We start from the raw sequence: 122,344 nt of genomic DNA, 5'->3' as shown, positions 1-122,344 counted from the left end.
GGGATGCAGCAAAAGCAGTTCTAAGAGGGAAGTTTATAGCTATACAATCCTACCTCAAGAAACAACTCAAATAAACAACCTAACCTTACACCTAAAGCAATTAGAGAAAGAAGAACAAAAAACCCCCAAAGTTAGCAGAAGGAAAGAAATCATAAAGATCAGATCACAAATAAATGAAAAAGAAATGAAGGAAACAATAGCAAAGGTCAATAAAACTAAAAGCTGGTTCTTTAAGAAGATAAAAAAAAATGGAAAAACCATTAGCTAGACTCATCAAGAAAAAAAGGGAGAAGACTCAGATCAATAGAATTAGAAATGAAAAAGGAGAAGTAACAACTGACACTGCAGAAGTACAAAGGATCGAGAGAGATTACTGTAAGCAACTATATGGCAATAAAATGGACAACCTGTAAGAAATGGACAAATTCTTGGAAAAGCACAACCTTCCAAGACTGAACCAGGAAGAAATAGAAAATATAAACAGACCAATCACAAGCACTGAAATTGAGACTGTGATTAAAAATCTTCCAACAAACAAAAGCCCAGGACCAGATGGCTTCACAGGCGAATTCTATCAAATATTTAGAGAAGAGTTAACACCTATCCTTCTCAAACTCTTCCAAAATATAGCAGAGGGAGGAACACTCCCAGACTCATTCTATGAGACCACCATCACTCTGATACCAAAACCAGACAAAGATGTCACAAAGAAAGAAAACTATAGGCCAATATCACTGATGAACATAGGTGCAAAAATCCTCAACAAAATACTAGCAAACAGAATCCAACAACACATTAAAAGGATCATACACCATGATCAAGTGGGGTATATCCCAGGAATGCAAGGATTCTTCAATATACGCAAATCAATCAATGTGACACACCATATTAACCAACTGAAGAAGAAAAACCATATGATCATCTCAATAGGTGCAGAAAAAGCTTTCGACAAAATTCAACACCCATTTATGATAAAAACTCTCCAGAAAGTGGGCATAGAGGGAACCTACCTCAACATAATAAAGGTCAAATATGACAAACCCACAGCAAACATCGTTCTCAATGGTGAAAAACTGAAAGCATTTCCTCTAAGATCAGGAACACGACAAGGATGTCCACTCTCACCACTATTACTCAACATAGTTTTGGAAATCCTAGCCACGGCAATCAGAGAAGAAAAAGAAATAAAAGGAATACAAATTGGAAAAGAAGAAGTAAAACTGTCACTGTTTGCAGATGACATGATACTATACATAGAGAATCCTAAAGATGCCACCAGAAAACTACTAGAGCTAATCAATGAATTTGGTAAAGTTGCAGGATACAAAATTAATGCATAGAAATCTCTGGCATTCCTATACACTAATGATGAAAAATCTGAAAGAGAAATTAAGGAAACACTCCCATTTACCATTGCAACAAAAACAATAAAATACCTAGGAATAAACCTACCTAAGAAGACAAAAGACCTGTATGCAGAAAACTATAAGACACTGATGAAAGAAATTAAAGATGATACCAACAGATGGAGAGATATACCATGTTCTTGGATTGGAAGAATCAACATTGTGAAAATGACTATACTACCCAAAGCAATCTACAGAGTCAATGCAATCCCTATCAAACTACCAATGGCATTTTTCACAGAACTAGAACAAAAAATTTCACAATTTGTATGGAAACACAAAAGACCCCGAAGAGCCAAAGCAATCTGGAGAAAGAAAAACGGATCTGGAGGAATCAGGCTCCCTGACTTCAGACTATATTACAAAGCTACAGTAATCAAGACAGTATGGTACTGGCACAAAAACAGAAACATAGGTCAATGGAACAGGATAGAAAGCCCAGAGATAAACCCATGCACTTATGGTCACCTTATTTTTGATAAATGAGGCAAGAATATACAATGGAGAAAAGACAGCCTCTTCAATAAGTGGTGCTGGGAAAACTGGAGAGCTACATGTAAAAGAATGAAATTAGAACACTCCCTAACACCATACACAAAAATAAACTCAAAATGGATTAAAGACCTAAATATAAGGCCAGACACTATAAAACTCTAAGAGGAAAACATAGGCAGAACACTCTATGACATAAATCACAGCAAGATCCTTTTTGACCCACCTCCTAGAGAAATGGAAATAGAAACAAAAGTAAACAAATGGGACCTAATGAAACTTAAAAGCTTTTGCACAGCAAAGGAAACCGTAAACAAGACGAAAAGACAACCCTCAGAATGGGAGAAAATATTTGTCAATGAAGCAACTGACAAAGGATTAATCTCCAAAATTTACAAGCAGCTCATACAGCTCAATATCAAAAAACAAACAACCCACTCCAAAAATGGGCAGAAGACCTAAATAAACATTTCTCCAAAGAAGATATACAGATTGCCAACAAACACATGAAAGAATGCTCAACATCACTAATCATTAGAGAAATGCAAATCAAAACTACAATGAGGTATCACCTCACACCAGTCAGAATGGCCATCATCAAAATATCTACAAACAATAAATATTGGAGAGGGTGTGGAGAAAAGGGAACCCTCTTACACTGTTGGTGGGAATGTAAATTGATACAGCCACTATGGAGAACAGTATGGAGGTTCCTTAAAAAACTAAAAATAGAACTACCATATGACCCAGCAATCCCACTACTGGGCATATACCCTGAGAAAACCATAATTCAAAAAGAGTCATGTACCATAATGTTCACTGCAGCTCTATTTACAATAACCAGGACATGGAAGCAGCCTAAGTGTCCATCGACGGATGAATGGATAAAGAAGATGTGGCACATATATACAATGGAATATTACTCAGCCATAAAAAGAAACGAAACTGAGTTATTTGCAGTGAGGTGGATGGACCTAGAGTCTGTCATACAGAGTGAAGTAAGTCAGAAAGAGAAAAACAAATACATTATGCTAACACATATATATGGAATCTAAAAAAAAAAAAAAAAAAAAAAGGTTATGAAGAACCTAAGGGCAGGACAGGAATAAAGACGCAAACATACAGAATGGACTTGAGGGCACGGGGAGGGGGAAGGGTAAGCTGGCACGAAGTGAGAAACTAGCACTGACTTACGTATACTACCAAATGTAAAATAGCTAGCTAGTAGGAAGTAGCCATATAACACAGGGAGATCAGCTCAGTGCTTTGTGACCACCTAGAGGGGTGGGATAGGGAGGGTGGGAGGGAGATACAAGAGGGAGGAGATATGGGGATATATGTATATGTATAGCTGATTCACTTTGTTATAAAGCAGAAACTAACACACCATTGTAAAGCAATTATACTCCAATAAAGATGTTAAAAAAAAAGAAAGAAAGAAAGAAAGGAATGTACGTGTGTGTGTGTGTGTGTGTGTGTGTGTGTGTGTGTGTGTGTATGTATATAAAGGAAAAAAGAAAACTCACAGGAAAGTGACCAGGCAGGTCATAGGGAATGAGTATGGCTCAGGAGTGGTTGGGAGTGTACAGATGGATGGGTTACAGCGAGGACAGGTTTCTTGGTTCTGAACACTTAATTCTAGAGAAGTAAAAGATGGGCATGTTCAAAATCTAATAAAGAGGGGGAAAGAGCAAGTTTGCAGTGGAGAATCCTGGCGGACACCACTCTGGCCAAGTGATCAAAGTTAACATCACCAATAATACATATTGACACGATGTACCCTCTGAGAAGGGCCTATAACTCTGTGTTATGCTTCCCAATAACGCACATTTTACTCTAATCACAAGAAACAAACCCAGATTGAGGAATATGCTACAAAACAATTGACAGTACTTTTCAAAAGAATCAAGGTCATGAAAAACAAGGAAAGTCTCAGGAAATGCCCCAAGGGGGATCCTGGATTGGATACTGAAACAGGAAAAGGACATTTGTGGACAAACTTGTGAAATCTAAATAAATTCTGTAATTTTGTTAATAGTATCATTGTACCAACATTAATTTCTTCTTTTTGATAAGTGTCCTATGGTCATGTAAGATGTTAACCTAAGGGGAAACTGGATGAAGGGTTTATGAGAACCACCTGTACTATTTTGGTGTACGTCTAAAATTAACTCAAAATTTTTTAAATGCAAAAAAAAATCTAATAAAGAGAGAATCTCATGGACCAAAGGTTTGCTTCATTACCATCTTTGAAATCCAAGCCAACTTTCACACCAAAGGAGGCCAGCTACACTAAGCTGGTGGTCATGTTATAATACCTTTACCTGAGAGAGGTCCCTCATCAGAGATGGATTGGAAAAGGGTTTGAGGAATTAAATAGGATAGAAAGTCACAGAATAATGGTGTTCTTCATTTATTCAGAACATATAATGAGCCAGGCACTGTGCTAAGTTCTTTAAACCTTTTATCCCACTTAAACCTTATGACCTTTGAGGTAGCTGTTAAAGTTTTCACTGTTGACAAAAGAGCAGGCTGGGTCTTATAGAAATGGAGGAATAAGATCAAACAGCTGAGAGCTGGTGGGCTGGGATTCAAATCCAGTCTGCTTTACTCCAGAGCTTGTTCTGAACCACTCCACTGTACTGTTTTCTCAGGGGTGACCTACATTCAGTTCATACCTCAGGGTTTCTGTGCTGGCATGGGTGGGGTAAGAGGAGAGAGAAGGCAGGAGGAAGGGGATGGCCTAGGATGGGCTGGTCAGCTGGAGCTGTCCATGGTGCTGGTCAGAGGGGCATGGAGCTGGAGAGCCTATATGAGATAGTGTAGGGGAAGACAGCTGGGAGAGCTAACACAGAGAAGAAGCCTGCACAGACTAGAGGGACAGAGCAGTTAGACATGGTGGCAGGTCCTCTACCAATCAGGAGGAATTAGAAGGAGAGACACTTCAAGTTTGGGCTTAAAATAAATAACCATGTATACAGTAGCTGGTGAGGTAGGATTTTTCCTCAGGTCTCACTGGCAACCAATACGCCATCACTATCCAGTGTAGCTGTACTCGTTGTTAAAATCTGGAAATACTTTGGTACTAGTTGGTGAATAGTCACTGGCTGGGTTCTCCACTGCTGGGGCTGCTCTCCCAGTGCTCTCTCCACACCTCAGGCTTCCCCACAACCCAGCAACTAAAAGGTTAAGGCCTGGCACAATGTGGCCTCCCAGGACCCAGCTCTGGCTCTAAGGCCCCCTGGTGTCCATTCTCATAGGTCAGTACCCATAACTTACCAATTTTTAAGTATTTTGAATGCTACCCCTGTTTGCCCCCATTTTACAGGTGGGGAAAGTGAGGCTCTGGAATGTTTAATGATTTGCCTCAAATTGCTCAGCTCTTTTTCTTTTTTAAGGTTTTTTTTTTTTTTGGCCGCACTACGCAGCATGCAGGATCTTAGTCCCCTGACCAGGGATAGAACCCGTGCCCCCTGCAGTGGAAGCACAGAGTCTTAACCACTGGACCACCAGGGAAGTCCCAGCTCAGCTCTTAAATGGTAGAATCAGGACTTGAACTCGGTCTTCTGGGACTGAGCCTCATGTCATTTTCCGTCCACCTCCCTACTGTTGGTCTGTGTGCCCATTCACCATTTGATGGGGGCAATGAGTAGAGGAAGCAATTTGAAGAGGGGCTTTGGGTGGACACAAGAGAGTTAGAAAAACCTATAGGGGTCTCAGGCAGAATGGAACTCTTTCTTTTGAATTACCTTGCCATATGGCAGTCTTCCCCCAGCCCCTGACAAATTTGTGCCCTGGCAGCCCTTTCAGGCTGGAGGTGCCATCAATCTCCCGACACACCCTCTCCACACCAAGCAACCCAGGGGACCACGGCAGTCTAATGCAGAGAGTGCCCCATGCCTGCTCCTAGATCCAGCCTTGAACCACCCCAGTGGCCCTCTTAGCTATCGTCTTCTCTTCATCCATCAGGCTGGGCTTAGAAGATTTACCCTGCTAATTTCAGAGGTCAGGAGCTTCTGTGGGAGTACCCACCTCCTCATTTCCCTCCCCTAACTTAAGTACATCTTCGATGCTGACCTGATTTCAGAAGCAACACTGGAAACTGAGTCAGAGTTGCAGGGGAAGGAAAGTGGGAGAGGGCTTTGCAAGTACTGGAGCTGGGTGATTTGCTAACTGGACAGCAGATCACCCTGGCATCTCTTTTTGTCTTTCTCCATGCTGGAGCAGCAAGGCAGCCTCCTTGGAGAAACAAAAGAGGAGGTTGTGGAGAGGAGAAAAACTTTCCACTTCTCCAGTGTGCAGCAGAGAGCCTGGGAGGTGGTAGGAGGCGAGGGTGAACAGAGAGCCGAGAGGCAAAATTCTAGGGCCTCCCATATAGTGAGTGACCCTCCTCTGTGTATGTGTGTGTGTGTGTGTGTGTGTGTGTGTGTGTAACTTTGTTGATTGTCTGCCATGTGTCAAATACCTTACATAACTGATCACTCAGTCCCTACATAGGCCTTCTGATAATTATCCCCAGGTAAAAGATGAGGCTCAGAGAGGTCATGAGACTTATCCAAGGTCACACAGCCAGTAAGTGGCAGTCAGGATCAATCTCAGGTCTGCCTGATTTCCCAGCCCAGAGTCTTCTCTATTTAATGGCGGCGGGGGGAGATGGCTATGGGAAAAAGGCTTAGAAAAGATATTTTTGTGTGTGCTGAAGCCCAGATCACGGAGTGTGCTTTATCTTTATTACCCCAACTCCTCTGCTTCCAGCCAGGAGGATCAGAGTCCTCCTACTCATCCTCTTTCCTCCCTTTCTTCCACATCCTGGTCTTCATCAGTATACTGAATCATCACCCACACTTGTTCATAGCCTTGAACAAAATAGCACCACCCTGTTGTCTTTCTTGGGTCCATGGAGGAGACGGTCACCAGGACCCAGCACCCATTATTTCCCATACGTCCGGGATCCTGAAATGAGGGATTTCTGTGGCAAACCCAACTTCCTCTCCCCTCCTCAGGTTCAACCCCTTGCCACACCCCTTTCCATGCTGTTTGCTTCCTGCGGCAAAGTCCAGCTTGGGCCTCTCCCTGGGAGTCCACCATGCCAGTCAAGGTCACTCACCAGCAGAACTCCCAGGAGGCAGCTAGAAACTTGCAGAAGTAGAGCCCACAGAGGACCAACTACGAATCCCTTCTCACCGTCCCAAGCCCAGAATCCACCAAGGTTTGAGCAGGCCAGCTCTGGAGGGACACTCCTTCAGTGACGAGGCACAAGGATGTGTGGCTCCTAGAATAAGCTTTTTTTCTTTAAAATCTTTATTTATTTATTTATTTATTTGGTTGCACCAGGTCTTATTTGTGCCACTCAGGATCTTCATTGTGGCGTGCAGAATCTTTAGTTGCGGCATGCAGGCTCTTAGTTACAGCATGTGGGATCTAGTTCCTTGACTGGGGATCGAACCTGGGCCCCCTGCATTGGGAGCATGGAGTCTTAACTACTGGACCACCAGGGAAGTCCCTAGAATAAGCTTTTCTAACCCTAACCCCCTTAGGGTTTTCTCGCTGGGATTCCTCAGGCCACCACCAAGCCTTGCCCCCAGAGTCACTGCTCCCTATTTGGCCTAAGAATGGACAAACAGGTCCCTTTCCCTGTTCCTAAGGTCCAGCTGAGTCAGGCTGACCATTTCAAAAAGAGCTTAGAGGAAAACAAAAAAGAAATCATTATAGAAACCACAAACAACATAAAAGTGGTAACGTCCAAAGTACAGGTTTCCTATTCTGAGAATAACGTTAAAACCAGTGAAAAGCTTACTGAGTTCCACATTCCTTGATCCCAAGAAAACTCCAGACCTAACTGTGCTGGCATAACTTAATGGGCCCCCTGGTCTGACCCTTCCCTCCCATCCAGCCAGCCTCTGGCCATGTGATCTCCCAGGCCAACTCAGGCAACACTGTCATCTGAGTCTTTCACCTTTCACAGATATACTCCAACTTTCCTAAAATGAGAGTTTGTTTTCTGGGTTTACCCCTAGAGCCTCTAAGTTCTCTCCTCCATCACCCACCTCCATCACTGTCCTGGGTAGTGAAACATCTTTAATTGCCCATGAATGAACTCTGAGATTTTCAGCTTCACCCACCTAAGGAGTCTTCACCAAATGAGACTCTTCCTCCCAAAGGACATACAAACAAATGAACCAATGGGCTTCCAAAAATCCATATTATGTGTAATAATGCCTTCTTCATACATTCACCTTCAGATCCCTTCAAAAGAGTTAGCTTTGTGCTGGGCAGGAGGAAATGCTAGGAGAAAATGCCTAGACCACATTCTCTTCCACCTGCAAAAGGAATTAATTTGCAAAGTACTATGCAAATAAGAAATAACTACCGGCTGCTTTTAAGTTAACAATTGCAATCACAGAATAAAGTTCCAGTTGAGATTCTGACCCTATGTCACCGAGAGGTATCGGAAAAGAACAGAAACAACTCCCACTGGTGTGACAAGTCCTTGTAGTAGCCTCCTCTGAATTTGGTCTTCGACTAAATCTAGGATTATGGGGACGTCACGACAACTATGTTGCGACTGGTAGAAGACAGTTACTGCTAGCAGGGAAAGTCGGAGAATAAAAAATGGTGGTGAGCGTTAAAGCTGGGCGGAGCTTTCGCCTTCTCTGATCCTTGACTCCTTCGGGTAGCCGTCGTTGCCCTGGGATACCAGGAGACGCCGTGTCCTGTGCGTCCTGTATCTATAGAGACGACAACATGGCGGCGGTGTGAGTTCTGAGCGTTGGTCCAAGCGACCAGGGGGAGCTGCGCGAGTGGCCAGGGAAGGTATCTGTCTTGGGAGACTGTCTCCTTTGGGAAGTCGTGACCAGGGGTCCCCTCAGTGTCCTTCAGAGAGCCCGGAGGAACTGAGACTTGGGCGAGATCAGCCTGGGGATCTCAGACGATGGTGGAACAGCTCTAAGTATATTTTATTCCTTCTTTTTACCTCTTTCTTCCTCCCTCTACTCGGTGACCCGCCACTTTTTACACTGGTCATCTTAGGAATTTTTAGGTTGGAAATTAGGCAAATAAAGGAAGCTGATGATATATTTTTTAAGATCCTCAAGATTAGAAAAAGAGATTTGAAACAACACCTCCCTTGCCCAGTGTCCTCACAATGACTGCAGATGTGTGAATCTTTTGGAAGAGTAGCACGTGCTAGTGTGGAAGTTGTAATTGTTCATTATAGTAACAGGCTTGTCTAGGGCTTTTTCAAATCCCTATTTCTTTCAAGCTTCACATCAATTTTGTGAAATACGATAACCCTCATTTTACAGGTAAGGAGGCTGAGGCTTGAGGAGATGGAGAAACTTGCCCATCTTAAACGAATCTGAGCAGATGCTGGAACCCAGCTTTTCTTGCTCCAGGACCAGTGCTCAATTCTAAGCCCTAAGACCTGGTCTGGACCAGCTTTCTATCCCATTGTCTCTTATTTTTCCTACAAGTGTTGATTGGAAATTCTTTCAGAGCCTTGAGGCAGGGGCTGTCTGTAGAATCCCCTAAGGTAACAGGCATTAATGAGCCGGGAAAGTACTACAAAGCCATCCAATAGCAGAGAAGTAATGGGACCTTCCTCCCTATCTCCCCAGCTTGCATTTCTTTGATTCCATCTGAACATTCACTTCACAACTGAAGGTAGGAGCCTTGCCTGTCCTGTCCCATGCCTAGCACTGGTACATAGCAGGCACTCAGTAAATGCCTTGTGAATGAATGAATGCGTGAATGTAAGATAGTCCCCTCCAGAGGGTTTGGACATATTGCCAATTAGGAAAAAGTGCATCAACAGAATCTTTTGTTCTGAATGGGTGGTGGGGAGGGGACGGGAGAGTGTCTGATGGAAACGTGGAACTTTCAAAAGGGCGACCACGAAATTGTTTACTAAAGCATAATATGTTGTAAAAGGGGGCTGAACCCCGGACTTGTAAAGAGAGAATTTTAGGCCAAATAAAAGACAATTCCATCTAATCATAAATTGTTGTAAGAATTAAAATACATGTGAAGGACTTACAACACTGCTTGGCACATGATAAGTTCTTAGTAAATGTTCCTAGAAGTTGTTATTATTTTTGAGATTGCTATTCAAAGAGGTGGGCTAGGATACTGAGTAGTCTTAAAAATGTATACATGTTCAGAAAAGGATTACATTGATGCTGTCCAATATAGTAGCCATACCTGGGTGTATGTGCTGAAGGAAGCCTGCTAAAGGAAGGGGGATTTGAGAGAGAGCAAGAGCCAGTTTGGGACACTTCTGTGTTCCCTAGAGCAAGGCCAAGCACCCTTTTGAGCATTTGGTGAAAGCTGTGGACACTCTCCCTGGAAAAGAGCACATGCCCAAACCGATGACATTTTGCATATAATTTGTCTATAATGTTTGCATGTATTTGCATATAACTTCCAGCCGCAGTCTATCAGTGGATCCCTCTGTTTTAGAGGTTGATTCATTTATATCTTTGGACTGAGTCATTATTTTAGTGAATGCTTCCTTTAAACCTGGACTACATGTTGTGTACTGGTAGAGGAAACCCAGAAGCCCAAGAATCCTCCAGTCTCATTTGCTTCTTCTTTGACTCTTATTCCTTTTCCCACAGGAGGCAAGCCACGTTCAGAGGAAACAAGTAGAGAGTAAAAGCCAAGTAAAGGTAATGCATATGCTTCAGTAACACTCACTGGGGGCTTGCTGAGAAATGTCAAGTGTGGCCATGGAGAGCAGGGCTGCCTGGGCCTCATTCCCAGTTCCCTTTTCCAAATGGCCTTTCCTGAATGGTGAGTCTCTAGGCTCCCAGGCAAAGCCCTGGATCTTGCATTCAGGCTTGTTCCTCACGTTGCTACTTCACACCTGTTGCCAGAGCTAGGAAGCAGACACTCCTCCATGAAAATGATGGCCGTGGTGAGTCTTCTTCATTGACCTCTCTTTTTCATGCCCCTCCTGCCTCCCCTCTGGTCTCTTCCCAGCTCCCAGCTGGCAGGAACTCCTGTCTTAGCCAGAGAGCTTCCCTTGGACTTGTGTTCCAGGCACCGGATGCTCAGCAGGGCAGCCCTAAGCCTCCTCATGAGGACTAGGGACAGCGGGGACTACACCATGAACTCCGGATCATGCCTGAGTGCCAGCACAATGGCCTTTCCCACCATCACTGGCAGCAGTGTGGCCATGAGTGCCTACAGCAGCAGCAATGCTAGTGCCTGTGTGAGGATGCGTGCGGGGTGGGTGGAGTGGGTGGAGCAGGGCCAAGCAGGGTAGATGGGCAGCAGGGCAGCGGGGGTAGGAATCTGAGATGACCCCACTCTCCTGTCTAAACTCCAGTACTAGACCCTACATACACTGAGCCCTATGCTAACTGGAGTGGTAGCAGCTGTGAGCGTGATGGTGGAGGGGGGAGAAGGCTGGGGAGATGCGAGTTGGGGGCTGATAGAGTAGCCAGTAGTTCTCTCTTCCTTCAAAAAGCCCTTCTGGTCTTGACCCCTAGGGCTTTGTGTTTGTCCAGTGGATGGATGTTGTTTACTTCTCGCAGCTCTCAGGGGTCTCTCTCTGTGATAGCGCAGGACCAGGGTAGGGGGTGCTTGTCTAGGGATGTAACTATGGGGTCTGACTGCATTTGTGCAGCATGTGTCTGTGTCGTTTGTGAATTCTCGTGTCTCCTTAGATGTGATGGTGGTTGCATTTGCCTCTCTGTGGACCAGGGGTCATCTCACCCCTCCATCTGTGCCATTCTGGCCCAGTTTGCTCACAGATTCACTCACTGCCCTTCCCCGCTCTGCTCTGAGCTGGCAGGAGATTGGAAGCTGGGAAGAAGGGAGAAGCCAGGCTATTTCTCTTCTTCCCTCTCTGCTTTTGACAGCGTCTCCATCAGCAGCTGCATCTCCCTGTGACTCCAGTCCCCACCAGACGGGCCTCTGGGCTCTGAGAACCCCACCACTTCCCCTAACCTATGTGTGGTGGCAGCTTCTTGATGTTGTTAACTTTGGGGTTACTTCACTATCCCCAAATGGGATATGGTTGTGCATTAAATTCCTTATTTTAAACACTCAGAGTGGCTTCTGTTTTCCTGGTTGGACCCTAACTGATGCACCAATTGACATTTATAATAAATGATCCTTGCTCACCCAAGTCACCTTTCCTCCACGGGCAGATCATGCCATCCGACACTCTCTATAAATATTGAAACTGAGATATAGCTCCAAGAAAGAAGGGATTTGCCAGTCCTGTTCACTATTATAGTCCTGGCACCTAGTACTATGTCCAGTGCATCATAGGTAGTCAACAAATATCTGTCGAATAGATAAATATATCCTTATGTTATGTAATGACATAAAAACAATACTTGGTCAAAGATAAAGTTAAATGGCAGTGAATTTACGTTCAGAGCAATGACTGGTAGGAAGAGGCACCCGTTTCATCCTCCTGCCATCTTGCCACCCCGGGGATTTTTCCATCCCCCTCCCTCCTCAGATAGATAGGGGCTAGGGATTCACCCATGAAAGGATCTTCCGTTACAGACAAGAAGCGTTGGCATAGCGAACCTCTAGCATCATTAGGAGAAGTGCTTGGAGTGGTCTCGAAGTCAAGGCACGGGGTGCGGGTTGGTCACAGGCAAATTGGCTCTTTCTTCTGCTCTACCAGCTAGGTGAGGGATGGAAGAGGGAATGGTGGTGTATCCCTGTGCTCTGGAAAAGTGCCGAGGATAGACCGCTCCAACTAGGAGAGGCTTCTGTAGAGAAGGGGTAGGATGGCAGGAAGAGGAGGAGGAGGGAGACAGCATCTGGACAGACCCGGATCTGAGGGCACACTGAGGAGCACAACAGGCAAGCTAAGGCCGCTGAGTGTGCCAGGTGGAATGGCCGAGCGGTGGCCAGGGAAGGCTTCAGGGGCAGGGTCTCTGGGAACCTAGTTGGAAAACCATTCCAGTGACCTCAGAAGAGGTAATATCTGACTCGCCTACCCGCCCCTCACCTTCTCTCTCCAGACCATCCCCCAGGGGTGAAGAGTGGTGTGATTCATTACTTTCTGGAGGTGGGGAGATCGTTGCCCATTCTCTGGGTCTTTGAATCCTATCCCACTTGCTTCTCCCCTTTCTCCCTGCCGACCACACAGCCTGCCAGTTCCATGGATACTCAGAAGTGCTTCCCAAAGAAGCAGGACAAAGTGAAGAAGAGGGTCATCTGGGGCATTGAGGTGGCTGAGGAGCTTCAGTGGAAAGGCTGGGAGTTGGGGAAGGAGATTACCAAGAACCTGGTTCTGAAAAATCTATCCTTGAAAATCCAGAAGATAAAGTACAGGTACGAGTATGAGGGATCAGAGACTAAGCCCCTGAGCCTTCAAGCCCCCAAAGCAGCCACTCTTAAAAAACACACTTTTTAAATGTCATATAAAACCAGAAGAGAATATAAAACATGTACAGCTTGAATAATTGTTGAGAGTACAATTTGAATAATGATTGAATAATTGTGACCAGATTAAATAATGGAATAATAACTGTGTCTGAAGCTCACCTTCTCCCATTTTGTGTCCCCCCCATTGGAACACCTTCCCTACCCAATATAGCTGATTTACAATATTATATTAGTTTCAGATGTGTAGCATGGTGATTCAGTATTTTTATAGATTATACTCCATTAAAAGCTATTGTAAGATATATGGTTGCCAGGGGATAAGGGGGGAAGGGATAAATTGGGAGATTGGTATTGACATATACACACTACTATATATAAAATAGATACCTAAGCAGGACCTACTGTATAGCACAGGGAACTCTACTCAATACCCTGTAATGACCAAATGGGAAAAGAATCTAAAAAAAGAGTGGATATATGTATATGTATAACCTGTTCACTTTGCTGTAGAGCAGAAACTAACACAACATTGTAAGTCAGCTATACTCCAACAAAAAATTTAAAACAAAGTTATTACAAGATAATGGCTATAATTCCCTGTACTCTGCAATATATCTTTGTTGCTTATCTACTTTAAACTTAGTAGTTTGTTTTTCTTAATCCCATGCCCCTATCTTGCCCCTCCCCGCTTCCCTCTCTCCACTGGTAACCACTGGTTTGTTTTCTATATCTGTGAGTTTGTTTCTGTTTGCTATATACATTCATTTGTTTTATTTTTTAGATTGCACATATAAGTGGTATCATACCGTATTTGTCTTTCTCTGTCTGACTTATTTCGCTAAGCATAATATTCTCTAGGTCCATCCATGTTGCTGCAAACGGCAGAATTTCATTCTTTTTTTCTGGCTGAGTAATATCCCATTGTGGTATATATTGATATATACTCATTTGTCTGCTGATGGATGCTTGGGTTGGCTATTGCTATGAACGTTGGGATGCGTGTATCTTTTCCAATTAGTGTTTTTGTTTCTTTCTGGACATATACGCAGGAGTGGAATTGCTGAATCATATGGTGGTTTTTTAAAGTTTTTTGAGGAAACTCCACACTGTTTTCCATGACGACTGACCAATTTACATTCCCACCAACAGTGTACAAGTGTTCCCTTTTCTCCACATCCTCACCAACATTTGTTATTTGTAGACTTTCGATGATAGCCATTCTGACAGGTGTGAGGTGTTATCTCATTGTCGTTTTGATTTGCATTTCTCTAATAATTAGTGATGATGAGCATCTTTTCATGTGCCTGTTAGCTATCTGTATGTCTTCTTTGTAGATTGTCTTTTTTTCTTTTAATTTTTATTGGAGTATAGTTGATTTACAATGTTGTGTTAGTTTCTGCTGTACAGCAAAGTGAATCAGTTGTACATACACATATATCCGCTCTTTTTTAGATTCTTTTCCCATATAGGTCATTACAGAGAATTGAGTAGAGTTCCCTGTGTTATACAGTAGGTCCTGCTTAGGTAACTATTTTATATATAGTATTGTGTATATGTCAATCCCAATCTCCCAGTTTATCCCTACCCCTTCCCTCCATGTTTGTTTTTTGCACCTATGACTCTATTTCTATTTTGTAAGTAAGTTCATTTGTACCATATTTTTACATTCCACATACAAGCGATATCATATGATATTTGTCTTTTTCTGTCTGACTTACTTCACTCATATGACAATCTCTAGGTCCATTCATGTTGCTGCAAATGGCGTTATTTCATTCTTTTTTATGGCTGAGTAATATTCCATTGTATATATGTGTACCACATCTTCTTTATCCATTTCTCTGTCAATGGACATTTAGGTTGCTTCCACGTACTGGCTATTGTAAATAGTGCTGCAATGAACATTGGGGTGCATGTGTCTTTTTGAATTATGGTTTTCTCTGGGTATATGCCCAGTAGTGGGATTGCTGGATCATATGGTAATTCTATTTTTAGTTTTTTAAGGAACCTCCATACTGTTCTCCATAGTGGCTGTATCAATTTACATTCCCACCAACAGTGCAAGAAGGTTCCCTTTTCTCCACACCCTCTCCAGCATTTGTTTTTGTTTTGTTTTTTTAAAAAAATTTTTTAAAATAAATTTATTTATTTATTTATTTATTTTTGGCTGTGTTGTGTCTTCGTTTCTGTGCGAGGGCTTTCTCTAGTTGCGGCGAGTGGGGGCCACTCTTCATTGCGGTGCGCGGGCCTCTCACTATCGCGGCCTCTCTTGTTGCGGAGCACAGGCTCCAGACGTGCAGGCTCAGTAGCTGTGGCTCACGGGCCTAGTTGCTCCGCAGCATGTGGGATCCTCCCAGACCAGGGCTCGAACCCATGTCCCCTGCCTTGGCAGGCAGATTCTCAACCACTGCGCCACCAGGGAAGCCCCAAGCATTTGCTGTTTCTAGACTTTCTGATGATGCCCATTCTAACTGGTGTGAGGTGATACCTCATTGTAGTTTTGCTTTGCATTTCTCTAATAATTAGTGATGTTGAGCAGCTTTTCATGTGCTTCTTGGCCATCTGTATGTCTTCTTTGGAGAAATGTCTATTTAGGTCTTCTGCCCATTTTTGGATTGGGTTGTTTGTTTTTTTAATATTGAGCTGCATGAGCTGTTTATATATTTTGAAGATTAATCCATTGTCTGTTGATTCGTTTGCAAATATTTTCTCCCATTCTGAGGGTTGTCTTTCCGTCTTGTTCATGGTTTCCTTTGCTGTGCAAAATCTTTTAAATTTCATTAGGTCCCATTTGTTTACTTTTGTTTTTATTTCCATTACTCTAGGAGGTGGATCAAAAAAGATGTTGCTGTGATTTATGTCAAAGAGTGTTCTTCCTGTGTTTTCCTCTAAGAGTTTTATAGTGTCCGGTCTTACATTTAGGTCTCTAATCCATTTTGAGCTTATTTTTGTGTATGGTGTTAGGGAGTGTTCTAATTTCATTCTTTTACATGTAGCTGTCCAGTTTTCCCAGCACCACTTATTGAAGAGACTGTCTTTTCTCCATTGTATATCCTTACCTCCTTTGTCATAGATTAGTTGACCATAGGTGCGTAGGTTTATCTCTGGGCTTTCTATCTTGTTCCATTGATCTATGTTTCTGTTTTTGTGCCAGTACCATATTGTCGTGATTACTGTAGCTTTGTAACATAGTCTGAAGTCAGGGAGCCTGATTCATCCAGCTCCATTTTTCTTTCTCAAGATTGCTTTGGTTATTCGGGGTCTTTTGTGTTTCCATACAAATTGTGAAATTTTTTGTTCTAGTTCTGTGAAAAATGCCATTGGTAGTTTGATAGGGATTGCATTGACTCTGTAGATTGCTTTGGGTAGTATAGTCATTTTCACAATGTTGATTCTTCCAATCCAAGAACATGGTATATCTCTCCATCTGTTGGTATCATCTTTAATTTCTTTCATCAGTGTCTTATAGTTTTCTGCATACAGGTCTTTTGTCTTCTTAGGTAGGTTTATTCCTAGGTATTTTATTGTTTTTGTTGCAATGGTAAATGGGAGTGTTTCCTTAATTTCTCTTTCAGATTTTTCATCATTAGTGTATAGGAATGTCAGACATTTCTATGCATTAATTTTGTATCCTGCAACTTTACCAAATTCATTGATTAGCTCTAGTAGTTTTCTGGTGGCATCTTTAGGATTCTCTATGTATAGTATCATGTCATCTGCAAACAGTGACAGTTTTACTTCTTCTTTTCCAATTTGTATTCCTTTTATTTCTTTTTCTTCTCTGATTGCCGTGGCTAGGACTTCCAAAACTATGTTGAGTAATAGTGGTGAGAGTGGACATCCTTGTCGTGTTCCTGATCTTAGAGGAAATGCTTTCAGTTTTTCACCATTGAGAATGATGTTTGCTGTGGGTTTGTCATATATGGCCTTTATTATGTTGAGGTAGGTTCCCTCTATGCCCACTTTCTGGAGAGTTTTTATCATAAATGGGTGTTGAATTTTGTCAAAAGCTTTTTTCTGCATCTATTGAGATGATCATATGGTTTTTCTTCTTCAATTTGTTAATATGGTGTGTCACATTGATTGATTTGCGTATATTGAAGAATCCTTGCATCCCTGGGATAAATCCCACTTGATTATGGTGTATGATCCTTTTAAAGTGTTGTTGGATTCTGTTTGCTAGTATTTTGTTGAGGATTTTTGCATCTATATTCATCAGTGATATTGGTCTGTAATTTTCTTTTTTGGTAGTATCTTTGTCTGGTTTTGGTATCAGAGTGATGGTGGCCTCATAGAATGTGTTTGGGAGTGTTCCTTCCTCTGCAATTTTTTGGAAGAGTTTGAGAAGGATTGGTGTTAGCTCTTCTCTAAACGTTTGATACAATTCACCTGTGAAGCCATCCGGTCCTGGACTTTTGTTTGTTGGGAGATTTTTAATCACAGTCTCAATTTCAGTGCTTGTGATTGGTCTGTTTATATTTTCTATTTCTTCCTGGTTCAGTCTTGGAAGGTTGTGCTTTTCTAAGAATTTGTCCATTTCTTCCAGGTTGTCCATTTTATTGGCATAGAGTTGCTTGTTGTAGTCTCTTAGGATGCTTTGTATTTCTGCAGTGTCTGTTGTAATTTCTCCTTTTTCATTTCTAATTCTATTGATTTGAGTCTTCTCCCTCTTTTTCTTGATGAGTCTGGCTAATGGTTTATCAACTTTGTTTATCTTCTCAAAGAACCAGCTTTTAGTTTTATTGATCTTGGCTATTGTTTTCTTTGTTTCTATTTCATTTATTTCTGCTCTGATCTTTATGATTTCTTTCCTTCTGCTAACTTTTGGTTTTGTTTGTTCTTCTTTCTCTAGTTCCTTTAGGTGTAAGGTTAGATTGTTTATTTGAGATTTTTCTTGTTTCTTTAGGTAGGCTTGTATAGCTATAAACTTCCCTCTTAGAACTGCTTTTGCCGCATCCCATAGGTTTTGGATTGTCGTGTTTTCATTGTCATTTGTCTCTAGGTATTTTTTGATTTCCTCTTTGATTTCTTCAGTGATCTCTTGGTTATTTAGTAACACATTGTTTAGCCTTCATGTGTTTGTGTTTATGTTTTTTTCCCTGTAATTGATTTCTAATCTCATAGCGTTGTGGTCAGAAAAGATGCTTGATGTGATTTCAATTTTCTTAAATTTACTGAGGCTTGATGTGTGACCCAAGATGTGATCTATCCTGGAGAATGTTCCATGCGTACTTGAGAAGAAAGTGTAATCTGCTGTTTTTGGATGGAATGTCCTATAAATATTAATTAAATCTATCTGGTCTATTGTGTAATTTAAAGCTTCCGTTTCCTTATTTATTTTCATTTTGTATGACCTGTCCATTGGTGTAAGTGAGGTGTTAAAGTCCCCCACTATTATTGTGTTACTGTCAATTTCCTCTTTTATAGCTGTTAGCAGTTGCCTTATGTATTGAGGTACTCCTATGTTGGGTGCATATATATTTATAATTGTTATATCTTCTTCTTGGATTGATCCCTTGATCATTATGTAGTGTCCTTCTTTGTCTCTTGTAACATTCTTTATTTTAAAGTCTATTTTATCTGATATGAGTATAGCTACTCCAGCTTTCTTTTGATTTCCATTTGCATGGAATATCTTTTTCCATCCCCTCACTTTCAGTCTGTATGTGTCCCTAGGTCTAAAGTGGGTCTCTTGTAGACAACATATATATGGCTCTTGTTTTTGTATCCATTCAGCAAGCCTGTGTCTTTTGGTTGGAGCACTTAATCCATTCACCTTTAAGGTAATTATTGATATGTATGTTCCTATGACCATTTTCTTAATTGTTTTGGGTTTGTTTTTGTAGGTTCTTTTCTTCTCTTGTGTTTCCCACTTACAGAAGTTCCTTTAGCATTTGTTGTAGAGCTGGTTTGGTGGTGCTGAATTCTCTTAGCTCTTGCTTGTCTGTAAAACTTTTGATTTCTCCATCAAATCTGAATGAGATCCTTGCCGGGTAGAGTAATCTTGGTTGTAGGTTCTTGCCTTTCATGACTTTAAGTATATCGTGCCACTCCCTTCTGGCTTGCAGAGTTTCTGCTGAGAAATCAGCTGTTAACCTTATGGGAGTTCCCTTGTATGTTATTTGTCGTTTTTCCCTCGCTGCTTTCAATACTTTTCTTTGTCTTTAATTTTTGCCAGTTTGATTACTATGTGTCTCGGAGTGTTTCTCCTTGGGTTTATCCCGTATGGGACTCGCTGTGCTTCCTGGACTTGGGTGGCTATTTCCTTTCCCATGTTAGGGAAGTTTTCGACTATAATCTCTTCAAATATTTTCTCAGGTCCTTTCTCTCTCTCTTCTCCTTCTGGGACCCCTATAATGAGAATGTTGTTGCATTTAATGTTGTCCCAGAGGTCTCTTAGGCTGTCTTCATTTCTTTTCATTCTTTTTTCTTTATTCTGTTCCGCAGCAGTGAATTCCACCATTCTGTCTGTCAAGTCACTTATCCGTTCTTCTGCCTCAGTTATTCTGCTATTGATTCCTTCTAGTGTAGTTTTCATTTCTGTTATTGTATTGTTCATCTCTGTTTGTTTGTTCTTTAATTCTTCTAGGTCTATGTTAAACATTTCTTGCATCTTCTCAATCTTTGCCTCCATTCTTTTTCCGAGGTCCTGGATCATCTTCACTATCATTATTCTGAATTCTTTTTCTGGAAGGTTGCCTATCTCCACTTCATTTAGTTGTTTTTCTGGGGTTTTATTCCTTCATCTGGTACATAGCCCTCTGCCTTTTCATCTTGTCTATCTTTCTGTGAATATGTTTTTTGTTCCACAGGCTGCAGGATTGTAGTTCTTCTTGCTTCTGCTGTCTGCCCTTAGAATGTCTTTTTTTAATAGAAATTCTTATTAAGGATACTAATCCTTTGTCAGTTATGTGTTGTGAATATCTTCTCCCACTTTGTGACTTGTCTTTTACTCTATCATGTCTTTTGAAGAAAAGAAGTTCTTAATTTCAAAGGAATCAAATGTACCAATATTTTCCTTTTATGGTTGATGCTTTTTTGTATCTTGTTTAAGAAGTTCTTCTCCACCCTTACCTAGGTCATGAAGATATTCTCCTATAGTATCTTCTAAAGACTTTATAATTTTGCCTTTAATATTTGTCTTTTATCTATATGGAATTGATTTTTGTGAATGGTTTGAAGTAGGGATCCAATGACATTTTTTTCCCTCAACCAAATGTCCAATTGTCCCAACACCATTTTTGAAAAGTTCATACCTTCCCTGATGATCTCCCCCACCACTGATGTATATCAAGTGTCCATATATGTATGGATCCATTTCTGAACTCTGTTTTGTTCCCTTGCTCTATTTGTCTCTCCCTGGGCCAATAAATATCATCCTGAATTAATTATTAGAGCTTATAATAAATCTTGATTATCTTGTAGTGTAAGTCTTCCAACTTCATTCTTATTCAGGATTGTCTTGGCTATCCTTGGGCCGTTGAACTTTCATATATATCTTCAAATCAGCTTATCGCACATACACGTAAACTACTTTTTGAGATTTTGATTGGGATTTAGTTGAAACTATAGATTAATTTGTGGAGACTTGATGTCATTACAAACTGAGTCTTTCATGACAATTTTTATCTTTCATGACTCATGGTTTATCTTTATATTTCTTTAGGTCTTCTTTCATGTCTCTCAATAAAATGTAAATTTTTCTCTGTAGATGTCTTACACATCTTTAGTTAGATTTATCCCTAAGTGTTTTATATTTTTGATGATGCTGAGTATGATATCTTTTGAAGTTGTTTCATTTTCTGCTTGTTGCTGGCTTTATAGAAAGTTTTTTTTTTTTTAAAAATATGGATGTTTTGTCCATAATCTTGTGCCCAGAAACCTTGGTAAGTTCTCTCATTAATTCTGATAATGTATTTGTTAATTCTTTTTTCCATGTACACATTCATATTTTATATGAAAATGGCATTTTTCCTTCGTTTCCAACCCTATCTCCTTTCTTTCCTTGTGTTTCCTTACTGCACTGTTGAAAAGGAAAGTGCTGAACAGAAGCTGTTATAGAAGGCATCATTGTTTTGTTCATGATCTCAGCATGAAAGATTCCAGTGTTTCACCATTAATTTGGATGGTTCCTGTAGTTTTTCTTTTTTTTTTTTTTTTTTTAGACTTTACCAGGTTAAGGATGTTCCCTTCTATTTCTAGGTTGCTGAGAGTTTTTGTCATAAACGTATGTTGAAATTTAATATTTTTCTTTATTGAGATGATCATTTGATTTTTTTCTCTCTTAATTTGTTAATACGGTGAATTACATTAACTGATTTTTTTAAATGTTACACCAACTGTGTATTCCTAGAATAAGCCCAACTTGGTCATGATTGAGTATTCTTTTTATACAGATTGCTAAATTCTTTTTGCCAATATTTTGTTTATGGGTGGTATTGGCCTGTAATTTTCCTTTCTTCTCATAACTGTCAGGTTTTGATAACAATGTTATGATGGATTCATAGAATATGGTGGGGAGGGTTTCCTTGTTTTCTGCTGTTGGGAAGACAAGACAAGGATTATCAGATGCTTGGTACTACTTGCTGGGAAGCCATCTGGCCTGGTGTTTTCTTTGTGGGAAGATTTTTGACTATTCAATTTTTTGGATACTTTTTAAAGGGTGGCCATAAAATGTATAATTCTTGAGTCAGTTTTGGTCAATTATACACTCCTAGGAATATGTTTATTTTATCTGAACTTATTGCTAAAGATTTTTTGATAATATTGGCCTCTTATTAATATATTTTTTAAAATAAATTTATTTATTTATTTATTTATTTTTGGCTGCATTGGGTCTTCGTTGCTGCACGTGGGCTTTCTCTAGTTGGGGCGAGCAGGGGCTACTCTTGGTTGTGGTGCACGTGCTTCTCATGACTTCTCTTGTTGCAGAGCACAGGCTGTAGGCGCGTGGGCTTCAGTAGTTGTGGCATGCGCGCTCAGTAGTTGTGACTCACGGGCTCTAGAGCACAGGCGCATAGTTGTGGCACACGGGCTTAGTTGCTCCACGGCATGTGGGATCTTCCCGGACCAGCCTCGAACCCGTGTCCCCTGCATTGGCAGGCAGATTCTTAACCACTGCGCCACCAGGGAAGTCCCCTATTAGTATTTTTGAAGTCTTCAGAATCTATAGTTTTGACCCACTCTGGAACTCTACAGCTGTGCCGAGGTTTCTGCTTGGAAATGCATCCCTGGTGCCTCTGTTCTCAGCTTTGGTTTCCCCCAGCTAAGTGCTCAGGGATTTGGTTAAATCAGGGCAGCCTTCCCTATCCCAGGCCCACTGACCACCATGTGCATCTGAGGTACAAGTGCTGCTCCCTTGGCCCTGTATCTTTTCATTCAGTGCTCTGACATCCTAGAGTGAAGGTCTGCAAGAGAAGTGGTAGAATGAGGGAGACAGTTCCTCCTATGACAGAACACCTGTGTTTCTCCTTCCTCAGTCCCACAGACTCAAGTGTGCTTGGCTTTCTAGAATCCTCCCTAATCTTTTTGCCTCTCCTAGTTTTCTGATCCTGAAGTGCTTATCCCCTGGCTCCTTCCCACAGGCCCCCCAAGACCAAATTCTTCTTCACGGTCATCCCCCAGCCCATCTTCCTGAGCCCAGGCATAACCTTCTCACTCCCAATCATCTTCCGGCCCCTGGAGGAGGTAAGGTCTGCCATGGTGAGTGGAGGGCAGGGAGGGACACAGGCACAGTGACCTCAGAGCAGGATGCAGGGCAGAGCAGCAAGGAGCTCTCCCACCACACCCACATCCCACCAGCTGGAGCCAAACCCATTAGATAGAGGGGGCTTCCCAGTTGGATGTTGTTGGGGGGAAAGGCTGTGCTACTGTGTTGGCCATCAGAAAGCCCTATATTCCTTGGGCTCTTCCTGCTCTCAGAATGTTCCCCCAAATACTTTGTTCCTCACAAAAGAAACCCTACGTCTCTGAGACCAAGATGGTGCTGGAACACAAGTAACTGACCCTCTCTTCAGAGACTGAGATGGAGGGCCATGGCGCAGCCCAGCCCTCAGCAGTTGTGTTGAGGGGATAGCCAAGGGCTGGGGTCGGGTGAGTGGTCCTTGAGTACCCCCCGGGTACCACTGATCAGCCAGGGTGTCTGCCTCCCTGCCCCCACACCGCAGAAGGAGTGCGTGGACCAGCTGTGGTTTGAGAAAGCAGAGGGGATGTTCTGTGTGGACCTGAGAGCCGCCCTGCCCTGCCACAATCTGATCTGCCCACCATCCCTGCAGTTGCCCATGTGCGCCATGGGGGACATGGCTGAGGCCTGGTTCTGCCTGGACAATTCGGGGTGAGGGCCGTGGCTGAGGCTCAGAGGTGGGAAGAGTGAGAACTGTGAGGAGGGTTCCTGGGAGCAGGAGAGACTGGCCTGTGTGATGGTGGAAGGGGATAGGGGGAGTAAAGGGGGCATCTCCGCCTTTCTAAAGCAGGGGCAGTGGTCAGTGAGCCCAGTGGCTCTAACCTGCCCACCCCCTCCAGGGACCTGCCCACCTTCTTCACCTGGGAGTCCCCCAGCCCGTTCCAGATGTTGCCAACCACGGGGCTGCTGGAGCCAGGCCAGGCCTGCCGGATCAAGGTGACCTTTCAGCCCCTTATGGCTATCATCTATAACGTTCAGGCCACGTGCTGGTACGGGGAGGGAAGCAAGCAGAAGAGCAGCATCCAGCTGCAGGCTGTGGGTGAGGCCCGACCTCTCACCTGTCCCCAGAGCCCCCTGCTGCACCTCTCTGGGGATTGAAGCCTCAGTGTGCCCCCTCCCACCCCCCTCCCACCCCCGCCCTGGCCTGCCCTCCACGGGACCTCCTCCAGCCTCCTGGCCTCCCCTGAGCCCTGCAGGCTTTGCCTTTTCTTTGTCTTCCTTGGTGTCGCAGACCAGTGTTTCCCTGGGGACCCCCATCTTCTTTGAAGGGCTGTTCAGCTGGGGCCACAGAGGCCCTGGTGGGTTTCTCCCCAAGACTTCCCCCTCTCTGCCCAGCCAAATGCGCCCAGCTGCTGGTGAGCATAAAGCAGAAGCGCCCGGAGGACCAGGATGCTGAGGGCGTCCAGAAAGTATTGCACTTTGGTTCTGTTGCCGTGGGCTGCACCGCTGAGAGGCAGATCAAGCTGTATAACCCATCGGTGGTATGCGTCCTGTGCACATAGGGGGAGTGGGGGCAGGACTCAGGGACCACAGGGCCAGGTGCTCCTAATACTCAACCCCTGTACAGAATGTTGCAACCTCACGTACCCATGTCTGTTGATACACTCATGTCAAAAGGGGTCCCACTCGCCTCTCAGCTGGGGGCTGGGCTGGGGTATCCCTTGACCCCCCCCAGAGCAACCCCAAGATCAGCCCTAAGGTGTCCTGATGCCAGGACCACAGCTAGCCTTTGTGGTACCTTTGGGAAAAGGAAAAGGTGCCCCCTCTGGGTGGTCCCAGTGCAGGGCACACGGCTCGGCCCCGTCCTTCCTCCCGGCAGAGGCAGCCTTGCTCCACGATCAAAGCTGATGATTGAGGCACAGGTGGGGCTTCAGCTGCCCTCACCCCCTCAGCTGGGCACCTTGGTAATAACAGACAAGCCACCCTGTGACCTGACCACCTCCTGTCCCCACCTGGCCCCGTAGGTGAGCGCCCCCTTCAGGATCGAAGTGGCCCCAGACATGCTGGCCAAAGACGAGGCCTTCTCATGCCCCACGGCCCATGGCATCGTGCCCCCAGGAGAGAAGAAATGCGTGTCAGTGTTCTTCCACCCCGAGACCTTGGACGTCAGGACTATGGACTACTTGTCCATCATGCCCTCTGGCTGTGCCTCCCAAACCCTGCTCAAAGTCGTTGGTTTCTGTAGAGGTACTGGCAATCCCAGGTTACTGCACTCCCTCTGGAGACAGGAGCAGCCCATGCTTATGATTGGCAAGTGCCTGCTCCTAGTCACCCAGGGCCTCCTTGCCCTCAGCCTGGGTGTCTGCTGCCCCCTGGTGGACTCAGTGAGGAACCAGTGGAAGACACCTGGAGATATTGTTCCCACGCTCACCCCTGGTGACCTGGTGGTCCGCTCAGGCCTTTCCAACCCAATCTTCTGTCTCCAGGCAGCACCACCTCCCATCAGTGGTACCCTTTGACATATCCTCGGGGAGGCTGATACCCCAGCCCCACTCAGGTGGCAGGGCCCACTCACAGAGCCCCCATCTCTTCCGCCCAGGTCCTGACGTGTCCCTGCAGTACTACTGTGTCGACTTCAACTGGGTCAACCTTGGGAAGCGCTCGGAGCAGTCCCTGTGGATTGAGAACAAGTCGGACTGCACGGCCCACTTCCAGTTTGACATCGACTGTCAGGAGAGCGTCTTCAGCATCAGACCTGCCTTTGGGACCCTGGTGGGCAAGGCCCGCATGACCCTGCACTGTGCCTTCCAGCCCACTCACCCCATCATCTACTTTCGGAGGGTGGCCTGTTTCATCCACCACCAGGTGAGCTATGGGGGAGGGGGTGAGGAGGGGCTCCCTGGGGAGCTGGAGGGGCCAATCCAAGGCCCAGTAATGAAGACAGTGCTTGGTGCTCAGTCCCCTGTATTCTGGAACTTCCAGGGCTGTCTGCCTGGATCATCACCTCCAGGGCCCCAGCCTGGCTTTTGGAGCCAGAATTTGGCCAGGGACATGTGAATGCTCGCTCCGAGCCGGGTGGGTAGGCCAGTCTTACTGTGACTGCTGCCAGGCCGAGGACTTTGCTGCTGATGCTGCTAATGGGCTGGTGTAGGGGGGACTGGACCTTGCCCCATGCAGCATGTGCAGAGCAGAGGGCCTTGAAGTGACGACCCCAACACAGGCCCCTGGACAAGGTGGTACAAATTGTGCCCGGACCAGCTGGTCTCTGGCCAAGGTGGCGAGTGGAGGCTCAAATCTAGCCTCACACAGACAAATGTCGCAGGACCCACTGTTCCTCGACCTGATTGGGACGTGCCACTCAGACAGCACCAAGCCGGCCATCCTCAGGCCTCAGCACCTCGCTTGGTACTGCACACACCTGGCACGGGGCCTGACTCTCTACCCGCCTGACATCCTGGGCATCATGCTGAGGGAGAAGAAGCTGGAGCAGGATAAGAACGGTGCCCTGATGATTCCCACTGAGGTTTGATGGACCCCTCTGGGGCCCCGGGGGCCATCTACCTTTCCCAGGTTCATGCCCCCTTCTCAATTCTTGGGCAGTCCTGTGCTCCATAGCCCTGTGGGTACCCTTAGTAGTCGGGGGTGACGTGTGTGGAGCTCTTGTAGCCTTTTCCAGAAAGGAGCATGCGGATGAGGGGCAGCGGCAGGAGGAATGGCAGCTGGGCCCCCGCCAACCGGCTCTCCCCACACAGGACCTGGAGGATAAACCAGCCCCGCAGTATCCCCTCATCCCCCCCATGACCGAGTACTTCTTCGACGGCACCAACGACATGGCCATCTTTCCCCCGCCCGTCAGCATTGAGCCTGTCGAGGTGGATTTTGGTGCCTGCCCCAGGCCCAAGGACCCCAACCCTGTCCCCCTGTGCCTGATGAACTACACCAAAGGCAAGATCACTGTGGCCTGGACACGCAGGGCTGATTGCCCCTTCTGGGTGACTCCAAACCCCTGTGATGTGCCCCCTCTCAAGTCCACGGCCATGCGCTTGCACTTCCAGCCGCCTCACCCCAACTGCCTGTACGCCGTGGAGCTTGAAGCCTTTGCTGTCTATAAGGTGTGTGGGCAGATGAGAGGGTGGGTTCTCTGCCCTGGAGCCTGAACGGCAGGGTATGGGGTCGGAGGGGGTGATGGGGTGATGTAGGATCCATCCTCTCCGTGCCAGGCTCTGCTCCCTCTTCTTGTCTCCTTGGCTGGACTGCAGCCTTAGTGGTCTGTCTTTTCCCAGGCTCATGGCCTGCCTTGGCCGAGGGGCTTCTTGGCCCAACTGATTATGTCTCACTCACATGTGCCTCCCACCCCCTCCAGAGGGAGAACTCAGTGGGACTCAAGCCCTTTGGAAAATTTTGGTGCGCATAGTTTCCTGGGGCTCCTGGTTGGTGTGGCGGGGTGGATCCTGGCCTCTCTCTAGTCCTTGAAGTAGGAAGTGGTCCCGCTAAAAGAGCTGTGGGCAGGAACTAGGGCCTGGGGGGCAGAGTCAGGGGCACCCGGTGATTAGGTGCGTGTAGGGAGGGGCTTCTATTCCAACTTCCCTTGAGCAGGCTGTCCCAGCCCAGCCTCTTAGCCCCAGACGTGTCACTCCCTCCTCATCTCCAGTCTATCCTGCCCTTTCCCTCCTTTCTCTGCTCTACCCACCCTGCTGTTCTCTCCCAGTGGCTGGGTGCTGAAGCCCAGGGAAGAGGAGAGCTGTGCAGTCAGGGTCAGAGTCCCTTACCAGCTCTGTGACCTTGGGCACGTCCCTTAATGTCTCTGAGCCCTGGTCTTTTCATCTATAAACTTGGGAGCATATCCAAACTTTTGAGAAGTTTTCCCAAAGCTGAGTCTTTAGTTGCCTCTGTTCTAATATCTTGGCAGTGGGGGAACTCGGAAGTTTGTAGGAATAAGGCTGTGGACACCTGGCTTTGCTGAGCCTGTCAGACTTTTAGGCTACAGGCTATAACCCTGTGCTGTCCGATATGCCAATCACCAGCCACATGTGGCTGCTGAGCACTTGTACTGTGTCTAGTCCAAACAGATATGCTGTAAGGGGAGGAGACACACTGATTTCTAAGACTTAGCACAAAAGAATGCAAAATGCCTCCCGCATCACTTATATATCGATTATATGTTGAAGTGAAAAGATTTTGGATCAACTGGGTTAAATAAAATGTATTGTTGAAATAAATTTTATGCGTTTCACCTTGTTGATGTGGCTACTAGAACATTTATTTTTTATTTATTTATTTTTTAACATCTTTATTGGAGTATAATTGCTTTACAATGGTGTGTTAGTTTCTGCTGTATAACAAAGTGAGTCAGCTATACGTATACATATATCCCCATATCTCCTCCCTCTTGCGTCTCCCTCCCATCCTCCCTATCCCACCCCTCTAGGTGGTCACAAAGCACTGAGCTGATCTCCCTGTGCTATGCGGCTGCTTCCCACTAGCTATCTATTTTACATTTGGTAGTGTATATATGTCCATGCCACTCTCTCACTTCGTCCCAGCTTACCCTTCCCCCTCCCTGTGTCCTCAAGTCCATTCTCTACATCTGCGTCTTTATTCCTGTCCTGTCCCTAGTTTCTTTTTTTTTTTTTTTTTGGATTCCATATATATGTGTTAGCATATGGTATTTGTTTTTCTCTTTCTGACTTACTTCACTCTGTATGACAGACTCTAGGTCCATCCACCTCACTACAGATAACTCAATTTCGTTTCTTTTTATGGCTGAGTAATATTCCATTGTATATATGTGCCACATCTTCTTTATCCATTCATCTGTCGATGGACACTTAGGTTGCTTCCATGCCCTGGCTATTGTAAATAGAGCTGCAATGAACATTGTGGTACATGACTCTTTTTGAATTATGGTTTTCTCAGGGTATATGCCCAGTAGTGGGATTGCTGGGACTAGAACATTTAAAATGACGTTTGCGGCTCACACTTGTGGCTTGCATTATATTTCTATTGGCCAGTGCTCTCTGAGCACATTCCTGAAGGATGAGTGCTGCTTTCACATCCCAGCCCCACCCTCCTCTGGCTGGGAGGGTCAGAGAGCACGTTTGCTGAGTGCTCAGTGCTGAGTGCTCAGGGCAGGGCCTGGCGCACAGCGGGAGGGGCTGCTATGACTGCTGTTCTCCGCCGCGCTGTCTTTCCGTAGGGCCCCTCCCTCTGGGCCCCATGTAGGGCTCCTGCAGTACAGGGCAGGCAAGCTGGGGTGCCCCACAGGGTCAGACACAGGACTCAGCCTATCCATGGGTCCGGCCCTCCTGCAGGTCCTGCGGAGCTACAACAATATCGAAGAAGACTGCACTGTGTGCCCGTCCTGGTGCCTGAGGCTCCGGGCACGAGGCCACAGCTATTGTGCTGGCTTGGAGCACCACATCCCTCAGTATACCCTGGATGCGCCCAAGGTGAGCGTGGCCCCAGCAGCGGCGGGAGGTGGAACAGGGGAGCCTGGCTTCTGCTGTGGCCTGCAGATCCCTCTCCTGTCTCTGATGGCCTCAGAAACATGTCGAGCACCCTCGCTGGCCGTCCCAACCTCCCCACTGCCAGCCCCTGGGGCTCTGCGCCCATCAAGGACTCTCTCCTGGACTGCAGCACTGGGACTGGGAAGGGGCTGGGGCTTAGACCTATGGCTCCGGCCTGCCCCACCTGAAATACTCCCCGGTCCTCTCACTCAGGTTTAAAAGTCTCCAGCTCCTCCGTTCGCTGTGTTTACTGAGTGCCTGCTAGGGATATGACCACCCACGTCATGAGCCCCTGCCCGTGGGTATCATCCAGCCCTGGAGGGGTCGCAGAACCCGCCCCTTGGTTGGACCCCATCCTCAGGGACTCATGATTCCCAGGTCTCTCAGAAGGGCCCTTGGAGGCCCCGTCTGACCTGAGCCTCAGGATGATGCAAGCCTGAGAAACATAGATTCTAGAGCCAGGTGGCCAAGTTCTAATCCTGGTTTCTCCTTCGATGCCTCTTCCCAGTTCCGTTGCCATCGTCAGTCTTTTCATCCGTCTGCACTTTCCCCACGCCTCATGTTGCTAGAAAGGTGCCACTTTTGGGCAATGTGCTTGGGGTGATCTTGCCCCCCCACTAGTTATACTTCTGCTCAAGGGCACCCCTTCCCAAAGCCCTCCTGACTGCACAGGGGCCCCCTCGCTGACCCTGACCCCCACCCCTTTCCCTTGGCCAGTTCCTCGCAGCAGTTTGTAGCCTTTACTAAAATCCAGCAGATTCTGGGCCCATGTTGCCCCCTACCCCCACCCCGCCCCCGCCTCACGCACGGTGCTCATCGCCCCAGCTGGATGGGGCACCCAGGGCAGCGATTCCAGCCTTGCGTTTGGTACCCGGCCCAGCTCTTTGCCTGGTGCTGGCTGCACCCTAAATGCTTCAGGAATGTTCGGAAGCTGGGATTGCTGGGGCTTTCCCTTTCCCAGAGTGGGGCTCCCCTCAGCTACCAGCATGAGAATCATCTAGAAGGGGCTGCTTACCCCCAGAGCTTCTGGACCAAGATCTCGGAAACTGGGTTCTCCAAAGGATGATCTGAGGGCGCCCTAAGATGGAAGAAACTTGGGGTGGGGGTTCTCAGGGGCCTGAGTTTCCTGGAGACTGTTCCTGTGGCCACCCCATCTCTCTGCCTGGAGGTCTCTGGAGGACAGAAGCATTTTTTGGTGCCACGCTGTGTCCCTCCATTCCCTGCCCCCAGGGCACTGACTGGGTTGTGCAGAGACATCTTGGATCTCCTGAGAGATGGCTCCACCCAAGCCCACACAGACTTCCCTGAGTGTGTGTGTGGTGGTGGTGGGGGGGGATGGGCAGGGCGTGTATATCTGAGCATGCGTCCCTCTTCTCTCGCACCCAGCTATTTCCTGCAGTGTCCCCCAGCGAACCCTCCTACCGCAGCCTGCTCCTGATCAACAAAGGCTCCATGCTGCTGACCTTCAACCTGGCCCCCAGAAGCAGCTCGGACGTCTCCCTACGGCCCAGCTCGGGCCTCGTGCCCCCTGGGGCCCACCAGATCTTCCTCATCTCTACCTACCCCAAGGGCACCTCCTGGAAGCAGCATGTTTTCTACTTGCAGTTCAATTTCTGCCCCCAGTATCTCAAGGTAGGAGGCAGGGGTAGGGACTGGGTCCTCGGGAGGGGGCCATAGTCTGGGGCTTTCCTTTTCAAAGCCACATTCTGGGACTGGCCTCTAAAGCTCCCCTAAAGTAGCTCAGGGGCTATTCCTCCTCCAGGAAGTGGCACGGCAGGGAGAAGACCCCTCGGCCACATCTGGGAACAGCTATCCTCAGGGTCCTGCCTGTCCACCTTATGGGGTCGGGACAAGAAAAGAGGTGCAGAGGTCCCCAAGGAAGGACTGGGGGCAACCTAAGACTCATATCTGCAGGTGGTAGAAGGGTGTTTGGGGCCAGGGCAGGGAAAGGGTCCGGGGTGTTGGACCCATGTCTGGACCATGAAATGGTCTGTACATCCTCTTTCAGTCCCTGAGTTCTTTTCCTTATCTCCTGGGTCAGTCACTACATACTCTGCCTTTGGCAGAAGCTGCCCATGCGCAGGCTGGTGGAGGGCATTTTGCTGCCCTCTCCGAGGGGGAAAAGCTGCCTGCCCGTGACTTTTGGGGGAGCCAGGGCTGCAGGGTGACATCAGGGCACTGTCCTCCCTTCACTGGCCCCAGGAGGTAAGCATGCAGAGCCGGGAGGAGCCGCTGCAGCTGAAGCTGGACACCTGTAAAAGCGTCTTCTTCAAGCCCACCTGGGTGGGTTGCTCCTCCACCAGCCTCTTCACCTTCCAAAACCCCTCGCGTCTACCTCTGGAGTTTGAGTGGAGGGTCTCCCAGCAGCACCGGAAGATGCTGGCCGTCCAGCCCACCAGGGGGATTATCCAGCCCAATGAGAGCCTTGTGAGTGCCCTGCCACACTGCCAAGGGCCAGAGGGAAGGGGCCCGTCATCCTCACCTTCACCATCGTCTCTTACTCATGCCTATCAGGGGGCAGGCTTACTTTCCCATTCAATCCACAGTCATTTCTTCCAGCCTTATGGGTTGGTATGATTGTTACCACACCCCCATTTTACAAAGAAGAATTGAGACTTAGAGGGGGAAAATAGCCATTTACTGAGACTGTGAATTAGGAAGTGCAAAGCTGGGACTTGAAGCAGGGTTTCTGATGTCAGTGCCCAGAAACGAGTCCAGTCTCCATCCCTGGTCCCCACAGTGGTGAGATCACTGGGAGATGGTGTGGAGCCAAATGGGTGGCTATCATTAAGGAGTGAGGAAGAGGGCTCGTGGACGTCAAAGTGGCAGGTCCCTGGAGGGGGCACGGATGAGATCCAAACTAGCAGACTCCCATCCCTGGTCTAGGGCCTCCTAGTTGGGGAGACCAAACTTGAGCCAAGAACCACCAACACACGGTGTCTGTTAGAAGCCTGGGGTAGTAATCTGCAAGGCGAGAGACCACACAGACTTTGGAGTCAACCTCAAGAGTTCACACCCCAGCTCCTACCAAGCGCCCTCATCAGCTATGTGACCTTGGGCAAGTTACCCCACTTCTCTGAGTCTCCAGTTTCTCATCAGACAATGAGGCACTAAAATAATACCACTTACCTCGTGTGGCTAAGGGATCGAGGGGCTAAGGGAGATAACATAGCACATGATGTGTGTAAGTGCCTGGCACGGGGAGACACTCAGAATGGGTTACCATAGCCTGATATCCTGCAGCGGGACCTTAGACGTCCAAGAGCCTGGGCAGGGGTTCCCAGAGACCCCCATGCAGGGCTAATCTCTGTGACCCCAGACGCTGACGTGGACCTTCAGCCCTCTGGAGGAGACCAAGTACCTGTTCCGAGTGGGGATGTGGGTCTGGGAAGCTGGCCTGCCCCCAAACACTAAGCCCTCCGCCACCACCCACTACATGCTCCGGCTGGTGGGCTTGGGCATCACCAGCAGCCTCTCCGTGAGTGGGAGGACCCCGGCGGGTAGGGGAGGGGGCAGGGGACCAGGGCGTATGCGGGAGGGAAGGCCCCAGGGTGCCTGAACGCAGGGGGTGGGAGTCTTCTGGCCCCCCGGCTCTCACCCCTGGACCTGCCCTTCCTTGGGGATTCTCTGAGGCCAGGGTTGGGAAAGACGGGGCCATGGTCCTGGGGGAGCCCCCCACCCCGGCCTGGCTGACTCTGGCCCTCAGGCAAAGGAAAAGGAGCTGGACTTTGGGAACGTGCTGGTGAACAGCAAGCAGACCAGGATGCTGGTGCTCCTGAACGATGGCAACTGCACCCTCTATTACCGCCTGTTCCTGGAGCAGTGCAGCCCTGAGGCTGTCGGCAATGGCCCCCTCGGTACTCAGGCCTGGGCGGGACTGGGCTGGGAGGCAGGCAATGAGGGGCGCTGGTTAAGACTGGTTAACCAGACCACGGTTCGGGGGCAGGCAGAGCAGGGCTTAAAACTTGGTGCTTCCACTTCCTAGATGTGTGGTGTTGCCGGGTGATTGTCCTCTCTGAGCCTCAGCTCCTTCATCTGTAAAATGGGGCTACTGGTGGCGCCTGCCTCACCGAGCAGCTAGGTGGCGCAAAGTGCTTAGCAGATGCCAGTGACACCCAGACACGTCCTCACACTGTCTTGATCTGGAGGAAGCACTCTGCTCCCCATTTCCTGGCTCAGGGCCTGCTCTCTAACCAGAGCAATGCTGGTCCAGGGGAGAGTATCTGGGGGGGAGCAAGAGGAAAGGCTGGACCTCTCTGGGCTGCACTGAGGGCCTCCTCTGCCCTTGACCCCACCCGGTCATTCCTGAGCAGCTCTGCAGCTGGACCGCACAGAGGGGAGCATGCCGCCCCGGTCCCAGGACACCATCTGCCTGACCGCCTGTCCCAAACACCGCTCCCAGTACTCCTGGACCATCAGCTACTCTCTCCTCTCCCACAGAGGTACCTGGGCCATCTGGCATGGAGAGTCAGGACCAGAGAGGAAAGGGGGAGGACTGTGTGACCAGGACTTGGGGTGGGAGGATGCCAAGGGTTCAGACAGAGCTAGCAGAGGGGGTGTGAGTGTGCCACGGTGTGCCTTTGGGTGTCTGGTGAATATGCCTCATACCAACCACATCTGTATGTGTGGGTGTCCGTTTGTGTGTGCCTGAGCTGTGGAGGACTCAACGTGAAGAGCTGGGCACTGTGCTGATTTACTGTGGGATCTTAAGCAAATCCTCAGCTGCCCTGGGCCTCAGTTTCCTCCTTCATAAAATGAGGTTGTTACCATCCTGCCCCTGGGCTGCCTGCTAGGAGCCCAGCACAGGAGAGTGGCTAAGAGTGTGGACACCCTGGAATTGGATCCTGGCCTCAGCACTTATTAGCCATGTAATCTTAGCGACTTGTTTAACCTCCCTATGCCTCAGTTTCCACATCTGTAAAATGGGGATAATAATGGTGCACAGGCAAACCTTGAAAACATTATGCCAAGTGAAAGGAGCCAGTCACAAAAAGCCACACATTGTATGATTCCATTTATGTGAAACACCCAGAATAGGCAAATCTACAGAGACAGAAAGTAGATTAGTGGTTGCCAGGGGTGAACGGAGAGTGACAGCTACTTGGTACTGGGTTTCTTTGGGAAAGCCTGAAAATGTTCTAAAATTTGTGGTGATGGTTGCACAACTCTGAATATACAAAAAATATCACTGAATTGTTTGTGTTAAAAGGGTTAATTTTATGGCATATAGATTATATCTCAATAAAGCCATTAGTAAGTATTATCAATCGTTTGAAAACAGTGCACAGTGGTGTTTGCAAAGCACTTAGGACAGTGCCTGGTCCATAGAAAGTATCAGATAAAGTTTGGCTGTTGTTGGAAGTAACCCAGAGTCTACCCCTGACAAGGGTCCTGGGACAGGTTTCCCGGGACCCCTGCATCCTCAGCCTGTACGTCCCGCCCCAGGGGAGCTGGGAGGTGAGCCCACCCCTCTCTCCCACACCGCTTTCCCCCAGATAACAAGGTTGGGGAGAAGCAGGAGCTGTGTCGCGTGTCCCTGATGGCCGTGTACCCCCTACTCTCCATCCTGGATATCTGCTCCATGGGCAGTGCCGAGGGCATCACCCGGAAGCACCTGTGGCGCCTCTTCTCCCTAGACCTGCTCAACAGTTACTTGGAGCGCGACCCCACCCCCTGGGAACTCACCTACAGAGTGCCCACCCGGCACAGGTGAGGTGGGCCTGGGGGAGAGGCAGGGCCTGTCTGGGGATGTTCTTGGAGCTTTCCGTCCATGCCCTCAGCCCCAGGCCCTGTCCCAGAAGGGGCTCCCTATCTCCTCCCCAATTCCTGCCCATCCCCGGAGGAGCACGGAGAAGGCAGGGATGGGCTTGAGGTCTAAAGTGCTGACCCACCCCTGCCCCTGACTCCCAGATTCTCCAATTTCCCACCTGTGGGGAGATGGGTGCCAAGCCAGCCACCCCTGGAAGGGCCCCATCCTGTCCCCAGCCCTGTTTCTGAGACCATTTCTCTGCTCCACACAGCACCAGCCAGATCCCCTCTGTCTTCACCCCTCTGAAGCTCAACTTCAATTTTGGGGCAGCACCAATAGACGCCCCACCCTCTGTGGTGCTCCTGGCCCTGAAGAACAGTGGAGTGGTGCCCCTGGACTGGTACAGAGGGGATGCCCGGGGGACCCAGGGGACAGGGGCTTGGAGGCCTTCTCTTGCTGGTGGTAGCCCTGGTCGCCTGGTGTCTGTGAAGTGTGCCCCCCGCCCCCACTGATGGATGTAGAGGCCAGGGTGAGACTAGGGCCGCCCAGCAGGACACCAGACCTGTCACTGGCTGAGTCGGGTCCACAGGCTCAGAAATGGTAGAATCACCCTATGGAGACTGGCAGGGTCATCTTCAGAGCTTAAGAAATGAGAAGTAAGCGTCTCGCATCTACTGCACGCTAACCACTGGGCTTTATGAGCCTCTTCTCCAAGCCTCACACCAGCCCTGTGAAAAAAATCCCCCTCTGCTGACTCTTTCACAGATGGGAGGCTAAGGACTCAACCAAGAGCATTCAGCCATTAGAGGCAGAGCCAAGTTCAAGCCCAGATTTGTCCAACTCCAGAATCCCTGCCTACACTGGTTAGTCAGCAAGAAGCTGCGAGGTGCTCCTGCATCCCGGGCATTGTGCTAGGCGCTGGGGCAGCCCCGACAGATCCCCAGGCCAATGGGGGCCGGGCCTGCACGGGGGGTGAGTTGAGGGTCTCTGGCAGGGAAGTACGGTGCTCTGCTGCCACAGTGCCGTTGTCAGGGAGATGACAGGGCTAAGCAGAGCCAGGTGAGCTGCAGGAAGGGTCGAGGCTGGCCACGGGGCAGGCTGCACTTCCCCAGTCACATGGGGCCCAGGCCTGAAGACCTGAGCCCGCCAAGCTGGGCCCTTCCTGTGCTTGGCTTTCCTCCCACTGGGGCCCCAAACTGGTGCCCAGTAAGCATCCTGTTTCCATGCCAGTGCCATTTCATTTTTCCCCTCCCTTCCTCTGCCACGCGCCTTGATTTCCTAGTAAACTTCCTTTTGATGACTTCCAACTTTGCTTGGCTAGATGGAGGTGAGAAAGAAGTGTCCCCATCTGGGTCAGGCTTAGGGGAGAGAGCCAGGGGCCCAGCCTGGGCATGGTAGTGAGTGGATAAGAGTGAACATATGCGGGGGTGGGGGGGCCTCTGTGATCTCAGGAACCTTCCTGCCTGAGCTGAGCCATGGGGTGTGTGTGGGTGAGGCTGGTGGGGGGCTGCATCATCCGGGGTGCAGTGGTCACCCTGTACTCTCTGGGTTGTCCTGCGCCTCCCTGTGGTGGAGGATGCCAGGGGAGCTGATTCATTAAGCGGCTTCTGTGTGAGAAGGGCTGGGACTGGGAGTAACTCAGGGCTCCTGGCCTTGAGTGACTGGGAAGCTTGGCAGGCTGGTGGGGAAGGCCCAGGGCCCGCCTGGAGCTCTGGATCTGCCATTCCCTGGGTTGTCTGAGTGGCTGGGAGCCAGGCCCTGCAGGGCTCAGGAGTGGGGGCAGGAAAAGCGGCGCTGGCCCGTGTCCTGGTGTGGAGCAGGGTACTTTGGTGGATTGTGCATGCGTGTGTATTTGTTTAGGAGCAAGCCAGCTCACACTCTCTATGGAGAGGGTCCAGGTCGCTGGAAACTGGGGTGGAGGAAAGCCGGGCAGAGTGCCCACTGAGCTGGGCAGTCCATTGGGAGATCATTGGAGGTTCAGGAAGGCAGTCCGTGCTTGTTCCCGGATTCCAAACGCAGGGAACCTTCCTTGGAAGGCTTGACTTTCCTAGGCTTTCTGTGTTGTTGTGTTTCCTTTCAATTTCTTAGAAGGCTATTTTTGAAAATTCTAGCCGGGTCTCGGCTAAACTCATAAGGAACAGACTGAAGGTTTTATTCCTGCCAAGACCAGTAAGAAATGGGGAGTGTGGACTTGGCCTGCAGGCAGCAGCAGGCAGGACAGAAAACCTGCCGTGCATTTAAGGGGTGATCCCTCACAGGCATCAGATACACGGGTTAACATCATCTGTTCCCTCATTCATTCATTAAGTCATTGGCTAAATGTTGACTGGGGCTTCCTAGGTGCAGGCTCCAGGCCCAGAGCTCAGAATAGCAATGCAGATGAGCCCAGGCCCTGACCTCCAGGTGGGGCGGACCAACCTTTTGGTGCAGGGTGACAAGTGCTGTGAAAGAGGCTTGTGCAGCCACTTGCCTCTGTTTTGGAAGTGGTAGGTGGGGGAGGGCACATGAGAAATGCTTCCTGGAGAAAGCTACAGCCAAGCTAGACCTGCAGCCCAGGGAGCAGAGGCAGAGAGGCTGCGAAGAGCCTCCCAGACGGAGGGCCTAGCGTGGACATGGGTAAGAGAAGAGGGCACAGTGTGGCTGCAACGTTGATAGGTGGGCGGGCAGGGCCTTGGACTCCTTCTCCTTCTAAGAAGGATTCATGGCTTGAGGCAGGGGGACAGGTTGGCAGGCTTCCGCAGTCCGCAGCATTCTAAAAGCTGCTGTCAAAATTCCTACAACAAAAGGTGGTAGCAATTTCTTCTCTCCCTACCTGTGTTCGAAGATGTCCGTTCTTTCTAAACTTACCAGCATTGGATGTAACTGTCATGATTCAGATGTGAAAATATTTAAGATTGATTCAAGGGAGTTTTGATTTGCATTTCCCAACTCCCCTTGAGCCTTTTCAGATGTGTTGGCTGTTTTCTTTCCCCCTTCTGGCTGTTCCCTCATCATAACCTCTGCCCGTTTTGAGGACAGTTCTGTGCCATCCCTCTGAGAGTTCAGGGATCCTTCTTCTCAGATTGTGACCTTGGGACCCCTTTGTCACTTATTTGGTCACCATTTAGAGTGCAGTATCTGCTTTAGTACAGCACCAGGCATTACAGGGGCACTAATTCTATGCCCAGCCTTGCTTTGGATTCAAGACTACTAGCCCTCTTGGGGACCCTTGGTTGGTGCTGCTGGCATTCCTAGGTGGCTCAAATGACCCTTCCTAACAGCTTGTCACACAAACCCCTCCAGGGTCCGTGCCCAGCTCATAGTGGCCCACATATATAAGCAGCACCCTGACCCCTGGCACCCACAATGGGAGCCCCAATCTCCACTTTCCATTTAGTCACCAGGACCCTGCTTCTGTTCCTGGGTTTGGGGGCCATTATGTAATGAGAATCCACAACTGCCACATTTGCCCAGCCATGCATGGGACAGCTTGCCTACTGGGGGATGAAGAGAAGGCCTCCATCCATCCTGCCTGGGGCTCAGAGCTCCTGCCTCTGTTCTGACTGAGAGGCTCCACCCCTTCTGCTTTGCACCCCTTTCCCAGGGCCTTCCTCTTCCCAAGTGACCAGCAGATCGACCTGGAGCTGTGGGCAGAGCAGGTGGAGTTTGACTGCACCGAGCTGCACCAAATGCGCGTGCAGGACAATTGCATATTCTCCATCAGCCCCAAGGCTGGGAGCCTGAGTCCTGGGCAAGAGCAGATGGTGGAGTTCAAATACAGGTGCTGTCCCCACCGCCTGCCCTGCACTTCCAGTCCTGGAGACCCCCTTCCCCCCAACTCCTGGAGGAAGCTGGCCTTGTACTGTGTGACTCCAGGGTACCCTGAGTGGCCCCCACCCTGAGAAGGCCCCGCCTTCCCACCTGCAGGGGAAGTTTAATTTTCCTCTTGCCCCATCCCAGCTCAGGGGTTTCCACGTAGCTGCCCCCAAAGCCATAGGTGTGCCATGACCTCTTGTTCTCCCACTCGTACCAGGGTTCAGTAACTCATCCCAGACTCTCTCCTCCCTTCCAGCCACCTGTTCATTGGCACTGATCGCCTCCCGGTGCTCTTCAAGGTGTCCCATGGCCGGGAGATCCTGGTGAGGCCCAGCCCTGGTCCTGTCCTGGAAAACCGAGAGAGAGCCGTGCTCCCTAGAGAGATGGGGGTCCAGATCTCTCTGCTGGGTACTTCAGTTCCTCCCAGGGAAGGATGCTACTCACAGGCTTTCTATTTCCAGCTAAATTTCATAGGTGTGACAGTGAAGCTAGAGCAGAAGTACGTGCACTTCACCTCCACCAGCCATCAGTTCATCCCGGTCCCCATCGGCGACACACTGCCCCCGAGGCAGGTCAGTGGCCTACATTGTCCTGGTCACCAGGAGGCTTAAGTATTGATCTCTGTGTATCTGTATCAGCCCTTGACAGGATGACAAGGACCCTGCCCTCACTCTAAGAGGTCGGGTGGCAGGTTGAACCCCAAGACTGGGCAACTGGGAGAGACCCAAGGCGAGAGGCTTCAGCTTCTTGGCACTGGTGCTAAACCTTTTGCCAGGCCTCATTCCCATGCAAAAGCAGGGAGTTCCTTCCTCTAACACAGGGTTCTTCAAACTTCTTTGACCATGAGCCACACTAATATATTTTGGAAAACCCAATACATACATACACATATAACTGAAACAAAACAAATCAATACGTGCACCACTACATGCTAAGTACTCTGATGTTTTCTTTTTTATTTTATTCTGTTCCATTTTTTTAAATGTTTTATTTATTTTATTTTACTTATTTTTATTTTTGGCTGTGTTGGGTCTTCGTTGCTGTGTGCGGGCTTTCTTCTAGTTGCGGCGAGCGGGGGCTGCTCTTCGTTGTGGTGCGCAGGCTTCTCATTGCGGTGGCTTCTCTTGTTGTGGAGCACGGGCTCTAGGCGCACGGGCTTCAGTAGTTGTGGCGCGTGGGCTCATTAGTTGTGGCTCACGGGCTCTAGAGCGCAGGCTCAGTAGTTGTGGCACACTGGCTTAGTTGCTCCGTGGCATGTGGGATCTTCCCAGACCAGGGCTCGAACCCGTGTCCCCTGCATTGGCAGGCATGTTCTTAACCACTGCACCACCAGGGAAGCCCTGTTCCATTTTTTAAATGCTGGACATGACCTGATAAATTGGTTTCATGACCTGCTTACTACTGGGTCTCTGTCACAGTTTGAAAATCACTGCCCCAAAAAGGGCATCTTTCTGGAGCGTGAAAAGCTAGAATGTAAATCCTCAAAGCTATAGAATTTTCTTTATTAATTGGAGGGAATCAGGTTCCTTTGTTCTGAAAATGTACATTGGAAATCTCCAAGAGAGGATATAGTATTTTCACAAACATCTCACCACTCTGAAATTTCTAACAATTGAGAAGCCCTTCTGTTTCTGGGAAGGGGCCTCTAGCCACTCAGCCTAGAGGCAGAGGAATGGGCTTCCTAGACCTGAGAGGGGATCTCATAGCCCCGAGCTCTGCTCACTGCCTTACACCACCCTTTACGCCACTGGCTTCCCAGAAGCCCCACCCAGAATCCCAGACCCTCAAAAGAGAAGGCAAAGACTCACATGCCAGAGAGACCAGACCAGTCCCCCATGGCCCTGAACATAGACAATGGAAAAGGCCCCCAGATCTGGAGAAGACCCAGTTGTACCTACAGCCAAACTCCACAACTGCAGCCAAGCTTCCTTTTTCATTCATAAGATGATGACAGATGGTGGCCTGGACCTGCAAGAGAGCAGAGGAAACAGAGAGAAATGAACAGATTTAATTTACATTTTGAAGACAAAATCACTGGGACTTGCTGGGGATTGGATCTGGGAAGTAAGAGAAAGGAATGGATGAAAAATGTATTAGATTCCTAGTTTGAGCCACTGGAAATATGTAGTGCCATTTGCTGAAACAAGATACACTGGGGGAGGAATAGGTTTTAGAGTGAAGAGTTTGGTTTTGGCTGAATTTAAGAGGCCTATGAGACAACCAGGAGGAGTTGTTTAGTAGTAGTTGGATACCAGGTCTGAAGCTCAGAGGGTGGTCCAAGCTAGAGAAAGAACATCAGCACATTCAGGAGTGGGTGCTGAGAAAGATGAGGGGGCTGGACCTAAAGCCAGACAAACTTTATTCTCACTGTCTTCCTTTTTCTCATCTCTAACACAGAGGCTTGGACCAGAAGATCTCTGGTTTCAGGCAGGCCGTTCTGTGATTCCCCAACTTTGGAGTTAGTCTTGGGGAGACCTCATATCTTCCTTCTGCTCCCTTATCTGCCTTTAAGCACAACTACCTCTAATGGCAGACATGGAAAGTGGCAGTCTCACACGTAGTTAGAATGAGAGCTTAGAAAACGATGAAGGGTCTGGATGGTGCATGCATGGACATTTCCCTAAATTCCAACACTAGGGACACAAGCATTAGTGTCCCCTTATACCTTGACTAAGGTAAGTTGAGAGCAAATAAAATAAGAATTACAGATTATACTAAAATGTCACAGGCTGAAAATACAGTTATATACTTCTTGGGTGATCAAGTCATAAGGGAAATCAGAGGTATTTAAGGGAGCTCTGGGACTGTAAGGGTGACGTCACGGGGCTCAACCTGCCCTCCCACAGTGGACACAGAATCCCAGGCTCTCTGAATTGCAGCCCTGAGCTGGTGTGGAGATTTCCCTATTCCTTCCCCCTGCAGATTTATGAGCTGTATAACGGTGGCTCGGTGCCCGTGACATATGAGATCCAGACCAGCATCCTGTCGCAGGTTCAGGAAAAAAATTTTGATCACCCCATCTTCTGCTGCCTCAACCCCAAAGGGGAGATCCAGCCAGGTACAACTGCTCTTGTCTTCTGGATCTTCTCACCTATTGAGGCCAAGACCTACATGGTGAGCAGCAGCCTGGGCTAACACGGGCTTGGGGAGGGGGTTGGAGGTGGCCTCCCCAGCAGGCCTTGCTCTGACCAGTGCCTTCCCCCACCTTCCTAACTTCCCAGGTGGATGTGCCCATACACATCCTGGGATGGAACTCAGCCACCATCCGCTTCCAGGGAGTGGGCTATGACCCTCACATCATGGGCGACACAGCCCCATTCCACAACATCTCCTCGTGGGACGATAGCTCCATCCACTCGAGGCTGATGGTTCCTGGACAGGTAGGGGGAAGGGACCTGGGAAGGCCTGAGGCCTAGGAGGAGACTGAGGGCCCAGGGTGTCCACTGCAGAGGGATGGGGAGGCTGCGAAAGAAGAGACGGAGTTGAGAAGGGAGGGATACAGAGGTGAACCTGGAAGCAGCCCTCCTCCAGATTTAGGAGGCAGCACCAGCTCCATGAGAGGCTTACCCTGCCACCTAGTGCCCACAGGTGTTCCTGCTCCGGCCACTCCCCCTGCTGCAGGGCCCTCCACCCGCCCTTGCCTCTGGGCATTGGGATGGGGCTATTGAAAGGAGTAGAAAGAAGCTCTGCCATTCTAGGGCTCTGAGATATTATCTTCACATAGAACAGTCTCTCCCCTGGACCTAGATGGATTTTGCTGAAATATCTAGGGTCAGTAACACTACCTTTAGTTCACACACTCTTCACTGTTGGGAGGTCTGACACATCCATCCATCTATTTCCCCACTGATCCACATGCCTGTTGATGCATCCATGTATCTCTCCATCCGTCCATTCACACACTTCTCCATCCATCCATCCACGCACTCATCCAGTTACTATTCACCAATACATCTGCTTGTCCACTCTTCCACTCCTACCCTCTTTGGACTCTTACTGAAGGATGAGTACTGTGGGGTCACAGAGAAGAGCCAGACAAAGTCTCAGCTCTGGAGGCACTCAGGGTCTAGACAGAGAGAAAGTGCCCCTTCCATGGCCTCAATCTTTCCAGATACCCCTACAACACAGCTCCTGCTGTGTGCCCAGTGAAGATGCCAACAGCTGATCACCTACTAATTTACAACCATCCTTCAGAGACTCAAATTTTGTTGGCTTTAGTTCTGCCTTCTCTAAGCGAATTCTGATTTCTCAGCCCTTCCAAGCCTATTTTAATGGTCAAAATCATAGGCTTTAGAGTGAGACTGCCAGGGTTTATCCCAGCTGTGCCTGTGAGAGACCTTTGGAAAATTATTTATGCTCTCTGAAACTTAGCAGCACATCTATAAAGTGAAGATGATAGTAGTACCTATATATAGTAGTGGCCTATATATTGGGCCACTGTGAGGATCAAATGCATGTCAATTGCCTACAGTGGTACCTGGCCTGTTGAAAGCATGCAGTGACTGGTAGTGGTTGCTATGCTTAGTATTTCTTCACCTCCCAAAGCTGCTGTTGTGTTGTCTGCACCAACAGAACGTCTTCCTGTCCCAATCTCATATCTCCCTGGGAAACATTCCTGTGCAGAGCAAGTGCAGCCGCCTGCTGTTCCTCAACAACATCTCCAAGAATGAGACAATTGTCTTTGTCTGGCAGCAGAAGGCTCTGGACTTTGGGGAGGTGAGAGTTCCCTGTGTTTACAGAATCAGAACCTCCAGAGGGGCTCTAGACTCACCCCATGCCATCCCACCCCATTCCACTCTATCCCATCCCATCCCACCCCGTCCCATCCCCTATCCCATCTTGTCCCATCCAATCCCTGTGAAGCTCCAGAGACTCCTTCCCAAAATAAATAGGTGTCTGTGAGTCCTATGAGAGGAAAGGTGGCTCCCAAAGAGACGATCCCGTTTGTGGTGACCCTGAAGGCCTCAGTGCATGCCAGCTTCTATAACATGGACCTGGTATGCAAGGTAAGATCAGCCTTAGAGAGAAGCTGGGATGGTGCACAGCTCCCAGTCTTGAGGTGTGGGGTGGCCTGTGAGATCCCCAGACCCCCAGAGAGAGGCAAAGGCCAACCTCTGGAAGAGTGGAGGGCCCACAGCACAGGCCCAGGCCAAGGCCCTCCAGACCTTGGTCTTCTCTCTCCTTGTCCTGAGCCACAGGTGTACCGGCAGAAACTCCTGAAGCAGTACCGTAAGGAACTGCAGGAGTGGAAGGACGAGAAGGTGCGGCAGGAAGTGGAGTTCACCATCACAGATAGGAAAGCAAAGGTGAGGAGGGCAGGGTGGGCTTTGAACACCACAGAGCTTTCTGATTGGCCTTGCCAGAGGGGACAGAGGTGGTGGTCAGAGGTGGTCCTAAAAAACTGGTCAGCCTGACTTAAGAGATTAGATTTCTTTCATTAGGCTAAGCATAGCACATCCCCAAGAGACTCTCTGGATTCTGAAAGCTGGCTGGCCATTCCCTGCTTCATGTAGCCTGTATTTAATGAATACCTACCCGGTGCTGGGCACTGGGGACCCAGGGGAAACCAGGCAGAGCTCACCTTCTGATGGAAGAGAGTGTGGCGTAGTGGTTTCAGGTACAGGCTCTGGAAACAAATTGCCCGGGTTTGTTTCCTGACTTTGATGATTTCTAGCTCTGTGATCTTGATCAAGTTATTTAACCTCTTAGTTCCCTCAGCTGTATAATGGGGGGTAATATGACATCTGAGACTGGCTTCAAGATAATCCAGAGATGGGGTATAGATGAGACAAAATTGGCCATGAACTGCTAATTGTTGAAGCTGAGTTGGGGGTAATGGAAGATTCTTTGTAGCCCTCTCTCCACTTTTGTATACTTTTGAAATTTTCCATATTAAGAAGGTTAAAAAGGGAGTTCCCTGGTGGCCTAGTGGTTAGGATTCCGGGCTTCCACTGCCACGGCCCGGGTTCAATCCCCGGTCAGAGAACTGAGATCCCACAAGCTGTGCAGCATGGCCAAAAATTAAAAGGTTAAAAAGAAAAGTTGTTAAAATATTTTATTTTATTTTTTTTAAATTTACTTTATTTATTTATTTTTGGCTGCATTGGGTTTTCGTTGCTGCGTGCGGGCTTTCTCTAGTTGCGGCGAGTGGGGGCTACTCTTCGTTGCGGTGCGCGGGCTTCCCATTGTGGTGGCTTCTCTTGTTGCGGAGCATGGGCTGTAGGCGCGAGGGCTTCAGTAGTTGTGGCACGCGGGCTCAGTAGTTGTGGTTCACAGGCTCTAGAGCGCAGGCTCAGTAGCTGTGGCGCATGGGCTTAGTTGCTACGTGGCATGTGGGATCTTCCCAGACCAGGGCTCAAACCCGTGTCCCCTTCATTGGCAGGCGGATTCTTAACCACTGCACCACCAGGGAAGCCCCAAAATATTTTAAACTGTGAATAAATTGTTATCTGCTTTGTGGCACTGCTGCGAGGATTAAATGAGTTAATGCATGTAAAGTGCCTACAACAGTGCCTGACACCCAGTAAGCACTCACTAAACATGGGCTATTACTATTTATGCAGGGGAGACTGATAATAAATGATTCAAAATATCCACCTTGGATCCTCCTCCCCACGGTTGCATTCTTTTTTTTTTTTTTTTGTCTGCATTGGGTCTTCGTTGCTACACACTGGCTTTCTCTAGTTGCAGTGAGCAGGGGCTACTCTTTGTTGTGTTGCTTCTTATTGCAGTGGCTTCTCTTGTTGCGGAGCACGGGCTCTAGGCACACGGGCCTCAGTAGTTGCGGCGCACAAGCTCAGTAGTTGTGGCGCACGGGCTTAGTTGCTCTCTGGCACGTGGCATCTTCCCCGACCAGGGCTCAAACCCGTGACCCCTGCATTGGCAGGCGTATTCTTAACCACTGTGCCACCAGGGAAGTCCCCACTGTTGCATTCTTGCACCTCGATCACCCCTGTGTACTCCACACTGAACCCCCAGGGAGACACTACTCCCCTCTGAACCTCTGGCCCAACTGTGAAGGCAAATCATGTCTTGAGGGCCATGGGAGAAGGGAATTCTGAATCAAGACTTAATAAGGGAGGCTGTTTCCTTAGCAAGCCAAACCAGACAAGTACCCTTGGGGCAGCCTGCATTGTTTGGTGGCATCTCCATGTCTTTCCTTTAGTTAGGTAACCAGATTTTCCATGTCTGCAGGCAGCACTTCCCTAGGGAAGGTTCTGGAAGAGGGTGTGGCTGGGAGTTGGGCAGAACCAAGAGGGCAGCAGGTGCTGACATTGATTTCAGGCCCTCCGTGGGTCAGCAGGAAGGGGAGGAAGAGGGGAGTCCCTCTAGGCCTCTTACATCCTAAGCAGGGGTCTCTTTGCTTCCACAGAGAAGGGCATATTGTACAGCTTGTGAACCTGTGAGGAAGTACAGGGTGAGGACGTAAGCCCGGGCCTATCTCCTTGGGATAACTTGAGAGGATCTTTGCTTCCTCTCTAGAGATACCTCCAACCTCTGGTCTAGTCTCCTGGAAGGGAGGGATGAAAGTGACAATGGGTGGGGATGAAATGCCAGGGGTGTCACAAAAGACCTGGTTGGGGGGCTAGGGACCCATCAGTGATGGGAATGCAGTCCCTAAGTCCCTGTCATCCGTGCCTCCCCTTTCCCAAAGACGCTGCCCCCCATCAAGAACCAGTGGTGTCTCAACTGGCCAACCAGCTGGAACCTTAAGATTGCGAAGGAGGAGACACGCTGGCCATGCCCCCAGCCGCCCTCACCAGTGGTGCTCAGCTTAGGCCTCACTGCCCGCGCCCATGCCACCGACTACTTCCTGGCCAACTTCTTCTCTGACTTTCCCCGCCACTTCTTGCACCGGTGAACTCTCAGGGAGGGAGGGGTCTGCTTTCTCTGCTCTCTGCCACCCTCCCGCTCTAGAACAGGACTGCCCAGACCTAACCCTTGCTGAGGGCTTGGAGCACGTGCGGCATCACTGGGACTTCTGGGGCACTGCTGGGCCCAGAATGTCCCCATTACTGTTAGGCCCTTATGAGGAGGGGGCAAAGAGCCAGAGCCCCTGGGGAACCCACTTAGGCCTCCCTGCCTCCCCTCCTTCCTTCCCTTTCCAACTTGGAGCCTCTCCAGGTCCTTTGCCGACTCTGAGAGTTGGGCTTGGTTCCCCAAATGCAGCAGCACTATGTTGGGTTAAGGCTGGGGGCTGCCCCAGACTCACCTATGTCCTCATGACTGGGCAGCCACCGTCACTGCTCATGCCCCCAACCCCAGCGTGGTGGCTTGCCCAGGCCACTCAGAATGCCACGGCCTGCCCCAGGGAGCTGCCAAAGAGGAAGTACCCCAGGGAGGAGTCGGAGGCTGGTGAGGAAGAATCCCTGGACAAGTGGGCCCCTGTATCCAAGCAGGAGAAGCAGCTCCTGACTGACTGTCTCACCACCATAATCAGGTGACCACCCACCCCCTAAATGCTCACCCCTCCATCTCCCTAGTTCATTCGTCAATTCTGGGTCCACCCAAAGCCCCTGAAATCCCAGCCCTTCCTTTCCTGAAAGATAGAACTTCCTCACAAGATCCTTCCACTGGTGGTCCCAGGCCCTCCAGGATGGTACAGCTCTAATGGAGCTGGGTGGAGGGATCCTCAGGGCTGGGTCCTGAGTTCTGCCTTGTCATGGCTGGTAGATGTGGTCTGGAGCCAGTTCACTGTCTCTCCAGGGCTCCGGCCCTCATCTGTGTAGCTCTGACATCCTGGCTCTTCCTCTACCATATAATGTTCACCTTTAAGAATCCACGGGGCCCAGAGATGCCTTTTTCTAAAGAAGGAATGGGAGGGAGCAACTGATCAGGGGCTCCCCTCCCCGCACTTAGCACATGTTTGTGGACACAGTAGTCAAGAACCACCCCTTGGGGAACCCTGAAGCCAGAGCCCCCCACAGGGCGCTGCAAGGCCTCTCAGTGAGGACCTTCTCCTCCTCCCTGCCACCCAGGGGTCTGCTAGAGGACAAGATCTTCCATGAGGCTGTGGACCGAAACCTGGTGGAGCAAATGCCTTACTTCTGCCAGTTCTGGAATGAGCAGTCGGCAAGGTTCATGGCCCAGAACAGCAGCCTGCACTTAGTGCCAGCCATGTCTCAGTCCTCCAACAGCTCTGAGGTCAGCAAAGACAAAGAGGAGGAGGAAGACGAACGGAGGCTGAGGAAGAAGGAAGAGGGGGAAGAGGAGAAGGGCAAAGGGGAAGAGGAGGAGCTGGAGGAGGAAGAGGAGGAACAGGTGGAGGAGGAGATGGAAGAGGAGAAGGAGATGGAAGAGGAGGAGCTGCAGGAGAAGGAAGAGAAGTTGCCCTGGACGGAGATTAAGCCCACGCTGCAGCCCACGTCCCAGGAGTCCCTGAAATGGCAGTGGCAGCAACAGCTGAAGGTCTTACTGAAGGAGAAGCAAGAGCAGGATGAGAAGGAGGCCATCAGCCGGTAAGCAGCCAGAGCGAGGTGAGGGTTTGGGGTGGGGGGGTCAAGTGCAGAAGGATCCTAGGAGGCAATGGTGTGCTGGGGCTCTACCTGTGTGAGCTTCTCTTTCCAACTCAGTGTTCATTGACATCACTGTTGGACGCTTAAGACCTCAGTGGGAGTATTTATGAAATGGTGATCCAAGCTTTAATTTTCTTCTCCAAGAGCAGACTATTAACATTTACCATCACACCACTTCCAGGAGGGTGATTATAGTCGTCAAAGTCTCTTAAATGAGTTTTTAGAGCCAGGAGAAAAGTACCACCTCTTCTTGCACCGCCTTTCCCTGGGGCTGCTCTGTGGCTTTCTGTCCGTGGTGGGATTCCCCAGGAGTCCCTTCTGCACCGTCCCATCGCTCGATGCCTTTCCCCAACCCTGGCCCTGGGATGGGGACTCCGATTCCCTGGGTTCGAATCCCACCACGTGTACCAGCAGCGTGACGTTTGGCAACTTGGTCTGTTTAAGCCGTAGTTTGAACGTCTGTAAAGTTGGAACAAGGATGCCTCATAGTGTTGGGAGGGCGGGGAGTTAAAGTGAGAATCCACGTAGAGCACGCGGCAAACGATACAGCACAGAGGAGGCCAGCGGAGAACAGAGAGCGCGGTCGGTGGCGGCGCTGACCCCGGCGCCCCCGCCTCCCGCCCCGTAGGCTGCCGGCTTTCGTTAGCCTGCAGGAGGCGCTGCTGGAGAACGTGATCCAGAACATCCTGGTGGAGGCGAGCCGCGGGGAGGTGGTGCTCACTTCGCGGCCACGCGTCATCGCCCTGCCGCCGCTCAGTGTTCCCAGGTTGGGGGGCCCGGGCCAGCGGCCGCTGGAGGGGCGCGAGGGGCTGCAGGGGCGGGCAGGCTCGGCGGGAAGCCTCTCCCCGACCCCACTACCTGGGGCTTTCTGTCATCCAGGATTCTGACTCCTGACTCGCTGCCGGCGGCGTCCCCGGGGCCGCAGCAAGCGGAGATGCCCGGCTCGATTGAGCCGCCCCCCACCAACTGTTTGCAGACGCCAGCGCCCACCCTCTCCGACTTGCAGCTCTAGGTTCCTCCCGCCCCCCTCTCCATCACCCCACATTAAAGCATCTAGCTTTTTTTCTATATCTGCCTTGACTTTATTTCCCCGACGCGACAAGAACTCGCGCGCGCGGTCTGAGAGGGACAGATGGTGGAAGCGGCCAAGGTGGACGGCCTAGACTCATTGGAGACTTAGGGGCTGGGAGGTTGCGCCTCTCCACTCCACTCGGTAGCTGGGCAAGAGTTCTTGCTGCTCGCTGCCAGGCGCTGGACCTGGTCTGGCCAGTGGAGGGCGCTTCGGGCGGGGCCTGGCTGGCCTTTGCCCCAGCAGAGACGGGTGGACAGGAGCCGAGCGCCAGGCCTGGTCTGCGCAGCAGGTGGCCGCGGAGCAAGGTCGCCACCCCTACCCTTTCCCCGCCGCTCTTGCTCTGAGGCTCGGCCCTTCCACCTCTAGCTTTTTCTCAGCATCTGCCGGGCTCCCGGGACTCTGCTGAGGTTGGGAAGGAAGGGAAATCGAGGCACTTCGCGGAGGGCCAAGAACTAGACGCTGGGGTGCGGGTGGAGATCATCGCTAGACAGCGGGCCACAGTCCCTACTAAACGACTCCCATCGTGAATCTGAATCCCCAGACCAGGGGATGTCCCACTTTCCCTAGGATACCCACCTCCGGTTCCCCCTAACCTCCGCCTGGCAGCCTCTGTCCTCGGCTCCTCCCCCCCTCTCCCCGAGGCAGGTGGGTGGAAAAGTGACATCTGGTGTTGTTCCAGAGGCGCCCAGGTCCCCGACACCCCCCCTCCACCGCCACCGCCAAGGCCTCGGAGGAGCTCCGGCCCCAAAGCCTAGGCGGGGGCGGGGAGAGGGGCGCTCCGCCTCCTCTGAGTCAATATTTGCCCCGAGCAAACGGGCGCCCGGACAGGTGTGAGTGTGTGTGTGTGCGTGCGTGTGTGTGTGTGTGTGTGTGTGTCTAGGGGCGGGGACTGAGTAGGCCGTATAAAGCGCGCTGAGCCGGGGCTCCGGCACAAGCTCCGGGGCGTGCGCTGGGGACCAAGCCAGGCAGGGCCCGGCCGGGTAGAGGGTTGCCAGGAAGGGAGGGGCGGGCCAGGTGCGCACCTGTAGTGGCCACTGCGGCCGCCGACGTGTCAGCCGCAGACGCGCGCAGGTGAGGGCGGCAGCTAGCGGAGTGCTGTGCCGCACTGCGCCCGCCGAAGACCAGGACCAGGAGACCACCGAGGGCCACAGCCTGGCCCCGGGCCCTCCGCTCCCGCCCCGCGACGAGCCCCTCGCACAAACCGGACCTGAGCGTTTTGTTCGTTCGGCTCGCGTGAGGCAGGGGCGGCCTCTCAGCACCCGCCCGGGGGCCCGGCCCGATCGCCACGCAAGCACCTGTCGCCGCCGCCGCCGCCATAAGGGTCGGAGAGGCTGTGCGCCGCTCCCCGGGGAGATCCGGCTCCCATCCGGCCCCGCCCGCCCTGCCTGGTCCTGCCCGCAACTCCTGGGCTGCCCGGCTCGATTCCGGATAATACGGGCCGGCCGAGCAGGCTCCACCGGGTGGCATGGGGGGCTGTGGGCCTGGTCAGGAGCCCTTCCGGAGGTGAAAACCCTGCTTCTAGTCCGGCTCTGTCCCAGCGACTTCTGTGGCCTTGGGCAAGTCATTTCATGGCCTCTCCTCGGGCTTTCCTCCAACCCCCATCCCCCATTTGCGCAATGAGGGGGGTTGGTCTGGCCTCCCACATGGGGCCCACCAGTCCCCATGTCCTAGTTTCTGGGCTTTTAGCAATACTTTTGAGGCCCCTGACTTGGGAAGTTTGAGGCTCTCAAGGGGTTGGAACAACAGCTATGAGGTGTGGAAAATCTGGGTGGGGGGAGCTAGAATCACAATGGATCAAGTCCAGCTCCTCCACATATCTTTGGCTGACATCCTGAGGGTTCACTCCCTGCCATCTCCTTGACCCATCCTTCAGTCTTCCCATGTTCAAGATAGACAGACTGATAGAAAAGGACAAACATGGGGTCCGGTAGCCCTTGCCTGATGGGGTTCCCAGGCACTGCAGCTCACTGCCTTTCCCAAACTTCATAATCCCAGGGCCTCTTGTTTCAGTCAGCTGGAGGTGGGGTAGGTCTGAGTGGCCCTCAGATTAGGTGGGAGTCCATGGGTCATTAGCCACAACCCAAACCTAGGACAGACCACCCCCCTTTTCAGTGACTCAAAGTGTTAAGATCTGACATGGGGGAGGAGGATGAAGATTGCCCTAGACCCCTGGCCTCCTGCTTGGAGAGCCTAGAACTGAGGCCTGGGGTCAGTCTGAGCTCCCAGTTGAGTCTCTGCCCTGTGATTCCAGGTGTACTCCATTCCACCTCCCAAAACTGATGGTGATGCTGAGCCAGCCCCAGAGGGAAGGGCCAGTTGTAGGTCAGGGGTGGAAGGAGGGCTCCTTGGACAGCAGTAAGGAGCCCAGTTTCCCCTAAGGGTGAGGAAGCATTATGGGGAGGGACTGTACCCCACACACCCAGGCCAAGGCAGTCCCCAGGGAGATGGGAATGAGGGTCAGGAGTCACTGTTCCCTTCTGACTCCAATTTGGATGTTCCTGGGGGTGCTGGCTTTCCCTCTCCACTTTCCCCCCACTTCACTGCCACCCCTCACCCAACTACCCGCAGGCTCCACAGGATCTGCTGAGTCCTTGGCACAGAGAAAGGGAGGGGGAGGGGATGAGATGGCTCTGACAGATCCCAGGCAGGTCTGGGGAGAGGGCGGACTGCAGGCTGGATCTACGTGCAGCAGCCTGGGGCATGAGGGTGAGGGGAAGTCCATGGGCCCCAGGCTGGGTGTGCGCAGCCCCTATCCTGGCCTCCCTGACCAGGCTTCTGTCCTGGGCCCAGCCTGGCACTGATTGATTTGCCTGGCCCTGGTGCTGGCACATCTTCCCTGTGTCTTTGAGGGCTTCCTCTCCCCTCCCCCAATCATGGAAGGTGGCTAGAGCACTCCCCTTCTGGCTAGGATTCCAGATTCTGGGGCTGCACAACAAAGAGGTCTCCCCTTGGAATGACCACCCCCCAACACACACGCACGCGCACACACACACACAAACACACACACACACACACACAGAGCAGTCCTGGGGGCGGGGGTGAGAAGAATGAGGCCACCAGTGGGCTGGGGTCTGCCCTTGTGACAGAGAGCCACTGCCTCTTCCCCCGCTGGTGGGGGCGGCAATTTCCCCAGACCTCCACCTCCCCCATCCCTTAGACCCGCATTTCCTGGACCTGGCTGGGGATCTGGCCTCTCCTCCGGGTCCATCCTCCCCTGCCTGGCCAGGGGCGGAGTCTCCAGGCGCCAGGCAGCCCTGCAGGTGCAGGGCTTGGGGAGGGGGGTGTTCAGCAGCTGGTGTTCGAGGCGGCCCCCACCCCCTCCCCCTCCCTGCTCAAAGCCGGAGCCTGCTTCCTGTCATCCCTGTCAGCACCCTGAGCGGGGGAGGGGACAGGTAATGGAGGAAGCGGAAAAAGGGAAAGAGCAGTTGGAGTGTGGCTGGCCATAGGGGGACCAGCAAACTGCCCATGAGAAATGGAGAGGGGAGAAGGATGAGCAAGAGGGTGGAGAATCCAAGCAGAAGCACAGAGGGACAGACAGAGGGTGCAGCCCAGAGGGTGTGGAAGATTTCAGGGTCCACACAGGCTGCAGACACCGCCCCCCCAAACCCAGATTGTGAAAGTGAGAGCTAGAGAGAGACCAGAGATACACAGAGGCAATGTGAGATAACAAGGGATGTACACTCCAGAGAGATGGGATTTGAAGACGTTGGGTCAGAGGTCAGGGTAACCAAGGATGGAAGAGACAGTGTGGGCAGGGGAAGGGGGAGGCTATGTAAAAACAGCCTCCATCCCACCCCACGTCGGGATGGGGAAATTACCCACAACAAAGGAGAAAGAGCTGGCTTCTATGTGACCTGCAAACGTGAGCCAGGGCTGGAAGTAGAGGTGATACCCCTAACTTGGGAGACCCACCTCTCCCCATTAAAGGGCAGAAGGTGAAGAGGGACAAAGCTCAGGCCACGTGAGTAGTGAGGGACATGGATCTGACTCCATCTCTCCCGCTTTCTCTCTTGGCCACAGCTGGACAGACAGCTGTGGCAGCTGCCCTGGCCCCACTACCCACCTGCTGATTCTGGCCCAGCCGTGGAACTTCTGGGTGTGGAGGCTGCCCAGGGTCTATGTAAGAGTGTGGAGACCTGGGAGTGGAGGCACCGGGGGGCGGGAGGGTTTGCACACAGGCGCTAATACCCAATCCAGCCAAGGCAGAAGCAGAGCCTCACTGACCTTCTCGGAGATTAGTCCCCATGACGACAGTGGCAACTCACCCCCTCATTCGGGCTAGGCCAGGTGTGTGTGAGAAAAGTGGGAAGTGGGGAGTGGGGGTGCAAGCAGAGGCTTGGTGGGGAGGGAAGGGAGCCTTCCCGAGGCATCACAGGATCACAGGAGTCAGGGCTGGGAGGCCCTTCCAGGATCAGCAGTTAGCTTAGTTTTCAGGTACAAAACTGTGGCCCCAAGATGGGGAATGACCTGCCCAAGGCCACATATGGACCCAGGAAAAGCACCGGGACCAGAAGTCAGGTCTCTGGTTCCACCCAGACAGCAGAGATTTGAACAAAAACAAAGGAAATTGGGATACCCCCCGACCCTCCCCAACTGAGCTCATCAGTAGAGCGGCTCTAATGGAGTGAAGCAGGAAGGCTCCCCATCCTGAATGCTAGGCTGGCTTCTCGGGACAGGGGATGCCGCTATGCCTGCTACCCGACTCCTCCCTACAACCCAGCCCAGCCCCAGGGGGGCAGGAAGAACGAGGCAGCAAAGCCAGTTATAACCACAACAGTAACAGCGAACATTTATTTGATGCCTACTGCAGGCTAGTTCTGGGTTTTACATGCACTTAAATCTTTACAACAGTTTTAAAGACTATCATTCCCATTTTTCAGGGGGAAAATCTGAGTAGTAGAGTACAAGTTCATCCAACTTATAAGCAGTGGAGCTTGGATTTTAACCCAGGCAGCAGTGTGACTCCAGAGCCCACACTCTTAACCCTTCAGTGTCTGTATGATCTTGAGTGGGTGACTGAGATGATCTTCTCTAGGCAACCGTGGAGTGGGCTGTGTGCATATGAAAGTACACAAGGCACCCACCACAGTGCCTGGCACATAGTACATTTTATTAAATATTTAAGGAATAAGTGAGTGAACAAACATCTGCCCATAAATGAGTTTGACCATTGAGGTGTCTACTGAATCCTAGAAGAAGACTGTTCACATGTGATGCATGTGGGTTCCATCCATGTGAACGTGTGCACGTGTGTGCCCTCTCCCTGCCGCCCTGTGCAAGCCCTGTGGCTTTGTGCCTGGGTGAGTGGGTGGTGGTGAAAGCTGCCTCCCATCTCCCTGGATGGGGGCCAGTTCTGCATCCCCACTGAGGGGCAGAGAAGAGGGGCTCTGTTGATAGAGGGACAGGACAATGAGTCTGTGTGGGTGGGGCTCTCACCCCGTCAGGACCCACCTCTTTCAGGCCCAGCTGTCGGACCCAGCCTGAGCTGAGCTAGTCTCTCACCCTGCGTTATCTCTGTCTCCCAGGAGACCAGACCTCACAGCCCCAGGGAAGGTGCTCACTGCTGTTCCTGGCTCCCGAGCTGGGGTGGGGGTGGGGAGTGGAGGAGCAGGGCTGCAAAGGAGGGGCTGGTGATGGTACAGGGTGGGGAAGGCACCACATTCACAGAATTTGCATCTTCAGTCACCAAAGCCCTGGCTGATTTCCCAGTGAAATGAGGGAAAGGGGTGGGAGCAGGCCGACTTGAGGAGAGGACTTTGACCACTGGGACCCTCTAAGCTGTCCATCAGTACTGTGAAGTCGGGCTGTTCGAGGGATGGGGTCCTATATGAGGGAGACGTCACTTCTCTGGGGATTCTACCTGGGATGGAGACCTGGATGAGAGTCCAGGATTGGGTTTAAGGGTTTCTTTGTCAGATCTACATTTCCCCATATGGGATGGAGATCTGAGCGGGATACAGGGCCTCACTGAGAACACAGGACTGAGTCTGAGGGCTTCTCTGTGGGATCTTAGTGTGCCTTATGGGATGGGTGCTTTGGCAGAATCATGGGGGGTGGGTCCTGAGGATTCTTAAGTGGGACCAAAGGTCCCTATATGAGATGAAGGACTGGACAGGGTGGGGGAGGGGAGTTCTCTTCGGGTAATGAGATACCCTACAAGATCTTGAGTGAGGTCTCTTGGATGTGTAGACCTGGGGACACTTGTTTTTTTGTCTAACTCCTCCCCCTTCCCCATGCCCAGAGGCTGAGGCTGTGGATGTGGAGGAGGTAGGGGTGAGGGTGCTGAGAGGGCAAACAAAGCCACCTGTGCATCCATCCTTCAGGAAGCTCTGAGCACAACTGATCTGGGAAAACAAACAGGACCAGCTGCTGGGGAATGGAAGGGGGGCTGGAGGTGGACCAGCCTGGTAGAGAAAGGAGGCCAGAAGGGGGTCCATAGTACAGAAAAGGCGCAGGGATCCCAGAGCCCCATTCTAGCACACCAGTAAGGGCTGCCTGACAGCCCCTTCCCCTCAGTGGCTCATTCTTCCCTTTCTTGATGATTATGAGGCCCAGAGCCAGGGAGGGGTCTGGAAGGATGTGGGGAGTCTGAGAGAGTCTAGAGATCTGGGCAACTGGCTATTGGCAGTGTCGGTGGGTGTGCCCATTTCTGAGAGAGCTGGACTGAAAGCCATGGACTATCCTGTGCTGGCAGTGGGACCTACACACCATTTTCCCGATGAGGGAACTGAGTCAGAGGAGGGGAGAAGCTAGTTAGTGCCACACAGCTACTTAGTGCAGAGCCAAGATCAGAATATAGGACTAGGAGAGGAGCGATGGCTGTTCTAATTCACACACACACACACACACACACACACTCCTGTGGAATACGGTGGTCCCACCAACACGGAAACTGCCCTCCCAGCCCCAGCTCCCGAAAATACAGCGTCCACACTCTGACAGCCACCCCCGCACCCTCGGGACTAGACTCGGCGCCCGCGTCACTGACCAGCGCAGACGCACAGCCTGACGCATTCGCCACCGGCGCCCCTCCCGACCTCAGCCTCAGATCAACTCCCCCTTCCTTTCCCCGCCCCCCGTCCCCACCTCTCCGGCGTTCTACCCAGAGCGGCCCGCGCGCCCCCCCTGGTGGCCGTATACAGAATTGCTGGATAGAGATGGGGGAGGAAGAGAGAAGGGAAGAGATTCGGTTCCTCACTTCTCACCGCTGCGATAGCCCTAACTTGTGAAACCGAGACAAACTGCCGGGTCACGAACAGCCCAGGACTGTTTCTTGCCTCCCTCGATAGCTTGAATTTCCCCTTTTTGGGTTTGGGGAAAATTATACCCTATGTGTCCAAACCGCCTCTAGCATAGGGAGTCGGGACTGCGCATGGTTCTGACCACATCAGCAGTCAAACCTGGTTGTGGCTGTCCCTGCTCTGACTTAAAACCTCCAAACTGGGCTTTACTCTCTATGTTATAGGGCCTTGTACTTTTGGCATTCACCTTCACACACGTTATGATCCTTGACAGCAATTACTCACCAGTGAAAAGAGAGACTCAAGGGAGACTCCAAATTCCCCCAGTGCCTGTTCAGGGGTGGGGAGGTCGGTGGGATGTGCAAACCGTCACCCCCCCACTCTCACTGGAGAATTTCCTCTACATCCCTTCCCCCATGGACATCTGGCCCAACCTGACCACCCTGTTCACTCATTCATTCCAGAAGTTTTATTGAGCACCTACTATGTGTCCAGTACTGTGCTAGGTTGGAGGATAACAACTGAAAATGAGACTGACACAGCCCCTGCCCCTTTAAATGGAGCTTACAGTCTAGTACAAAAGGAAACAGTACAGCCATACACAAAAGATGAAAAAGACAACTTTACAGAGTAATAAATGCTATAAAGAAAATAGGGTGATGTGGTGGACAGTAAATGCCAGGAACAGCATCACCCAGGTGGTAAAAGAGGAGCCAGCATGCCAAGATCTTGTGACTAAGACGCTCCAGGTAACAGGAGCAACAAATGCAAAGGCTCTGAGGCTGGAGTGAGCTTGGCAGTTGGGAGAAAGCATAGAAGCCAGCATAACTAGACTTCCGGATTTGGGGCAGCTGCATCTGGCCTGTGAGCCCTTTTAGTCACAGGAGGTTGGGTGGCAACAGCACCGGCTTTGGAGTCAAAAGGTCTAAATTCTAATCTTGCTCTGACACTAGCTAGCCATGTGGATTTGGAAAAGGCCCTGTACCTCCCAAGCCTCAATTTCCACATCTGTTCACCAAAACCTACCACTTTGGACTGTTGAGTTTATAAGAGAAGCACTTGGTTCATGGGAACAACAAAATATTAGTTTCCTTCTTACTCACCCCTCCGCTTCTGCTGGAATACCCCCTCCATTAAGGAACACTCACAATTTTGCCAGAAGCCTTTGTGTCTCCTTGACAGCCATGATGGCTAGGAAATTCTGTTGCACGTTGTGAGGAAATTTCCTCCCTAGAACTTCCCTGGGCCCCCAAACCTTTCCCCCTAAATTTCTCCCTCCCCACACCCTACCTTCCCCTCTCCCCCCACCGTACAAGGCAGTGGGATTGGGGGTAAGAGCCTAAGACCTACAGTCAAAACAGAAACCCAGGTTCACACCTCAGCTGGGCCGCTTCTCAGCTGTGACACCTCCCCGACTGCGTTCCGGTACCCTTCTGGGCCGCAGGATCATCTGTGAAATGCAAGGCAATAACACCGCCTGCCTCAACTGGTCGGTGCTACAATTAGCTGAGATCACGCACGTAAAAGCTCTGAGTAGAGGGTCTGGCCCGAACTAGGCGCTCAATAATCAGCTGCTAGATCTCAGGCTGACGTCGTGGCCGGAGGCCCCAAAACTGGGAGCTTTGTCTGGTGGCTGGGAGCGCCACGGTTCCGGCCGCGCTGAAGTTGAGATGTTCTTCCTACTTGCAGTAGCGAGCCACTCCCTGAACGCTTTGCAAATCCGTGCCTTCCCTTGGGAGGTTTACATTTCCTGCACTCAGCGCCGCCTTGCGGCGAGTCCTGGTCATCGCCTCTTCTCAGCACCTCTGCGCAAGAAAACTTCGGGAGCTCAGCACCGGGTCTGGGGACTCGATCTTGGCAAGAAACGGGCCGCGATGGCCCACCGTCCAGGGAAAAGAGGGCTGAGGGTCGTGAGGAAAGTCTCTTATGGGGAACCTTGTCTACTTCCTCCCTAGCGTCGCCCCAAAGAGAGGCCTCGACCTCTAAAGAAAAGGAGTTTAGACGCTGGGAAGAACTTCCGCATCTCGAGCCAGGAAAGCGCGGTTTTAGCGGGGTGGCCACCGGGTGGCCTGGTACCTCTATCCCTGAAGGTCTCGGCCTGGCTCAGGCCCCCCAAAAAGAAAAAGCGGAGTCAGCCTCGGCTGTGGCGAGCGCCGGACATGTGTCTCAGCACTTTCTATTGTAATCCCCGAGGGCTGGGGCCAGGTCAGCGGTTGCGGGAAAGGCCGCGGCTCCCCCGGGGACACCAGAGCTGACCGCAGCTTGCCCGCTGACTCAGCTCCCCCCCCCCACCCCAGCGGGAGAGGGTGCGGAGAGGGGGCGAGGCCTGGTATAAAGCCCCGCACGCCCAGCTCGCGCGCAGCCTCTCCGCTTCCGTCAGTACCGCGCTCACCCACCCGGTGAATACTCGGTGCTGGGGCGGGGTCTCTTCGGCCGGGGGAGGGCGAGACGGGGAAAAGCCGCTAGCAGCCAGGGTCCAGCCCGCGGTCCTTCACCTCCCATCGGGGTTGGGCGGGCCTGGGCGGGGAGTGGGCTCTCGAGACGCTGAGCGCTTGGTCCCGTCCCTGTCTGCAGCGGCATGAGCAGCGCCCCCGCGCAGGGCCCAGCGCCCGCCAGCCTCACGCTTTGGGATGAGGAGGACTTCCAGGGCCGCCGCTGCCGGCTGCTGAGTGACTGCGCCAACATCGGCGAGCGCGTAGGCCTGCGCCGGGTGCGCTCGGTCAAGGTGGAAAATGGCGCGTGAGTGATGCCCCGGCGCGGTTGGGCTGGGTTGCGGGGCGCCAGGCTCCCCTGGCGCAAGCTCCGAGACTGGCTCCCAGTCCTCCATTCCCCAGACTGTATGTAAGCCCTGCCTGAGAGAGACCCAGCAACATGGAACATACCTAAGCTTCCTCAAAACTCCCCACCTGCCCCAAAACAAATCATGAGAAAGACTGTATCCTCGTGTGAGCTAAAGGGATAAAGGCGAGAAGCGACCCTTTGCGGGACTCCGTGGGGCCAGCCTGAACCCTGAAGGGGTTCCCAGTGTAATTCTGTCCCTTCCAAAATTAGATGGCTCTAAGCTTCGTTTAGCAAAAGAAGCCAAATCCCTTCCGCTCGCCCCACCCTGGTCTCCTAGAGACTGGGACCCTCAAGAAAGCTGAGGCCCCTGAGCTATTGCAGTTTGTTGCTATCACAGGTTGCTACCGCAGGTTAGGGAGGTTCCTACAACTACCTTTGCAGGGGCCAAAATTCTTGCGGTAGGAGTGCTTGGTCGGGTGATCTTCGTAGACTGGAAAATTCCTTCCAGCCTGGGGGCCCTGAGCTGGAAGCCTGGACCCCTCAAACCCCAGATAGCAGCCGGCTTAGGGTCTTTAGCCTCTACAGGGGCTGGGTTGCTTTGTGATGGGTGTGGTAGGGGAAAGGCCTTGGGTGGAGACAAAGATCGGTTTTGTAGCAAGCAAGGGGGAGGGGGAGGAATGAATGAGGCTGGGGCAGATGCCTCGAAGCTTCCATTATCTTTCCCCAGTTGGGTGGCCTTCGAGTACCCCGACTTCCAGGGACAGCAGTTCATTCTGGAGAAGGGTGACTATCCTCGCTGGAGTGCCTGGAGCGGCAGTGGCGGCCACCACAGCGACCAGCTGCTGTCCTTCCGGCCAGTGCTCTGCGCGGTGAGCACAGCCCTCCCCCTCCTCCTCTGCATCCCAGCTCCTAGCTCCAGGCCCTGGCCCCACCACGGCACCTGGAAAGACCATCCACTCACTGTATGGGGGGTGTAAACACAACTCTTAGATGGGTGGGAGTGGCATTACTTCCCAGAACCAGAGAGGTCTCAGAAATTTTGGAACGTGGGCCTAAGCCAGGCATCGGAAATCAGCACCACGGACAGCCCCGAGACCATGCCAGTCTTGAGCCCAGTTCCTCACACCCAGTCGTCCACACGTCCGCACATGTCAGCGAGCGCTTCTGTTGTCACACAGCACTGTGAGGTGACTGCCCTTAACCTCATACATAAGTGTGGAAATGGGGCTCAGAGGGCAAAGTGATTTGACCCTGGTCACAAAGGTTAACATGAGAATAGAACTCAATCAGGGATCAAGGCTGAGGAGGGGTTAGTCTCTGTGTGTGTGTTTGGGGGGCAAGGGTTGGAAATGAATCAAATACACTGGAGGGGAGGATCTCAATTCCCATTTCTGCTGATTTATCTACCCTACTGGTGAGGCCTGGGGCTGTGTGGTGGAAGACAGAAAGCTGCCTCAGCCCAGTTTCTCCATCCCAGGAGGCCAAGGAGCCCTGCAGGGGTAAGGCCCTGGGGCAATGGGAGCCCAGACTCAACAAACACTGATGCCCCGGCCTGTACGTTCTGACTTTGCTCTCCACCCTTCTCTGGGTCCTACCCTATGAGAAGCTATGTCCAGGGTGCTGGGCAGGGGATTGATAGTCAATGCTTCCTTAGGGAAGCTGTCTTGTTTAGTTGACCAGATTTCTCTCAGGACCTCTGATTTTCCTCCTGCAAAACATGTCCATGTCAAAAGATGCTCTCTATCCCTGACCTGGAAGTGTCTCTGGGAACAACCCCCTCAGTCTCACCACCTCAATCCAAAGCCATAGAAGGGACCAGGCTGGGGACCTCTGAGCATCCCAGCTTCCCAGACTGATATGGAGCTGATGGAGTGAACTCTGGGTGTGTTTATGGACCCTGTGTCTTTACAGCTTATGCTGGGCAGAGTGTTGGGGGAGTCGGGCTGAGAATGTATCCTCTTTGGAGGGCCTGACCTGTCCACCCCTACCTTCTTGTGCCTCAGAACCACAGCGACAGCCGTGTGACACTGTTTGAGGGGGAAAACTTCCAGGGCTGCAAGTTTGAACTCAATGATGACTACCCATCCCTGCCTTCCATGGGCTGGGCCAGCAAGGATGTGGGTTCCCTCAAAGTCAGCTCTGGAGCGTGAGTCCTGGGACTGGAACAGGGAAGAAGAGGAGGGAGGCAGTGGGGACCAGGGAGGAGGGTGGGGAAAAGTGATGCGGGTGCTAAGAGACACCGTAAAGAGAGACACTGGGGGCTAGGGGACAGGGGGAGTGAGGTCATGGGAGACTGAGAGGCAAGGGGAAGTGAGATGGTGGAGACAGACTGGGAGGGATGGGGCAGGTAATAGGAGAATGAGTCAGGGGGGCAACGTGGGGTAGAGGAAGGGATTGAAAACATGGGTGAGGGGGCAATGGAGGGTGGGAATAGGAGACAAGATGAAGAAGGTGTTAGGAAGACCTGGAGCAGTGGACAGGGCAGGGAGAGATCCATGTAGGGAAAACCAAAGCCATGGTTTTGGAGCTGGGGTTTGGGAGCTGAGAAAGGAGGACCAGCCATGGAGGACATCGGTGGGGGTGGGGGCAGAGCCTACTTACCACCCCTGTGCCTTCTCTGGCCTAGGTGGGTGGCCTACCAGTACCCAGGCTACCGGGGCTACCAGTATGTACTGGAGCAGGACCGCCACAGCGGGGAGTTCCGTAACTACAGTGAATTCGGCACGCAGGCCCACACCGGGCAGCTGCAGTCCATTCGGAGAGTCCAGCACTAAGCTCCACAGCCCCGGCGCCTCCCCTGAGGACCCTCAATAAAGGCTCCTGAACCTGCCTGCCCCTCTTGCCTCCTTTTTGGTGTCTTGCTTTGCAATCTCCATCCTTATCCTTCTGAGGGTCCTTCTCTGCCAACCCTCCCCTCCCCTCTGGCTCCAGGACCCTTGACTATGGAGCATACACTGGCTTAGGATGTATGTGGCTGATGGGTCTGAGATGAAAATGCTGGTAAGAATCCTGGGGATCCTGTTAAATGCAACCAGCCCCACACCTCTCCTTGGTAAAGGCCTATCAGCTTGGACCAGGGGTACCGCTAGCCCAGATAGTTCCTTTGCCATCCTCTGGTTTGGGCGCACATAGCTCCACGGCAGGGCTCATAGCTGAATTTCAACGTTCACACACCCCCTGGGCCAGGCACCATCATTTGGGGCAGGACCTCCTTAACTCTGTGCAGGAGCCCTGCTGGGTTCTTCTCTAACCCCCACCCCTACCTTTTCCAGCCTTTATCTTCACCCTGGCTCCCTATCCAGCCTAAGGGAAGCTTGCACCCATTTCCCAGCTTTGTAGAATCTCCGCCTTATAGAGGAGCAAGGGTGTGAGAGGGATAATTGCTGGGAGGTCCCACTGCCTCCTAGGGGAGATGTCCTCTCTCTGAGCCAAGCCCTAGACCCTTTGAATAACAATCCCTCGTGGTATTGAGCTCCAGCATTTATTGTACAAAGCATTTGCATACCTTGCCTCTCAGATGTCTCAAACAATTCCCTCTTCATTCTTCCTCTTCCTCCCCACTCTTCAGAGGACTAGTGAGCTGGAGAGGCCACCCCTGAGCCACTGACCACAGTGAGCCTGGGTTCTGGGGCAGGTGGTAGAAGCCCACAGCCATGGTGGGGTTGAGTGCGGCAGCAGCCATCAGAGTCTGTGGCACCAAAGTGGCTTCTTTCCAGCTCCCTCTTTGGCTCAGTTTATGATAATCTCACCCACATAGGCAGGGCCTTCAAGGCCCTTGGGAGGCCCTTCATCTTGTCCCTCAGGGATGCTTGAGTTTTCAAGCCCCTGGTGGACCTATCCATGGGGAGGGGTGGCCCAGATCATTGCCCCAGCCCAGGGGAGACAAAGCGATGTTGGAGAAAAGTCAGATTTGGACCTGGGCACTTCCCAGGGGCCCAGCTGTGCACAGTCAGGCATCTGCTCCCTTGGGAAGAGTCCTGGACCAGAAGTCAGAACACCTGGGACCCATTCACATAGCATTCCCCCAGCCTCAATTCCCTCACCTGTAAACTGGGGCTATTGAGTCCTGCCTTGTCTCTGTCACAGGGTTGTTGTGAGGATTCAAGGAGAACTCCCTGAAAATGCTTGTGGTTCAGAAAAGCACTAGGGCAGTTACCATTGGACCTCCCTTCCCTGACTCTCCCCATGGATCTCAGGGTTGGGTCAGGGGACCAAGGACAGAGTTCTAGGTGGGGTATGAATTCTGCTTTATACCTAGATGGGTTCTAAAGTCCATCGCCCCTGTCACATTTGATCCTCCTAATAGCTTCCATTCTTCATCCATTTCACCAATGAAGAAACTGGAGGTCCTCTGAGAGGGAGAAGGCTTGATGAGGCCATCCACTTAATTGGTGACAAAGCCAGGACCTGAACACAGGGCTCCAGACCCCAAATCCAAGCTGTTACCTGGAGGCTGACCTGAGCTGTGGCCAAAAGCCTCAGGCCTCAGCAGAGCCCCAAATCTTTGTGGGCTCCAGAGGAGCCTGGGGTTCCTGCGTGGTCACAGGCTCCTAACTGTCCCCTTGGGGGCATGGTAATAGTAACAACAGCTAAATATATGCAGCTTTGTCTGAGCACTCAGCATGTGTTATATAAGCCTAATAATTCTGTATGGTTGGTACTATAATCCCCATTTTACAGATGAAGAGACTAAAGTACAGAGGTTATGTAGCTTCCCCAAAAGCCACGCAACTAGGAAATAGGGGATCTGGAGTTGAACCCAGACCCAGACAAACTGGCCTCAGAGCCCAGCAGCCCATCTCCACACTGCCTGTATTGGGGGCAGGCAGTGGGCAAAGGGAGATCTGGTATCTACCATCAGCTGAGCTGCCCTCCCTCCAGGAAGGTCCATGGTTACTAGGACCACCCAGCAAGATGCCTTCAGGAACTGGCAGTGTGACCCTGACCAGGGCACGCCCTGTCTCTAGGTATCAGTGTCCTTACCTGTACAGTGAAGGAGTTGGGAGAGCTAATATTTGTTGCAGCCTTTGCCAGCATGGATCTTCTAGGTTTTCTTAGACCCACGGGTCCAGCTCTGCTCCCCACATCAGCAAATAAGGAAGGGGTGCGCAGAGGCCAGGCTGGGCCTGAGTGTTTTCACCTTCCTACCCTCCTTCTATTCTGGGCAGGCTGATGGTCTGCAGAACACGGTGGGGCTCACACCCAGCCAGGTGGGAGGAGGATGGCAGGGAAGCTGCCTGGACTTGCTCATTGGCTGCACTCAGCCAAAGGCCAAAGGGGACGCAGGAGGTTATCTCCTTTCCAGTGGTGCAGCCAAGATCCAGGTGAGGTAGTGGTATGCCCCTCACTCCCTCACAAACTCTTCCCAGAGCCCACCTACCCCTCAGTCCCTGAGTCCTCAGTGAGGCAGTGGTGGGGGCAGAGCCTGAGCTGTTGAACCTTCATCAGCTCAGAGCTGGGATGTCCGGATAGACGCCCACCCTAAGCGCCTCTCCCTTCTGCCTCAGCCTTCCACTCAGAGCATTAGTGGGTGAAACTTGCTGCCTCCCCACTCTTGCAACTCTGGCCTCCTGTTCCTCATTTTCTATCTGGGGACGTGACAAGAAAGCATGAAGGAGAGGGTGTGAGACCTCGGCCGGACCCTCAAGACCCTCTGCTCCCTCAAAGCCCTGAGTTTTGTCCCCAGGGAGCATCCCAACCTCTCATCTTTCCCCCACCAGATTCCACCTCCACATCCTGAAACCTCCACGCCTGTCCCTTTAGGATCCTAAGGGGATCCTGAAGAAACTGGAGCTCCTCTGAGAGGGAGATCCCAGTGGCTCAGCTGGGAGCCCCTCCATTTTCCCCTAGACTCACCTCCCACACTCCTCCTTGGTTCCTTCTGATTTTTGTACCCTCCACCAGCAAGGAGGAACACCCCAGGAGTTACAGCAAGTGAAGAATGCAAGGGGCCCCACAGAAACCCCTCCCCCAGCTGGACTTCCCAGCCACCCTCAGTCAGGCAACCCAGGACGAGGAATCCTGCAGAAAACCTGCCCGCTTCCATCCAAGTGCCCTGAAGTCCCAGGTCTCCTCACCTCCTGAAGTCAAGCAGTGGGAGAGAAAGGCCTTGAGATTACCAATTCTGACCAGAGTCACCAGGTGCTGCATGACTGCAGGTGGGCTCCTGTCCCAGAGACTCATCTTCAGCCAGCATCCCTCCTTAGTGTGCCCCTCCAGAGCCAGGAAGCCCCACAGGTACCCAGAGACTCCAGGCCACCTGGGAACCACATCAGCTTTGCTAATACCCCTCTTTGCCCCTTTCTTGGAGTGTACTTACTTCCACTCCCCCTGGGTTTGGGACCTTGTACGGTGCACCTGTTTTAACTCCTCTATTCCTACTAGAGCAAGGTGCCAACTGCAGCCTAGTTCTGGGATAATCAGGATGGGAATAGTTGTGAGGGTAGATGGTAAGCTGGGATGACAAGGGATGGGGAAAGATAGAAGAGAAATGGTTGGGGGGGGGGTGGAAGGGGGGTCACGAGCCTACCATTTGCCACAAATTAGTGAGAACAAACGAATGAGAAAAGGAAGGGAAAGAGAGAGATGGGATGGAGAGGTAGAGAGGAGACAGAAGGGGAGATGGGAGGAGGAGGGACTAGATGGAAGAAGGAGAGACCTAGAAAGGGGGAGGAAGGGCAAGCCACTAAAAGTTGTGCGGGAGACGCCCCAGCGCTGGCCCAGAGGCCTGGGAGCCCCGGAAAGACAGGAAACCGGGGAAAACAAGAGGGAGACAGGGAAGGAGATCGGGTCTCCAGGGAAGAGCAGAGAGTGGGAGAGGAGGAGGAGGGAGGAGTAGCGGGGATGGAGGAAGGGGGGTAGATAAAGGGAGCAACGGCTGCCGACCGGGAGCGCAGCGACAGAAGAGAGGGAGGGAAGCGGAAATTTAAAAGTGAAGATGAAGATAACGCAGCCTGGAGACGGGAACCCGGGTGGGGGTGGGGTGGGGGAGGGGAGGAGAGTGGAGCGGTGAGGTGGGGGGGGGAAATGGGTGAGAAAGAGGGAGCCCCCACCCCCGTTGTGGCCCCGGGGGTCCGAGGTGGGGCCGGGTACCCCGCCCCACTCCTGTTTGCTCAGAGTCAGGGAGGCGGAAAAGAAATGGGCTCCTGACCCCTGTCAGAGCGCGAGGCCTAGGCCCATCCCCCGCGCGTCTCCCGGGTTGCGAGGTGCGGGGGGCTGCCGGGTGCGCTTGGCTGCCGCGCGGCAAGTCGGAGACTTTATTGCGATGGGGCGATAAGAGGGGCGGGGGCGGGGTCCGGGGGGCCCGAGGCTGCAGCTCTTTAATTAAAACGGAAATTGCGGCCCCTGCCCGCGCGGGGGCCCGGAGGGTTCCGAGCAGCCTGGTAGCTGGGAGCATCGCTCCAGGACCCCTCCATCCCCCGCCACACCCGGGCAGCCCCCTCCCGCCAGGCCTTGCTGGACCCAGCGCCTTCTCCCTGTCACCCGCTGTCGCCTCGGGCGGGGATCGGTGCCCCGGAGCGCAAAGCCTGACGCGATCCCCCTCTCCCACCCCCCCACCCCCACCTCCCACCGCCCAGGCCCTGGCGGCGATGAGACAGAGCGGCGCCTCCCAGCCCCTGCTGATCAACATGTACCTGCCAGGTACCAGGGACCAGCCGGGGGCTGGAGGCACCAGGACCCGGGGCGGGAAGTCTGGGCTGGGGCTTGGGAAGGGGATACTGCGGTCCAAGGGAAAGGGGCGCTGTCCAGAGAATCGGATCGCTGGGAGAACTGAGCAATCTAGGGCATTGGGAGACCTTAAAGGCAGATGGAGCGCTTTGGGGGTTTAGTGTGAGGTTTAGAGGACCTGAAGTGAGCAGATTGGGAGCCTGGGAAGCCAAGAGCGCCTGCTCAGGGGCTGAAAGAGCCTGGCAGGGGGAGCAGAGGTCTACAGTGTGGCAGGGGACTCAGTGCGCGTGCAGTGTTGGGAGGTTGTGGTCAGCCGGGAGTCTCCCGTGCGCCCTCGTGGCTCCTCACCTCCGTGCTCCGAGCGTTCCCACCAGCCCAGCTTTCCAGGCGCCCTCTCCTCTCCGGTGGGCTCTGCGCGCTCCGGCTCGCTGGCGCAAACCCCGCTCGGCTTTATAAGGCTCCCGCCGGCCCGTTCAGAAAGCGGATTTCCTTTTTCCTGGACGCGTTTCCTGACTTGGGCGTTATGGAGGGGCTCCGCGCGGCGCGCGCCCGGGCCGGGCTCCGGGAGGAGGAGCCGGACGGATCGGGCCCCCAGCCTCGCGCCGGGGAACCAAGGCACCCCCCTCTTCCCCCTTGAGCCTTGGCCCGGGGCCCTTTCGGTAAAGTCGGCAACCTCCGCCTGGATCCGCCTGATTGTTTTCTCCTGCTGCCACAGATCCCGTCGGAGACGGTCTCTTCAAGGAAGGAAAGAGCCCGGGATGGGGGCCGCTGAGCCCCGCGGTACAAAAAGGTGAGCTGGCCGGCGGGGTGGACGGGCGGAGGCGAAGACAGTGGATCGGGTCCGGGGTACCCACCGCATACAGACAGGCACCACTGCCACCTGAACAGAGGGTGGGAGCGATATGCAATGCTGGGCTTTGGGAAGCAGAGGGTCGGGGCATGATTGTGGGGAGGCTCGGGGGGGGGGGGAGTGTGTGGGGAACATTCATTTGGCCTGTGGCTCCTGCACCTTCTGAGACCCAGGGTTGAACTCGAAGGCCAGGGCAGACGAAGATCTTGCCCCCACCCCCTTTTCAGCTGGGAATGTTTTTCCTGCTGTGGGGCTGGGGCTGAGGTGCTTGGTGTCATTTCCCTACTGGCAGCGGGAGCCCAAGGCATCGGCACCGCCCAGCAAGGTGACCCGGAGAATTATTCTCTGGCCACTCCAGGCCGAGTCACCACTAGCACCAGGGCCAGCACCCACCTGCCCCACTGGCCCATGCCAGGCTCTGTGAGCCAAATCCTCTGGGCCGTTGCAGTTGATTCCCAGGTTGGTCACCCGCTCTCTGCCAGTGGCTAAATTATCCTCGGTTTTGCCATGTTGGCGGCCGAACCTGTCTGGCCTTCCAGGTCAAGCCTCCCCACAGGTCCCCACCCAGTCGGTACCCTAGATCTCACCAAGTTACCGTAACCAGAAAAACAAGGTTGGCAACTGCTTTATCCAAAAGGGAACACAACACCCAACAGGAATGAGTTTCCAAGCCTCTACGTCCCTCATACCAGATGCACATTTTTACCCAAATCTTCCCTTGCTTCTGACCCTAAAATTCAATGCTCCTGACCTGGAGGCCAGGCAGCTCCTCACCGGGCTGGTGTGGAGGGACTGGGATCAAAATGATGGTGGAGGGCAGCATCTGGGTTCTGAGCGAGCTGTTGAAAAAAGAAGAGACTTTCAGCAGGCTCAATTTAAAACAATCAGACAGTTTCGAGGAAAATCCCTTTTATTCTGAAAGAGTGTGGGGGGGGGGGAGGAGGGCGGGTAATGCTATCAAGATTTTTCTCCAACTGTCTGGTTGAGGCTCCAAGACAGAGAAGCAGGAGTTCTCTCTCATTACCCACTTACCCGGGAAAGCCTCCTGGCCGTTTTTAGCAACCCCCCAAATCCAGACAGGGCAGAAGAGTCTGGAGATTGGCCAACGATGGGAGGAGGCAGGGAGCCAAGCAGAGAGGCTTCCCGGTCTCCTCTCCTCTTCTCAGAGCGGCGCATCACGCCCCCAGGGAACTATGACACCTTGGTACCCTGGGAATCCCGCCTGTTTCGAAAAAAGAGGCCGAACCGGAGTAGCCCCAGCACCAGACGCTGGCAAGGGTGGGGAGACTTCAGAGGCTGCCATTCCTCTCACGCTTAGGGAGCCACTGTGCCCATTCTTGTCTGATGTGGTACCTCGAAGAAGCCAGCCACCACCTCGTCTCCACCTCGGGCAGGGGGTCCAACTGTATGCCTTGTCCGGTGGCTGGGGTGATCCTGCTGCAGGCCTGCTTCTTCCCTCTGGATCTCTGGACGTGGTCCAGCTGGGATGTGGCAGTCTAACCACCTATGTAGGCTACCCTGTGCGGTTGTGCAGGCTCTGCACCGAGTAAGGGCACTCAGCCGAAGGGCTGATATCCCGCCTTTGCTCACCTCCGAAAGCCCTGTGCCTTGGAGCGCCTCTACCTCTACACGAAGGAGGTGATGCTTCCCCTTCTCCCCCCAATTCTCACAAAGCTGTGCGCCCGCGGGGTTGCGTCCTCCTTAGTGGGAGACTCGTTTCCATTGTGCAAAAGCGCGGTATTGGCTAGGGACGGCTTTGCTGATCAGTCCCTCCCTGGCCAGCCGCTCGAGCTGTGCCCAGTTACACAGCTGGACGTGCCCTTTTCCTCCCTGACATCGGTCCCCACCCCCGACTCGGGGCGGGGGAGGTCGTCTCCCACCTCACCTCTTCCCCCGCCGCTAGACTCCCTCATCCCGCCGGTGTCTGACTGCCCCCCTTCCCCACAGGCAGCGGCCAGATCCAGCTGTGGCAGTTTCTGCTGGAGCTGCTGGCTGACCGCGCGAACGCCGGGTGCATCGCGTGGGAGGGTGGCCACGGAGAGTTCAAGCTCACGGACCCAGACGAGGTGGCGCGGCGCTGGGGCGAGCGCAAGAGCAAGCCCAACATGAACTACGACAAGCTGAGCCGCGCGCTGCGCTACTACTACGACAAGAACATCATGAGCAAGGTGCACGGCAAGCGCTACGCCTACCGCTTCGACTTCCAGGGCCTGGCGCAGGCCTGCCAGCCGCCCCCCGCGCACGCTCACGCCGCGGCCGCCGCGGCCGCCGCCGCGGCCGCCGCCGCCCAGGACGGCGCGCTCTACAAGCTGCCGCCCAGCCTGGCCCCACTGCCCTTCCCCGGCCTCTCCAAACTCAACCTCATGGCCGCCTCGGCCGGCGTCGCGCCCGCCGGCTTCTCCTACTGGCCGGGCCCGGGCCCCGCCGCCGCCGCCACCGCCGCGCTCTACCCCAGCCCCGGGTTGCAGCCCCCGTCCGGGCCCTTCGGCGCGGTGGCCGCCGCCTCGCACCTGGGGGGCCATTACCACTAGACGGGGCGGCCGGATGCCCCGTGGCTTCTCCCAGACGCCCAGAGCCTCGCTCAATCCCATCCACATCCCGGAGAGGGGCCGGCGCCTCCGCCGCCGTTCCTTCAACCTCAGATTTTACTCCGCCCGCTGCACCCAGCCCCGGGGGAAGGGGCCTGAAGTCGCCTCAATCTTCCTTTAACGCCGGATTTGCCCCCCGCCTCATCCCGCAACCCCCGAGGGAGGGTGACTGTGCCCGCATTTCCTCTAACCTTCTTCTAGACCTCAGATCCCTGAAAGGGGTTCTCGGGTCTCCCCTGATTTTTCCTCCCCTCCATCTGTACTTCCCTCTGGCTCCTGGAAGCCCCTCCATTATGACCCCTCTCTTATTCCAAATTTTCTCTCTCTCTCTCTTTTTTTTGTCCCCCACGGAGCTGCCCCGATTCCAGTATGGCCGAGGCCCAGCAGAGTCCACCTTCTCCTCCCCTGGCACCTCAGCGGGCTTGGTAAGGGCCGCGTCTCCCTTGACGCTTCTAGGTAGCTTCCGGGCCCCCTTCCTCCCGCTCCCAACCTCCCACAGGACTGCCTTGTGTTTCTATTCCCTTCCAGACCTATTAAAGCTCCCAAGCTCCCCACTGCCTCTTCTCTCTGTTCTTAGCTGTACCAGAACCTTGGTGGGGTGGGGGGGGAAGGTAGTGAGACGCCCAGCTCAGTCCTGAGCAGAAAGGCCTGCCAAGGAAAAGCTCGAGAGAATGAGGGCAGGCAGGTTTGGGTGCTGCTGGAGGGGAGCGCGGAGCCTCTAGTGCGTGGGTTCCTGCTGCAGCGCCCCTCCTACCTGGCAGTCGAGCCCAGCCTGCCTCATCCGGCCTTCCACTTGCCCCTTCACCCTACCCCATCCCAACTTCCCTCCCAACGCGCAGCGGCATGCCACCTTCCCCCATCTCACCCATCCTTACTCAAGTTCCTCACCTCCTCCCAACCTCCACCCCGCCTTGTCTCATCTTCACACCATCTCAATCTTTCCTCCGTCCCTCCATTTCATCCCCTTCCCCACCTCTCCTCTCCTCCCCATCCTACCTTCACTCAGACTTTCTCTCTCACTCCCACTCACAAACGCCCCCACCCCCACCCCGTCCCCTTATCTCCAGCGCTATCTTTTCTCTGGATCTGCCTCCTCGTTTTCAGGAGGAGGGACTCTCCCCTTCTGCGCCTGCCGCTCCCCTCCGGGCTTGCGGCTGCAACCTCCTTCTCGCGGGTGGCGCGCGCCCTCTGCTGGTCTCAGGAGGGTAAGCCAGAGCCAGGTTTTGCAGCTAAACTGAGAACCCGACACTTCAGGCCAAACTTGGCTTTCAGAGAGGAGGGGTGAAAGGGGGGAACCCTAGCCCTGCACCCCAGGTCCGGCCTCGAGAAGTCTGGGAAGTGGGTCAAGTGGGTCATCCTCCTGGCAGGGCCATTTTCCTCACCACCTGAGGCCCTTTGAATACTGTGCCCATCGGGGGCCATGGCTCTTATGCTTTCTCCGAGCCTTTTACAAAACCTGTTGGCTGGAAAACTGCCTTGAACGCGTTCCTTTAGGCAGAAACAACACGGGGGAGGTATCTGAAGTGATAGCCAGAACTTTGAGCTGCACACCAAGGCAAGCCCATTGCTCCCCCTTCTCCATGGTCCTAGTGTTTCTTTCCCAGGGGCCATATCTCTTCCTGGACCAAAGGTTCCTCGCTAGTTGGTGGGAGAGTGCCTGGGTTCGCACAAGGCAGTTGAGGAGACTTCCCTGTGCCCCATGGGCCGGAAGGGAAAATGCAGGGGGAAGGCAGGACAACTAAGTGCAGGGAGGGTCTGAATGCCCTTTCCCAAAGGGAGTGAAATCATCGAGGTCCACCTAGGGAAAGAGTCTTTATTTCTTTTCATTTCATCTTCACTTTATTTTTTTCTGGTTTTCCAAATAACACACTCAGCATAGAAAATTTGGAAAATACACAATAAGGGCTCCATGAAATATTAGCTGAATTAAGCATGTAATGAAACATGGGGAAAAGTCACCTACAGTCTCATTACACAAAGGCCACTATTTATAATGCTTTGTCTTAATCTCCTTGTTCTCTGTGCCCTTTGGAATTGAATGGTACCCTGCTTTAGTCCCTTAACATTCTGGTATCAGCATGGTCCATGCCGTTGTTATGCTCTCTAGACCTCATGGGGTAAGAAGGTGGGATCATGTATTCCAAGGAGCAGACGGCCAGGGGAGGAATCCAGCCTGGTGAGGGCCTCAGGAACTTAGAGGGAGAGGCAAAGGGCCTCTTTGCAGGGGGCAGAAGCTGGGAGGGAGAAAGAATGCACTGGGGAGACAGAACCAGGTTCCTGAAAGATCTGGGCTGCTAAGAATTGTGGGTTGAATGTAAAAAGGTGAAATTTCCTGGCAAGAAGTGTGAGGTCCTGTACTTAGATCTCTAAAGGCCAGAGTGTGAGACATGCAAGGGTGGTGCTCTGTAGAGCCTATGTGTAAATTAGTGGTGTCTTAGTTAACACAATGTTACACGGGAGCCTGTATGGTAAATGCAGAAAAAACCATTGTGATCTGAGGACACGTTGATGCAGCTATGGCACCCTAGGATGAAGGAAATGATCCACTTGCTATAATGATTGTGCCCCCAGCATATTGTACACAGTGTTAGATAACACTTCCAGGAGAAGACCAAACGGAGAACAGACAGAATAGCGAACCCAGGAAGTGAAGAGGAACAATGCTGGAAAACCAACCGTGGGAGATGTGGTCTGGAAAGTCATAGTGGGGAAAGAGGCATGGGAGCTGTCCTCAATTATTCAAAGAGATGTCCTGTGGCAGAGCACCTGGATGTATGTACTGGGACACATGGTAGAAAACTACAGTGAGACAAATATGTCAACCTGATCTAATGAAGAACCTTCTGCTCTGGACCATGATGAGGAGTGCTTTGTCACTGGAGTGTTCAGCAGACCCTTCCTTGGAGGTTGAGAGGGGAGGTGTACTAGGTGACTTCAACCTTGAGACTCTTGAAGTCCTGTGAGTGAGTTGGTAAAGGAGGGATTTAGACATCGTTGGGAAGCTGGGGGAGGTGTTGTTAGATTAGGGCGTCTTCTTACCTGTGATATCACATCCTTAAAGCTCACCTTGCCCCTCTGTTCTTTCCTGCACAAAGAGCCAATTTGGGAAGCTGATATATAGGACTGGGCATTGGAAAACCTGAGTTCTGGTCCCAGATTGTCAACTGACTTGCTATTTAACCTTCAGATAATTCTTCTGGGATTCCATTTACTGTGGTCTTGGGTTGACTCTACTCCACCCAAACCCTGATGAAGCCACACTCTTACCACACTCAGCTTCCTATGATCCAGGCCTGTCCTCATTGACCCTTAACCTCTTGGTCCTTGGCTCTCCAAGATATTGATCCCACCATTGCTTCTCTCTCCCAATCCAGGGTCCAGCCCCTCTCTCATTCCCTGAAGGTCTGAGCCTGTTCTCTATCTCTTCACTCATGTCATTGGTGAAAATATGGCTCACTTCCCCACCCCCTGCCACGTGCTTGCACTACAGAGTTTACAAAACACTTTCACATCCATTGTTTTATTGATCCCCTCCAGGGTCATGGAGGAAGATAGGGCAGGGATTGCTTTATCCACTTGGAGGTTGAGTAAACCAAAGCCCAAGATGTTAAAAAAAACTTGGCCAAAGTCTCAGGGCTTGTTCTAGGACCTGTGCCTTCTGGTTCCTCACCAGGCCTTTTCCCAGTGCTCGGAGTGGTTTCTCCATTGTCCCAAGTGGCCTTGGTCACCGTGTTTGTAGGATCACTCCCCCGCCCTCCCGGGATTACACAGACCCGTGTGTCCTCCAGTAACGTGTGCTCCTTGTGACCAAGCTCCAGTTGCCGTCACTTGCAGATGGAATCAGAAGTCCAAGTAGCATGCTGTGTGAGGACATCCATGCCCACACACTGCCATAGACCTGCACAGCCACAGAGCAATGACATCACCTAGGGCACCAAGGCTTACAAAGCACTTTCTCATACATTAGCCCATGTGACCATAGACAGACATCAAAATGCATTACTGTGATGTACTTTTCTCAGAGCCTTCTGCTTTTCTGGCCTTCATTTTCCCTTCAATGTGTCTTTGAAATGCACTTAACTTCAGCTTGTCCCTCAACCTTTTTTTATAATTCACATCAAGTAGACCTGCTGATAATAAAAATGTGCCCTACCATTCATTGAACCTGACTCTGTGCCAGGCTGTCCCCTATGCTAATGTTTTACCTGTGGTCTCTCCTTTGACTTGGCCACATCTTGCCAGGTGGGGATGGTTACCTCCACTTTCAGATGAGGAAACTGAGGCTTGGAGAATTTAAGTGACTGGTTCAGCCTGTGACCCCAGAGCTCAAGTCCTCACCCATCACACCAGATCCCCTCCCACTGGGCCTTCCTGGAAAGCTTCTTCATCTGGATGTGACCTGCAGCCTACCCGTCGCAGATGTACTCCATCTAATTGTCTAGTCATAGCAGAAAATGATAGGTTACAATGGACATATTGATGACTTGTCTTACGAATGTCTTTAGTTAGTTAGTGCCTCTGTCTGATTTAAAAAAAAAAAATCAGACTGTTCTGTTGCCCCACTGTCTTTTGCAAGCCTTCACTTTCCTAACTGTGTTCCTACAAGCTTTGAGTAGATCACTGTACTCTAGGGTGTGGCTGAACGTCTGACTACAACGTGACTTTGGTGGCAATTCCTACATCAGTTTGGTCAGCAAGATTTTCCCCTGACCCTCCTCTTTCCTGGGATGGTGGGTCTTGAGGCAAGTGGCCCAATGTCCCATTGACTGTGACTTTTTCTATTTCTGAAAATTCTCTCCTATTGGATCTTCTTTGCTATTTCCTCCTTTCCTTTCTTTGTAAACAAAAGGCATGATGGTTAAGTGCAAGGGCTCTGGGGCTGGACATCCCAGGTTCAAGTACTGGCTCTGTTACTTACTAGCTGTGTGACCTGGAGCAATTTACTTTACTTCTTTGTGCCTCAATTACTCCATCCATAAAATGGATATGATAATAACAGAACCTACCTCATAGGGTTGAAAGAATACATGATTATATAAGTACCTTTGTACACATATCAGTGTTTTCTATTATTAGACAAACAAATAAGACAACCCCAAACAAAGCAAGCACCTGCCTCTTCCCCTCCAGTCCCAATCAGATGCCCTCCACGTGTCCTGGGAAGGATCTTGAGTGGCTACATCTACTTTTCTAGGCCAGTCACCCACCTGGTGAGCTTCACCAAGAACCAGCCTCTTGACTGGTTATGTGGCCACAACCATCACATGGGCCAGCCTCCTATACTCAGTGCATCCTCCATTTCTTTATGGGGTAACTGGAGAACGTACTGAATTTAAGATGATAGGATCTCAGCTAGTTACCAGCTGTGTGACTTTGGGAATATGGCCACACCACTCAGAAAATTCATTTTCTCCTTTAAAATATGGATAATTGTAATGCTTACTTCCTATGGTTAGTATGTGGATTAAATAAAAATAATATTAGCAATAGCACTTAACATAATTCTCACACTCTATAACACATTTAATAATATCCTAATATTTTTCTCAATGTGGCAGACACAGCTAGCTCAACCCCCCTCCCCACCCCAAGCTGCATGCTCCTCACTTCAGGTAGTGGAGTTGTCATTGGAAAGTGATTGCCCAGCCAGGGACTAATTTTCCAGCCCTCCTTGCATCTTGGTGGGAGCCATGTGCCTTGTTTCTGCCAACAGAATATGAATGAAAATGATAGTATGTGTTGCTCCCAGGCCAAAACATTTGGAAATGGATGTGCCTTCTCCATACTCTCTTATTCCCTTTCTGCCACCTGGATTTAGAGGACGACCAGTTCCTTAGAGATGGCAGAGCTCCATTATGAAAGGATCCATCATAGAGAGAGAAATCACTCATCCACATGCATTGGACTATTACATTTAATTTGGAGGTTTTCTTTTTACAGCAACAAACATTACCATAACTAATACTCAACTCACATTTAATCCTTACAACAATCCTCTGATATAGACATTATGATTTCCCTGATTTTATGATGAGAAAACTGAGGCGCCAAGGGGTTAAGTCTAAAGTCACATGGTGAGAAAGGGCAGAGCAGAATCTGAACCCAGTCTGATTTCAGAGGCAGTGAGTTCTCTTAACCATTAAGGATGTGAAAGAGCTTTATACATTAAAGTGTCCTAGAAGTAATAACAAAGGCTAATACTTATTGAACACTTATGTGTCAGGCACTATTTAAAGAGCTTTACATTCATTTAATCCTCACAACCTTTTGGAGTTGGGTCTAGTATTATTCCCATTCTATAGATGAGGAAAACTGAGGCACAATATATTAAATAAGTTGGTTGGAATCACAGTGCTGCTAAATGGTAGCAAGGTGATTCAACCCCAGCAGCCCAGTTTTCACTCCCTTCCCCATCCCTTATTCCCTTGATCGTCTCTCATAGAGGAATGAGCAGATTCTGAGATTCTGAGAAGCCCAGGAAGTGGCAGGACTATTTCCCCAAATCTCAGCCCAACCCCAGGCTAGGTTCCCAATTCCAGTGCTCATCTGGGTTCCAGACAAATAACAGAGTGAGAAATACATTTTAGAAGTCTTGTGGCCAATGTGACCCTTGCATTTGTCTCAGATGGCATGATGGAGTAGAGGGAGCCCAGATGGACATGGATTCAAACCCAACCTCTGCCTACTCCCTGTAGGAATGAGAAGGCTACTTACTCTCTCTGAGCCTCAGTGGCCTCATCTATAAAATGGAAACGCTGATTATACCCACCTTGTTGTTTTGCTGCGGACAGAGCATATGCCTAAAGATTCCAGCTTGGAGGACCGCTCCAAAAATGTCATCCCCCCAGCATTGACCAGCCCAGAACAGAGATCTGCCCTGGGAGCTCAAACCACCTCCCCCAGTCTAATCCCCCAACACTGCATCCCACTTCTCCTTCCATGAGTCGGAGAAGCTCCTTCCTTGAGATTCTGTGAGGTTGGGGGAGGAGGAAGTAGCTGAGGGAGGCTGGAAGGCCAGACCCTGGGTTCCTTTTCCTGGAAGAGGAGGCCAAGTTGCTTAGCAACACAGCAGAAGTTATCAGGGAGGCTCCATGCAGGGATATCCTTTATCATCCTGCAACATGGAGAGATCTGGGGGTACACTAGATGGGGAGATGAGTGGGGAAAGTAGGGAAGGGTCCCAGGCTCTGATGGTAACCTCTGGGCTTCATTCTCCTTTCCTATGATCACCTTCCCAATTCTCCAACTCTTTCCCCTTGGTTTTCTACCTTTGACACACAGAGGCAGAGAGACAAGTTCTAGGGTCCATCCTGTACACACATCTGTCCATTGGCCATGTATGTAACCATGTGCCTAAGGGCCAGATTCAGGACCACCTTATATGTATACTGTACTTTACAGTTTACAAAGCACATCCATATATGTGATTTCACCAGATACAACAGTCTCTTTAATTCCTGTATGACAGACGAGGGAAACAAGTCTGAAGGTCCCACCGTGAGGAAAGAGCAGGGCCCAGATTTGCTGCAAACCTCAGCATATTTCCACTACATATTGTAGCATGGATGTTAGTACAGGCTTTGGCATAATGTCGTGCCTGCTATTCCATGTCCTCACAGTTTGAATATTCTTCATGCCTAGTGTCCTAAGGTGCCCCCAAGATGCACCTTTCTCCACCCTTCATCACAAAGCAGGTGAGCTGAGAAGGCAGGTTCAGCTGTTCTTCCCTGCTGGGGCAGGGGATCCCTGGAGTGGGGAGTCCCAAGAGAGGCCTGGTCTCCTGGCCCAAATGCCTAGACTCAGGAATGCTGCTGTGCTGGGCCAGGCTGGCACAAGCATCTACCACCAGCAGCTGAAGCAAGTCCCCTGGCTGGCATCCCAGAAAGAGGCACGTGGGTCCCACTAGGGCCGAGGCCTGGCAGCAAGGAGTAAACACATGTCACCCAGGTCACAGATTGCTCATGGGAGGCCCAGACCTCTAGGGCTCCCTACTGCCTCAGGGGCCAGCAGAGCTGGTCAGAGCAGCTCAGGGCTCCATTCTGGACTTTGTCTTGGTCCCTTAATCCCTCTGTCAAAATTTATTAATAGTCTGACTACCACAGCAATGGTAGTTACCCCAACAAAAATAATATTGTCATTCTTATTATAGCCATTTGATAAGACACCACAAATCTGAGATTCTTGTTTCCATCTGAAAGATGAGAAAACTGAAATTCAGAGAGGTTGAATAACTGTCTTAGAGCAACAGTTAGTAAATGTAGAGTAGGGACTCAAACCTCTGACTCCTAGTCTTTTGTTCTGTACATCACATCACACTGCCTTTAAATGTCAGGGGGACAAAGGAGCCCCAGAGGGACATTCAGCCACCCTATCCTCTATCCCCAAATTGCACATGTCCAGGACCTTGTAGGCCACATGGCTCAGCTGGTGTTTCACGTAGAACAGACAATTTGAATAATTATTTTGATTAAAGTTTTATCAAGTTCCAAAAAATGATTTGAGATGACTTACTATATAGCAGTATACACAAAACAGAATATTCAGTTTTAAAAGATAAAAAAGCAACTGGTGAAACACGAGAAGCATTCCCATAAGTCAGGGACAAGGCAAGGATGTCTTCTTTATCCTTTCTAACCTTATCATCATTGTTACCACTGAACATTCTACTGGAGGTCCTAGTCAACACAATAAGACAAGAAAAGTTATCTGTTTTACGCAAATATTGAAAAGGAAAAAGTCACAATGTCTTAGTTTGCAGACAATATGACTGCCTACCTAGAAAATCCAAGAGATTCAACAGGAAATCAATTAGAACTAATGATTCTAATGTTAACACACAAAAGGTTAACACACAAGGTTAACACAAAAAAATTATGGTTTTTCCATAACTGTGTAGAAATAAGGAAAAGAATTGGGAATGACAGATTTACAAGAGCAATAAAAATATACTCCCAGGTAATCCTAATGAAAAACATGGGAAATATCTAAATGAAAAAAAAAAACACTATAAATCTTCACTAAGGGACATAAAAGATCAGACTAAATGGAACACTTAGCATGTTCCTGGGTGGAATGACTCAATATTGCAAAATGTCAGGTCTGTGAAAATTGATCTATAAAGTGATACAGTCCCAATCCAAGTCCTAAAGGAATTTTATGGAAACTGACAGTCTTGGCTCTAAAGTTCTTCTGGACTATGTGTTTAAAAATAGCCAAGGCAGTTTTAGCAAAAGAACAATGAGCATACTGCAGAGCTACAGTTATTAAAGATGTGGTTTGTCACAGCTATAGTCAAGTAGACCAATGGAACCCAGTAGAGCCTTGAAACAGACCCATGTATATGTGGAAATTTCATAAAAGATAGAGATGGCATTCACTGGAAGAAAAGCAAGACTGTTCAAAAGTTGGTGCAACCTGTTATTCATTTTGGGAAAATAGTTATATCTCTACTTCTCACCACATACAAAAATAAATTCCAAAATAAATTAAAGAATGAAATAAAGACTCTATAAAAGTACCAAAATAAAATTAAAAGATGAAACAAATCCTAATCTCCAAACCCAGCATAAAACAAGAACATTCAGAAAGAGAGGAGAAATAGCAAACATCTGGGAGGAGTTGGTTACCACAGCTGTGTCCTAAAGATATATATTTAATTGTATACTTATTGACAACCAAAGGCAAACATGGAAACTGTCACTATTTTAGTTCATTTATCCATTTCCCATTTATTGAGATCCACTAAGTGTCAGGCACCGTGCTAATTCTCATTGTTTAAAGAAAAGATATGAATAAGTTAGTGTGAAGAGGAAAATTTCCCCTAGCTTTATTGTTTGAATAAGGGACAATGGGTCTTCTTCGGCAGTTATGCAAAAGATAGAGAAGTATTCTTTAAATGGTCTTGGTCCTTGTAAGAGTATATACATGTGTGTGCCCATGTGCATGTACTATACGTTTGCTGTGCATATACACACACACACACACACACACACCTGCTGGGATAGATAGGTGTCTCACTTCCCTTGTCCATCAAGGGACATTCTTAAATCCTAGGGATTTGGAAATAGCTTGAGGAGAGGGAAGGGAATAAAGAGACTTTGGAGATGTGTGAAAGAGGAGGGCAGGGCTGTAGATGTGTGTTTCTCCTTTTCTAGCTTTTCCAGACACTCACTGCCTAGCCTCACTGTTTTCCTTTTTGGCTGTGCTGCGCAACTTGCAGGATTGCAGGATCTTAGTTCCCCGACCAGGAATCAAACCCCAGCCCGTGGCAATGAAAGAGCCAAGTCCTAACCACTGGACCACCAGGGAATTCCCCCTTCCTTTCATTTTCTTTTTTTTTCCTTCTTTCTTTTTATCTCTTTTTCTTTCTTTACAATTTTCCTTTTTTTTTTTTTTATTCCTTCTTTTTTTTTTAGGTAATGACAATAGTTTAATTTATTGTACTTAACTAAAAAGCTCAGAAAAGAATTAAGAAGAGATCATTAATTAAAGCTGATCATTTAAAATCCCACCACTGAGGTGGATGGACCTAGAGTCTGTCATACAGAGTGAAGTAAGTCAGAAAGAGAAAAACAAATACCGTATGCTAACACCACATATATATGGAATCTTAAAAAAAAAAAAAAAAAAAGGTCATGAAGAACCTAGGGGCAAGACAGGAATAAAGACGCAGACCTACTAGAGAATGGACTTGAGGACACGGGGAGGGGGAAGGGTAAGCTGGGACGAAGTGAGAGAGTGGCATGGACATATATACACTACCAAATGTAAAATTGATAGCTAGTGGGAAGCAGCCGCATAGCACAGGGAGATCAGCTCGGTGCTTTGTGACCAGATAGAAGGGTGGGATAGGGAGAGTGAGAGGGAGGGAGACGCAAGAGGGAAGAGATATGGGGATATAGGTATATGTATAACTGATTCACTTTGTTATAAAGCAGAAACTAACCATTGTAAAGCAATTATACTCCAATAAAAACGTTAAAAAAATAAAATAAAATAAAATAAAATCCCACCACTTAGTGAGAACCATTAACATTTTACTAAACATCCTAAAAGTTTGTGTTGCTGCACACACACACACACACACACACATACACGCACACACAGATTCAGTATATATCTATAGTGACTGCTTACTGCCAGGTGCAGGGAATCTAGCAGTGAACAAGATAGGCCTTTTAGTGACAGGATACAAAATAAATAACAAAAAATTATCAGGTGGGGACAAATGTGGAGAAATCCATCAGGGGTATGTGATGAACAGTGACTGTGGGGCAGGCTGAGATGAATTCATCAGGAAGAGGTGGCTGTTAAATGGAGATCTGAATGACAGGAAGAGAAGAGCTATTTAAAGACCCCTCTCTCCTTACAAAAATGGGACCACATTATATTGTTTTCAACCTGCTATTTTCACTTTGTCATGGTCATTTTTAATATAGATTAGTGTATCATTTTTAGTGGTCCATAATAGCCCAATGAATATTGATTTGTCTCAATTTACTTAATCTCCTACTGATGCATACGAAGTTTTATTATTATAAACAATGTTATGATAAGTATCCTTGCATCAGGTCTTTTCCCAATTATCTCCTCAGGGCAAATTTCTGGAAATGTGGTGGTTAGTACTAAGAGCTTCCTGCCTTCCACAGTTTGATCCATAGCCAAGTAGCTCTGCAAAAAGACTCCACTAACATATATGTCTACAACAGTGTGAGAAAATGCACATTTCCCCAGGTTTTTATCATGGTTGGATTTTTCCATTTTTATAATCTTTGTTGGTATAAGAGATGCAATATCCCACAACAGTTTTGACTTGAATTTCTTTGGTCAAGAGTAAAGTCAAGTATCTTTTTATGTGTTTATTGATTACTTACATTTTTGTGTGAAGTTCTCTTCACAGTTTTAACTAATTTTCTATGGAAAATATATTGTGTTGCAAATATGTTCTCTCATCTTGTCATTTGTTTTTCAATCTTGTTTATGGTTGTTCTTTTTCTCTATCTCTCTAATATTCAAAAGCTTAAATGGAGTCAGATGAATCAATCTTTTTCTTTAAGCTCTCTCTATCTCTAAAAAGATGTTCTCCACTCAACCCAAGATGCAATACTACTACTACTACTACTAATAATAATAATAATACAGGTACTCTTCGAGTATTTTTATTTAATATTTGACTACTGTCACATACTAATTACTATTTTCTAATTATGCAGATAACATACTAATACATTTTTATTGTAAAAAAATTAAACTCCATAGATAAGGCAAAAGTTCCCTAGACAACATCAATCCCAGTTCCTTCCCAGAAGTCACTTAAGAGTAATGTGTATCTTTCTTAAGCTTCTATTATCCATACACACACACACACACAAATTATAGTTTGATTTGTTTTGCTTTTGCATAAATGATATTGTACTGTGTGTGTTGTTATGCAACTTCTAATGATACTACATGTTTTGGAGATCTTTCATGTCAGTATAATACATACAGTCCAATCCACTCTTTTAAACTGAATACTGTAGATTTAGTAATTTGAATGTATCAAAGTTTTTTAAATTTCTAACCTATTGGTGGATATTTAGGTTGATTTCAATTTATCTTTCTCTAAACAATAATACAATAAAAAATCTTTATCACGTCTCTTTATATGTTTAAGTATTTCTCTAGGGTCAATACTAGAAACTGGAATTCCAGAGTAGAAAAGTATGTGCGTTTAGATTTCTAATAGATACTTTCAAATTGTTCTCTCTTCTAACACTTTTTTTTTTTAAATGAATTTATTTAAACAATTGCTACATGAATAATATACAGTAAGTGAAAAACCACTAATACAATGGAGTTCTCATAGTGGTTGTTTTTATGTATACACACTTAAGATAACTTTAAGTGGTTGGAATAGGCCCATAGAACACTTTATTCTGTGGTGTTTGTCATTTCATGCTTTAATTATTCAAGACATTTAAATAATTAAACAAAGTTTAATTATTATTAAACTCTAACTGAATTTGTTGTAGGTAAATTAGTGGTGATGTACTAAAATCTGCTCTTAAATTTGTTTTGATTTGAGTGACTAACCCCACCCTCCTCATACCACTCATTATGTGACTCATTATTTTGTGATTCTTGATAGTTTATAAAGCAATTTTAATACTTGAAATGCAAGTCTAGCTTGTAGCTTACTTTTTAGAATTTGGTAATTTTGTAAAAGTACTTGCATGCTTGCTTTAACACTGCTACATCTCAACTCTGATATTAAAACAGCCTCTGTGTAATCAACTTACATGCCTGGTGGTACTAAGACACTTAAAAATGATTTCTAACAGTTATTTCCTTTGGTCCTACTTGTTTGGGTTTTATATATTGCTGAAGCATCATTCTTTTAAGGATGTAAACTGTACTGACTTAGCAATGAAATGGAACAAATGAAACAAATCTCAGGGCTTTTAAAAATTATACAGTGCATTAGTAAGTGCTTTAAAATTAAACTGTCCAATGACGACATACATGCAAGTTACACCACAGACGCAAGGGCATAAGAAAATGGATTGAACATGCTTTTACGTTCACCTCCACCAATGCTCTATACTAACTACACTGGTATGATAATAAAGCAATCAAGAACTAACTTAATTTGTCTCTCATCAGTCTGAGTGTATGTGGATATCTGTGTATTTAACTGGCACATACACACTCCAAGTACCCGAATTACTTCAATCCTATGTTCATTTTCCTCTCAGAGTGGTTTACAGTAACTAGTGACAAATAAAAGGAAAAAAAAATGAATGCCAGGTTTCCTACTAAGTAAAGCCAAATCAAATCAAACTATAGCATTAGTAGCTATTTCTGCAGGAAAACACAGATTTCTATAGTTCTCGTCAGTTACTTTATCATTAAACCTTACCTTTGCCAATATTGTTTCAAGTAATGAAGTTATTCTTGACCTATTGGAAATTATATATAATACATGAAAAAATTGTGATTTTTTTTTTTGGCCAATCATCAAACATGTTTTGATAAGGGAAATTTTTTTAGTTTAATATAATTTTTCAATGAAACAGTATAAATTTACAATAAAGTTAGTGGTCTCGTTCAGTAAATTTTCCAATCTTCTAATTTAGGCTTAACAGAGAAGAACAATGATTACAGAGAAAAAAAATAACACAAATAATCTCCTGCGGCCATCATCTTAGGGGCTGATTTTCTTGTAATGGAGAATTCTAGCGCAAGCTGTCATGTCTCCAAGATTCGCAGTGCTTTGAAATGGAACTGCCTGGGAAGATTCAGAAAGCCATTGTTCTTGGGCTTACACGGTAAGTACTTTGTGTGATTCTTAATCACATTTTTATCCAGAACGCAGTATTACAGGTCACATTTTTCTCAACGATGCTTATACTGATTTGTGCTCTATAAATATAAACATATCTACACACAGAATACACACACTGAAACGAGGGTATGAAGTTAGCCAGCCATCCATAAGCAGAATGGAATAAAAATTGCAGGAAGGGCAGTATATGATGCCAAACCCAGACAGACTATAGATGCCAATCCCAAGACTGCCGAAGCAAGAACACTTCTCTGATCACGAATAATTATCTTCACATTCTCACAAAACTTGTCGGCCTGGGGGCTAATCGCGGTGCCGAACCTGCAGTAGGTGACGAAGTGCTCGCAGTTGTTCCAGAGCAGGCTGCAGGGAGTCATGCCCAGCAGCTTCTCCGCCCTCCGCGCCACCTCTTCGTTGAGCAGCGCCTTCTTCTTGAGGGACCTATCCAGGTGATTGACCAGGATGTTGGCTCCGTAGGCGAAGTCCTCCACTGTGTCCACGCGGATGCTGGCCACCCTGCCAATGACGCCCAGGATGAGACGCTTGTTGGAGACCACCTTCTGCGTGAGCTCCTTGTCGTCAGTCAGGGCCAACAGGATGTCGGGCATCATATGGGCGACACGGTTGTCGCCCAGGTAGATGCCATAGTGTGTCAGGTGGGTCCGAGGCACCTCCAGAACGTCGCCACGGAGAAAAGAGTTGATCTCATAGACAGTGTTCCTTGCCTTGTCTTCGCCCGGGGTGCCTGAACTGAAGAGCTTGAAGTTGGAGATAAGGAGCAGCTTCTCCAGCACTAGTGACACTGCTTCCAGCATTGGGTTCTTCATCCTGGAGGCGGTGCCGGGGAGCAGGGCCGCGCGCGGTGCACCTCTAACACTTTTATAGTTTTTTTTCTTTAAGTCTTTTTAATCAATTTGGAACTTATTTGGGGGTAAAGAATCAGGAAGTATTGACATTTTTTCTTCATATAAATGACTATCCAGTTGTTCCAAAACCATTTACTGACTAATCTATCTTTCCCCAGTGGATTTGAAATGGTGCCTTTATCATATATTAAATTCCCACGTATGCTGGAGTTTAGTTTTGGATTATCTATTCTGTCCTATTGATATGTCTATTCCTGTATCAGTGCCTTATGTTTTAGCTACCTTAGCTCTATAATAAATTTTAATGTCTGGTAGGGCAAGCCTTCCATCATTACTCTTCTTTCTTATGCTTTTCTTGATATTCTGTGTTTTTCTGGGATAATATGTAAATTATTTTTTAAAAGCAGTAAAATGTAGAAAGGTTATAAAGAAATACGTCTTTCCCTATTTACATTGTTCAACACCCCTCCATCCTTTTAGGTTGTCACATATAAAAATGCACACAGAGAGACTAATTTTATATTTTATGGGCTTGAAGCTAAATATCAGTCACAGGACACTATGATCAAGGGGTATAAAGTAATGGGGGTGGGGGGAAAGTCGTAAAAGGGGAGTAACTATGGTGCGCAGTATCGCCAAGTAGAAAGAGACCTTGGGAGCAGCTAATTGCTAAATAAATAGAATCCAGGGGAAAAGAAACCCCCTGAAAGCCCAAACTGGATTGGGAGAATTTTAAGCCAGAAACTAAGAGGTTAAACCTGAATGCCCAGAAAAAAAAGGAAGGTTGAGTGCTGGAGTAAAACGTCAGTCAGCCAGCTTGCGAGTGAAAAAGAGAGACTGCTTCTAAAAACCTCATCAGTGTATTAGACTCAGGCCAAAGGAATTTGAATCCTGAGACTGTGCCCTGCAGTTTATCTATCTTATACCCAATCTTTCATCACACTGAAATAAAACTATTTTTCTATCCCTCAATTACACACCTAACGTGTGTGGGTATAGATGACCTTCTTGTTGGATGTCTGGCAAGGTGCTGAGAGGAAAGGTAATGGTCTTAATAAAGGTCTTTAAAGTGTTAACTCCTGCTCTCTTGAGGCTACTCATGGTAAGTGTTGTTTACGATGTATAAAGGGGTCAGGAGTAGCACTTAAAGTGGGGCACATTAAGAAGGTCAGGCCTCCAAACCCGGCTGCCAGATGTCCCTGGTCATGGTGGCATGGTCGGAGGGGCTGCTTTGGCAGCCTCTGTTGTAGAAATCTTCTGGAGATGCCCATCTGGGTGCCTGAGGCAGAGTCCCAGTGGGTAAAGGCCATAGGATGTCCCCTTGGATACTGCCAGATGCTCTGGTTGCTGGGCACCATGCCTGGCAGGCAAAGCAGTTACCATGACAACCACTCCACACACACACACACACACACACACACACACACACACACACGTCTGCAATTTTTGGTATTTCTCCTTTCCCATTAAGTGCCAACGTATTCCAGGGTTCCAGGGACAGGCAAACATAGCTCTCAGGACAGAATATCCTCTGCTCCAGGAAGTGGGGGAGGGAAGGAAAGTGGAGATGTGTATATGTTATGATTGAATGAAACTTCATCAGTATAAATGCATATGTACCTGCTTCTGTGTTAAAATGTGTTGTATATCAATGTATGTATCATGCAAATGGTCAGATCGCCGTTTATCTGCCCATTTGCTTTCCTGCTTCCCTCCCCTCTCTGCTGTCCCTGTGTTGGGAGAGTCACCCCTGCCCTTTGCTGAGGGGAAATGCTGAGTCATGGCTCCAGCTGGGTTTCTGTCTCCTATCCTCCATCTCCATTCTTTCCTCAGTCCATCCCTCCCTCATCCCTGCTGGACTCTCTCTAAAGCTCTGGGCCCTCTTCACCACCTCCCTCCTAGGCCTGGACTCACTTTCGCAGAGGTTCACTTCTGGGCAATAAAGAGAAGGCACTTCCCTCTGTTTCTGCATTTACTCCCTTCTCACTTTGCCTTCTCAGAAGACTGTTCTGAGTCCTCCTCCTTATGACTGCCTTCTCCCTGATAAAACAGGAGTCTGACCAAGTCTGACCCACGAGGCTAATTCTTCCATGTATTCATGCTGATCCTCCTCCAGTCGCTCACCCCCTAATCGGATTACGGCAGTGTTTCATGCCTTGGGGCATGGCAAGGAAAGTGCGATTTAATTTGACATCACGCACTGAGGCTTTTTTCTCATTCTAGCTCTCCAAGTGCCAGACCACAGGTTCTTGGAGGCGCGCGCACGCGTGTGTGTGTGTGTGTGTCCGTGTGCGCGCGCAAGAACAGCAGCAGAAGGGTGTTGAGTATATGCATTCAGGGGCAGAATCTAGAGGCCCCTCCCTCCAAGGGCAGGATGTTTGGGGGTCTCTGTAGGTTCTCGGGTCTCTTTCCCATCCCCATTAGGCTCTTCTAACACAGAAATCCCAATAAAATAGTCTCGCTAACTAGTTCCAAATAAGGCGGACCAGGATTGTCCTCCTCCCCATCCGCCCCGCCAGAGGTGAGAGAGTGGAAAGGTGGCCCCGCCCGCTCAGTCTGGTTACTATGGCGACAGCCTCGGGGTGACCCGAGTGCTCCTCCCTCTCTCCTCCCAAACCTAGAAAGATGACGGCACCGCGCTGACTGCGCCAAATTCCAGCCAATGGGCGGCTGCTCCCGCCTTCCCTTCCGCCAGCTCTCCCCAGCTCCCCCCGGGAACTCGATTCACAAATCTGGACTGGGGATTTCCGGCTCCAGGCCGGGTGAAAGGGCGCAGGGCCGAGGCCGGGGGAGAGTCGAGGTCTGTCCTCCTAGGAGGGCAAGTAGAAGCCGGCATTCCTGGGTTCTTGGCCCAGACTCCTGTACCCTGCCACCAGAAATGGATCACACCCTACTCCCAAATTATCCGGAAAACCTAATTGAGGCCGAGTCTGCAAATCCTCCTGCACCTGCAAGCCCTCACCCAGCCCAAGCGCGCCCGTCAGTACCACGGACAGCGAACCAGGGCCTTTTCTTGGCTGGTCTCGCCCGCTTCTCTCTCCGAATCCTCCGGAGGTCTCCGTGGAGACCAGGGTCAGAGACGCCAGCGCTCCGATGGAGCCAGGCCTCCTTGGGCCAATGAAATAGTGAATGGGGGCGCTTAGCTATGTGGTTAAGAAGGCAATGGGGACCAAAGAGGAATTTCAGACCAAAGAGGAATTTCAGGCCAAATAGCTTATTTTTCTTCTTTCAACCCCAAAGAATGGCTCCTGTCTTCCAGGCTGCCTGTGTACTAGCCTCCCTGGGGATAAAGGGCCAGGGCTGAATCTCAAACAGGGTTGGACCTCCCAAAGCTGCCCTGGGTGGGCGTGTGACTGAAACAGCCTTGAAGCAGCCCTATGGGTGGGCGGAAGCGTATGGGGCTAAGTGTGGCATTCAGGCCCCACCTGAGAGTGGTGAAGACAGACTTAGGCCAGACTGGACTCTTGACAGGATGAATGGCAGGGAGAGATGGAGGAGGAAGAGAAAAGCAGCAATAATAACTAGCTGGTGCTGCCTCAATGAGCCACTCTGTAAAAGGGGAACAACTTCTGACGTCCTCATTACTTATTCCCTAAATGGCCTGGGCATTAATGAGTAGGTAGGTCAGAAAAGATGAAGGCGGGGGTGGGGGGTGGGGGCAGAGGCGCAGGAATTCAGCTTCACTACCAGGCCCCATTCTGTGGCTCCCTCACTTTACTCTCTGTAAAATGGAAGCCATTGGGAGGAGGGGGGAGGAAGACAGTAGCAGTGCTCAGGGACTCGACCTTCCCCACTAAACCCATGGGGGCCCTCCTGCCCTGCCTGTGACAGTTCCACTCCCGCTCCCTCCCTCCCAGGGCCCAAAAAAAGGCTGGCGCAAAAACATCTGCAGGCGCTTCCAGCGCTTTATAGTTCTCTCCCGAACAGAAGGACAGACAGACAATGCGGCCCGCATCGTCGGCCCGCATCATTGGCACCTTGGACACGGCACCAGGCCCAACCCAGTCCCTGGTACCCTCCCGGGAGAATTCTGGTCCGGCCTCAGATCAGCACCTCAGACAGCTCCCGGCCCAACCCGCCCCTCCCCCCTCCCTCCGGAAACAACCAAATAAATTAAAAGGAGTGGGGGCGGAGGGGGAAACAAAAACACCTAAGGATAAGGAAGAGGGGTGCCCCTCCCTCAGAGTAAGAAGAGTTTTCTGTCTCCTCCCACCCTTCGGCTGAGGCACCGCCGCCGCCGCCAGGGTGACCTCCTAGGTTCATTTTTTCCCCAAACCTCAGTCTCCTGAAGCTGGCATCCCCCTCCCCCCATCTCCCGGCATGCAACACGTTGGAAAAGGTAGGGAGAGGTGGTTGGGGGTGGGGTGAAGGACCATCCTGGTGGTTGTCTGGGCTCCTGGGGCTGCAGTTTCTCGCAGTACCTCAGCCGATCCAAATTAAGAACTAATATTCCCTTTGGTCTGGGGAGGAGAGTACGGGGGCTCAGTTGGGGGAAGAAATGCAAGCTAACACAGGCGGAGGGGGGAAGGCAGACAGGAGGGAAGATGGTGACACATGCCAGGAGCGAGGAAAAAGAGAAGAAGGGGAGATGGGGACACAGGTGCAAAAAGAGAAACGGGGCAATGAGAGGTAGGGGGTAAGATGGAGACGGAAATACACACCCAAGGAATGGAAAACGGAAAGGCAAGGAGGAAGTTGGGAAGGCAGAAGATGAAGGAAGGAGGGAAGGTGAAAATACAGGAAGGAGATGAAGAAATGGACAAATCCGAGGGAGATGGACTTACAGACACACAGAGAAGGGAAGGGGGAGATCCAGGTAGAATTGGAGAGATGGGGGCGCAGACAGATAGACAGAGTGAGGTTGGGGGTTCCCCTCCCGCGCTCATCCCCCACCCCCACCCTGCGCCCAGCAAATCCAGACGCCGCGGCCTCTGGCATCCTGGCCTCCACCTTCCCCTGCCGGACAGGGGCGGCTCCTCCTCCGGCCACGGCGCGGAGCGGCGGTAACAGCGGCGGCGGCTTGATGGTCCCGGGGGCTCCGAGTGTGTGTCAGGGGTTGGGGCGGGGGGGTGGGCGCGGCCCTTGGGTATCCCTAGCGGTCCAGGTTCATAGTCCAGTGCTTGGCTCCAGTCGCGCAGCTGTCCCTGGCGGCCGAGGAGGAGGAGGCCGCGGGCGCTCCCCCGCTGGGAGGACCCCCGGCGCCGGCAGCGGCCTCGCCCTCGTTCTTGAGGTCTTGGAAGACCTGCGTGAAGAAGTGGGGGTCGGCGTTGAGCCGCAGCATCTGCGGACTGAGCCGCTGGATGAGGCGCAGGCAGCGTTGCCAGAAGCGCTCCTTGTCGGGCTCCACGAGGAAGGGCTTGAGCGGGTAGGAGATCTCGTTGCCCATGTAGGAGTAGGCGAGGTAGAGGCAGGTGAGGAAGGCAGCCTGCAGCTCGGCGGCCGACGCCAGCTCATCCCCGCGCAGCGACTCGCGGCACAGCAGGTACACGAACACCAGGTTGGCGGGCGTAATGAAGGCCTGGTCTTGCCAGCCCTGCAGCAGCAGCGAGCGGTCCACTCCGCGGAACCAGCCCACCAGCTCGCCTGGGCTTAGCTCCTTGAGACGGTAGCAGCGTCGGCACACGAAGTCGCCCAGGCAGCGCAGCAGCTCTCCTGTAGACGCCTGCACGATGACCCGCCGCGGCGAGCCACCAGGTACCGGCGGCGCCGCCTGCGGGGCTGGGGGCGGCGGCGGCGGCGGTTTCCCTCCGCCCGAGCCTGGAGGTGGGGCGACGGCGCTGCCCCCCGACGGCGGCTCGCAGGTGGCGGCGGCCGCGGGCACGGTGGGCACAGGCACCGCCAGGGGCTTGGCGGCGCCGCCGCCGTCGGGGGGGTCCCGACCCTTGCGGAGAAGGTTCTCGCGGTTGCGTTGCTGGACCAGGGAGTCGGCGCCGGTGGACGCCGGCTTGGGCGTCACCTTCTTGCTGCCTTTCTTCTTCTTGGCAGACGCGGCCACCAGACGCTTCCAGGTGAGCGCCGAGATGAGCACGGACGGCCGCTTGAGCCGGCTCTCGCCTTTACCGCCCTTGCCTACTGGCGGCGCCCCGTATCCCCCCAGCGCCTCGTCTCCCGAGGGCGGCGCCTTCTTCTTCTCCTCGGGCAGCCCGCCGGGCCTCCGGCCCTTGGCCGAGGAGGCGGGGGAAAGAGACAGCACCGTGCCCATCCTGCAGAGCGGGGCCGGCGCCCGGGCCCCGGCGGGAACCGCGGGCGGCGCCGCTGCCCGCTGCTGCAGCCCCCGGGGACCCGGCGGTGGGGGCCCAGCCCCGGCCCGGGCGCGGGAACGGGCAGTAGAAGGTGGCTGCTCGGCTGCTCGGCGCCGGCTGCTCAGAGTCTCAGCTGCGCCAGCTGCAGCGTCAGCCCCACCCCTTGGGCCCCGTCTTCGCCGCGCCGCGCCCCGCCTCACGCAGCCAATCCTCGCCTGAGCTGCCCTTCTAACCGGCAGCTCCGCTGCCCAATAGAATCTCACATGCCAATCTCAAGTCCCGCCCATCCCCCAACTCTGTCTCTGGTCCTTTCCCTTCACTGGAAAGGGGTAAGGAGGAGGAGGTGGCTGGTTCGAGGGCCTCCTCAGGGTCAGAGCCGGTGGGTGGGGTGGGCGGGGGGCTGCTCCCACCTAGCCCTCCAGGTGCTAGGGCCCCGAGTCAACTTGTTTTGATGCACTGGATCGCGATAGCAGAGATGCCATGGGAACAGCCTCTCCCCCCTTTTGATTATGTGTTGGGGGGCAGCGTGAGCAGTGAGTGCCTTCATCAAGGGGCCCCGGTCCGAGCTGGGTCGCACTGCACCGGCTCGTCCAATCTAGCAGTCAGTTGATTCCCTCTTAGCTCTCCTCCCCTCCATTCCCCCTAGGAGGCCACCTGGGAGGGCTGCAGCAGGCACATTCTTGTTCTGCCTGTGATGGGGTGCTGGCTGGGCCCTGGCCTTCCTGAAGGTCACAAACCGCCTCCTTAGGGGTCCTTACTCTGGGGGGTGGCAAGACGCTCAGATTCGTCCCTGAGGCCACCGTTTGCCAACCTGATTCTCTGCTGCTGAGTCTGTGATGAGAGGCCATGAGCTCTGGTCCCTGGGCCACTGCTCTTGTGCTCTTTGCACCCTCCCCCACCCAAATCCCCTGATTCCACACTTGGGTGGATGATGGGTGGTTGGTCCCTGGGGAAAGTCAAAATTGGTCTGCCCAGGCTCAGAGAGCAGATGGGCCTCCTGTGAGAAGGGAGGCCCAGGAGCGTTGGTCTCACCTCCAGCCCAGCCTGGGTGCAGGCTGAGATGGGTTTTCATTGTTACATGCTCCCTGCCATTCAGGTCCTAGCTGTCCCAGTTCCCAGCTGCACGCTATTAGGCTGGATCCTGCTTATTTCTCTCTGGGTCTGTCTTTTCCCTCCTCGGCACCCACAAGGCCTTTGTCCTGGATTTGGTACTCTCTGGGCCTTACCTGCACCTCCTGAGCCCAGCTGGTTCTGGGCTGTTCTATCTGCCTTGTAGGACTGTAGAAGGCAGTCTGGCCTGCTCTCTGGCTCCCCAACACAGGAGTCTTCTGGTTTCTTAAGTGGGCCATGGAGGTAGGTATGGGTTTCATGGGGGAGAGAAGCCTTGGCCTATGGATTCAGCAGAATTCTCAGAATTGGCCCTGGAGTCACCTCCATGTTCCTCAGAGACCACCAACACAGCTCCAAGGATCCACTGCTGTCAGGGTTGGTATGTATGCATGTGTGTGCCTCGTTCATTCCAGAGAGGCTATTCCAGAATCAGAGGCACCAGCTCTTCGCAGCTGTCCCACAGGCCCGCCCCTGTGGGGGCCTGTGGTCTAGCTGTATTGATTCCCCACCTCTTTACCACCGTACACCACCATACACAGGCCAGCTTGTACCCCTCCCTGACTCAGCACCCATTTGTACTTTCTCAGTGGGGTCTCTCCTGCTCCCTTAGATCTGATCTTTATTCTCTCACAGCTCAAGCTGACCTGCCCAACCTCTCATTCTCCGTATAGTTACAGAAAAATGTTCCCTCTTTTCAGCTTCTGTAATTGGCCCTACTTCCTCCTACAAGGCTTTCTGAGTCAGCCTTTATCTGACACCCAAGGAACAGTTGGTTCACCAGTAGTTAAGGACAGGCCCCATAGAGACTGAGGTGCACTGGTAGAAATACCGGGCACGTGGATCTGAATGGCACGTGGGTCCTCCCAGCTCTGATCCCAGGAGTCCCTCACTGACAAGGCCTATTGCTAGTGTCATTTAGGACAAGAGTCTATGCAGCACCCACAGATGTCACCAGCATGGTATCCCCACTCCAGGCCCAGCAGTGACCTCCTGTTGTCCTCTTAGAATTGCGAGTTCCCTCCTCTGCTTCAGGGTCCCCAAACCAGGTACCTTAAAAGACCTTACTGCCTCTTCTCACTCTTCATCTTGCCCTGCCTCAGACCCTCTGTCTGTGGCTGACATGCTCACCACCCTCCTAGTCTGGTTATCCCTCTTGAACCTCTGAGCTCCTATCACTGTGCCAGGACCCTCCCTCAGACCACCCACCTGCCTTGGTCAAGCTCTTGAAATTCCATCTCTTCCAAGAAGCTTTTTTGGGCTGATTGGGAGGGAACTGATGCCCCTTCTAACATCAATCTTTCTAACCTCTTCCCCCATCAGCAGCAGCTGCTACATAACAACTTAGTTAAGAGCTGGGCTCTGAGTTCCTAGTCAAAGATGTGCAAGATGAATATGGATGGAATTTTAAAGGACAAGCAGACAAAATAATAAAAACAAATCCATAAAGAGTGACGGCGTTTCTGTTACAAAAAATGCTGGCAGAATTAAGGGAGGAGAGAGGGAGGTTATATCTCTCCAGGGTGGAGGCCAAGAGGGGTAAGCACAGTGAAACCAGAAAGGCGTCATGAGAAGGCGGGCTTTATGGAAGGATAGTGGACCGCCAGGGAATTCCCCAGATGAGGCCCATCTTTAAGGGAACATCCCCAGGCAATGCTGCTCAGACTCTTCTGCCCATTGGCTGTTTTTATCTTTTTTTCTGAGAGGTCACAGTCTAGGAGGCAGGAGTTTTAGTCCACAGCTTATAAACTGTATGACTTGGGGAAGTCATTTCAGCTCTCTGGGCCTCCCTTTCTTCATACTAAAATGCAGGAATTCTACATATTTTTATTATCAGACCAAAAAAAAAAAAGAATATTGAAGAAATAAGATAATATCTTGGGATTGAACTTAAAAATGATTCCTAAAGCCTCTTCCAGTTCTATGATTCTGATTCTAAATAAAATCTGCCCTATGAATCTGTTTCACTTTGTAGCTCCAGCCCTGTCTGGTTCTCCCTAATCTGTTTCTGCCTGATGGGCTCAGTCTTGTGTGCAGAGCATCCGTGTGAGGCCTGCCCTTCTGCAGTTCTACCCAGGAGATGAAGGGGAGGGGTGCTCAGGCTCTCAGCAACATAAACCTTCCTAGGTCCCTTCAAGCTTTAGGGGGCCCCTGAAAGGTGGTGAGACAAAGGACAGGATGCCAAGATGGCCAATTTCCAGGGTCCCCCCAGTAAACATCAAGGCCGGAGGTCCTAGAACTCAAGGTCATTGCATCCCAGGTCTCCAAGGGGCCCCTACAAAGGGGGTGATGATAATGTAGATTCTTAAAACAGCCAGAGTAGAGACTCAGCCTGGGCATCTGAATGCCTGGATCCTGCTGTCCCCCTTCCCTGATTCAGTACTCCCACCCCAGGGTCTCAGCTCCTGAGGTGTGCAAAGGGAGAGGATATGCACCAGCCCTCCCTCCCTCTCTGGAGGACCTTACCCCAGGGGAGCTGGGATGGGGAGGCAGTGGAGGGAGTAGAATCCCTCCCCAGGCAACAGTGGAGAGTGGAGAAAGGGGCTGAGCAGAGAGAAGAGATGAACTTGACAAAGGAGGTGCTGCTAGCTGCCAGGAGGGAGACCCCCATGTTCTCACACCTTTCCCTTTCCAGCAGGCCCCTTGCTAGGAGGACTTAATTGAGGAGCCCAAATATAGATTTTTTAGAACAGAAAATAGGGTTGATAAGCACAGTTGGGGGTGGTGCTCTGGGACAGGGAGAGAAGGGACCAATGCTGAGAGGCTGGAGGGCCCAGGATTAAGGGTCAGGGGAGGACAAGGGTGAGCCTGGAGCTCCTTTTCCTTGCCCTGGGCTCTGATTCCTTAATAAAGCCTTGGTCTCCTTTCTGGGTTACTGATGCCAGCCCTCCCACATCCTCATACCTGGATATTTTCTCCCCAGATCCCTGGCTCCTGCTTTCACCCTGCTTTGTTGCCCCCTGTGAACAGTTCTCTCTGCCCAATCCTTCCAGCTTTATTTCTCAATATATGTACACTCTCCAATAGCTTTATTTCTCAGTTCTTTTTCTCCTGCTCCCATCACGCCCCTTTTTTGCCTCCTCCCTTTCACCCCCAACCCCAAGGCACAAGCATCTCTGTCTCTTCCCTGCCCCTGCTGGAGCCCAGCACGGCACTCCAGATGTAGGAGCAGATCAAGGAGGGCGGGGGTGGTGGCTGTTGCTTTTCTAGGATATTCTTAGCCTGTTTGGGGGCTGGAGCTAGAATCAGCGTTTCCATCTCAACCAGGCAGGTGGCTGCAGGAAAGCTGCCACTGCGACTGGGTCTTCATCTACTTGTCTGTCTCTTTCCCTGTCTCTGTCCTCCTCTATCTCAATTCCACTCTGTGAGTCCTGCCTTCCCATCTCTGTGCCCTGGGATGGGGGAGGGGTGCCCTCTGCCCTGGCTGGCCCCAGGGAGGTTTGAAAACCCTGTCTTGGAGATTCTTGGGGAAAGAGAAGAGCCTTCGAGAACTCTAGGTCAGATATTCCCTGGATCCCCACAACCTTTGTCTCTGCCCCACTTTCATCTGCCCCAACAACTCCTGCATGGTACTCAGTCCCTAAACTCTAGCCATGACCATGACAGCCTTTCTTATCTTGACTTACAGGAATCACTCAGGGGCCCTGGAGTTCGGGAGCTGCCGCCTGAGAGAGGCTGAGCCCTGGAGTACAGTCCTCCTTTGGGAGTGAACGAGGGGCTCACTGGCCCAGATTCCTTTGTTAGCAGAGGGAGGGGCCAGGAAGAGATCTGACTCATTCACAAATAGCACAGAAAATATCTGTCACCTTAAAAAAAGACAGTGTGGGCGTTCCTATGTGGGTTCTAGAGTCATGCAGGTCTGGGTTCAAGTCTAGCCCCTCCACTTATGAGCTGAGGGACTTTGGGCAAGTTTCCAAACTCTCCTGAGGTCTATAAAGGTGGACCATCATAGGGTTGCTGTAAGATTTTATTTAATCTCACAATGCTCCACGATGCTTGTATATTACATGTGCATGGTACTTGGTGTTCAAAAAATGTGAGTTATTACAAAATTATACTGTCATCATTATTTTTACAGAGCAGGAACAGTTTATTTGACCTGTACCATTAGCATGTTTTTGTTTTTGTTTTTCTCATTAGAATATTCTTCATTAAAGGGACAGGGTTGTACTATCATTTCTTTTTGTTTGGCTTTTGAGACCTGAATTTAGAGCTGTCCTTCCTTCTGGGCAATCGTGCTGGCAGCTATTGCTACTCAGACTGTTCCTGGGGGGTTGTCTGATTTGATTCCTGAGGCTACAAAGACCTGACAGCGTATAAGGCACTGGTCCCCTTCTCTGGCCCACTGTAGGCCTCATTAATTTGGTGAATCTCTGTGTACCTGCTATGTGCTGGCACCATGCTGGCCCCATATTCTGACCGTACCTTTCAGAGGGCGCTCTCTGGCTACTCATCCCACACACTGCTGTCTCTCCAAAGCTCCAGAGGCTCCACGTAGGGTCAGTTTTTCTTTTCAAAAGGTTTGAGAAAATATTCTACAAAATTATAAAATCCATATTAGCAAATACTATTTGAGAAACCGTCACCTATAAGGTACTAGGCTAGGTGCTGGGAATAGGAAACAGGATGAGGTGGGTCTCCAGGCTTCAAAGAACATACAACAGAAATTAGAGACATATGAAAAGAAATAATAAACAGTAGTAAGTTGATCAGTGTCCTATGATCAGTTACAGAGACTGGAACTGGACAACTTGAGTGATCCTGCCCATTCCCCTCCACCTTCTACCTTTGCAACTAATCTAACTCCAGCTTATCCTGAATTCTCACAGCTAAGCAACCACTGGTAGGGGGTTAAAATCAATTTTTAACTGAGGTCCAGTTCCTCCGTCTGGTATTATGTCCTTTCCAGTCCGTGGCCTTTCCTGTCCGACCCCAAGCTGTGAGGATGCTAAGCACCTTTCCCAAGGCAGAGCCAGGCCTCAGCCACCGCCTGCTCACAGCAACCGATTCTGCCCTCTGGGCATGAGGGTTAATGAGTAACTGCTTGTGGGAAGAGCTCTGGTGGGCCTGCTTACGGCCCAACATTTTGTCGGATAGGAGCCACTTCTGTTTACCTCCTATTTGTCCAGGATTAGGGGCTGGGGTTTGTAACAGATTCATTAATTTATGCTTTCCTTTCCATGATCTCAAAATATAAGGTGAATCCTTTATTTTTATCTCCTTTAAGTAAAAAAGCAGTCCTGATTTTATCACCTAGAGGCCCACATATACTCACTTTTGATTTTGGGTAGGGAGCAGAGAAGTGTAAGAAGGTTGTCTGCTAGATTAATTGGTAGCTTCTAAACCACTCTGCCTCGCAGAACCACCTGAAGGAACTTTGTAAAAATACAATTTCTGGGACCTACTTCAGACCTATGGAATCATAATTTCTTGGGGTAGTCTTAAGGTGGCATCACTGTATGAAAAAATTAAGAGAAAGAGGAAAACTCGGGGAGATGGCTGGGTCCTACCTGTTTCTTCTGTTGAGCACCACTGCTATTGCTGCTGGAGGACCATCCAGCCCCCCTGTAGTAAGAATACCCTAATTTGCTTTTGGGAAACCACTTCTCCCACACTCTCAATTCATGTGGTTTACATGGGGCAATAGGTATGTCTTTTCCATGTACCTAAGGGCCAGACTCAGGACCACCTGTACTGTGTACTGTGCTTTACAGCTTACAAAGCACATCCATAGACACGATTTCACCTGATACTTCCAACAGCCTCTTTAAGAGTTATGTACCTGACCGTCTACCTTCCCGGTCATAATGGATCAGGGATGGGCTGGTAACCAAAGCCAATCTTAATGAGATTCAGTTCTCAGAGTTTTACTAGAACTATTGAGAATGAGATGCTTTCCTTCCTCTGAGGTTGCTAAGCTAGTGGGATGAAAGCATTGAGATGTCGGTGACTCTCTTGCCCCCATACGGATGGAGGTCATCTGAAATCTGAACTAATATGCAGGGAAACAGTTAACAGATGGAGGGACAGACTCCTGATGTAATTTTAGCCCCTGGATCCAGCTGGACCTGATGCAGGTCTATGACCCAATAAACACCCCTCTTTCCCACATTTTTCCTAATCTTAAGGTAATTTGAGTAGCAAATCTAACATTTGCAAGGAAAAAAATTCCAATGACTAGAATGTCCTGCCTGGAAATTTTCCTTCTGGAAATTTGTTGGTAACTTCAGAGAAGTACATGTTTGGTCTTGATGACTGAGGAGGGTGGTCTCTCGCATCTGGTTGTCAGTGAAGGACTGAATCTGGATGAGACACTGTTGACCACAGCCTGGGTTCTGACCCCAGGACTTATTTCCTGCTGGATTTCTCAAACCTCCCTGTCCAAACTACAGCTGGTGATTGGTGTTCTTCATCAAGTCCCAGTAACCCTTTCTCAAAGTAAAAGCCTTGGGACAAGAAAGCCATTTTCCTACAGGCTGCACAATTGTCAAGTCTTCTTTCTGGGCAGCTGCCAGGTTGTATTCCTTGGGTATCAGCTTCCTGCTAAATAAGAAATTTAATGCTTCACCCTCCATCATGCTTCTGAATCAAGTTTGCCCCCAACCAGTGTAAGAGGCAGCTGTGGCCACACAGAACCATTTGTTATCAGGGTCATTAGCACAGCGTCTCTGGGGTGGGGGTGGGTTTCAGCTTTAAGCTGCCCCAGGGTTCTGTTGCAGGACTTCTGCCTGGCCTGCGCTTGGGAGTTCTCTCAGAAGAGTGACTGGAGCTCCAACCAAACCACAGTTTTCAGTTACAACATGGCTCAGATCTCTCTCTCTCTCCTAACTCTGAGGCCATTTTCTTTCAAGTAGTTATGGGTTATTCTGCAACAGGACAATATTTTCCTATCCTACTCTATGGTCCAAATACACAATTTTGATAGTGATTTCATGAGTCCTTGGGCATCCATTCATAATTCATCTTTCCATTCATTCATTTGTTCACTCAACACAAATTTGGTGAACAAGACATTTTCTTTTCCTTTTTTCTTTTTCTTTCTTTTTTTTGCGGGGGGTGGAGGTGGGGTGTTAAATTAAATCTGACTCCTAGCCTGATTCTACTGGGGTGGAGGGAAATTCAATCTCAGTTATTATGAAGACTCCATCCTCCTCCCAAAGGTTACACGATATTTTCAGTAACCAGAAGAAGGTCTCTAGCACATACCTGTGGGGGAACTCATTGTCCAAGCCCAAAGGGCCCCTCAGAGTCTAGCATCTCTACTGTTTCCAGGCTGTGATTGAGGGTCAGGAATCTTTAAAATTGTTATGCAATATGTGAAAAACACAAAAAGGTATAAAAACTAAAACAATATACCTGCTTTAAATAATAAAATATTGTCTACAGTTTAATTTTCTTATCTTCTCCCTAATAGCCTTCTCTTTCCTATCACCAACTGCCCAACAGAATAACCAGTATTCCAAATTTGGTGTTTATCTTTCCAAATATTTCTTTATTCTCTTACAACATATACAGATCCCGATTAAGCAAATGTGTATGTGTGTGTGTGTTATTGCTACATAACAACTACCACAAACCTACACATTTGGAGGCTTGAAACAACATCCAATTATTAGCTCGCTTCTGTAGGTCAGGAGGGCTTGGCTCAGTTCTCTGCTTAGAGTTTCACAAGGCTGAAATCAAGGCAGGGATCCTATCTGGGGGCTCTGGGGAAGAGTCTGCTTCCAGGCTCATTTAGGTTGTCAGAAGTTCCTTGTGGTTGTAGAACTGAGGTCCTTGTTACCTTGCGGGCTGTCAGTTGTGGCCAGCTCTTGGCTCTTGGAGGCCACCCACAAGTCAGTAATTATGGGTGGAATCCTTCTCACGCTTGGAATGTCTCTTATTCCCATTTCTGTGACCAGTTGAAGAAAACTTCTTGCTTTTTTTTTTTTAATATAAATTTATTTATTTATTTATTTATTTTTGGCTGTGTTGGGTCTTCGTTTCTGTGCGAGGGCTTTCTCCAGTTGCGGCGAGTGGGGGCCACTCTTCATCGCGGCGCGCGGGCCTCTCACTGTCGCGGCCTCTCCGTTGCCGAACACAGGCTCCAGACGCGCAAGCTCAGCAGTTGTGGCTCACGGGCCTAGTTGCTCCGCGGCATGTGGGATCTTCCCAGACCAGGGCTCGAACCCGTGTCCCCTGCATTGGCAGGCAGATTCTCAACCACTGCGCCACCAGGGAAGCCCAACTTCTTGCTTTTAAAGGTTTCGTATGATTAGGTTAGTTAGGCTTACCCAGATTGTTGGTTGTAAGGTTGTTTTAAGGTTGTTTTAAAGTTGTTTTAATTGAGTCGTTACCCAATTGTTGGTTGTAAGGTTGTTTTAAGGTCAACTGAGTAGTAACTTCAAGTACATCTGCAAAAATCCCCTTTGTCATATAATGTAACATAATCATGGGAGTAATTTGGGGAAGGGGGAACATGGAGGCCATCTTAGAATCCTATCACTATACCTATTTTTCTATCTATCTATCTATCTATTCAGATACTTTAGCTTTATATAAGTGAAACCATACTATATTAATCTGAAAATTTTTTTCTTTACTTTACATTAAAAAGTAAGATTTATCCTTGTTGATGTTGATTTTTGTTACTGCATAATATTTTACTTTATGAGTGTAGTAAATTTTATTTATTTACCCTCCTGATGACTGATATGTAGGTTGTTTTCAATTGTTTGTGATTACAATGTTGTTATAAATATTACTTTATGTCTCTGGTGCATATGTGCAATCGTTTCCCTAGGAATATGCTCAGTAGTGGAATTGCTGGATTATTGAGCATTCACATTTTCAACTTTGCTAGATATTGCTGAGTTGTTCTCCTAAGGGCCTGTACCAATTTACACCCCCCATGAGCAATGTATGCAAGTTCCTATTGCTTCACATTCTCACCAACTTGTGATCTTGTCAGATTATGTGAAATAACTCATTGTAATAACATATGAATTTTATGTATTTAACATTTATCAAGTGCCACATTTATCAAGTGGCACTACGTGTCAGGCAGTGAACAAAATGGACAAAGTCCTTGTCCTACAGAATTTTCATCCAGTGGGAAAGGTATGAAAGTGGCTTCTGAGACCCCACGTAATTTTCCCTTTGCCTTTATCTCTTCAACCTCACCCTTTACTGTGCCCCCACCATGCTGGCCTCCCACCTTTGGCTCTACACTAGTTGTTTTTCTCTTCTTGGAACATTCTCCTAGTTATAGGCTGGGCTGACTTCCTCATCTTATTTAGTATTTGGTCAAAAACCATCGTCTTAATGTGGTCTACCCTAACTAGCCTGCTATGGACTGAATTGTGTCCCTCCCACACCAAATTCATATGTTAAGCCCTAGCCCCCAATGTGATGGTATTTGGAGATGGGGCCTTTGGGAGACAACTAGGTTTAGATGAGGTCAGGAGGGTGGAGCCCTCATGTTGGGATTAGTGTCCTTATAAGAAGAGACAACAGAAAGCTTTTCTCTCTCCCCACTCTCTCTGCCATATAAGGACACCAGCAGAAGACATCACCCCCTCTCCTCACCCAGCTCCTGCCTCTCTCTCCTCAAAACCACTGCAGTTTTCACTTCCCCAGCACAATCTTCTCAATGAGTTTAGGCTTTCACAAAAGACTGGAAGAGAGGTGGCCTGGAGGCAACATCTGAAACATCAACTTTTTGGAGGCCAGGGATGCCAAGGGGGATTGAAGGAAGGAAAAGAGGGAGTCTGAGGCCCCAGGCTCAGTCCTTGGACCTCTTCTCTCTCTCCATTCAGTCTCTAGGTGAAATTCACCCATATGCTAATGACATTCACATTTTTATCTCCAGTCTAGATTGTGCCCTTAAGCACCAGACCTACTTGAGATCTCCACTTGGATGTATAGGCATCTCAACATGTTAAAAACCAACTCTTGCTATCATCCCCATCTTTGTTAACAGCAATTCTAATCTACCATTTGCTCAGGACAAAAGCTTTGGAGTTATCTTTGACTCCTCTTTTTGTTTCACACATACATCTAATCCAGCAGCAAATCTTGATCACTCTGCCTTCAAAGTATGTCCAGAATCCAACCACTTTTCACCACCACCTTAGCCCAAGCCACCATCATCTCTTGCTTGGTTTATTGCAATAGCCCTCTAACTGGTCTTCCTATTTCTTCCCTCTCCCTAAATGGCAGCTAGAGTGGTCTTGTTAAAATAGAGGCCAGATCATGTCACTCCTCTGTTTAAAACACTCCAATGGCTCCATTCTCATTCAGACTAAAAGCCAAAATCCTTATTCTGACCTACAAGGGCCTATGTGGTAGATTAAAGATGGCTACAAATTCTTTAACACTCCTCTCATTGAGAGGTATACTGGTGTCTGCTCCCCGACCCCTTGAATCTGGGTGGGTTTCATGACTGCTTTGACCAATAGAATATGGCAGAAGTGCCACTGTGCCCATTTCTGGAGCCAGGCCTAAAAAGACAGGCAACTTCTTTGTCCTGTCTCTTGAAACATTTGATCTTGGAGCTTTGAGCCACTATGTAAGATATCCAGCTACCCTGCTGGAGAGACTACATGGAAAAGCCCTGAGACTATACGGAGAGAAAAAGGGTCCCAGCTGAGCCCAGCCTTGATGAGTCTAGTCATGCCCACCAAGGCACTGGACATGAGAATGAAACCAATCTGGACCCTACAGACCAACCCATCTGCCAGCCAAAAACCACCGAGTGACCTCAGTTAATGCCACATGGCGTGGAAAGATCAGCCAGTTGTGTCCTGTCCAAATTCTTTTTTTATTTTTATTTTTTATTTTTTTATTTCTGGCTGCATTGGGTCTTCATTGCTGCACGTGGGCTTTCTCTAGTTGCGGCGAGCGGGGGCTACTGTTCCCTGCGGTGCATGGGCTTCTCATTGCGGTGGCCTCTCCCGTTGCTGAGCACAGGCTCCAGGTGCACGGGCTTCAGTAGTTGTGGCACATGGGTTCAGTAGTTGTGGCTCAAGGGCTCTAGAGCGCAGGCTCAGTAGTTGTGGCGCACAGGCTTAGTTGCTCCGCAGCATGTGGGATCCTCCCGGACCAGGGCTCAAACCCGTGTCCCCTGCATTGGCAGGCGGACTCTCAACCACTGCGCCACCAGGGAAGCCCCCCTGTCTAAATTCTTGACCTACAAGTTGTGAGCTATGAAAAGATGGTTGCTGTTTCAAGTCACTAAATTTGAGATAATCTCTCATGCAGAAATAAATTCCCAGAACAGCTTAATGAAACTTGCCCCTCCCATTATCTCTATCAGCTTATCTACTACCTTGCTCCCTTCCTTCTCTCTAATCCTAGCTGCTTCTTTGCAGTGTCTCAAACGCTCCAGTAAAGCTTCTGCCTAGGACCTTTGTATGTGCTGTTCCTAGTGTACATTCTTCATATAGACATAAAGAAAACTGGATGGAACTACAATTATGGTTTTGAACCCTACTTTTTTTCAGTTTATAATAAATAATATTTATCTTTCTGTTGGAATAAATATTTTACCAAAACATTTTTAATGGATGTATAGTGTTTGTACAGATATTCATTTTTTTTAACCAACATTTCATTATGAAACTTTTCTAATATACAGAAAAGTTGAAAGAACTGTACAGTGAAAACCCATATATTTGCCACAGAGTCTATAATTAACCTATTACTATATTTGCTTTATCACATATTATTCCTCTATCCAACTTATTTTTTAATACATTTCAAAATAAGTAAGTTCAGGGCTTTTTTTTTTTTTTTTTTTTTTTTTAATTTTTGGCTGCACTGCGCAGCATGTGGGATCTTAGTTCCCAGAACAGTGATCACACCTACGCCCCCTGCAGTGGAAGCACGGAGTATTAACTGCTGGACTGCCAAGAAAGTCCCAGTTCAGGGCTTTTTGATATGTTTGATCATTACAGTATTTCCAGTGCCTATAAAAGTGCCTGGCAAATAGAAGGTGTTCAACAAGTATTTGAATCAATGAATGAATTCAGGAAAAACAATATAAAAATTAATAGCTCAATAAATCATCTTGTCATACAAACATATGGACAGATTCAACTCAGATGTCACCCTCTCCAGGAAACCTTCCTGGAATGACCCCAATCTGTGCTCCCATACATCTGGGGACATAGCATCCACTTCATTGCCCTTAAAGCATTGTATTATAACCGTTTTACAATCTATTTCCCCTATAGATGGTGAGCTTCTTAAAACCAAGGACCATTTCTCATTTGTCTTTACACCCCAATGCCTAGTACAATGGCTTGCCTAGTAAATCTTAAAATGGCTAATGTGTATTGAGTACTTACCAAGGAGTAGGTACTGTTCTATGTGTGTTACATGTACCATGCACTTTATATGCACTGTATCACTTGACCCGGTCAATAACCCTATGAAGTAGATATTGTTTTTATCATTCATATTTTACAAAGGAAGAAATTGGGGCACAGAAAGTTTAAGTAACGTGCCTGAAGTCAACAGCCAGATAGTTGTGAAAAGGGGATTTGAACCCAGGCCGTCTGGCTCCAGTGCTTGTCTTTATAACACTACACCGCCTCTTACACAGAGGTAGCCATTCTGTGAAACTTATTATTTCTAAGCTTCAGGGACTCTCACTTGGCCAGACCCCTTCCAACATCCTGGGAGGGGCCCTATTAATGTATTCAGAGAGTTATATGATCTTTGTAAAATTTGAAAAACTGATATTTTAATCAAAATTGGTTAAGACTGCCGTTACCACTCCAACTTCCCCTCTGTTACCTGTTCTCTTATGCAGAGGGTGTTGAATTGCTATGAAAGTTTCTGGGATCAAGCTAAAATTGGGATAATACTTAATTTGGATTTAGTGGCTGTATTAGTTTCCTGGGGCTGCTGTAACAAAACACCACAAACTTGGTGGCTTAAAACAATAGAAACTTCTCTCCTTCCAAAGGCTCTGAGGGAGAATCCATTCCATGCCTCTCTCCTAGAGTCTGATGACTGTGTCAATCATTGGCGTTCCTTGGCTTGTAGAAACATCACTCCAATCTCTGCTTCTATCTTCACATCACCTTCTCCTTTGTGTCTCTCAAGTCTCCCTCTGCCTTTCTCTTAGAAGGACACCTGCCATTGGATTTAGGGCCCACTCAAAATCCAAGATGACTTCATCTTGAGATCCTTAACTTAATTATATTCACAAGGCCCTATAACCAAATAAGGTCACATTTGCAGGTTCTACAGGTTAGGATATGGATATATCTTTGGGTGGGGGGACAGGGGAAGGGAGAGCCATTCAACCCATACAGTGGGCTGTAGTTGTGTAATCTGCAGGCGTTTCTATGTATAGCTAACTATTAACTATCTCACATCCTGGTGTAAGAGTGTCTTCCAGAACTATGACTAGTGCCCACTCACTATGCCAGTGGACCCGGCATCATGATGCAATGTGAGGTCAGAGGTTATATTGCAGAATGGACATGTCCTACAGCGCCTAGCACCAGAAGTGAATGAGTAAGGAAGATAAGGTTTGAAATGCGGGGAGCCAGAGGCTTATCTGTGGAAGATTCTTCCAATTATCAGGTGTGGAAAATTGTACATGGAGAATTCAGTCCTCACAGACACAAAAATGGAAGTTCTCTCTTGTTAGGAATATATTTGGTTATGCCCTGAAATCGTACAACTCATCTATGAAAGAAGCTTAGTAGCAGTTTTTCCAAATTAGATAACAATCTTAAAAACTGACATGCAGGGATTTCCCTGGTGACACAGTGGCTAAGAATCCGCCTGCCAATGCAGGGGACATGGGTTAAATGGTCCAGGAAGATGCCACATGCCGCGGAGCAACTAAGCCCGTGCGCCACAACTACTGAGCCTGCGCTCTAGAGCCCACGAGCCACAACTACTGAGCCCACGTGCCACAACTACTGAAACCCACGCGCCTAGAGCCCGAGCTTCGCAACAAGAGAAACCACTGCAATGAGAAGCCTGCGCACCGCAACAAAGAGTAGCCCCCGCTCAATGCAACTAGAGAAAGCCTGCGTGCAGGAACGAAGACCCAATGCAACCAAATAAATAAATAAATAAATAAAAATTAAATTAAAAAACAAAAAACAAAAAACTGACATGACATTATCAATGAGTTTTGAAGCCAAAATGATCTTTTTAAAGCTATGAATAATTTTCAAAAATTATTTGATCACCCATGCTAGAGAAAAGACTAAATTATCTTTCCATTCTCTCTTAGACGCTGATATTATAAAACTGTTGTCATATAAAGATGTGATCACAGAGTATGCAGCCAAGAAATGTGGTACAAAAGTATTATAGCGGGATATATCAAGCAGTTAACTAACAAAAAAATTATATTTTTCTGGATTTTGTGATATCAGTGGTATTTGTCAGTTTTTAGAATTTATAATTTGTTATGATTTATATTCTCATTCTAAATAAATATTCACTTTCCTGCCTAATGTTATACTCATAATTTTATAATCTTTTTCTTAAGAAGGGCTCTGAGATTATACAACCTTCAGGCCCCACAATATCTACCCTTGCCCCTTTAAATAAGATAGAGGCCCCACCCTCAAGGAATTCACAGTTGGAACCTGCACAAATTACAATAAAAGCACTCATTCTGGGTAAGATTTTACTCCTCCTGGAAGTGGTGTTGCCCTCCCTACTTCATGTATCAGGACTCCAGATAAACACTCTCCCAAGTCCAGAATAACTGTAGTTAACCTTTTTTCTTTATACAGTGCAAAGAATGTTTTTTCTTCTCCTGTTTGAGAGTAATACAATGCCTCATCACCCACGAATATTTTAGTGTACATTTCCTAGCCACAATGCAACCATCAAAATCAGTATTAACACTGATGGATGGATTACTACCAAATAATCTAATCTACACATCTTACTCAAATCTCAACCAATTGACCCACTAAGGTCCTTTCTCAGTTTCAGAAACTAACCCAGGATCCCACATTGCTTTTAATTGTTATGTCTCTTTACTATTATTTTAATCTTGATCCTTTGATTAAGATATTGTATCCACCAGCATCTCTGCTGGCAGAAGTTACTCTTCTTCCCTTGGCAAGGTACTTTGAGACTATGTAAATATCCCATTCATCATGAAATTTTGAATTAATTTATTTATATCATATGGATTCATGGATTCTTATTTCATTCAGTGTGTTACAACTGTCATTTATTTCCATGTCCAAATTGTCCCAGATTTGGCCAGTGGGAGCCCCTTCAAGCTAGTTTCTATGTTCCTTTGACAGAATGGATATTATCATTTGAGCACTTCTTTATTTTCTGGCACAACAAGAAATTCTAGGCTTATCTTGTACTTTTCCTGCCTCAGGACTGGAATCAACCATTTCTTCAAGGAGCTCTGGTTCCTTTTAGCAAAGAAAGGCATTTAGAAACCAAGATCTGGATGCTAGATATGCTCATTGCTATTGGGGTGGGGCTACTCCTAGATCTTCTTAATGGACAGAGCTAAGAAATATATGCATGTGTACACACACACACACACACACACACACACACACACACACCTATATCAATCTGTGTACATTGAAAACTTTAAATTCACACTAATACCTCCAATTCTAATCTCACCTTCCAGCATTCATTGTAGTTGTACCTCTTCATATTTATAACCTCTTTCTCTAACAGTAAGAAACCTGGTTCCCATTTTCCTCAATATATTTCCCGACTGTATCCATCCCTTTGTATGTTACCAATCTCCTGTCACCTCCACTTTCCCTCCTCTGCAAATCTTCCATAAATGTCCTTCTAACTCCACTTGGGTTTGGATACCCTGTGCCAGGCCATCCCTTATGTAGAAGCTCTCCTTACCCCTCCTGGGGTCTGATACCTTTTACCATGCGTGGACGTTTTCCTCTCCCCCTGTTGGGGCACCAACACACCACACCAGGCTGCCTAACATGCCCTCCTTAGTCTTCCTGGGCTCTGACCCCCTGTACTGTATCACCCTTCTGCTGGGATGTCCTTCTCACCCCATTCAGGCTCCTATGTCCCAGGCCAGGTCACTCTCCTATGCAGATGCCCTTCTCACAGGATCAGATCTGACACTGTGCACGGCCACCACCACATCAGGTGTTATAATTACTAGTGAAATATTGTAAGATTTCCTCCTGATATTAAGACCAAGACAAGAATGTCATTATCATTACTTCTATTCAACATTATACTGGAGATCTGAGCTGAAAAGAAATAAAAGGTATAAAGATGGATAGAAAACTTTATTATTTAGAGACTACAAGACTGTGTGTGAAGAAAGTAAAAAGAAGAATGTACAAAACTAACAAAAGAATTTATCAAGGTCACTAGATATAAGGGTCAATATTTAAAAATCAAGTGTATTTCTACATATAAGCAATAACAATTAGAATTGAAATTTTTAAAATGATGTCATTTAACACAGCATCAAAAAAGCATCAAACACCTAGGAATAAATCTAATGAAAAACATGCAAGATTCTACATGCAAAACTAGGAAACATTAGTGAGAAAAATTAAAGAAAACCTAAATAAACAGAGAAAAAATATACTAATGGATTGTAAGACTCAATAGTGTATCCATTTCCCCCAAATTTATCAAGAGATTGAATGCAATCCCAATCAAAATCCCAGTAGATGTTTCAGTGGAAATTGACAGGCTGACTCTAAAATTTATATGGAAATCAGATAGCCAAAACAGCAAAGACAATATTGAAGAAAAAGAAGTTGGAAAGCTTATCTACCAGGTAACCAGATATCAAAACTTATTATAAATCTATAATAACTAAAACAGCATGGTATTGGGGCAAGGATAGACAAATGGAGCAAACTCCATGAACAGATCCCTAAATGTACGGTCACTTGATTTGTGATAAAGTTCTAATACCCTGGGGAAATGATTTTTTTTTTTCAATAAATGGTGCTGGAGCAATTGTAAATCTTAATCTTTACCTCACACCATACACAAAAATCAATTCTAAATGGATCATAGACTGAATAGAGCTTCTTGATGATAACTTAAGAAAATGTTTTCATGACTTAGAGTAGGCAAATATTTTGTAAATAGGACATAAAATTTAAAATAACTAACCATACGAAAAGTGATTGATAAACTGGACTACACTAAAATTAAGAACTTCTGTTTAGGGGCTTCCCTGGTGGCACAGTGGTTAAGAATCCACCTGCCAATGCAGGGGACAGGGGTTCGAGCCAGGGGACATGGGTTCGAGTCCTGGTCCGGGAAGATCCCACATGCCACGGAGCAACTAAGCCCGTGCGCCACAACTACTGACCTGTGCTCTAGAGACCGCAAGCCACAACTACTGAAGCCCGTGCGCCTAGAGCCTGTGCTCTGCAACAAGAGAAGCCACCACAATGAGAAGCCTGCACACCGCAACAAACAGTAGCCACCGCTCGCCGCAACTAAAGAAAGCCTGCACGCAGCAACGAAGACCCAATGCAGCCAAAAATAAATTAATTAATTAATTAATTTTAAAAAAAAGAACTTCTGTTTATCAAAAGTCATCACTGAGGGACTTCCCTGGTGGCGCTGTGGTTAAGAATCTGCCTGCCAATGCAGGGGACACAGGTTCGAGCCCTGGTCCGGGAAGATCCCACATGCCACGGAGCAACTAAGCCCGTGCGCCACAACTACTGAGCCTGTGTGCCGCAACTACTGAAGCCCCTGCGCCTAGAGCCTGTGCTCCGCAACGAGAAGCTACCGCAATGAGAAGACCGTACATTGCCCGCACGCAGCAACAAAGACCCAACGCAGCCAAAAATAAATAAATAAATAAATTTATTTAAAAAAAAAAAAAAGTCATCATTGAGAGAGTGAAAAGGAAACCCAGAGAGTGGGAGAAGAAATATTATACATCTGCCAAAGGACTGGTTACAGAATATAAAATGAATCTCAGAACTATAAAAAGAATCAATCAGGAAAAGACAGACAACTCAATTTTTTAAATGGGTAGAAGACTTGAACAGGTGTTTTATAAATGGAAAATCTAAATGGCCGTTAAGCTTTTGAAAAGGTGCTAAACCTCATCAGACACTAGGAAAAATGTAAATTAAAACCACAGTGAGATTCCACTACAATCCATCAAAATGACTAAAATGAAAACAGACAGAAAATAGCAAGTGTTGGTAAGAATATGAGCAACAGGGACTCATACACTGCTGGTGAGAGTGTAAGTTGATACGAGCACTGTAGAAAACACTTTTGCAGTACCTACTAAAGCTTTACATATGTATATCCTGTGACCCAGCATTTTCACTGTAGGTTTATAACCTACAGAAATGCATATATATTCACCATAAGGCATATACTAGGATGTGCTTAGCAGGGACATTGAAATAGCCCCAACTGGAAGCTATCCTAATGCCCATTCCATTAGTTATCCATTGCTGCATTAAAAAAAAAAAAAAAAAAAATCACTCTGAAATGTAGTGGCTTGAAGTGACACATTATCTCCCAGCTTCTGAGATCAGGAATTTAGGAGTGGCTTAGCTGGGTCGTTCTGGTTCAGGGTCTCTCATGAAGTTATAATGAAGATTACAAAGAGGGGACTGCAGTCACTGACTGGGGCTGGAAGACCCACACCCAAGCTCATTCAAGTGGCTGTTGGCAGAAGGCCTCAGTTCCTTGCTGAGGGCTGGCCTTCCCACGGTATCCATTCTGTTTCCTTGCCTAGATTTTCTTCCTCAGAGATTTCTATTTACTGTGTGTTAAGTCTTACTCACCTATTTTCAATATTTGGAATTTTCTTTTTCTTTGAGTCCTTTTCATCTCTTTCAAAATTTCATGTCAATTTCTAATGTCTTCTTCCTTTTCACCTTCTATTTCTCTTAAGGCGTTATCTGCTGTGTTAATCCACCCTAGTGTTTTTACAATTTAGCCTTTCCTTCTGAAATTACTTTTCGTTCATTTCTAATTCTTTTCTGAGTTCTGTCATCTCATTTCAGACCATCTCTAACTTGATTTATCTTGTCCTTTTATGTCTTGTATTATTTTAAACATCTTTTATCTTCTTTCTAAATAGTTAACGTCACAGTTTTTATCTGCCCTGTGGGCATGTTTTTCACGCATGCTTTCTTTGCCTGTAGGCTCTGCGTATTTTCTTATAACTTTGTAATTGATTTGGACTCAGTACTTTTCTGTTGTTTATTTTTACATGAAATTAATTATCCTGAATCTTTAGAGGGAAACGTGGGTCAGAGTGAGTCTTCTAACTTCACAGAGTTCCTTTTTCTGCTATTTTCATGTAGTAATAAAAAATGTGGCAGCATGCTTTCTCAGATTTCCTGGCTCTACTCCCTTCCCCACTCTTGTCTGGGCCTTGTCTTGTCTTTATCTTTGTTGTACCTATCCTGCCCAATTTTGACTCTTCTCCAAGTACTTTCTTCTCAGCATGGTCTCCTGTCCTGGCAGAGAGCCCTGACTGATGGCCGTCTTGGGAGTTCACAAGGGCTAGAGAGCTCCATTTATTTCAGACCTTCCTGTAGGCTGTTTGCACTCACCCATGATTGAATTAGGTAGAACTCCTCCCAGTTTCTGCTTTCTCAAATTAACGCATGAACACCTATTAGTTATTTTTATGTCCCTCCTGTTCTCAGTTTCATAAGAAGCCCACTACTTCCCTCTGCTTTGTTCTGCACAGTTGCCAATTCCGTCTTGCTGCCTTGTCCTCACCCACTTGTATTTTGGGCTTTGTGGGGATACCTTACCACCTAATTTTGTTGTAAACATTATCCATGGGTTTTTAGTTTTGCTATCTAATTGTTATGTCTGTTTTTATGTAGGGATTTAGAGTGAAACACTATGCCTCTGCCACAGCTATCGTCACAGAATTCCAATGTTTTATATCTTCTTGTGGAGAGTGGTTGAGTGTGTTAACTTTGTACAAATTCATTGAGCTGTGTCCTTCATATTTGTGCACTCTGCTGTATGTATATTATAAACCAATAGAAAGTTTATTCCTGTATTAGGGTTCTCCAGAGAAACAAAACTAATAGGATGTGTAGATAGATAGATAGATAGCTGGGAGGGGGGATTTATCTTAAGGAATTGGCTCATTTATCTTAAGGAAAGAGTGATTATGGAGACTGGCAAGTCCAAAGTCTCTGAGGGTAGGTCGGCAGGCTGGAGACCCAGAGAAGAGCTGATGTTGCAGTTCAATTCTGAAGGCCATCTTAAACTTAACCATACAGCCCCTAAAAAGAACCTCAATTTGAATTTACAGATGAGACTCAAAGATGCTAAGTAACTTGCCCAAGGTCACAGCTACAGAGTAGTGGATCCAGGAGCAGAACTTAGCTCTGCCTGAGGCCAGAGTCCATGCTCTTTCCACTACACCAGGTGAAAGGTGTTCTAATGGAGTCCAGTCCAATCTTCATAGCTACTTTGCAGGTCCAAGATACCAGGCTCCTTGATGGCGGCTGCAATAGCTTCTGACTGTTCTCACTGCTTTTACCTTCCACACAGCAGCCAGAGCGACCATTTCAAGAGAGAAATCTGATTCTGTCACCTAGAACACTTCAGTGGTGTGTCACTGTCTTAGTCCTTTCAGGCTGCCATAACAAAAATACCATAGACTGGTGGCTTAAATAACAAACATTTATTTCTCACAGTTCTGGAGGCTGGGAAGTCCAAAATCAAGGTGCTGGCAGATTCGGTGTCTGCTGCAAGCCCCCTTCCTAGATCACAGATGACCGTCTTCTCACTGTGTCCTCACATGGCAGAAGGGGCAAGAGAGCTCTCTGGAGCCTCTTTTATAAAGACACTAATCCCATTCATGAGTGCTCCACCCTCATGACCTAATCACCTCCCAAAGGTCCCACCTCCTAATACCACTGGGGGTTAGGATTTCACCATATGAACTTTGAGGGGACACAAACATTCAGTCTGTAACAGTCACTAAGAATATAGGCATAACTTCTATGATAAAGACCAAAATATATAGTTTACACAGGTTAGAAATTTATTAACTTGTCATATATAGTCTGAGTTTAACAGTCTGGGGCTGCTAGGGCTGCTCCATGGTGATGTGGAGCCAGTTTCCCTCTATCTTGTTGCTTTGCCATCCTCAGCATATGGCTTCCACCTCACGGTCTAGGATGACCCCTCCAGCCCGGACCATCATGTCTGTACACCAGCCAGTGAGAAGAAAATAGGAGCAAATGGAAGCCTGTCCTTCTGCTCACAACCCACTGGTCAGAACTTGGTCACATGGCCAAATCTATATGCAAAGGAGTTTGGAAAATAGTCTTTAACTGGGTAACCAAAACTCTGGGATCTGAATGTACTGAGCCAAAACTCTGGGACTTGAATACTAAAAGAACAGAGGGGAAAATGGATATTGGGGAGCAACTAACACTCTGTACTACAAATGGTTTTCCATCGCTCTTACAAAAATACTTTACATGTCTCTTGGTTTTGCCTTTCCAGGCTTCAGCCTCACCTCCCAGCACACCCCCTCACTCTCTGCCCTCCAACCGCACTGGCCTTCTTCCAATTCCTTGAGTGTTCTATGCTACCCCCAACCCCAGAGCCTTTGCCGGAACTATTGCTTCTGCTGGAATGCTTTTCTCCGACATCACCTAATTAACTCTCACTCATTCTTCAGATGTCAGCTCAAGTGTCATTTCCTCAGGTAGGCCTTCCCTGATCCCATTCTAATATAGGTATCTTTCTTAACCACTCTTAACCACCATGAACACTTCCTTTACAATACTTAGCTCAGTTGTAATTGTACACCTATTTGATAATTATTCAACTAATTGCCATCTCCTCCTCTAGACTGTAAGTCAATAAAGGCAAGGCCATTTCAGTTTTGCTCACTGTTGTATCTCTAGTACCTAGCAGAGTGCCAGGGACAAATAACTTTCTTGAAGGAATAGATAAGTGAGTGACAGTGAGTCCTCAAAATTGTCTGGAGGATACTGACAGGACAGTTTCAGCTGTGTGGACAAGTTCTCAGACCACATGAAGCTTGATCCAGAGACTTCTCAGCTCTATAGTCACTATGGCAGGTCAGGATTATCTGGGTCCTCCTGTGGGTGGAGAATGGCTAGGTTTGATTCTAGCATCTAGTGTATTGCCCTCTTGCCCCTGACTACAAATAGATTCTATCAGGCTTTTAGTGTTCTTACTTTGATGAGGTTGTATTTTAAAAGAAGGCAAGTTGAATTCTGCCAGATTGCATCTCTGCACAGAAGTCCCCACAGCTGCATCGTGTGAATGACTGGCTGCTCTGAGATACAGAGCTCAGGATACCCAGAGGGAAGAAGCACTTGGGGATGCCCACTGGTGTTAAAATGGAGTCAACTGGAAAATTTCTGCAAGTCAAAGATTTAACTCCCTCTTCTGCATTATTCCTGGTCCAAACACAAAGACCTCTGCAGACCTCAGGTTTGTGTCTGTATGCTTTTGGCTACAAGTCACAGAAGACTCCTTCTCAGCTGACCTTTCTTGTCACCTATCACAAGGAGTCTGGAGGCAGGGCAGCCCAGGGTTCTTTAATTCAACTGCTGGAACACTCTATGGAAGACCTGAATTCTCTCCATCCCCATTTTATACAAATGGTCTGTCCCTTGCTTTTTTTCATTTGACAATGTATCATTCCAAACAGGACTATAAAGAGCTACCTTATTCTTTGTTTTCTTTTTAAACTGAATAGTACCCCATTTTAAAGAGATACCATAATTTATTTAACCAGTCCCCTCTTGATGAACATTTAATATGTATTCAGTCTTTTGCTATAACAAACAAGATGCGATGGATACTCGTGCATAAGTTATTTCATGTGCCAGTGAGTGCATCTGAAGATAAATTCCCAGAAGTGAAACTGCTTGGTCACAAGATATATGCAGCATTTGTAATTTTAGAGATATTGACAATCTGCTTTTCATGTGGGCTGTACCAACTTACACTGCCCTCCCCAAATATGTACAGCAGTGCTTTAAGTCTTTTTGATACTTCAGCTTAAACATAGAGTGGAAAAACTATGGTGGACGCCTGAATGGTTTCTGCATAGAGAAACAGTCAGTGGGTTGCTTATCAACTCAGTTATTTTAACTGGTAGCAACACAAGCCTCAATCCTCCTTTCCAATAAATCATTAACCCTGTGGACTACCGCTCCCCACCATTGTCTGAGGGGTCCAGGCTGTCCATGTGCAGTCCACATTTCAGAACTTAGCTCTGTAACTTCATCATTCTATCCACAAATGACTCCTCCCTAGATGTCTTTTCTCTCCATCTCCACCTGGCCATCTCCTAGCCTCCCTCAGACCCAGTTAAGATGTCCTCTTCTCCATTAAACATTATCTGACACTCCAGGCAGAATTAGTCACTCTTCTCTGCTCCTATAGAATTTTGTTCACACCTCAATCATAGCACGAATCATCTGTAATATAATTATCCGCTTACCTGTCTGTCTCCCACACTGCGCTTCCCAAGGAGAGAAACCTCATCTTCATCTTTGGGCCAGCGCCTCCGCACATGGTGCCTGGCACATTAATAGTTCACAGTAAAGGCTTGCTGAAATGAAATTAGGTAAGGGCACAGTTTTGTAGTACCAGTAGCAAATGTAATTGTACTTCTCTTTTTCCTTTTCTGGTGGTGTTGATCAGAGGGTCAAAAATTCAGATGCTTCTGAATATTTCTTTATTTCTTTTTATGTTTCTGAACTTTCCTCTTCTCCTTGAGCCTGTTCTGTTCTCTGCTATGTCCTCAGTGCCTAAAACAGTACCTGGGAGACAAGAGGCATTTCATAAATAAATTTTGAATAAATGGATACCTCTGAGCAGAAGAAACATCTACAGTGCAGCTAGGATTTTTTTGCCTGTTTGATGTGGCCAGAGGGTATTTCTAAGTTTTCCAAAAGCCTCAAGCTTGGTGCCTCATGTGCCAGTTCTGTGTATTTGGGTATTATTTCACTTCAAATTAATGCATGTAAAAGTGTTTAGAACTATGTCAGGTACTTAGTGCACATCCAGTAAATGCCTTTTTTTTTTTTTTTTTTTGGCCACACAGCTTGTGGGATTTTAGTTCCCCGACCAGGGATTGAACCTGGGCCCTTGGCAGTGAAAGCACTGAGTCCTAACCACTGGACCACCAGGGAATGCCCCTATTTTTATTATTACTGCCACTAACTCAAGCGTGCTCCCATCAGTTCACCACCTGTGCTAGTCTCTTCATCTCTCTCCCAGCAGATAATGTGGCCTTGATCCCTGGAAAACATCTGAAGCAATTTACCAGCTATGTGACGCTGGGCCAGTTTCTTAATTAAGAAACTCTCAGATGCTCAATCTCTTCATATGGACAACAAGCATTATATTAATATCTACCTCTCTGGATTGTTATGAAGATTAAATGAGACAAAAATGGACACTGCTTAGCACCACGCAGGGCTCAGAGTGAGCATTCAGCTACCATCATCACCATCAACAGCAGCAGCAGCATCGCAGATGCTGAAGGCTTTCCATCTCTTCTTTTTGAGGGGCTCATTCCCACAGCCCTTCTGGTTGACTATAAACCTTTAGTTGGTTCTGGCGTTTGGAGCATCACCAGGAGGCTTGTCTTGACCATGTGTGGATGAAGTCCCTGCTCTTCCCTTGATGCCCTCCTGCCTGTATTGTTTGAAGATATTTATTTCACTCTCACAAAAATGTTTTGCTCTGACCCATTCCTGAGAGCTGCAAGTAGGCCACAGGAACTTCAAATCACAAAATACAGAGCTGCCCACTCTTCCTGACCATATTCTGCCTGATGTCCAGTATTTGTCTGACACTTCACCCTGCCATGTAGGCCAATTTTGATGAGTCCTATTTCCCATAGACTCACTTGAGACTTTGCCCTGTAAACTTTCAGTGAACATGAGGTCACCTCTGACCCAGAGGTCATCGTTTCACCTTCTCCTGAGGACCTTCATCTGAAGAGGCAACGATACACTGTCCTTACTAATCCAGTTTTGTGCATGTTACTGTTTTATGAAACAAAACAATATACGGTAGAGGAATACCAAGGTATTAGAAATTATAAGGATAATTATAGAGACTAGAAGATAGAACTAACACAGAAGACAGGCAGAGGTTGTCTCTGTGGAGGAGGAAGGGGGATGTAACTGTGGAAGGGTCCACAGGGAGCATATGGAACCCTCAGAATGTTCTGTTTCTTAACCTAAATAGTGGGTGCATGAATATTCATTGGATGATTAATCTTTAAACGACACATATTCATGTAATACACTTAAGTGTATGTGATGTATTTCTTGAGTTTTTGAAAAAAGGAAAACATTTTGAAAGAGGAAGGAAGGAAGCAAGGAAAGGAGGGAGGGAGGGAGGAGGAAAAGAAGGAAGGAAAGAAAGAAGGGAGGGAGGGAGGGAGGGAAGAAAGGTGGGAGGAAGTAAGCTGGATCTGTTCATAGGAAAGAACATGTCAATATCAAATCCCCATTTTTGGCTGATACTATTCAGCATCCAGGAGGATCATTTCAACAATTCATCTGTGGATCAGTTTTAAAAAATTTTTGAACTGCGCATTTAATCCAAAATCAAACATTCTAATCTTCTTTCCTCAGAACATCTTTCAGACCAAGATGTATCTCATGGTTTTAGGGGACAGAATTTCTTAGGGAATCTTGACTTTACAGGTGTTCCTGCAGCAAAGGTGGGACAACCACTCACCAGGCCAGAATACAAATCAACTCTTTAGTTTTCATCTTAAAATGAATTCTGTTTCCCATCCCCCAAACTAACTCTGTCACCTTCAGTACTCATATCTCAAACAAAAGACACTCTTATTCACCAGAACATAAGATACCGCTCGCTCAGCACCAGGGTTCTCAATTTTGAATTATTTTCAAAAGCCTTGCTGGAATTTGTTTCCTGAACTAGCCAAGGCTTAGAATGCATGGTGTGGCCACAGCCCCTTCCTAAGACAGTTTCTTAAATATAGATCTCCACACTGTTACCACTTTATGACCTTGTCCTCCACTCTACCCCAACCACAGCTGTTAGCCCAGGATTGGGCACCTACCTTAAGATGGATTTTCTAGAAGTGAGCCAGTGGCCTGTGCATATTTGTTAAATAGGCAAATAAATGAAAGAATGATGACCATGATGTGACCTGGCACAAGAGCTTTGCCAAGAGAATTGACGCTGTCTAAATGAACTAATCAGATCACTCTCTTGTGGAGCTGAAACTGAGATGCAGAAGTCGGAAGTTGATGACAGGTTGAGAAACTGAGTGAACACAAAAAGAGGGGGCAAGTGCAGAGGTTTTGAGGCCACAAAGAAGCAGAAGCTATGAGTAAGCAAAATCAATGAACAAGCAAATGATATTCAGAGAAGAGGTTGAGGGGTTGGCCGCCAGCAGGAAGAGTAGGAGAATCAAAGAAAGAAACAAGCTGAGTCCCCATGATGGCAGGGAACTGAAGCACTTATGATGTTGTGGGCATGATAACCCTTGTGACCCAGTCACAAGTTTACTTAAGGTTCTAAATCACCTTCTAGTTCTCAAATTATGCCCCAGGCTACATAAGGATTAACTGTTCTTGGTTTCTTATAAAATATTTATTGAACTTCTTGCCATATGTAGATGACGTAGATGATGATATTAGAATAAAGTGATATTATCAGAATAAATCTATAGTGGGGAGGGTGTCTCCATCCCTTGCAATCAGAGGAGCCTAACTAGCACAAGATTTGAGAAGGATCATCTGAAGGATACGCTTGTCATTCATTCAATCAAAAAATGTCTTGTACTGTACTAAGCACTGTACTAGGTGTGGGAATCCCTAAAGTATCCTCTGTAAGTCTGGTATAGAGGATAGATAACAGTTATAGCACAATGTGATAACTGATACAACAGAGGTTCACCCAAGATGCAAGGGTGGAGGTAGGGTCCCAGAAAACTTGTCAATATGAGCTGAAACTTAAAGGGACTCTTAGCCATAAAAACAAGGAGGATGTTGAGGATAGGCAGAAGGAACAGCGTAAACAAAGGCACAGAGCTCTGAAATGGCTGGTTGTGTTTAGGGAATTGTGAATACATGATTTTTCACACTAAGCAGAAAGAGCTAGAATTGAGGGAAAGATTAAGAACCCAGGAAAGAAACTCTGTTTCAGGCTATGATGAAGTAGCTAGTACCAGAATAACTCTCTCGCTGAAAACAAATATTAAAGCTAGATAAAACACAAACCATAGCTGTTTGATGACATCAAAGAACAACCAAGGCAACCAGGACCTCGAGAACCAAGTTACCAGATAGAAGGGAAATGCAGAAAGAATGAAAAGCAGAAAAAAGGGTAAATTTGTAGGTAAATTTCATTGAATAATGACTGTTCAGAACAATAAATGTCATCTATTGTGAGGTTTATAATATATTAGAATAAACAATAGTATGAAAGCCAGGAGGGTGCTAAACAGAATTAAAGTGTTGTAAGGTCCTTGAATTGTCTAGAGAAAGGTAAAAGTACAATTTAAAGGAGACTTTGTTAAGTCAAGGATGTATGCTGTAATATCTAGGGTAACAAAATAATAATAATAATAGTAAATGTGTAACTAACAAGTTATAGAGGAAGGAAACAGAATAATAAAAAAATACTGATCAATACAAAAGAAGGCAAGAAAAAGATAAAAAGAAACAAAAAATAGTCTGTGACCCATTTTGAGTTAACTTTTGTGAAGGTGGAAGGTCTTTGTTTAGACTCATTCTTTTTAGCACATGGATTGTCCAGTTGTTCCAGCACCATTTGCTGAAAGACTGTCTTTTCTCCATCGTATTGCTCTTGCTCTTTTGTCAAAGATCAGTTGACTGCATTGATGTGGGTCTATATCAGCCCTGTCCATTCTGTTCCATTGATCTATTTGTCCTATCACTGCTACCACACTGTCTTGATTGCTGTAGCTTTATAGTAGGTCTTGAAGCTGGGTAGTGTCAGCCCTCCAACTTCACACTCTTCTTCAAGATTGTGTTGGCTATTCTGAGATTTCTTTTTTGACCCGTGTGTTATTTAAAAGTGTGTTGTTTAATCTTCAAGTATTTGGGGATTTTCCAACTATCTTTCTGTTACTGATTTCTAGTTTAATTCCATTGTATGATTTCTATTCTTTTAAATTCGTTAAGGTGTATTTTATGGCCCAGAATGTGGTCTATCTTAGTGAATGTTCCATGTGAGCTTAAGAATGTGCCTTGTGCTGTTGTTGGATGAAGAAGTCCATGAGATGTCCATTATATCCAGTTATTTGATGGTGTTGTTGAGTTCAACTGTATCCTTACTGATTTTTCTGCCTGCTTGATCAATCCATTTCCAATAGAGGGGTAGAAGACTCTAACCATAATAGTGGATTCATCTTCTTTTCCTTGCAGTTCTATCAGTTTTTGCCTCATGTATTTTGACACTCTGTTGTTAGATTCATACACGTTAAGGATTATTATGTCTTCTTGGAGAATTGACTCCTTTATCATTATGTAATACCCCTCTTTATCCCTGATAACCTTCTCTGCTCTGAAGTCTGCTCTATCTGAAATTAACGTAGCTATTCCTACTTTCTTTCTTTCTTTTTTTTTTTTTTAGGGTTTATTTTTTTTAAGCAACTAGTGCTCAAGCTGTTTCGTATTGGGTTTTTTTTTATGAATTTATTTATTATTTATTTATTTATTTATTTTTGGCTGTGTTGGGTCTTTGTTGCTGCGCACGGGCTTTCTCTAGTTGTGGTGAGCGGGGGCTACTCTTCCTTGCAGTGCACAGGCTTCTCATTGCGGTTGCTTCTCTTGCTGTGGAGCATGGGCTCTAGGCACAGGGGCTTCAGTAGTTGTGGCTCTCGGGCTCTAGAACGCAGGCTCAGTAGTTGTGGCGCACGACGGGCTTAGCTGCTCCGTGGCATGTGGGATCTTCCCAGACCAGGGCTCGAACCCATGTCCCCTGCAATGGCAAGCTGATTCTTAACCACTGTGCCACCAGGGAAGTCCCCCTACTTTCTTTCAGTTATTGTTAGCATGGTACATCTTTCTCCATCCATTTACTTTTAATTTATATGTGTCTTTGTATTTAAAGTGTGTATCTTGTAGACAACATATAGTTGGCTCTTGTTTTTTTATCCACTCTGACAATCTGTTTTTTAATTGGTGCATT

The 122,344-nt window shown here is 48.8% G+C and overlaps 5 protein-coding genes across 5 annotated transcripts; 3 read left to right on the top strand and 2 right to left on the bottom strand.

The window, feature by feature from the left end:
* The first annotated feature begins 10,910 nt into the window (after positions 1-10,910).
* Positions 10,911-49,452, top strand: CFAP65 (cilia and flagella associated protein 65). The gene is made up of 32 exons (XM_059927542.1): positions 10,911-11,103; positions 13,015-13,199; positions 22,838-22,940; positions 23,420-23,586; positions 23,775-23,974; positions 24,271-24,416; positions 24,900-25,122; positions 25,475-25,740; positions 26,198-26,398; positions 26,628-26,987; positions 29,187-29,324; positions 30,768-31,013; positions 31,584-31,808; positions 32,701-32,859; positions 33,088-33,238; positions 33,695-33,823; positions 34,877-35,090; positions 35,402-35,530; positions 38,714-38,890; positions 39,182-39,248; positions 39,387-39,497; positions 41,848-42,039; positions 42,147-42,305; positions 43,498-43,641; positions 43,818-43,931; positions 44,124-44,231; positions 46,298-46,342; positions 46,580-46,782; positions 47,237-47,365; positions 47,904-48,383; positions 49,069-49,206; positions 49,320-49,452. Exons 1-32 carry the CDS (start codon positions 10,945-10,947, stop codon positions 49,450-49,452), a joined length of 5,601 nt encoding a protein of 1,866 aa, XP_059783525.1. The 5' UTR covers positions 10,911-10,944.
* Positions 49,453-49,766: 314 nt separating this feature from the next.
* On the top strand, positions 49,767-62,308 carry CRYBA2 (crystallin beta A2). The gene is made up of 5 exons (XM_059927419.1): positions 49,767-49,817; positions 59,328-59,492; positions 60,262-60,403; positions 61,538-61,680; positions 62,161-62,308. Exons 2-5 carry the CDS (start codon positions 59,332-59,334, stop codon positions 62,306-62,308), a joined length of 594 nt encoding a protein of 197 aa, XP_059783402.1. The 5' UTR covers positions 49,767-49,817; positions 59,328-59,331.
* Positions 62,309-62,498: 190 nt separating this feature from the next.
* On the top strand, positions 62,499-70,583 carry FEV (FEV transcription factor, ETS family member). The gene is given in 5 exon segments (XM_059927541.1): positions 62,499-62,534; positions 66,939-67,067; positions 67,070-67,175; positions 67,918-67,992; positions 70,000-70,583. Coding segments are annotated over 5 exon segments (930 nt in total).
* Positions 70,584-85,070: 14,487 nt separating this feature from the next.
* Positions 85,071-85,793, bottom strand: LOC132368699 (lecithin retinol acyltransferase-like). The gene has a single exon (XM_059927417.1). The coding sequence runs from the start codon at positions 85,791-85,793 to the stop codon at positions 85,101-85,103; it is 693 nt and encodes a 230-aa protein (XP_059783400.1). The 3' UTR covers positions 85,071-85,100.
* Positions 85,794-90,924: 5,131 nt separating this feature from the next.
* On the bottom strand, positions 90,925-92,034 carry CDK5R2 (cyclin dependent kinase 5 regulatory subunit 2). The gene has a single exon (XM_059927416.1). It carries the CDS (start codon positions 92,032-92,034, stop codon positions 90,925-90,927), a length of 1,110 nt encoding a protein of 369 aa, XP_059783399.1.
* Between the last annotated feature and the right edge of the window lie 30,310 nt (positions 92,035-122,344).

This window comes from Balaenoptera ricei, chromosome 7, assembly GCF_028023285.1.
Source record: "Balaenoptera ricei isolate mBalRic1 chromosome 7, mBalRic1.hap2, whole genome shotgun sequence".
Taxonomy (NCBI): domain Eukaryota; kingdom Metazoa; phylum Chordata; class Mammalia; order Artiodactyla; family Balaenopteridae; genus Balaenoptera; species Balaenoptera ricei.
Note: the sequence above shows the minus strand (reverse complement) of the source record. Positions and strands in the feature narration are given on the sequence as shown.

Excerpts from the sequence above, each read along its gene's own strand:
- LOC132368699 (XM_059927417.1), bottom strand. The coding sequence starts at position 85,793 with ATGAAGAACCCAATGCTGGAAGCAGTGTCACTAGTGCTGGAGAAGCTG.
- CFAP65 (XM_059927542.1), top strand. The coding sequence starts at position 10,945 with ATGCTCAGCAGGGCAGCCCTAAGCCTCCTCATGAGGACTAGGGACAGC. Across the intron at positions 43,932-44,123 it reads ACATGGACCTGGTATGCAAG|GTGTACCGGCAGAAACTCCT; the intron begins GTAAGATCAGCC and ends CCTGAGCCACAG. Across the intron at positions 44,232-46,297 it reads TCACAGATAGGAAAGCAAAG|AGAAGGGCATATTGTACAGC; the intron begins GTGAGGAGGGCA and ends TTGCTTCCACAG.
- CDK5R2 (XM_059927416.1), bottom strand. The coding sequence starts at position 92,034 with ATGGGCACGGTGCTGTCTCTTTCCCCCGCCTCCTCGGCCAAGGGCCGG.
- CRYBA2 (XM_059927419.1), top strand. The coding sequence starts at position 59,332 with ATGAGCAGCGCCCCCGCGCAGGGCCCAGCGCCCGCCAGCCTCACGCTT. Across the intron at positions 59,493-60,261 it reads GTCAAGGTGGAAAATGGCGC|TTGGGTGGCCTTCGAGTACC; the intron begins GTGAGTGATGCC and ends ATCTTTCCCCAG. Across the intron at positions 60,404-61,537 it reads TCCGGCCAGTGCTCTGCGCG|AACCACAGCGACAGCCGTGT; the intron begins GTGAGCACAGCC and ends CTTGTGCCTCAG.